General features: G+C 43.4%; 1 protein-coding gene and 1 long non-coding RNA gene across 2 annotated transcripts; both read right to left on the minus strand.

Moving 5' to 3' along the window:
- Positions 1–26,542: 26,542 nt before the first annotated feature.
- On the minus strand, positions 26,543–32,112 carry LOC148453582 (uncharacterized). The gene is made up of 3 exons (XR_015874903.1): positions 31,374–32,112; positions 31,087–31,150; positions 26,543–28,781 (listed from the first exon to the last, which is right to left on the minus strand). It is a non-coding gene; the product is annotated as an uncharacterized LOC148453582 (long non-coding RNA).
- An 11,570-nt stretch (positions 32,113–43,682) lies between these two features.
- LOC148453583 (uncharacterized) lies at positions 43,683–106,451 on the minus strand. Its single transcript, XM_088461974.1, has 8 exons — positions 106,427–106,451; positions 104,195–104,344; positions 55,968–56,159; positions 55,241–55,319; positions 55,026–55,123; positions 54,618–54,867; positions 51,252–52,290; positions 43,683–44,138 (listed from the first exon to the last, which is right to left on the minus strand). Exons 2-7 carry the CDS (start codon positions 104,270–104,272, stop codon positions 51,791–51,793), a joined length of 1,197 nt encoding a protein of 398 aa, XP_088318100.1. The 5' UTR covers positions 104,273–104,344; positions 106,427–106,451; the 3' UTR covers positions 43,683–44,138; positions 51,252–51,790.
- Positions 106,452–114,743: the final 8,292 nt, after the last annotated feature.

Here is a 114,743-nt window from a genome sequence, read left to right on the forward strand (position 1 = left end):
AGCAGGATCACCAAGGTACTTTACCGCCAGGTCAGGATAACCGGGGCTTCTTCTCGTCACAGAAAAGTCCTCCCTGCATCCCTCACAGGGTTTTCTTCATCTGGGAGCACTGCTGGATTCTCAGAATCTGAGAATTTTTCTGGCGTAAGACAAGATCTCCACTCTTCAACTTCGAGTGTGCGGATATCTACGCAGTCGACATATGTCATTACTCTTTGTGATGCGCGGTCTACCAGAGTGTCTACCTTTTGGTAGGGTGGAATGTGCTCAGTTCCATTCCAGGCCTTGCCATAATTGACTCCCCTCCAGATGGATCGAGTTTTTTCCATCGGATCGCTGTTCGAACGATGATACTTTCTACGGAGGCGAGTTGGTCTCTGTCCGGGTGGCTATGGCCATCTCGTCCAGGGTGTTCTTTGCTAAAGACAGTGTCTGGTCCGCATTCATTTCGGGGCAGTTGGACGTCTGTCGCTTCTGCCCTGCCACTTACCTTGTTGATACTTTAAGCTGTCTTGGACTTTCACTCTGGCCTAACCCATTTGTCACGGTAAACCTGAATAGGTTCAGTCCGACAGTGTCACAACAGTGGCTTCCATCTAGGCAACACTGGTAGTTGGGTGGCAATGTTAGGAATGTCACCCATTCTGACATAGTCCAAGGGTCTTCTCCTGGCCAACTCTGCGGTGTTTATTCCCGGAGCTCTCCATTGGGAAGCGGGCTTCCTCAGCCGTCACGGCGTGCATCCCGGGGACTAGTCTCTTCTCCAAGAGAGGTTTCAACTCCTGGTGAGCAGAGGGGGCCTCCCTGAGGGGATTGATCCCCATGGCCTTCTGACTCGATCACACATTACCGGTGTTACAGTCCAGCTCTAGGAGTACTGAAGCTACCTTCAGTGACTCTTTGTCAGTGAAGTGGTCCTTCCACTTTGTGTACCTGTGTCCTCCGGTCTCCCTTCTTCCTCGAGGTCTTCGGAAGTTTAATTCGAGACGGAGGGGCTTTCCTTCTGGGGGCTCCAGGTCGTCCCAGACATCACTGGTACTAAGATTTTCGGAGTCTCCTCCTCGATGCTCCGTTCCTACTGCTTCACTATCTGGACCTGTTGTCTCAGGGTCCTTGTTTTTCCCTGGATCTGGATCGCTTGTCTTTAACTGCGCCCCTACTGTGGTCCTCGGGCTTCCCTGGCTCTGTCTTCATTGAGATGTTTAGAGCAGATAGGCCAGACTTTGCTGGGATCTGCCACGGACTGTGGCATACATAATTCTTATGGTATCGTACCTGTCGATACGATCCTCCGGTGTCCAGGATTTCCAGATATTCTGGCATTCCTTCCAGCTGGCTTGGGTTTCACCCTTGGCCTGGCCTTCCTGACAGTGCGGATCTCTACACTGTCGGTATGGTTAAGATATGGAATTGCTCCGCTCTGGTATCCAGTTCATCCTTTGGAGTGTTTTCTGGATTATGTCTCCACTTGTCCTCCCTAGGGACTCCTGGGGAGTTAGTAGTGGTTCTTTGTTCCCTCCGGGGACAGTCAATGGAACCGCTGGTTGTGATAGCCATTACATGGTCTATTGTTTAAGCTCTCTCTCTCTCTCTCAGGGTGTTTAAATCAACCAGGAGAGTGTCTGAATGGGGAGCGTTCTCATGTGGCTCCCTCTTCTGGAGGGCATCATGTCAGGGTGTGAGTTGCTCTCGCCCTGTGTTTCTTCTTAAAGTGGTTTTTAGGTTCCATATTATTCTGGAACTTATGGTATGGCCATTCAGTTCCCAGTCCTCTCGGCTGTTGTGGCCTCATGGACTGTGGTCCGGCCTCTTTGGCTTTATGTGATCAGTTCAAGTTCCTTATGGTAAGCGGACTCCTTATTGGTGGTCTGCGGTTTCTGGTTTTAACAGGAAACGATGGCCGGCCTATAATGAAATGTTGACTGGATGGCCTCGTATGTCTTCCTCAGGGGCCTACCCATGGGTGGGCATTTCTGTCGTTGAGGCTTGTTTTTTTCTCGGGCCGTGTAACCCTCGTGGGCGGCTCGTCGTGGCGCCTCGGCTGTTTTGCCTTACTAGGTGTCCACGTGGTCTTCTGTCCATACCTTTTTAAGGTTCTAGGCATTGGTTTCCTTTGCCTCTCAGGATGCTTCCTTTTTGGCGACGGATTCTCCTCTCAGCACAGGAGCGTCCCCACCCTTGGTTGAACTGCTTTGGGACATCCCCAAGGTCAACCCTGTGGACCCCCTATGGACCCTGAAGTAGAAAACAAGAGATATGGTAAGAACTTACCTTTGTTATCTCTGTTTCTACGAAGTCCATAGGGTCCACAGGGCGCCCGCCCTGACGCACCTGGCTTCATATGGGCTGTGTTACTGGTCACCGGCTTCCCGTCTCCTTTTCTGTGAGTATGGTTCTAGAGTGTTCCAGTTTTCTCTCTCTTTTTCTCTCCTCCTCCGGCCTTTGGCTACTTACAATCTGAGGTGCCTCTGGCTGGGGGGCGGGGTTATAGGGAGAGTGGACCCAAGTGCATCCTGGGAGCTAAAAGCTTTAACTGCGTGGTGCCCGGATTTGGTTCCCAACCTATACCCCAAGGTCAACCCTGTGGACCCTATGGACTTCGTAGAAACAGAGATAACAAAGGTAAGTTCTTACCATATCTCTTGTTATATCTACACTGTATCTATAAAATTATATAGCTTGCAAAAGTATTCGGCCATGGAAAATAATTGATCATAAAAGACAAAATGTATTGAAATGATGAAAATATTCATAATAATGTTTCACGTGATATTGTAGCTACACATTAACATTTATTATTTATAATTTTATAAATTGTATAACAAATTTCAGATTAAATTTGACTTTCATTGATGTGTCCTCCTTTGGTGCGTTTCACTGCTTCACAAGATTTGGGCATTCGAGACACCAACTTTTGTAAAGTTTGCTAAGTTATGCCTTTCCAAGCCTCGTTCAGGCATTCCCATAAGTTTTCAGTATTTTTTGGAGACATTCCGCTTACTTTTATATCTAATTCATCCCAGAGTTTCTTAATTGAGATCAGGTGACGTAGGAGGCAGGGATTGAGAATAGGTGACTGAGGAGACAAGGATTGAGATCAGGTGACTGAGGAGACAAGGATTGAGATCAGGTGACAAAGGAAGCAAGAATTGAAATCAGGTGACTGAGGAGGCAGGGATTGAGATCAGGTGATTTAGGTAGCAGGAATTAAGATCAGGTGACTGAGGAGGAATGGATTGAGATCATGTGACTGAGGAGGAAAGGATTGAGATCAGGTGACTGAGGAGGCAATTACATAATTTGTAGAACTTTCTGCTTTACTTTTTAAACAACAGATACACAGTTTAGATGTGTTCTTAGTGTCATTATGTTGTTGCATGATGAACCCCTTTCCAATATTTCGAGTTCCACTATGTACAGCGTGATGTACTAAAATACTGTGGTATTGCTTTTTAACCATAGTTCTTATTTTCATTAAATCTCTGATCTTTCCTCCACAAAAACTACCCCAAATCTCGACATGACCACCACCATGTTTATCTCTATGACTTCATGTTTATCTGTATGACTTATACAATTATCTAACACATGTTCTCTGACCAGTTTTCAAACCTACTGATGTCTTCTGGTTCTGAAAGGCTCAAATTTGGACTTGTCTGTCCAAAATACTTTTTTCCACTGATTCAGTGTCCAATACCGGGGTTCTTTGGGCCATCAAAGGTGCTTTACTTTATTTTCAGGCCTCAACAACTGTTTTCTGCAAACTATGTGACCATTTAGACCTACATCATGCTGGCGTCTTTTAACTGTATCAACTGATACTGGAGCTTGTCTAATTTTATTGCGTTCTTCTTTGATTTCAGCTGCTGGGAATTTTGAGTTTCACTTACTCATTACAATAATTATTTCTTCGGGGTCCACAGGGATACCATGGGGAATATTATGGTTGGAAGACCAGGCACCAAATACTGTAGCTAAAGCTTTAGCTCCCAAAATACTCCGGTTCCTCCTCCATATATACCCTGTCAGTTTGTTGTTTGGTGCGACAGGATCCAGACGCACCTTTGTAACAGGAGGACTGCTTAGAGGTAGGCACTCTCTTGGCAGCTCCTCCCCCGATCCATATGCAATCCCTACGAGGATTTCATGTGTCTGGGTTGCTTCATCTACCGTCCACGTGTATGAGACGCTCATGGTCCATGCATTGCACCCAGTAGCTGTGGTCTCACGAAGGTCTGGGTCAGTTTCCCTTTATACCTCTCCCTTGGTTAAGGTATACAGTGCTCTATGTCCTACAATTCCTTTGCTTTGCTGTAGTGCAGTGATTCCCAACCTCGGTCCTCAAGGCACACTAACAGTCCAGGTTTTAGTGATATCCATGTTTCAGCACAGGTGGTTAAATTAAAATCACTGAGGTACTAATTGTCAGCTGTGCTCAAGTAGGCTATCCTTAAAACATGGACTGTTAGTGTGCCTTGAAGACCGTGGTTCGGAACCCCTGCTGTAGTGGATTTAGAGCCAATTGTAATTATATTACATGTGCATTGTAAGTGACTGTTTGCTGGCTGCTGACTGATACTTTTTTATTATTTCTATCTGTCAATTATAACTGTTATTTCTTTCTGTAGTACTTCACATTCATTGAGATTGTGTGAAGACTGTCCCATAACTTTGCAATTTTTTTTTTTTACTTTGACTATGTCAAAAGATAAGGCAGAGGGGGAGCCACCTGTGCTGGTTTCTGTAAGAGTGTTCTGGTGTAAGATTGTTCTTCCTTCTCCTCTTTCCTTCTCCTGCCTTTAGGCTTGTTAACTAAACTGAAGACCTATGGCTAGGGGCAGGGTATATATGGAGGAGGACCCAGGGCATTCTGGGAGCTAAAGCTTTAGCTGTTTGGTGCCTAATCTTCCAACCATAATATTCCCCATGGTATCCCTGTGGACCCTATGGACCTCAATGAAAAGGAGTTATCTAGGTAAGTCTACCATCACGACCAGGGTTTCTCGGCATGCCGGTCGGCAGGTAATACCTGTGAGGACACTATGGTGAGGGGTGTCTGGCGGTGGTGCTGGTGTCTGGCGGGGAGCATTGGCTGTGCGTGGTCCTGTGTGGGCATGCTGTCACTCTGGTCTGGTTAGGCCTGGTGGTGCTTCCTGCATGTGACCTAGTCGCCCTATCCTGGTGTGTCACATGCTCTCTCTGGCCTGTCACGGTGGGGCACTGGGTATTTAAGGGTGTGCCGAGCTTCCTTTCATTGCCAGTGCAACGTGTTTCTCAGCGAGAGCTGAGAGAGAGTTCCTGTGCTCACTTACCTGCCTGTTGGAATCATTAACTAAGCCTGCTTCACCCTGCCTGTTCCAGCACCGCTGGATTCTCCTGCATCCTCCATTGCCTCTCCCTTGCCTGAGTACCTGTGTCAGCTGTTACCCTGCACCTTGCCTCCACTTGCATTTCCACTGGATAATATTTTCTCCAGCCTGCATTTCATTTCAATCTCACAAAACCTGGAATACTGGACTGCCTTCTGTTATCACTACCTGGACTTTTTCCCATTGCTTCACTACAGTTCCCAAGTGCACTTTAGTGCTATACCTGGACTTTTTGTTTTGCCACATTCATGTCTGTTTAGCCACTCATTAAAAACTCCACATTTACTTTTAAACCTGCTTCAGTGTCTGCTCCTATTACCACCCCGGGCCCACAACAAAACCAGAACCTCACATATATTTATCTTCCCTTTTTGATGTACACCTGGGTTGTCCAGAATGTTTTATAGTCACGTTTGTAACCTGTTTCTTTGAATTGAGTTAATGTATACATTACATTAGACCATGGAAGTTTAAAAGTTTTTGCAGTTTGTAGTCTTCATAAAGAGTTAGAATGTTGTTACGCAATTCAAGTGAATAGTTGTCTTTCTTCATTTTGAAAAAGTTATTGCTTTTAATGCTGTAAACAAGGAAATTTAAAAAAGTAAGATACAAAAAATTAAATTAATAAAAATTTTATATATATTTTTTTCATAATAGTTTTTATTGAAAGTTTAATACAAAGAAATGGGGATACAGAAGGAAAAAGAAGGGAAAAGGGGTAAGCCAGACATATTGCATATCACAATATAAATCAATCGATCTTGGTCCTTGTACATATAATTGATACTTAAACATTTTAGGACAAGAAAAATGTTTTATAAAACACTTCGCAACATATATCAGACAAAATACTAAATAATCAGTTAATGGAGCTACCCCGGATCTGTTTGAGGTGAACAGAGAACACCGGGAACAACCGGAACATTATAAATGGTGGAATGGCCTTGTTTTTCCCTATATTCTCCCCATTTAAACCATTTCATATGGATGGAATTGACGGAGGAGGAGTATTTCTCACCCGTTGTTTCAAAAACAAAATGCTTATGGATCTTGTTTTCTATGAATCTGATGTTGGGGAGAGAGTCTGTCTTCCACCCCTGAGCAATTGTAGCTTTTGTAGCAATCAGCACATGACCCATAATATATCTCTCGCCACGTGATAATTCCCCAGGATAAAAGTGGAATAAGGCAACTAGAGGCTCCGCCTGAATAGTTACACCAACTATTTTACTAATCATAAAAAATACCGCATTCCACAAGGGGCGAAGTAGAGGACAGGACCAAAAGACATGAAAGATGTCTCCTACCAAACCACAACCTCTCCAGCAATATTGAGAGACAGAGGGCCAGATCTTATGCAGCCTTTCAGGAGTAAAATATGCTCTCTGAAGTAATTTGTAATACGTTTCTGAATGGTTGATACATTTGGATATAGTAAAACTGGAACGAAAAATAATATTCCAGTCCTCATCAGAAAGGTTCACAGCCAGAACCCTCTCCCATTTAAGCCGATACGGAAGTTTACCTTTTTTTTTTAACATTAACATTATCTGATACCACCAAGATATACCACCTGTGTGATTAGAGGCTCGTATACGAGTCAGCAGTAGCGATGGGAAGGCAGGTTTTTTAAGTGGAGAAGGGAGGTGACTGTGCAACCAATGTCTCAGCTGTAAATATTTATGAAAGTCCTGCCTCGTTAAACCAAATTGCGTTTGAAGGGACACAAAAGAAGCCAAATCCTGGCCCGCGAATACATCCCCCAAAGAAGAGAGGCCCGCCCTTGCCCAGGAACCTAAGTGCATATCAGGGATCAAATTGGCTATTGATCGGAGAGACAGATTAGGAGAAGGCAGGGAAATCTCTTCATCTAAGGAAACACAGGTATGCCAACATACTATTGTAGTCTGGACTGCTTTACAGAATCCCGGTCTGAAGGAGATTTCAGAAGAGGGCAGCCAGAATAGATCAGGAAGGGGAAAGGGGCGCATAAGTTCCCTTTCAATAATTACCCAGGGTTTGGGAGAGTCTATTATGAACCAGTCCCTTGCCTGGCTAAGTATACATGCTGAATGGTATCTCTCCAAGTCTGGGAAGGCCACTCCGCCTGTCTCCTTAGAGAGGGAGAGTTATTTGTCGCTATTCTGGGTTGATTCCCCTTCCAAATATATTTAGTGAGTATTTGGTAACATTTGTTACATATGGATTTGGATAGGGGTCTAGTAAAGGTCCGAAATAAATACATTAGTTTCGGGAGCAGCACCATTTTTGCTGCCGCAATCCTTCCTAGCCAGGACACCTCATGTAGCATCCATTCTTTTGTTAAAGTTTCATAAGCTTTCAAGAGGGGCCCAAAATTACATTCAATAAGATCATGGTCTCTAGCTAAATGCACCCCCAGATATTTGAGGGACCTAGATTTCCATGTATATCTATACATCTCCTGTAGTTTCTCCAAAATTACAGTTGGGATGTTAAGAGGGAGGGTTTCTGTCTTTGCTGTGTTGAGTTTGTAAAAGGACACTGCTGCGTATTGATACAAAATGGCATGCAATGCTGGAAGGGACTCTTCTGGGTGGAGTAAACACAGTAAAATATCATCTGCGAATAAGTTTATTTATGGGAGAAACCTCCGAGCAAGGGACCATGTATGGATTTGAGGGTTCTGATCGTCTCTGCCAGAGGCTCAATGGCAAGCGCAAAGATGAGTGGCGAAAGTGGGCACCCCTGACGTGTGCCGTTGCTTATGTCAAATTTGTCAGATAGACAACCGTTTACAAATACCTTCGCAGAAGGGCAAGTATATAGGGCCGAAATGGAATCTAAAATACCTCCCTGGAAACCAAAACTGTGTAAAACCTTCATCAAATAACCCCAGTGCAGGCGGTCAAACGCCTTTTCAGCATCAAGCGATAGGATCAACAAAGGTTCCCTACGGTAGTCATAATATTCTATAATATTGAGAACTCTATGTGTATTGTCTGGGGCTTGCCTGTGCATCACACATCCGACCTGATCCGGTTTAATGAGAACCGGCAACAGTTGAGACAGGCGACTAGCAATCACTTTGGCAAACACCTTGACATCTGTGTTCAGCAAAGCAATAGGTCGGTAATTAGCTACAGCATTAGGGTCTTTGCCGGGTTTTGGTATGGCAATTATACGTGCCTCCAGCATTTCTTCAGGGAATTGTTTAGATTCCGTTGCTTCACCGAACACAGACAACAAAACCGGAGCCAGCTCAGCTTTAAATGTTTTGTAAAAATTGGCAGAATAGCCGTCCGGACCTGGAGCCTTATCTGATTGCATTTTACTAATGGCTACATCTATTTCCTCCAGAGTCCAAGGAGTGCTAAGGGACAGACAAGCCTCAGAAGACAATTTCGGGAGAGAAAGCCCACTCAAGAATTGCTCAATAAGGGCTGCCGTTGGTTGGGCAGTAGGGGTCATCTTTGAGGTTATAAAGTTGCGCATAATAGGTTTCAAAAGCATTAGCTATCTCTACAGGGTCCGATACCTTAGCCCCATGGTGATTGTAGATTCTCTGTATCTGACCCCTAGCCCTTCGTCCACGTAATTTACTAGCCAACAGTCGACTTGCTCGATTACCAAATACATAGAATTTTTTGATTTAATCTGGCAATATTACGCTGTACTTCTCTAAGTGAGAAGACATTCACCCTTTCTCGAGCATTGAGGAGTTGTTTATATAATATTTTATTAGAGGGGTCTGCTTTATGAGCTTCTTCAATTTGCGCTGCCTCAACTTCTATATTCTCTCTTAAGCCGAGCTGCAACTTGAATTGCTGAACCTCTAATAACTGCCTTCAATGAGCACCAAAAGTTAAAAATGGAAGTTTCTTCCGGCTTATAAAAAATAGAAAGAGCCTCCTGAACTGCTTTATGAGCCTCCGGCTGAGTCAACAGGTGATTACCTAGTCTCCACGGGCCCGGGACTACTCTCCTATTCCCTATATCCCATTTAACAAAAAGGGGGGAGTGGTCTGACCAAGTCATGGGAAGAATATTGATATTACTAATAGAGGATAAGGTCCATCTATCACATAGGGCCAAGTCTATCCGGGAATACGTCCTATGGACATTCGAATAAAAGGAATAATCTCTTACTGTAGGGTGTTTTGCTCTCCATGCATCAAACAACCCGTGCTCTACTAAAAGCTGCTGGAAACCCTTAGAAAACTCCTGTGGTCTATTTGAACGGGAAGTTGTTGAATGGGATCTATCCATGGTTGGATCCAGGACCATATTAAAGTCTCCGAGGAGCAATAATGCTCCCTTAGAGTGTTTTTGTAAAGTCAAACAGAATTTTGTACAGAAGGCCAATTGCCCTGTATTTGGAACATAACATGAGACAATAGTAACTTCAACATTACCTAGTAGTCCCACTAGAATTAGATACCTTCCCTGTGGGTCTGCATATTTTGAGGTTAGTGTAAATGCGCAATGTTGGGAAATAAGGATGGCTACTCCTGCTTTCTTTTGAGGCCCATTAGCTGTGTAGCAATGAGGGAATCTGACGTTATTAAATCTTGGAGGGGCTGAAAATGCGTCTCCTGGATCGCTACAATGTGGGCTTTAACCTTAGAAAAATACTGCAGTGCTAAATTTCTTTTTTGGGGAGAGTTCAATCCTTTCGCATTGATTGATAATAAATTAACCATATCTATACAAACAAGGTGTGAAATACTGTGCAGTGACCAACATCAAAATAACAATCCTGGGATTGCAAATCTGGCTGGGGAAAAGAGAAACACATGATGGGGTAACATAGATAAAAAAGAAAAGAAAAAGGAAAAAAAAAACAGCAGACAGGGGTATAAGAGAACATAAACGACCCCACTTGGAGCCAACAAGAGTCGTGTCAAAAACTACGACTCTTAGGAATTTGTGATTGGGGGGTAGTAGCCTATCCCCGTCACCCATAAACGAAACAGTTAATTAACACTATAAATAAACCAAGCATATAACCATATCTCTACATACAAACGAGATCACTCAGGCAATGCAATTATGTGAAAAAGATAGCTTGTAGTTTCAGCCTCCCCCCCGAATTTACGGGGAAGGGGCAGGAAACATTACCCGTAAATAAACAGTACCCAAGTGTAACCCCCTAGGAGAACATGGCCATACAAAACTTGGTAACATATAAAAAAAAACGTATCCAGAGATACATACAAAAATTTAAATAAGTAACTGGCCTACTTGTAAATGAAACATATACTAGAAATCGAGTAAAATAATACAGTGAAAATGCATTATTGCCACTCTGAATAAACTAAGACATTCAAAATACTCGCAAAACTTTCTCAGACTTTATATAGTAGCATACAGCAGAAAGAAAATTATAATGTGTACTTATGCTTGAAATCCCGCCATAGATCAGTCTTTCTGCAGGTTTTGATTGGATGAAGAATCAAAAGAATTTCCAGCAATGTTCCACCTAGATAGGGTTTTCCACCCTTCATCCAGGTTTGTAATTATGACTGTGGAACCATCACGTGACACTAGGAGTTTGGTAGGAAAACCCCATTGATAAAGTATATTAGCTCTCCTGAGGGCACTAGTAATTGGATAGAAGGAGCGTCTCTTTGCCAATGTTGCTTGAGAGAGATCACCAAATAATTGGAGGTCTTTCAAAGCCGCTGCTGATTCCTCTGAAGGTCTAGCTGCCTTCAATAATGCCTCCTTCATATGAAAGAAATGCATCCGCATTAATACATCCCTAGATGCACCCTCCGGAGCACTTCTGGCTTTTGGGAGTCGATGAAAGCGATCAATAAGAAGGTCATCTGATCGCGCTTCAGGCAGGAGCTTCCGAAATAAATTCAACGTAAATTCGTGGAGACCACTTAGGGGAACAGTTGCAGGAACTCCTCGGAGTTTAATATTGTTGCGTCTTGATCTGTCCTCCAAATCTCCGACTTTCTCCCGAAGAGCAGTAATTTCAGTTTGGAGAGACTCATGCTGAACTATGAGGTCATTGTGTGACCCGACTACCTCCTCCATTTTATTTTCAAGGTTATTTGTTCGATCACCGAGGTCGTCAATTGACTGTTGACAAGCTTGAAGAGTGGCACGAAATTCCGCAGCAACCTCTACTTTAAATTGTGAGAGGAGTAGTTTCATGGTGCCGACCGTGAGAGAATCACAATCTTTAGGGGAACTCGGTGCAGAATCGGTATGAGTGGGGGAGGAACTTGCATTAGATGGAGTAGTCAATTTAGTTTTCTGGGGAGCCAACGTCTCCATCCCGATAGCTTTAACAGTTTGAGGAGAGGGTTTGAAAAAGGCTATTTTTGAGACAGATTTAGAGACTTTAACTTTTTTCGGGCCCATAGTAAAATCCAGCGTAATCTCTCACGATAAAAAAAAATAAAGTGAATAAAAATGGGTATCACGTGAATGTATGTTCCACTTAACTCAGAAAAGTGTTAGGCCATTGAGATATCAGGGTGACAGGACAGAGAATTTAATCATCAGGCATAGAGAACTGCATCAGTGTGCCATGTAATATACGTTTCGGCCACCAGAGGGAGCTCACACCTCATACAAGCTCTGTTTCTATGGAGAATATTGCAGAAAAAAAAAAACAAGATGGCGTCCCCCACACTGTGGTCTTGATATGGGGAACTCCCAACAACTTAGGTAAGTCCCCAGGGTACCTTTAGATATGTGTCTGTTGCCCTTGAGCTTGAAGGCAGCAGGTGGACACTCGCGGCAGCGCAGCTATGGAAGTCGGAGGGCCTCTGAAATCTAGGTCCCGGCTGCAGGGTGGAAGGTAGGCCGCAGCACTCGGGGAGGCAGGGAAGGTCACCCAGGCACCGCAGACACCTCTGCTGGCCACTCTCAGGGTGAGAGACGCAGGGGAAATTAAATATTTGGCAGTAAGATGCCTTTAAACTGAACAGTAGGCAGTTTTAGAGAAGGGCTATCAGGAGCTCTTAAGCCATACTTCCGTCCCTGATGGCTGCCAGGCCACGCCCCCTAAAAATGTTATAATAAAAAAAAAAAAAAAAAAATGAATCAACATACATACCAAGTTTATTAATGACCGGTTCTAAAATATTTATTTTAGCATATTAATAAACTCTTGGGACTGTGATGAAAATTAAATACGCTTGTGCTTACAAAGGATTTGGTAAATTGAGTATAGTACATGTAAAGTAAAATCTTGTTTCTAATCATAATGATTTTAGGGGGCAGTTAAAGTTGATATTCATTAAGTTAGAGCAATATAAGTAACCATATAAGCTTGCCCAACGACTTTTGCATGCTAGTGTATGTATGTATGTGTGTATATATATATATATAAATCCAAATGGTCTGGCACACCCAATACAGTATTATATATATATATATATATATATATATATATATATATCTAATATATACACACACACTACCGTTCAAAGTTTGGGGTCACCCAGACAATTTCGTGTTTTACATAAAAACTGACTTATTTATCAAATGAGCTGCGCAATGAATAGAACATATAGTCAAGACATTGGCAAGGTTAGAAATAATGATTTTTATTTGAAATAATAATTTTGTCCTTCAAACTTTGCTTTCATCAAAGAATGCTCCTTTTGCAGCAATTACAGCATTGCTGACCTTTGGCATTCTAGCTGTTAATTTGTTGAGGCAATCTGAAGAAATTTCACCCCACGCTTCCTGAAGCACCTCCCACAAGTTGGACTGGCTTGATGGGCACTTCTTGTGTACCATGTGGTCAAGCTGCTCCCACAACAGGTCAATGGGGTTGAGTTCTGGTGACTGCACTGGCCACTCCATTACAGACAGAATACCAGCTGCCTGCTTCTTCCCTAAATAGACCAGACCATTGACCTGTTGGAGGAGGAAATTGGCTCCAATCAAGCGCTGTCCACAGGGTATGGCATAGCGTTGCAAAACGGAGTGATAACCTTCCTTATTCAAAATCCCTTTTACCTTGTACAAATCTCCCACTTTACGAGAACCCAAGCAGACCCAGACCATCACATTACCTCCACCATGCTTGACAGATGGCATCAGGCACTCTTCCAGCATCTTTTCACTTGTTCTGCATCTCAAAAATGTTCTTCTGTGTGATCCAAACACCTCAAGCTTTGATTTGTCTGTCCATAATACTTTTTTCCAATCTTCCTTTGTCCAATGTCTGTGTTCTTTTGCCCATATTAATCTTTTCCTTTTATTGGCCAGTCTCAGATATGGCTTTTTCTTTGCCACTCTGCCTAGAAGGCCAGTATCCCGGAGTCGCCTTTTCACTGTAGATGTTGACACTGGCGTTTTGCGGGTACTATTTAATGAAGCTGCCAGTTGAGGACTTGTGAGGCATCTATTTCTCAAACTAGATACTCTAATGTACTTGTCTTCTTGCACAGTTGTGCACCGGGGGCCTCCCACTTCTCTTTCTACTCTGGTTAGAGGCTGTTTGTGCTGTTCTGTGAAGGTAGTAGTACACAACGTTGTAGGAAATGTTCAGTTTCTTGGCAGTTTCTCGCATGGAATAGCCTTCAGTTCTAAGAACAAGAATAGACTGTCAAGTTTCACATGAAAGTTGTCTTTTTTTGGCCATTTGGAGAGTATAATCGAACCCACAAATTTGATGCTCCACATACTCAACTAGCTCAAAGGAAGGCCAGTTTTATAGCTTCTCTAACAAGCAAACCCATTTTCAGCTGTGCTAACATAATTGCACAAGGGTTATCTAATCATCCATTCGTCTTCTAACGTGCTTAGCAAACAATGGCCCTCATTCAGAGCCACTCGCTATTTGCGGTCGTTCGTTCTAAAACAAGGGGTGGCTATTCAAATGAACCGTTCGCTGTTTGCGGTCTGTTCACGCCTCTAGGTCTTAACGAGCGAACAAAACTTGCGTTCGTTTTTTGGAAAAATACGCCCCCTGGCCGCTCGCATCCTACGTCATGTCCGCTATTTATTAGCTTAATCGAGTACATCGAACAGGGTAAGAGTTGCTCGCTATTCTTGTGGTTGGTTTTTGCTACCACAATTTTGCGAGCAGTTCTGGCTATAAAATAACCCAGTGACGTGGTCAATGACGCTGCTGTTTTAAATATGCACACCCATAAAACCGTTTTAAGCACGCCTACGATCAGATCTCCACTCCCCGTTTTCAAGCACCGTTCCCCTGTTACCACCCACATACGCCTCATTCTGTCACTCAAAATAGCAGGCATTCGCTATTTTGCGAGCACACGATTTTCAGCCGTACTGAGTGGTTCGCGCATGCGTATTTCGATCTGTACGCATGCGCAGTTGGGCAAACATCGCTCGGAGCGAACGAGCAGCCACTTGCGTCCGGCTCTGAATCAGGGCCAATGTACCATTAGAACACTGGAGTGATGGTTGCTGAAAATGGGCCTATATATACCTATGTAGATATTCCTTTAAAAAACAGACGTTTGCAACTAGTATATAATCATTTACCACATTAACAATGTATAGAGTGTATTTCTGATTAATTTAATGTTATCTTTATTGAAAAAAACAGTGCTTTTCTTTCACAAATAAGGAAATTTCTAAGTGATCCCAAACTTTTGAATGGTAGTGTGTGTGTGTGTGTGTGTGTATATATGTATGTATATATATATATATATATATATATATAAATATATATATATATATATATATATATATATATATAGAGTAGGGTGGGCAGCACTACTCACGTCGACTTGTAGTAAAGCTCAGGCCCCGGGTTTGTTTGGTCAATGTTTCAGAAATATATCATAGAGTTCTCTCATCAGGATACATAGTATGAGGCACCTTTTATAGCAACACCACAACTGATCAGACGCCGGCAGTTTGTCACTGAGGGGTATGTGTGTGTATATATAATATACTGTGTGTATATATATATATATATATATATATAATATATATATATATAAACATCCAAGTAGTGGATGGCACTCCCACATAATGTATAGCAGTCTGGGCGCTCTCCGTGGACAGTCAGAAACTATCCCAATGTACCACGTCAATCAGCGGCACTCCAAAAGAACTCACAGAAATGCAGGTTAGTATCAACGTTTTGATGCTTTAATGCATCGTTTCCAAGATTACAAAATACATCATATCAACAAGTTACTTACATAGACCCCGCACCACACCACACCACGTGCACAGCCACGTCATCCGAGTCCTGCCTGAGGGTGCCAAAATCTAAAGTCACAGGCGCGACCCATCGCCTAGGCAACCAGTAGTGAATCTAAAAACAGAAAAGAGGGAAAGGATGTAGTCGATGACAGAATCAATATGAAATATAGATAGCTTGCAGAAGAATATCTCTAATAGAACAATCAGTAGATGCATAGTCAATTGTTGTTAGTCCGGTGAAGACCCCTATTTGTACCTAGTATACCACATAAAAATGTTCAGTCACAGGATCTAGCCCCCAAAGGGAGGGTGTCTAGAGCAAGTTGAACTAGTGATGTGTGGCCAGAACAATACTATGTCACATGCACCAGATCTATGTCTCCTGTGGGAGATCCGGACGGACATCCGTAGTTTCCCCAGATGACACAACCAAAATAAGACAATGACATCATAAAAAGCAATGAAGCCCCAAATTGTCATTAAGGTACTTGGGGTGTACTGTCCCTAACCTATGTATCCAACGTGACTGCCATTGTAACAATTTTTGAGATCTATTGCCCCCACGTATCAAAATTGGGACATGATCAATGATGCACCTGAGGGTTGACAAATTGTGGCCAGCTTCCACAAAATGTCTCGCCACAGGTTGGTCACTTGAACCAGAATTAATGGGCGCTCGAATGGCTGGCCTGTGTAGTGCCTTGCGATCCCGTAATGTCCTGTCGGTCTTGCCGACATAGCTGAGACCGCATGGACATGTGATCATGTATATCACAAAATTGGTAGTGCAAGTGACCCTGTGACCTATCTTGTAGCGAAAACTACTGTGTGGATGGTGAAAATAATCACCTGTCATATATCTACAGGTAAGGCAGTTTAAACACTTGTAACACCCTTTTTCAAGCTCAAAAATTGGTCACTTGCATTATTCCCGAGTCTGCTGGTGTCAGTTTTAACCAACCAATCTCGGATATTCCTTCTCCGAGAATAACATGGCATGATGGTTGTAGTGGATAAATTCATATCACTATCATGCTGAACAATAGGCCAGTCTTGTTTGGAAAGAGAGTTGATCCCATGACAGAGTGTTATAGTGATTTACCCATGGAAATCGCTTCTGTATCTGTACATGCCTACTTTTACACAACAAGTTCTCACGTGGCAAGAGCATGGCTTTATCTTTGGCTTTTAAAATTGCTGTCTTATAACCTCTAGAAATGAAATTGGATATCATGAGGACAATTTTATCCGAAGCAACATTGATATCACTGCATATGCGTCTGGCCCGCAGGAACTGGGAGTAAGGTAGACCATATTTGGAGGATTTAGGGTGGAAACTGTTTGCATGTAAGAAAGAATTGCGATCAGTAGGTTTACGATAAAGGGAAGTACTTAATGTACCACTACTGTTTTTTTTATTTCTACATCCAAAAAGGTCACCTTGTTGATGTCAATGATATAAGTAAATTTAATTGGACTAACAGTGTTGTTGTGGTTATCAATCATCTCAATGAAACTCTCCTTTGTACCAGACCAGATCATAAAAAGGTTGTCTATGTACCGACAGTAAAAATGGATACAATCACATATATTAGGTGTTTGAAAGAAATACTCTTTCTGCCTTGAACATGTACGCATTGGCATATGATGGGGCCACATTGGACCCCATCGCACAGCTGCTACATTGGAGGTACATATTCCTGTCGAAGAAAAATAAATTATGTGTGAAGGTCATAAGTAATAACCTAGACACCAGTGATATATCCGGACGCTTATAATGAGGAGTATCCTTGACCAAGTCACAAACCGCCTCAATCCCTGCAGAATTAGGGATGATAGTATAAAGGTTAGACACGTCAATACTACAAAGATAACTATCCGGAGGAACTTCACCCAATGCAACTAGTTTGTTCAAAAAGATGTCGTATACATTAAATAATCTGGATGGCCCATGACGCAAGGTTGTAATAGTGTGTCTAAATATACCGCAATGGGCTGAAACAACGATCCCCTGGCCGAAATGATCGGTCGTCCCGGGGGGTTGTCCAGTCCTATGTGTATCTTTGGCAATGTGTAAAGAATCGGAGTGTTTGGATTGCGGGGAACGGAAGCATCACATAATTCTTGAGGAATAATGCCATCAAGGACTGCACCATCCAAGCACTCCTATAATTCTGCTTTAAATTGTACAGTAGGGTCAAAATCAAGGAGACAATACATCTCAGGATTATTCAATTGTCTCACCACTTCTACTGTATATGTGTCAATGTCCTGTATAACTATCGACCCGCCCTTGACGCCAGGTCTTATAACAATGTCAGGATATCGTGACAATGATTTTAATGTCAAGAATTCATCAGAAGTTAAGTTATTGCAACTCATCTGTTTGGATTTTTTTAAATCGTTTACACTCGTATCTACCATATTCAGAAACGACTTGATGGAATGATTACTAGAAATAGGTTCATAAGTCGATCTAGATGTCAGTCGAGACACAGCTTTGGGAACAATAGTGGTATTATCAATGGCTGAAAATTTGCTTTTTGTGCCATTAAATTTCTCGTGAAGCTTAAGTTGTCTGTTAAGTTTATATTTCTCGATTTCCCAATTCATGCTGTCAAAAGGGACCATAGGCACATAGGATAACCCTTTTGAAAGTACCTTAAGTTCAGAGTCAGTGAGGACTCTATGTGATAAGTTGAACACTAACGCCTCTTTTGGAGAGGAGGTCATCCTGGCCATCTCTTGCCTCTCCCACTGCCGTCCACGTCTCGTGTAGTGTCGCCTTGTCCTGCAGCTCCTCTGTGGGTACGAGCCCCTAAATGGATATATGGTGGAATAGCCTGAGTATTGCTGTTATTATCTGAGTCACTGGTGGTAATGGTATCTGAATGAAATCCGGGTCTGCGAAACCCTCTACGTTGTCGTCTGTTATAATCTTGCTGACCACTACTAATCCACCTGTAAACTCTATTTTGTTCATAGTCACTGACTACTTTCGCCAGTTTAGATTTCTTAAACTGAATAAGATTCCTTTTATAGGTTGCAAGTTGAAGGTTAAGTTTTTCCAGCCAATTGGTCTGTGGATCTGAAGTTAATATATCCTTGTGTTCTGGTTCAAAGACTTTAATTTCATCTTTTGTAACATTAAGTTCATGGGTCGCCTCCTCAATGACAAGGAGCATGAGGTCGTAGCTGCATTTATTGAGGACTGAAATCCATCTTTTGCAAAATGTGGCACTGTGGCGGCCAATCATGGGGCAATTCCGTACGCAGAAACCGCGGGGAATGCGTTTATCTTTGAAATAGTTGCTTAACGTGACAGCATGATGAAAAAAGTCCAGTTCATGTTGCTTGAGTTTTAGTAAATCCCGATACAATTGTTCCATAGACTTAGTCAAAGCCTCATCAAAACGTTCCTTAATTAAAAAAGACTCTGCATCAGATTCAGAAAAAGACAAAGTGGAGCCTTTGGTTTGTAAAGCTATGTTGATAACTTCATATATATCATCGGCTGTTTCACATCCTCCCTCAGCCATAGTGAAAAATGAAAACAACTGCTGTAGGTCAATAATAACAAAAGGTGGGTGCCTCTCCAGAAAGAGCTGGTTCCTGCAACAAGCACTCACACAATAAACATCCAAGTAGTGTATGGCACTCCCACATAATGTATAGCAGCCTGGGTGCCCTCCGTGGATAGTCAGAAACTATCCCAATGTACCAGGTCAATCAGCGGCACTCCAAAAGAACTCACAGAAACACAGGTCAGTATCAACGTTTTGATGCTTTAATGCATTGTTTTCAAGATTACAAAATACATCATATCAACAAGTTACTTACATAGACCCCGCACCACACCACGTGCACAGCCACATCATCCGGGTCCGGCCTCAGGGCACCGCAATCAGACGTCACAGGCACGACCCATTGCCTAGGCAACCAATAGTGAATCTAAAAACAAAGAAAAGAGGGAAAGGATGTAGTCGATGACAGAATCAATATGAAATATAGATAGCTTGCAGAAGAATATCTCTAATAGAACAATCAGTAGATGCATAGTCAATTGTTGTTAGTCCGATGAAGACCCCTATTTGTACCTAGTATACCACATAAAAATGTTCAATCACAGGATATAGCCCCCAAAGGGAGGGTGTCTAGAGCAAGTTGAACTAGTGATGTCGGTACATAGACGACCTTTTTATGATCTGGTCTGGTACAAAGGAGAGTTTCATTGACATGATTGATATCAACAACAACACTGTTAGTCCAATTAAATTTACTTATATCATTGACATCAACAAGGTGACCTTTTTGGATGTAGAAATAAAAAAAATCAGTAGTGGTAAATTAAGTACTTCCCTTTATCGTAAACCTACTGATCGCAATTCTTTCTTACATACAGTTTCCACCCGAAATCCTCCAAATATGGTCTACCTTACTCCCAGTTCCTGCGGGCCAGACGCATATGCAGTGATATCAATGTTGCTTCGGATAAAATTGTCCTCATGATATCCAATTTCATTTCTAGAGGTTATAAGACAGCAATTTTAAAAGCCAAAGATAAAGCCATGCTCTTGCCACGTGAGAACTTGTTGTGTAAAAGTAGGCATGTACAGATACAGAAGCGATTTCCATGGGTAAATCACTATAACACTCTGTCATGGGATCAACTCTCTTTCCAAACAAGACTGGCCTATTGTTCAGCATGATAGTGATTTGAATTTATCCACTACAACCATCATGCCATGTTATTCTCGGGGAAAAAATATCCGAGATTGGTTGGTTAAAACCGACACCAGCAGACTCGGGAATAATGCAAGTGACCAATTTTTTGAGCTTGAAAAAGGGTTGTTACAAGTGTTTAAACTGCCTTACCTGTAGATATATGACAACAGGTGATTATTTTCACCATCCACACAGTGGTTTTCGCTACAAGATAGGTCACAGGGTCACTTGCACTACCATATTTGTGATATACATGATCACATGTCCATGCGGTCTCAGCTATGTCAGCAAGACTGACAGGATATTACGGGATCGCAAGGCACTACACAGGCCAGCCATTCGAGCGGCCATTAATTCTGGTTCAAGTGACCAACCTGTGGCGAGACATTTTGTGGAAGCTGGCCACAATTTGTCAACCCTCAGGTACATCATCATTGATCATGTCCCAATTTTGATCTATGGGGGCAATAGATCTCAAAAATTGTTACAATGCGAGTCACGTTGGATACCTAGGTTAGGGACAGTACACCCCAAGGGCCTTAATGACAATTTGGGGCTTCATTGCTTTTTATGATGTCATTGTCTTATTTTGGTTGTGTCACCTGGGGAAACTACGGATGTCCGTCCGGATCTCCCACAGGAGACATAGATCTGGTGCATGTGACATAGTATTGTTCTGGCCACACATCACTAGTTCAACTTGCTCTAGACACCCTCCCTTTGGGGGCTAGATCCTGTGATTGAACATTTTTATGTGGTATACTAGGTACAAATAGGGGTCTTCACCGGACTAACAACAATTGACTATGCATCTACTGATTGTTCTATTAGAGATATTCTTCTGCAAGCTATCTATATTTCATATTGATTCTGTCATCGACTACATCCTTTCCCTTTTTTTTCTTTGTTTTTAGATTCACTATTGGTTGCCTAGGCAATGGGTCGTGCCTGTGATGTCAGATTGCGGCTCCCTCAGGCCGGACCCGGATGATGTGGCTGTGCACGTGGTGTGGTGCGGGGTCTATGTAAGTAACTTGCTGATATGTATTTTGTAATCTTGAAAACGATGCATTAAAGCATCGAAACGTTGATACTGACCTGCATTTCTGTGAGTTCATTTGGAGTTCCGCTGATTGACGTGGTACATTGGGATAGTTCTGACTATCCACGGAGGGCACCCAGGCATGCTAATCATTATGTGGGAGTGCCATCCACTACTTGGACATATATATATATATATATATACACACACACCCCCCACACACCCCCCTCAGTGACAAACTGCCGGCGTCTGATCAGTTGTGGTGTTGCTATAAAAGGTGTCTCATACTACGTATGTTGATGAGAGAACTCTATGATATAGTTCTGAAACATTGACCAAACAAACCTGGGGCCTGAGCTTTACTACAAGTCGATGTGAGTAGTGCTGCCCACCCTACTCTCTCTCTCTCTCTCTCTCTCTATATATATCTAATACTGTATTGGGTGTGCCAGACCATTTGGATTCGTATATATATACACATACATACATACACTAGCATGCAAAAGGCTTTGGGCAAAGCTTATATGGTTACTTATATTGCCCTATTTTAATGAATATCAACTTTAACTGCCCCCTAAAATCATTATCATGATTAGAAACAAGACTTTAGGACTTCAAATGTACTATACTCAATTTACCATATCCTTTGTAAGCACAAGCGTATTTAATTTTCATCGCAGTCCCAAAAGTTTATTAATATGCTAAAGTAAATAATTTAGAACCAGTCATTAATAAACTTGGTATGTATGTTGATTCATTTTATTAATTTTTTTTTTTATATAACATATATTTTTCATTGATTTAATTTTTTAGATCTTACTTTTTTAATTTCCTTGTTTACAGCATTAAAAGCAATAATAACCATAACTTTTTCAAAATGAAGAAAAGACAACTATTCACTTGAATTGCGTGGCAACAATCACACTCTTTATGAAGAAGACTATACTCATACTGCAAAAAATTTTAAACTTCCATGGTCTAATGTAATGTATACATAACTCAATTCAAAGAAACAGGTTACAAACGTGACTATAAAACATTCTGGACAACCCAGGTGTACATCAAAAAGGGAAGATAAATATATGTGAGGTTCTGGTTTTGTTGTGGACCCGGGGTGGTAATAGGAGCAAACACTGAAGCAGGTTTAAAAATAAATGTGGAGTTTTTAATGAGTGGCTAAACAGACATGAATGTGGCAAAACAAAAAGTCTGGGTATAGCACTAAAGTGCACTTGGGAACTGTAGTGAGGCAGTGGGAAAAAGTTCAGGTAGTGATAGACAGAAGGCAGTCCAGTATTCCAGGTTTTGTTAGGCTGAAATGAAATGCAGGCTGGAGAAAATATTATCCAGTGGAAATGCAAGTGGAGGCAAGGTGCAGGGTAACAGCTGACACAGGTACTCAGGCAAGGGAGAGGCAATGGAGGATGCAGGAGAATCCAGCGGGGCTGGAACAGGCAGGGTGAAGCAAGCTTAGGTAATGATTCCAACAGGCAGGTAAGTGAGCACAGGAACTCTCTCTCAGCTCTCGCTGAGAAACACATTGCACTGGCAATGAAAGGAAGCTCGGCACACCCTTAAATACCCAGTGCCCCACCGTGACAGGCCAGAGAGAGCATGTGACACACCAGGATAGGGTGACTAGGTCAAATGACCGGAGGCAAGATGGCTTTGCCCATGCCGGAGCAGAACAGAAGCACCACCAGGCCTAACCAGACTAGAGTGACAGCATGCCCGCACAGGACCACACACAGCCAATGCACCCCGCCAGACACCAGCGCCACCATCAGACGCCCCTCACCATAGCATCCTTACAGGTATTACCTGCCGACCGGCGTGCTGAGAAACCCTGGTTGTGACAATATAGAGTTATGGTAGACTTACCTAGATAACTCCTTTTCATTGAGGTCCATAGGGTGCACTGGGATATCATGGGGAATATTATGGTTGGAAGAGAAGGCACCAAACAGCTAAAGCTTTAGCTCCCAGAATGCCCCGGGTCCTCCTCCATATATACCCCGCCCCTAGTCATAGGTCTTCAGTTTAGTTAACAAGCCTAAAGGCAGGAGAAGAAAAAAGGAGAAGGAAGAACAATCTTACACCAGAACACTCTTACAGAAACCAGCACAGGTGGCTCCCCCTCTGCCTTATCTTTTGACAGTCAAAATAAAAGCAAAATTGCAAAGTAATGGGACAGCCTTCACACAATCTCAATGAATGTGAAGTACTACAGAAAGATATAACAGTTATAATTGACAGATAGAAATAAAAAACAGTATCAGTCAGCAGCTAGCAAACAGTCACATACAATGCACATGTAATATATTTACAATTGGCTCTAAATCCACTACAGCAGGGGTTCCCAACCAGGGTCTTCAAGGCACACTAACAGTCCATGTTTTAAGGATAGCCTACTTGAGCACAGGTGACAATTAGTACCTCAGTTATTTTAATTTAGCCACCTGTGGAGAAACATGGATATCACTAAAACCAGAAAACCAGGACTGTTAGAGTGCCTTGAGGACCGAGGTTGGGAATCACTTCACTACAGTAATGCAAAGGAATTGTAGTACATAGAGCACTGTATACCTTAACCAAGGGAGAGGTATACAGGGAGACTGACCCAGACCTTCGTGACCCCACAGTTTCTGGGTGCAATGCATGGACCATGAGCATCTCCTACACGTGGAGGGTAGATGAAGCAATTCAGACACACGAAACCCTCGTAGGGACTGCATATGGGTCAGGGGAGGAACTGCCAGGGGAGTGCCTACCTCTAAGCAGTCCTCCTGTTACAAAGGTCATCTGATCTCAACCTCTGCCTCCTTAGTGGGGTTGAGATCAGTGGAACTCAAAATATTTGAAAGGGGTTCATCATGCAACAACATAATGACACTAAGAACACATCTAAACTGTGTATCCGTTATTTGAAAAGTAAAGCAGAAAGTTCTACAAATTATCACATGGCCTCCTCAGTCATCTGATCTCAACCCCTGCCTCCTTAGTCACCTGATCTTAATCCTTGCCTCCTTAGTCACCTGATCTCAATCCCTGCCTCCTGATCTCAATCCCTGCAACCTCATTCATCTGATCTCAATCCCTGCCACCTAATACCCCTTTCAGACATACGACCCGGGAAATTTCCTGCTCAGACCCGGGAATTTCTCCTGTGAAAATTCCCGGGTATTTGGTCAAGACCCCCCTTTCACACTACAACGTCTACCTGGGAAATTCCCGGGTAGACCCCTTTCAGACAAGAGCAGGGTTTTTCAGAGTTTTACACAGAAAATCACAGTTTTGTCATTTTAAGTGGACGTTATGCTGGCACACATTAATGAAGTCATGCAAAGGTGGGGGTTTGGAATAAGGGGACTGGGAGGGGCACCTATAAGGCATTGCTGTATTTCCAAGCATCTGTGTAGCATGGAGACCTTCTATTGTCTGGTGGATTTGGTGTGCTACACAGCAACTGAGGCATGGCTGAAACTGCTCACACTGTTCATAATCGTACAGTGTGAGATCCTGAGGAGAAAGGAACATTTTGTGGTGGAGAGGGCATCCAAGCGCCGACATTACCTACGCCGGAGGAGAGCCTTGGTAATGTCCAGCATCTCATCCATATTGAGAGTGACCGGAGGGTCATCTCGCACAATATGGTCTCCAGATCGACAGTATGGAGAGGCTTTCTGGGCTACAGTTCAGGGGTTTACAGAGAACCAATGGATTGCAAATTTTGGGATGTCGCAAGGCACCTTTAATTACATCCTGGAACTCCTGACCCCATCACTTACCAGGCACACTACTTGATGGAGACAGCCCATTACTCCGAGCAGGAGGTTTGCGATCGCCTTGTGGTGGTATGCTACCCCTGGCGAGTACCGCACAATATCCTGCTTGTTTGGTGTAGGCATCTCCACGGTTTGTGTTTTGGTGCGTGAAGTGACCCAGGCCATCCTGGATACCTTGTACCACCGGTTTATTGCCCTACCCCATGGGCAGCGACTGGATGAGACAGTGTCTGGGTTTCTGCGCCACGGTTACCCACAGTGTGCTGGGGCAATTGATGGCACCCACATCCCCATAATTGCTCCCACAGACAGCCCAGCAACTACTATAACAGAAAGGGATGGCATTCCATCATTCTGCAAGCCGTCGTTGACCATCGGTATTGGTAAGCCACATTTATTACTTGTAATTAGATATATATTGTGACCTGCATGCAAAGTAAAGTATCTAAAATGTTGTGTGTTTAAAAGGTTTATATGTATAGTTGTAACCGGATTTTATATACGCTTTCTATCAGAAATAAATAAATGTATATATTGTAGTGTATTTAAAAGTTAGGGGTATATTTAATAAAGTGAGGGTTATTTGAAGTGGAGATGTTGGGCCTAGCAACCAATCAAATTCTACTTCACATGGTCTATATGTATAGTTTTAACTGGATATTATCTTGCTCTCACAGCTTCACTGATGTTTTCATTGGCTGTCCTGGTCGTGCTCATGAGGCTCGTGTTCTGGCCAATTCTGATCTGTACAAGATTGCGGAGGAGAGGCAGAATGGTTGGCTGTTTCCTCGTGAGGTAACTATACACACATTTATGTCATGATTATTATTGCTAAACCGATATGTATTATCTTCCATACCGAACCACACATGATTTTTGGGATGTCACCTGCAATTTGCTCTGATATACCGTATCTGCATACAACACTGTCACCTGTAAAGCCTTTAATAATAACTGTAATATTTTTTTCCATTTGCAGAAGTCCAAGCTTGTGGATGGGGTGGAGGTACCAGTCTACATCATTGGGGATGCTGCGTATCCACTACGGAGGTGGTTGATGAAAGGGTACAGCCAACAGTTTGAGCTGTGGAATGAGTAGATCGCCTACACTCATACCCTCAGCTCAGCCCGAATTGTTGTGGAAAATGCATTCGGACGACTGAAGGGACGTTGGCGCTGTTTGTTAAAAAGAAACGATGTGGACATTCGGCTGATTACTGATGTTGTAGCGGCAAGTTGTATCTTACATAACATCTGTGAGATACGGCGAGAAGAATACCTGCCAGAGTGGGACATCGTGGAGGAGAGTGTTGAGAGTGATCCTTCTACCCTTTCATCAACCTCACTTGTTTATAGAACCAATGACATAGAATTGATTAGAAGAACCATTTCTAAAAACATTTATTCTATGGTGTAATTGTAACAAATAAAAAGACAATTTTTGAAACGTTCCAAAAAACTTTAATTTCAATAAAGGCCTTTGTTTAAGTTGCATAAGAAGTTTGAAAGCCTTACTTCCATATTTCTTACATAGGAAATAATGTCGCACAAAATACAACACAAGTAAAAACCAAACAATAGTATAAAAATAAATTAAAGTGCACATTTACTTCAGAACTCAAAGTACTCCATATGTATGTCTGGATTGATATTGGTGAAGGTCGTATTATGAGCGTAGACAATGTGAACATCGCTAAGTGCACATATAGCTGTGAGGCATTAAACAACCCTTTAAAATGAGACAACTAGGACCAGAATTTTTAGTTATATCCTTGTTTACACCAACTCGATAACCTTAAAGAAATAACACGACAAAAGCAGTAACCATAAAATGTTAAACATAATCATATGGGATATGTCTAGTTACCATCACTAGATATACAGTATTTCATTACCAGTTACATATTTCTGTATACTGTGTTTTTGTCAGGAGTAAGTTCCTGTGAGAGTATTAGCAGGCAAAGTATTTTTAAATAATTGACCTTCAATGACATTATCTAATGTACTATCTGTAAATGTTGAGGACGACTGAGGTGTTTCCGGATGCTTGGATATAGGCCCCAATGAGGCTCGACATTTTACTTGTTGCACATACTGGGATGTAGTTTACCCAAATACTGTGGGGGACTTTGTTGCACATACTGGGATGTAGTTGCCCAATTGCTGTGGGGGACTTTGTTGCACATACTGGGATGTAGTTGCCCAATTGCTGTGGGGGACTTTGTTGCACCTACTGGGATGTAGTTGCCCAATTGCTGTGGGGGACTTTGTTGCGCATACTGGGATGTAGTTGCCCAATTGCTGTGGGGGACTTTGTTGCGCATACTGGGATGTAGTTTGCCCAAATGCTGTGGGGGACTTTGCTTGTGGCGCATACTGGGATGTAGTTGCCCCAAATGCTGTGGGGGACTTTGTTGCACATACTGGGATGTAGTTGCCCAAATGCTGTGGGGGACTTTGTTGCACATACTGGGATGTAGTTGCCCAATTGCTGTGGGGGACTTTGTTGCACATACTGGGATGTAGTTGCCCAATTGCTGTGGGGGACTTTGTTGCACCTACTGGGATGTAGTTGCCCAATTGCTGTGGGGGACTTTGTTGCGCATACTGGGATGTAGTTGCCCAATTGCTGTGGGGGACTTTGTTGCGCATACTGGGATGTAGTTTGCCCAAATGCTGTGGGGGACTTTGCTTGTGGCGCATACTGGGATGTAGTTGCCCCAAATGCTGTGGGGGACTTTGTTGCACATACTGGGATGTAGTTGCCCAAATGCTGTGGGGGACTTTGTTGCACATACTGGGATGTAGTTGCCCAATTGCTGTGGAGGACTTTGTTGCACATACTGGGATGTAGTTGCCCAATTGCTGTGGGGGACTTTGTTGCACCTACTGGGATGTAGTTGCCCAATTGCTGTGGGGGACTTTGTTGCGCATACTGGGATGTAGTTGCCCAATTGCTGTGGGGGACTTTGTTGCGCATACTGGGATGTAGTTTGCCCAAATGCTGTGGGGGACTTTGCTTGTGGCGCATACTGGGATGTAGTTGCCCCAAATGCTGTGGGGGACTTTACTTGTTGCGCATACTGGGATGTAGTTGCCCAAATGCTGTGGGGGACTTTGCTTGTGGCGCATACTGGGATGTAGTTGCCCCAAATGCTGTGGGGACTTTACTTGTTGCGCATACTGGGATGTAGTTGCCCAAATGCTGTGGGGGGCTTTGCTTGTGGTGCATACTGGGATGTAGTTTGCCCAAATGCTGTGGGGGGCTTTGCTTGTGGCGCATACTTGTATGTAGCTTACCCAAATGCTGTGGGGAAATTAGCGTGCTGGCCATACTGTGATGTATGCTCAAATGAGGTGGGAGACTGAACTGCATCCCAGTTGCACATACTGGGATGGTTCCCCAAAAGAGTTTGGATAATTAGCTTGTTGGGCAAAATAGGGGGGTGGTGGAACATGTGTTGGTTTGAAGTGGATTGTGCTCAAGATTTGAGCAAAAAATTCACAGTTATCGCGACTAAGCCTTTCCTGCATAGCCATCATTTCCGTTAATAAATTACTCCGCATTTCTCTCATTGGCCATGAACCGCTGCAGTCTGGCGTCCTCTTGTGTCTGCCATTCCGAATCTAGGTCGCGTAGTTGTTCACATAGAATATTTGTCATGGCTTTGTGGGCAACCTCTACTTTGCTCTTCTTTTTACGTGTTGGTACTGTGAAAACTGAAAGTAAAAGAGAGAAAACATTAAGCAACAGATGTAAAAAATATTTGAAACACAAAATAATAAATGGCCCAAATTCTAAAAGCAGCACGTCTCGTTGCATGCGGTGCCCATCCTTGACTACAAGATGAACGCAGAGACAATACGGTTTCATTCAAACACCCTGTACCTGTATAATATAGAAGCATTAAAGTAATTGTTTCATTTACCCAATATCCAAAATATTAATTTCTTTTTACCAGATAAAATATACTAGAACTAGAACATTACATAGATTAACGCTCCCCGGGTATGTGGCTCAGACTCTGAATCTTGCCCTTGCAAAGGAGCGGTCACATCTGTGGCAGTGCTTGGTTCAATGATCATAGTGCTAGATGAGTCCTCATCTGCGGTAATGCCGGGCTCTGCTGGCTGCTCTCAGGAGTTGTTGAAGGCGTGCCTGACGTTGTAGCAGACAGTGTGCCAGTATCACTTGATAAAGAGAGAGCAATGGGGTGGCATAGTGCTGTGTGCCCAAAAGCAGAACTGCATAAATCATACAAGGGCCACTCCATCCTTCCCACACCACTGCGATTACCATTGTGGTCATGAACCTTTATATATTGCTTCTTTAGGCTCTTTAGCTTATTAAGGACTTGCTGCTGTGTCTTCACAATACCCCGGCTGGCCAAGATTTTGGCAATGTTGCTATAGATCATGGCAACCTTAGCAGTGCCTGTGATTTGTGGTTTCATTTCCTCCTCTCCCCTCACATGTAAGAGCTCACGGACCTCCTCCTCCTTCCAATGTGATATGATCTGCAACCACCTGGCACCCCTCTCCTCTCCAAACACCAGGTACTGCACTCTCTCCCCCTTCAGCACCAAATTCACCTTGTAGTGCGGGCTGTTCCGGCATCTAAATCCGCTTTGTAGCCCTATGTGTGGCGTCTGTCCTCCGCTCTACGGCTGCCGCTGACCTATCAGGAACAGGCAGCCGTGTCCGGCCAATCACAAGCTGTTTGGTGAAGCCCGGGAGTAAATTCCCGGGTAGCACAATTCAGACATTAGCAGGGTAATTCCCCGGGACTTAAGTCCCGGGAAAATCCCTGGTCGATTGAAGGGTCAGCTACCCTGGAAAGTGTTCCCGGGTAGGTACCTTTCAGACATAAGCGGCAACCCGGGAATTTGTCTGAGGCAGGCCAAATTCCCGGGATTCTCGGTATGTCTGAAAGGGGTATTAGCAGTGTGATGAATTGAATAGCTTCGGGAGCTCATTCCGAGCGCTATTCAAATCACGTTGAATTGAATCGAGCCCAATGTATTTAAGTCACAGAGCTATTTTTTTTCAAATGCATATCTGTATCTGCTGTGTGATCTCTAGTTTCTCCTTCACTTTGTTCATCTTCAAAAGATCCCTTCTTTGTCTCTTTTCTCCTACTAAATAAAATATTTTCATTAGCTAACACTACAATTTAGTTCATATGTATAGATATTGTTTTGACAGGCTTACTCGTGTTTGCAAATATTTAAAGAAATTATCCTGGACTTTTGTGGTCATAGTATAAACTTAACTTCTGCTTTTTTTTGCCTTGATAAAATCAATTATATTTGCTAAAGCATCACATAGTTAACTTAAAAATATATCTTGGGAACATGACTTTCTGTGTCCACAGCTGGGTAGTGATGGGCATCCCAACCGGCTTTTTATGATCAAGTTTACATTAACTGTGCTGTAATCTCAACGCACATGGTAAAAATGATGCTGTCATCGCAAACTTCTTGATTAGAAAGTTAATTAGCTAAATTGGGGTAAGGTTCTTGGGCTAAGCACTATGTTTAGTGTTAGGCACTAAGTGGGGATGGTTACAGTTAGTGTGCGGTGAGGTGGATATTAGGTTCAGACACTATGGGTTTCTGTTTGGGTTAGGCACCAAAGAGTAAGTTTTAGGTTTAGTCCTTAAGTCTGCATTGTTAAGTGTATTCTCTACCAGAGGTGAGTTTAGGCTTAGGCACCACATTTTAGTGTTTGGGCCATCATACTTACCCGCCCCTGTTGTGATTCTGACAATTGTGATTATGTTTATTGTGTTTATATAAATCTTAATTTCCATTGTCGTTATTAAAAAGCAAACCCGTTTGTACATGCATATCTGTGTTGCCAGTCCTTTCTGATTCGCTGTCCTCTGTTTCAGTTGAAGCTTTGTTTTCTCTCTTTTGAACTGTATAATTCCCAATTATTTTGGTTTGTTTAAATTCAACCTGTACATGTGTAACATTAATAATTAATGTTATTTATATTTTTAAATTATATCAGGTTAACACACCTTCTGTATGTCTTGTAGATTTCTTAATCCTTTTTTTTTTGTTTTCGGTTCTTCTTTCTAGTTTCTGTAACAAAAATGTAAACGTCCCAAAATGTTATATATTTATTTTTTAAATATAACATAAAATAAATATTTTCATTTCTACGAGTGTTTTAACATGTATCCTTGATTAAAAATGATCAAGACTATTTGTATGTCTGTGCATAAACTAGTCATCTTAAGCACCTGAATTCATTCTACACCCCAAATATTTATTTAATTTAAAAAATAAATATTAAAAAAGTTACCTTTATCAGTAGTGTCTTCAACTGTTTCTTCACGAACCATATTAAAGTGTTTTATCTTGTTCTCCCATTCTTTATCAAGTTCAATAGCATCTTGGATTTTGATATTGGTAATACGTTTGCAGTCGCACAACCTTTTCTAACATGCCTCTATTGCTTGGTGTTGTGCCAGCTTAAGAAACTTTAAGGGCAATTTTTTCCCAAATTGAATTTTTAAATATTTGTTATGTTTATTTCTTGCATTTGCACCAAAGAGCAAAGATGTATATAGAAGAACCTGATCGATGAGCGTCTCATTTTGTTTTTTGCTAAATTTTGGAGCCCTTTGGCTTGAATCTTCCTCATGTGAGAAGCTGGCAGTCTCTGAAGGGGATTTATCTTCAGACATCCTTAAAAAAAAGATAAATTTAATGAGTTATTTTATCATTTATACTCCTACTAATATCCAATACTAAGCTAAATTAAAAATGTTTATATTTTTTAACATAAAATATATTTACTAAAAATTAATAAAAATATTGAGGACAATATGATCGCTATAAATTCTTACTGTTTTGGTTCACAGACTAGAGAATACCACCCTTAAAAAATAAGGTTTATAAATTAAAAGAATGTTAATTAAAAACAACTTTCATTATGTCGGCCATTGCCTTCTTATAAAGCAATTTACCCAGAGCCTAGATTTATTGTAAAATTTTAAAATATCAAGTCCATACAAACTTTAACCAGCATAAGCATAAATATCAGACATACTAAAATATTGCAGCATTGTCCAGAAGTTTATTGTTGAATAGGATACCACAGTATGTTGACTTTGTTATATGTTTTTTAAACTATTAAAATACAATTAAAGGCATTCATATGATATTATCCCTGATTTAATGGATACAGGGCGGTATCCAATCAGTTTCGCACCCGCGATATTTTGTCGCATGGTGAGGTTTTCGCCTCCATCGCATGTTTTTCATGCAGAAAAGTTTGGGCGCGCTCCCGCTATGCCCCATGTTCAATTAGAAAAGACGCAAAAACAGCACCCAGCGAAACTTAAACAGGCGAAAAGTCCTGTAAAAAATGGGGCTCAGCCTGACACCCCCCCAAAAGATGCACTAACATTGGGGATCACTATAGATATCCCCGATTAGCCCTAATGAAGGTATTTGGGTTACTTAATGCGCTAATTGGAAGCAATTGACACAACTTAACACAAGTGGTGAAGAATAGCATTAAGCATTTTTTTTTAAAAGAAAATAACTACTCCCAGCAAATTTGGGGTACATGAAAATAGGTACTAGCATATTTTAAAGTAGCTAAAGTGAAGTTTTAAATCACGTTAAAAATCCACCTGCCGCAGGCACCTGCAATCAAAAAACACCTGCCCCATACTTGGGGACCCCCGAGAAGTCTATTTTGCTAGTTTTTAAGATTGTCCCCCAACTTTGCACTTTTTCGCCACCAAATTGAAAGCACTTTTTTGGGGTGTTCGAAAGTCTTTATTTTTTTTTTAACACAGTTTACCTTTGGGGGACTGTCCCAAGGGTGTAGGGGGTTTTCCGAAGTTTGCACCCCAAAACTGCAATTCTGCACTTTTTTCTGCATGCTATTCATAGGCGAATCTTTTTCGCCTATTAAATTACATTGTGCTTTCGTGTACGTGAATATAAGTTGGAATTGAATATGGAGGAAACTTTCCGCCTGGCGAAATTACGTCATCCGAGATACTTTTCCGCAGATTCTGACTTTACGCCTCTAATTGAATACGGCCCACAGTCTTACATTATTCTTTGTACCAAAATCATAAGTAGTGTTTTTAAAAATATAATGCATGAAGAGAAATATATATATGGGTCGTATAAGTCCTGTGTCATTTCTTCAATGGATCCCATCTGACGTCATCTTAAAGGTTTATGTAGATATTAATAACCCTTTTAAGTAAACCTCCATCAGCAGTTATAATAAAAATTTTGAATTTTAAACAGCTACCTCATGATGGCATTATATCTATATTTTTATATATTTTCTGTAGCATAAATAGGCAACTGTTTTATTTATACGTATATGGTTTGCGCAAAAATTAAATATATTTTATAGACATTTTGGTGTAAACATTTTCAATTAAATAATTTTGATAATTGCTATATGTAGAAATAGAATAATTACATTTTAACATTGTTATATACACGCAAATGGTGCAAAAATTATATGGATTGAAGCATTTTTAGAAGTAAAACAAGTTTCTGGGTAAACTTTCTAAAGTAGAAACAAAACATGATGCAATAACTAATAAAACTGGTCACTGCAGCTTACAAAGAGCTGCCGCAGATGGACAACCAGCAGCCAACCATTGTTCACTGAGAGCAGCACTACTGACAGTGAGCCAGGGGTGGGGCTGTCCTATGTGCTGAAGCGGATTGGCTGATGAGAGTGCATGCAGTCTCTGTGTTTTGCACTCTCTTTTTAAGTTGTGATTCACTATACAAGAAGGAGAGAGCCAGCTGGCAGCCCAAACAGAGTGACAGCAATACACCGTGTCACAAAAAAAAAATAATAATAATAAAAAAAAAAACTTTGGAAAAACAAGCAAAAACATTGTGGTAGAAAGCTATCGATGTTGACGAAACATTGGATCTTAAACATTGCAGGGTTAAACATTGCATAGTAGAAACATGTGACCGATGGTTCTGATAAAACATCAAATGATTTCCATCCCCACTATGCATATTCACAAGGGTTCTGTTAGTTAAGTATATTAGGCGGACGCAACATTCAATTGTAAAGCGCAACGGAATATGCTGCACTATATAAGAAACTGTTAATAATAATAATAATGTTTCCATCATTCATTTATTTCCCTATATATTATGGCTCAATGTTACAGAACATAAGCTGCGTTAGGGTTGTACATGATCCGGACCACGCTAATGTGCTTCTTGGTTCCGACAGTAAACTTACGCGCCTAGTCCTGTCAACCGATGTAGATGCTGCGTCACTGACAGTTCATCCTGGACACGTCGCCTTCCCTTCCGCATGTCATCCATCAAGCATACCGCCATTAAAACATTTATCCTCATGGCTCCATGCTGCTTACAGCTGGGATAACCCAGCAGTAAGCAGCGTGGATGTGTTAGGTGAAATGGTTTAATTAAGGTTTGTTTGCTGGATGCCATGCGGGCGGGAAGGTGACTTGTCCAACATGGTTCCGTGAAGTTTTTTTTTTATGGCGGCATATGCAGGACGCCATGCGTTCGTGAAGGCAAAGTGTCCTTAATGAACGGTAAGTGACGCATCATTTATATAGATTCACAGGCCTTACAGCATAAATTTAGTGACGTAAAGAACAAGCACAATAGCGTTGCCCAGATCCTGTTTACCCCAAACGCTGCATATGATCCATAACATTAACCCATTTTAGATAAGGACAGGTATGGCGGAATTATTAACGTTGCATCCGTGTAATAAATGTAACTACCACGAACCTTGTTTATATGCATTTAAAAGGGGTCATTACCAGGGAAAGAAGCATTAGAAGTGTTAGTTTTGAAAGGGGGGTACAAGATAGGCTTATGACAGTTGAAAAAAAGAGCGTTGGAAGAAAGAGCCCATATGAAATAAAGCGATAGTTGTTTGGACGCGGACAGGGGTATGCGCGTTAAAAAAAACACTTACTTACCGTAAGGATACCAAGGATTTTGTAAATAAGTTATTGTTCTCCTAACAGTCTCTAAGGCTTGCTCGTGGTCACCGAGCAATCAAAATGGCGTCTATTCTAGGGCGTGTGTAAATTTTTATAGTGGATGATTGAATCCTGGGTAAATATTAACCTTCAAAGCTTAGCATGAAGTGTATTATGCAAAAAAAATAATACATAAAAAAAAGTGAAAGTGTAGCGATCTTTGACATTATCAGGTAATTGTTATTTATTTAATTTTAAATGAGATGTATTAGTTGTATATTCAGAAAGCCTTGGAGACTGATAATATAATCAGAATTTTAAGGATTGCATGAGGCAGAAGAAGTTGTATTTTTTCTATTTTTAAAAAATACACTTTATACTACAAAATATTGTTTTAAACACATTTTTAGTTTGAACTTAATTTCTTTAGGCACAAAAATAGTACTATTTTCTATCATTTTTCTGACCTTATGCCAATATGCATATTACAGCCATTATAGACACTTTAAGAACACTTTACAATTATAATACGGACATTAATACACTATATTGATTTGTAGTGTTAGTTCTGCTGTCTGTTTATGACTTATGTTACATCATGTTTAATGATATGTTCACTTTTGCACGGTGCACACCTGGTCCACTACCTCGGAATTGTTGTCCGCAGAGTATGTGGAGGCTTATAGCCGTAACCAACATGCGTGTATATGGCAGAGCCGGGTTGCCATTGTAATTCACCATGACAACAATGCTCCCAATAGCTGCATCATCACGGGCGCACCGGTACCGCTCCTGTGACGTCACTCACTAAGCGGACGGCACTTGGCAGTTTGCACGCTTGTATTATGGGATGTCACTTGGTATTTAGGCATGTACTGTATCACCTGTCTTGCTGTTATTGATAAGTCGTCCAGACTGAAACGTTGAACACTTGACACGTGAGTCTTATTTATATCAGTCCTAAGAGTGCCGCTGTGTTTCTTTATATATATATATATGTGTGTAATATATACACACATATATATATATATAGTTTTTTTTTAATTAACACATGTTGAATTAACCAACATTTTAAAAATAAGTTTTAAAAAAAGAATAATTGTTCATTTACATTAGTCTAAAAGCAGTATTGTATCAATATAAAATAATTAAACAAAAATAATTTAAATTAAAAAAAATCAAATAAACTAAATACTATAAAGTTTATTGTAAATTATTTAAAGACTATATTCATATCACTTGAGTTAATTTTTTTTTTAATTAATGGACTTATCTTTTTTATTTTTCATATAATTGTAATGAAAACACATAGGTTATCGATTTTGTGCATGATTCATCCAGGATATAATTTGCAAAACTGAACGCAGGTAACCTTCAAATTGTTATCTTTGACAAAAATGAAAATTCAGCAGGGAGGTGTATGACACCCCATGCTGTATTTGTAATTCCTGAACTGCCATGGAGGTTGAAGGATAGGATCAAAAATTACACAAATCGTTATGGAATGGTTTACTAGGATAGACATATATGGAAATGGATTATATACGGTCTTCTACTTATAATGGTTATGAGTCCTTTAGGGATACCTGGTTCCACTGGATGGATTTCAAGGAGTCTGTGACCTTCAAAACTATACTGTCCTCTACCCGCTCCTAGGTCTGTCCTGTCTGTAGTAAGTCATGAGCTTGCACCTGGTTAATAGGTTGTATTACTGCTTTACTTTATTTTAATTATTATTTTTCTCTACCCTTGCAATGGGAATTGATGGATGCGGGTTACATTATTTGATCTGTGGCGACTGCTTACTCTTTTTCTGATATACATTTTTTACATTTATCTACTCCCCTTTCCTCCCCTCTATTCACCCTATTGTCTGGTTGTCCCCATTGTCTTTCTTTTGCATGTCTTTTATTTATTTATTTTTATTTTCTTGCTAGATTTGTGGGTCTTTTTTATGTTTTATGATGTCACTGGTGATTTTGGTTATTGAGTCCTAATTCTTGAACTATGTTTTCTGATACTGACCCTGACATGGTTTCCATATCTGAATTGTTATTTAATTGTTTTGACAATTATTAATAATAAATATATTTTGCACTAAAAAAAAAAAAAAAAATCACACAAATCAATGGTTGATGGATGGATGACATCATGGATGTCGCAATGCAGCAGGACAGCTGAGAAAGACCAAGCTTACTCTTGCTGGGCGCTTTGCAAGGCCAGCATGCAGTTTATGTTCATACAGTACATGGGATTACAACTGACCGAAGACGATTCAGACACACACCCTTTGTGAGAATGATAAAACACCTGTCACTATTTTTTTAATATTATGGCTGTCAATATGTCAGAGGCATTAAAAAGGATTTAAATAATGTTACCAGGACACATTATATACCCTTGCAAAATGGGTCATGAGCATGTGCAGTTTCAGAATAATAGTTAATCTGTGTTGAGCTGTGCCCTTGCTTACAGTAATGACTGAGGCTCATTATACAAATAATTGTGTATTTATAGTGTCTTTTTAAAAAAAACAATAGCAAAAACATGAAATATAATTATTCATGGGATAAAAAATATATATTTAAAAATTATAAAAAATTTATGCACTTTCTATGCAATTGATTAACAGTAAACTTATTTAAATTACATAAAAGACTTTAGTCCAAAATGGATTGCACAATTTGAAACATAACTCTTAACTTTATTAATATTCTTATTATTAAACTTTATTTATATGGCGCAACCAGGGTTCCGTAACGCCTGAAAAAGTACAAAAACAAATGAGCAAACACAAAAACAATGACTTAACTTACAAAAAAATGTAGGACAAGGAGACAGATCATATACATTGCTGCAATAGCAGTCATAAAAAAAAATGTAAGCATCAGCAACCAACTGTTATGTGCCCTTGTGGGAAGTTTGTAGTATATTATTATATGAGTGAGAGAAGGAGAAGCACATGAGGGAAGAGGGCCCTGCTCATTAGAGCTTACATTCTAAAGCAAAGGGGCACACATACTGGTATAAAACAGATGGGGTAGACAGGAAGGAGCATGGAGCAGTAGGTTAGGATGAGAGCTGGAAGGATTTGATGAAGTAGTGAGTTTGGAGATCCTTTGCAACATTTGGAGAGAGGTGGAGAATATGATCGGTAGAGTAAGGTGTCTACACACTTGGCGAAGTGCTCTCGATCAGACATCGTATACGATTTCTATTGAGCTTTCCCCTGAAGCTCCCCGGCAGTCGTGGTCACGATTAGGTCTAAAATGCTGCCAATTTGATTCACGATTTCACAATCTATTATGCAACATGTTGGAAGTCCAAATCGTGAGATCGTGCACGATAGATCGTGAGTTTACCAAACAACACACAAGGATCTTCACGATTGGCTGGAAATTTAAATAATGGGCGGGGCTAGCTAGGGGGTCTAAAAAGCAGGCGCCATATTAACCCTGTGCACATTCTGCTCTGCTACTAGTGAGGCTAGGTGTATACCTACTGAACCCTGTACATTGCTACTGTGCTCTGCTTTGTATTTGGCTTGTCTTTTACAAAGTGTGTTCTACCAGCAAGTGTGTGCTACCTGCATTCTATCCTGTGCTTGAATTCTGTGCTGATGCATCCCTATCAGTATAAAGTGTTGATTGTCCAAGCTGGGGTCAAGGTGATCCAGGAGATGGCCCAGAGAAGGAGAAGAGCATGCTGGACCAAAGAGTGGCTGCAGCAAAGGGATACCCGCTCTCACATGTCCCTGCTGATGGAGATCAAGGAGAACAACCCAGATGACTACCGCAACTACCTGCGTATGGATGACGCCACCTTCCAGGAGTTGCTGAGTATGGTTACCCCCCACATCCGGAGGCAGGACACAAGGCTACAGAGGGCAATCCCTGCTGAAGGGAGGCTGGTGGCTACCCTGAGGTACCTGGCTAAAGGAAGGTCACTGGAAGACCTGAAGTTTGGAACCCTCCCCCCCCCCTCAGTCCTTGGGCGTCATCAATCCGGAGACCTGCAAGGCTATCGTTAAAGTGCTGCAGTACCAGTATTGTAAGGTAAGAAAAAAAAACACACTACACATTTGTTTCTTCTGAAAGAAAAAGTATTTTTTTGTTGTTGTTGTTTTAACTCTTTATATAACTGTATTGTCAGTCAATAAGGCCGTATTAACAACACTGTGCAGTAATAAATAATTTTTGATATATAAATTTGAAACTATGCATATAAAAAGTAGAAAACAGCATTATCACCAAATTTTATCACTCCCAATAGCTAGGCTGCTGTATGCTATACGGTGGATCAAATGCCAGATTGAACAGGCCAATACACACATGGCACAAGTACAGATTGTAGCCCCGGCTTCCATCAATCTGTACTTGTGCCATGTGTGTAGTGACCTTGTCCAATCAGCATCATCACCACCATATAGCATACAGCACCTATTGGGAGTGATAAAATTTGGTGATAGTACAGGTAACAATAATACAAAAAAATGCATTACAATTATGAATAATGGGGCAAACCAGCCTCTGTCTCCAGCAGAGCAGTGTAAATAGTTTGGCTTGTGGACGGGGTACTGGGTGGGGGAGTAGTATCCAACTGGGCTGGGGGGGCCTCACAGAGGCGGTTGGGACAGGTGAGTACAGAAGAGGGTCTGCTATATATGTTGAACCATGTAAATGTGAATTTAGAGACCTAATTAACAGCTCATACACCAGCCTCTAGAAATCCTTCTTTGTTTGGTCATTCATTTTGTGCATAGCGCTATTTATATGTGACGTGAAGTCATCTATGTCGTCAGGCTGTTTTTGGAGGATTTTTTCCGCCTGCTGCAGGAATATGTCCTCTGGCTCTGTGTATTGCTGCTGCTGCTTTTTCCCCTGCCTTTTTTTTTCTTTGGTGAGGTGCGGAAGATGTTGGGGGGGTTGAATGTTTGGTGGGCATGGGGATGATCTATCCACCTCGCTGTCCCCGATCAGACTGATGTCCGGAGAAGAGGACAAAGTCGGCTCTTGGGTGGGAGTCTATATAGGAAAAAAATGGAGAAAAAATATTATGTGTCACGTTTTAACCCATATTCTACTATTTTTCTAGTTTCCAAACACCATGGAGGAGTGGAAGAGCATCGCTGAACAGTTTGAACAATGTTGGAATTTCCCTAACTGTGGAGGAGCCATCGATGGAAAACATATTCGCATCAAACCACCTGCCAACACTGGATCATATTACTACAACTATAAAGGCTTCTTCAGCATCGTTCTCATGGCAGTGTTGAATGCCAACTACAAATGTATGTATGTTGGCAAGAATGGCCGTGCTTCGGACGGTGGGTCCTTCAAACAAACGGCATTCTACCAGAAACTCACCAACAAAATCCTCAATTTGCTGTCACTGGACAAGACAAAACACGGCCTAAATTACGTTTTCGTTGCAGACGAGGCTTTTGCTTTGCATGAACATGTGATGAAGCCATTTCCACAGAGGGGCCTGACCAGAGAGAAGAGGATCTACAACTATCGTCTATCCTGAGCACGACACATTGTGGTAAATGCGTTTGGAATACTGAATAATCGTTTCCGCATTTTCCACACCACCATAAACCTACGTGTGGACAAGACTGGATCGTGATGGCGTGCTGTGTGCTGTATAACTTTTTGCGAAGAAAAACAACACAACGGGGACCAGTCACAGCTAGACCAGAAGATGCAGGACAGCCGGAGGAGATTGCCCAGTTTACATCGGTGTCTGCACCTCCAATTCAAACAACATCGACAGCACGTGCCAAAGAAGTGAGGGCGGAGTATATGGCCTATTTCAACAGACCAGGTGCGGTGCCATGGCAGGAGGACTGTCTGTGAGATAACTGACTAAAGTGGACATTTGGGATTATTCTAAAAAAAAAAAAAAAAAGGGTTTGATTTATGAACTGTGTTGCAACTTCTCCTCAGACAGTCCACTCACTTCTGCCACCTCCTCTTCTCCCTCTCGCTCGGTCATCAGGACGACGGACTGGCGTTGTGGAGATCGCTGCTAAAGCTTATCATGTTATAGTACCACAGTGTTGGATGATACAGGTAGTCTGTGCCCGCTCCGGACCGTCACCTTTTTTTTTTCCTTTATGTACACCGTACGCAAGTTCTGGATTTTCTGGCAGACTGTTTTCAGGGTAGCATCCGCTACAAACTTTTTGGTGTACTCCAACAACACTTCCAAAGCTGCCAATTTTTGGGACTTATTATAGTATTGTCTACAGCTTATCCACCATAGACACTCTTTGGACTGCAGGATCTCTAGGAATCCAGTCACAAACTCTCGCTCGCTATCCATAGACATTCCTAGGAAGAAGAAAAATATGGACATATACATTTTTAGCTATAATTGGAAACGGTTTTGTGATTGTTAATGTTAAATGTTTTAATTTGTTTTTTTTACAGGATTTTAATATGTTTGTAAAGGTATTTTAATATTTTTCTTTACAGGTTTTTAATATATTTGTTTATGCTGATGTAATATATTTGTTTATGCTGATGTAATAGATTTGTTTCTGTTGTTGTAATATATCTGTTTCTGTTATTGCAATATATTAGTTTATGGCGTTTAAATATATTTGAAGTGTTTTCATATTTTCTAGGTATTTATTAGGTGGCCGTGACATTGGTGGGCAGTGAGTGGGTAACTCACATTGGTGGGCATGGCAGTTTAATACATGATCCAGCCACCGCCCACCTCATATAGGCGGGCGGTGGCTAGTTCATGCATTTATAGGTGGGTGACGCACATTGGTGGGCAGTGGGGTTGCAGTAGCAATACTCCCCAAAACCAGGAATAGCAAACCTCAATTGTGCAATCGTGTCCTTCTCCTTCAATCTACGATGCTGCACAAGATGACAATTTGGGCGTGTACAGGCTCCTGTCAATCAAATTCAGCGACGTACAATGAATCGTGCGATAGATCGTGAGTAAAAAGTACTTACAATTGGCACCACATCTTGTCCCAGATTGTCAGATCTGCCCTACAGCACGGCAGATCTGAAGATGCGATGTACGATGAGCGGGGACGCGCATCAGCATCGTGAGTGGACACATGATTTCGGCATATTTTACACGATTTGTCGTCACGATTCGTCGAAATCGGGCAAATGGTGTCAAAAATCGCCAAGTGTGTAAGCACCTTAAGAGTAAGAGAGTTCCAGGGGTAGGGATCAGAACAGCTAAAAAACTTGGAAGTGAGGGTGGGAGAAAGTAATCAGTTGGCATTTAAATTACTGAAATTTTGGTGTGTGTTAAAGCTACATATCTAATGTATATTCCTATTAAGAGACCAAATCTTTAGGGGTCAAACAATGAAATGATTTTTTTGGGAGGAACATACATTAACGATATGATACACATACTATCATGGGTAACTGAAAGCCACCTAAGGCCCCTAAAATCTATATCTGTTCAATAATAAAGTGTTCATATAAAGCGCAATTCAGCAAACCAAATATTACATCAAATATAAAAAGTACCTGAATCCACCTGCCGAAGTATTTGCATTCACTAATATCCTGTGTCAGGTCATGTTGGTACTTGTAGTTTCACGACAATTAGAGAGCCACAGGTTGGCCAGGCATGGACTACACCATCAATTACAATACTGATATCATGTAGTGCTAATATAATCCCGATTATTGTGTGACTATCAAATAAGGATAACATTTAAATTACTGAAATTTTGATGCGTGTTAAAGCTACGTATCTAATGTATACTCCTACTGAGACCAAGAGAAAAATCTTTAGGGGTCAAACAATGAAATCATTAAGGCCCATAAATTCTATATCTGTTCAATAAAAAAAGAGTTCAAATGCACCGCATTTCAGCAAACCAAATATTACATCCAATATAAAAAGTCCCATGGTGATTAATAAAAAAAATAAATAAAAAAATTAGTGATATTAAATGTATGGTTTGTTTCAATCTATTAGCTTGTATACACAATTATTAGATACCTATATGTATACAAAGTGTTTAATAATCCTAATAGTGTTTGTTATATTGTAGGTGATAATTTTATTTACATCCCCTGGTTTGATTTTATGAAATTCAGATAGAATAGGTACAACAGATCAACTTTGCCTTTGATGCCTTGTGAATTTTACATTTTATACTTTAACCATACGGACTCTTGTATAAAGCTATTATTAGGAAAATAGATTAGATATGTGCTAATATTCTTGTTAACCCTGGAGAACAACAATAACAACATTTTATAGTGATACAGATTGGTACGCTATCTTTTTAATAGTTTCAGAATGTTCATTTAGACATCATTATTATGTTTGGTATAAAATATTTCACACTATTTACAATAATTTCATTCCTGTGAATGATTTTAAAGTTTATGTTTAATATATTACAGCTACTACAGTCCATAATTTATCTGTCATCGGCTGAGTTTTCAACTGTAATTTAATACAGCCATAAGACTTTTACATTATAATATGTGCAATAAAAATTAAACTAATGAAACTGGATCAGAACCTCTATATACCCCTGCCTATACCTTCTGAAATCCTTCCTATAAACCTCTAAGAATAACGCTAATTTGCGTACGCAGTCTGACCGCAAATAAAGACAGGAGTGGAATCTGTGGTTCCAAAGCACAAGTATTATTCAGGTAAAAGTTCAGTCAGTTACACGCAATTGATACATACACAATTTAGGCGTAAAAGGAATAATACAGACCCAAGTACAGTATCATAGGCAGCGCCTCCGGACACAGAGATAGGCATCAGTAAGAGACCCTCAGTCAAACAGCATTCAGCATGAAGACTAAAAAAACAGTATTTGGGCACACATATTTATCCCCCCCAGACTAAGACAGGACAATGGGAAAGTTTCTTGGCGATGTCATTGGTTCCCAGAGGAGAAGCATATGTTACAGCACATTTAACAGGCTGGTTCAAATAGACTCTCCCTGTCTCTAACAGCTGGGTATCTTTCTAGTAACGCCTTCTCTAACATTCCAACAGTTAAACATTTTGTTGCTTGTAAGTTCTGCGATCCATAACTTGAGTTTGCATGATGCGATCTCTCCACCGATAACACCGGAATGCTGTAAAAAACGTACGCATCAGAACAAAACCAAACACAACTTGCTTATCATGTATAATCCCTTAATTATCAAATACCTTTATTTCTCAGCATTTAAACTAACTAAATCAACTTAAATCATATACTTTAAAGCTTATTAAACCTTATGTGTGAATATGTAATGTGTGAGTATTTGGGGTTTGATATAAAGACGTATTAATGTGTGTATGGAGATGGGTGCGTTTGACTCTAACATTTTAGCAGCGTGACATGCTGGGCTAGATAGTTCTACATGTCCTGTCAGCACCTTCCCTGTGTTCAAAGGAAAGATACCTTTTTTTTGTCTTCACAGACTCTTGTGTTAAAATGCAAAATATCCCATTTACAAGAGACAGACCCAAGGTGACACTCTAGCCTTTGAAATCATGTCATTGCAGGAAGCTTGCTAATTTATTCTAGCCGGACCACCCGTAGTGGGCAAACACTATTCAGGAAGCTTATCTACACAAGTCAGTTGTCACCTGGCCACTTGCTCTAGTGCAATAATGTATAGCCATTTCTGGAATATATCCTTTCTACTTCAGGGTCCATAGGGGGTCCACAGGGTTGACCTTGGGGTATAGCTGGATCTGGATCCATGGGCACCACGCAGTTAAAGCTTTAGCTGCTCCCAGGATGCACTTGGGTCCGTCCTCCTCTATACCCCGCCCCCGAGCCACAGCACCTCAGTTTGAGTTGGTGCCCAGCCGAAGTCGGGTCACCTGAGCACTTTCTATTTAAAAAAAAAAAAAAAAAAAAGCCTGTTAGATTTTTTAAACAGAGGCTCTCTAGTGTGGCAGCGACGGGCTGTCTATGCTGCCGCTCTCCTTCCCCGCTGGCGCCGCGCCGCCAGTACTGCACTGGGGATCGCGGCGGGGGGGCCAGAGTCCGTACTAGCCGGACTCTGGGTACCTCCCTGGACTGCTGCCGGAGTCGCCGGGGATAAGGTAAGCCGCGAGTCGCCGATTAGCGGCGGCTCGCGGGTATTGCCTGCACATGCAGTCTTTTGCCCCCGGTCCTAGGGGACAGATCGGGGGCCGCTAGCGGTGGCGGCGGGCTTCCCCTCTAAGGAGGAATACCCCGTGGGACCACTAGACCACCAGGGATATATTGGCAAGTGGGAAGCCGGCAAGCCCTGGGGTTAATAGGCTAGCCAGGGGAGGAAGCCTTCCCTGTCTTACGGCTCCTCCCCTCAGCTCAGCGCGCCTTTCAGCATGCAGTCTGGCGTCGCTGAGCTGCAGACTCTTCGGCCACTCTTCTGAGGTCTCTGGGGGCCATTTTCTTTGTGGCAACGCAGATCTCAGGGAGCACGCGGACCGGTCCCCCTGTGTACCTCTCCCCCGATTTAAGGACAGCGTACACAGCACTATAGCCCTCCCAGACACTGAATCTGGGCAGGTTGATTGTAGTGGAAAGGTGCAGCGAGTATATCTTCTCTGCATGGTATGTGACTTTTGCTAGTGCTGCCTGTCTGTGCTTATTTTCCACTTACTGTCAGCTTATACCTGTCCCTTTACTTCTCCTACAAGCCCTACAGGTGTGTGGGGGAGGGGCATTTCTACAGACCTCACCTATATAAATCACGTATTTGTGAGGTTCGTCACATACAGTTGTGTGCTACACAGTGCCATATTGTGGGCTGTTGTTCAGCACACCGGTGAATGCGTTTACTTCTGCCCTGTTGCCAGATATATTTTTTGGCTATATAATATATTCTGTCATGTCAGACGAGGAGGTTGAGCGCTCAGTGGCTCCGGTGTTGGCCTCCTGCGGACGCTGTTCTGCAGGAGTGGATAGGGAGGATTTGTCACAGGATGGCCTGTGTAGTCGGTGCCAGGTGGCTCCTGGCCCATCCAGACCTTCTCTGACGCAGGAACCACCATGGGCGATGTTTTCTCAAGTGCTGGTGTCTATTGCGGACCGTCTGTCGGTCCCGACTGCTCTCCCTACTAGGGCGTTACCCCAGCCGACCATCCCCCATTCCCCGGGTGTCCCGCAGTTATTGCGGAGTCCTCCTGGGTCTCAGTCTGTGGGTCCATATACGGGGTTGTCTATGTATGTACAGGCTTCCCCTGTGCCGCAGCAGCCTGTGGTACCTTTTCAGGCCCCTATGGCGACTCCTCCACCCTGGGTGGATGTGCTCTCCAACTCCGTGCAAAATTTGGCGGCCGCATCCTCGGCTTTTCAGTCAATGTTGCAGACTGACATGCCTTCTAGGGTTTCAAAACGCCCACTCATGGCGCGGGCGGCTCAGGTATCGGACTCAGAGGGATCCTCAGATGATGGGGAGGTCCCTGATGACACTGACTCGGACGCCTCGGTCCAGGAAATGGATACCAAGTTGTCCATTAATGTGCGAGCACTGGTTAGGGCGGTGCGAGCCATTCTTCTTATAGAGGATGAGGCACCGGTTCCTAAGTCGAAGTATCCTAGTTTCAAAAAAACTAAGGTGGCTTCTGCGGTGTTTCCACTGTCGGATCAGTTGACGGATCATATGGCGGTAGCTTGGCAGGCGCCCAGTAAGAGATTCCTTCCTCAGAAGCGGTTGGCTTCTAATTATCCCTTCCCTGAGGCACATTGTAAAAAATGGGAAACTCCACTGGCGGTGGATTCCCATGTCACCCGTTTAACTCGGGGCGCTACCTTACCATTACCGTCTATATCCTCGCTGAAGGATCCCACGGACAGGAAAGTTGAGACTTGCTTAAAGTCTATTTACTCCCTCTCCGGGGCGGTGGCCCGACTGTCCATGGCCATCTCCTGGGTAGCCAAGGCCATTGAGGGGTGGGCCAATGCATTGGAAGATACCTTCCCGGACGACGCTCCGGATGTCCAGAGGGCGTTGTTGGGACAGATGAGGGACGCTGCTTCTTACATTGGGGAAGCCTCTTTAGATGCTAGTCTGCTGACTTCGCAGGTATCGGCTGCAGCGGTGTCTGCCCGCCGATCCTTATGGTTGCGGTCCTGGAGAGCGGACTCTGATTCAAAGAAAGGCCTGGAGGCCTTACCTTTCAATGGGGTATTACTATTTGGTCCGGACTTGGACAAAATAGTGGATACACTGGCTAAATCCAAGTCTGCTTTCCTCCCTTCGGCGGCACTGCCTGCTAAGGTTCGGAGTTCGGCTTTTCGTTCCTTTCGGGTTCAGGGTAAGGCAAAAGGTCAGTCCTTCCCGAGACAGTCGGCGAGTAAGACTGCCTCTAAACCCAAGAAGCAAGCCTGGAGTGCTCGGCACCCTTCTTCCAAGCAGGAAGATAAACCTGCGGCCTGATGGGACGGGCCTCCCTCTGGGGGACCTCAGAGTGGGAGGACGACTTCTTCGATTTGCCCAGTGCTGGCACAATACCACCACACATGCCTGGGTTCGAGAAGTGGTCTCCCAGGGGTACGCCCTGTCTTTTCGGCACAGACCACCCCACCAGTTTTTCTGCACGAGTCCTTCTCAGGACAAGACCAAGGCATTACAGATTCAGGAGGCTATAGAGTCCTTGCTGAAAGCAGGGGTCATTGTTCCCGTTCCCCAATCACAACGAGGGACGGGGTATTATTCGTCTGTTTCTGGTGCAGAAACCCAATGGTTCTCATCGCCCTATCCTCAACTTGAAGTCTCTGAACAAATTCCTCAGAGTTCCCAAGTTCAGGATGGAAACATTACGTTCCATCATTCTGGCGATGGAACTGGGGGATTACCATGTTCCGATAGCACCTTCGCACCAGCGGTACCTGAGGTTCGCTATCCTTCAACACCACTATCAGTTCCGGGCGCTACCCTTTGGTCTCTCCACGGCACCGAGGGTGTTCATGAAGATTATGGCGGTCATGGCCGCACATCTTCGGAACCAGAATGTATGGCTGCTGCCGTATCTGGACGACCTCCTGTTGCTGGCGAGCTCCCTGGAGGTACTGCTTCAACATCTCCACCTGACGATCGCTTGCCTGCAAGCACACGGGTGGTTGATAAATTGGACAAAGTCCTCCCTGATTCCATCACAGCGGATGGTTCATTTGGGAGCCCTGCTGGATTCCCATCAGCAAAGGATCTTCCTGACTCCGAAGAAGGTCGCCTCCCTACAGCTGCGGATATGCAGTTGCCTGAGCAGTTGCCGCCTGTCGGTCCATTCGGCTATGAGAGTTCTGGGGTCCATGGTGTCGACATTCGACATGGTGGAATTTGCCCAGTTCCATTCCCGGCCCCTGCAGGGGCTGATTCTATCGGAATGGAACGGGTTACCTCACCGGATCCGCTCTCAGGTGCTGGTGTTGTCTCCGGACGTTCGGCAATCTTTGGCTTGGTGGCTTCAGACAGCTCATCTGGTCGAGGGGCGCCCCTTTTGTATCCCGGACTGGGTCCTGCTCACGACGGATGCAAGTCTCCGGGGTTGGGGGGCAGTGACCGGTTCATTGTCTCTCCAGGGTCGTTGGTCTGCGGAAGAAGCACTTCTTCCCATCAACATCCTGGAACTGCGGGCAGTATACAGGGCTCTGCAGCTGTCCGGCCCCGCTCTTCACAGAAGGGCGGTACAGATGCAGTCCGACAACGCCACCACGGTGGCGTATATGAACCACCAAGGAGGAACTCGCAGTCGGGCAGCGATGTCGGAGGTGTCTCGCATCCTGACTTGGGCGGAGTGTCACATTCCAGCGATCTCGGCGGTCTTCATCCCCGGAGTCCTCAATTGGGAAGCGGACTTCCTCAGCCGTCACGACGTGCATCCCGGGGAATGGTCGCTTCACCCAGAGGTGTTTCAGCTACTCGTGGACAGGTGGGGACTGCCGGAGCTGGACTTGATGGCCTCCCGTCACAATCACAAGTTGCCCGTTTACGGGTCAAGGACAAGAGACGCAGGCGCAAGTCTGGTGGACGCACTGTCGGTGAAATGGAAGTTTCACCTGGCGTATCTGTTTCCTCCGATATCCCTACTTCCTCGGGTTCTGCGGAAATTCAAGCAGGACGGCGGCACGCTCGTGCTGGTGGCTCCGGCGTGGCCCAGACATCCTTGGTACTCCGATCTCAGGAGCCTCTCCATCGACGCTCCGTACCTTCTTCCTCAGCGTCGGGACCTGTTGTCTCAAGGGCCCTGCCTTTACCCGGATCTGGATCGGCTGTCTTTGACGGCGTGGCTCTTGAGACAGCCGTCTTAAGGTCTCGGGGCTTCTCCAGTTCGGTTATTGGTACCATGCTCAGGGCACGCAAGCCTGCTTCAGCACGGATTTATCACAGGGTGTGGCACACTTACTTTCAGTGGTGTGAGTCCAGACATTATGATCCTCAGGTGTTCCGAGTTTCTATGATCTTGGAATTTCTTCAATCAGGATTGGACCTCGGCTTACACCTTGCATCTCTGAAGGTTCATGTGTCCGCCTTGTCCGTGTGGTTTCAACGGCGGATTGCAATACTGCCGGATGTTCACACCTTTTTCCAAGGTGTTCTCAGGATCCAGCCTCCCTTTGTGCCTCCTGTGGCTCCTTGGGACTTGGCGGTGGTTCTACGGGTCCTGCAGGGTCCTCCGTTTGAGCCTCTTGAGTGGGGGGAGCTCAAGTGGCTGACATTTAAGACTGTTTTTCTCCTGGCAATTGCTTCGGCCAGGAGGGTGTCTGAATTGGGGGCGCTTTCCTGTCGCCCTCCTTTCCTGATTTTTCACCAGGACAGAGCGGTGCTCCGCACTCGTCCTGAGTTTTTGCCCAAAGTGGTCTCGAAGTTCCACATTAATCAGGAACTTGTTGTGCCAGCTTTTCAGTCCCCTGATCTTTCAGCTGGTGAGACTTCCTTAGATGTGGTCCGGGCGCTTAGAATCTATGTGGACAGAACGGATTTGGTTAGGAAGTCCGATTCCTTGTTTATCCTCTTTGGTTTTCACAAGAGGGGTTGGCCTGCCAACAAACAAACATTAGCCCGTTGGCTTTGTTCCGTTATTTGTGAGGCTTATGCACAGGTGGGTTTACCTGTGCCAGCCTCTATTAAGGCTCATTCCACTCGTTCTGTGGGTCCTTCTTGGGCTGCTAGACGTGGCGCTTCTGCAGTTCAGCTGTGTAAGGCAGCCACTTGGTCTTCAATTCAAACGTTTCTGAGGTTCTATGCGTTTGACACCTTCGCCTCTCAGGATGCATCGTTTGGGCGCTGGGTGCTCCTTTCAGCACAGGAGCGTCCCCACCCTTAGTTGGACTGCTTTGGGACATCTCCAAGGTCAACCCTGTGGACCCCCTATGGACCCTGAAGTAGAAAACAAGAGATATGGTAAGAACTTACCTTTGTTATCTCTGTTTCTACGAAGTCCATAGGGTTCACAGGGCGCCCGCCCTCACGCACCTGGCTTCAAATGGGCTGTGTGGCTGGTCACCGGTTTTCCGTCTCCCATTTCTGTGAGTATGGTTTCTTGTGTGTTCCAGTCTTCCTTCTCTCTGTTTAGTCTCCTCCTCCGGCCTTGGCTGCTTACCAACTGAGGTGCTGTGGCTCGGGGGCGGGGTATAGAGGACGGACCCAAGTGCATCCTGGGAGCAGCTAAAGCTTTAACTGCGTGGTGCCAATGGATCCAGATCTAGCTATACCCCATTGTCAACCCTGTGGACCGTATGGACTTCGTAGAAACAGAGATAACAAAGGTAAGTTCTTACCATATCTCTTGTTTTATAATACGTAAAGTAATGAAATAGGCTTTTGGTGAATCGCCGTAACCTTTGGTGATGGTCACAGATGCATTCGCATGATGCTAATGGTATTATCGTCACATGTACTAAAATGTGAGTTTATCTAAAATGGCGCTTAGGCGGCCATTTCGCAAAATGGCGTCTTGCGGCCAGTCGCAAGATGGTGTCACTGCGATTCAATTTTAAACTGATCTGGTCTCAGCCAATAATCCAGCTTCGACAAAACGTATATAACTTTTTAATATTGGAAACCTAAGAACCTGTAAAAATTATTTTTAATAAATATAGGGCTTATAGTTACGAATATAATGTACTAATATATACATTTTTTCATGATCGATAAAACTAAATAATACAAAAAACAGAATCATAATAAAAGCATTAAAACTATATGCATTTGATGAACAAAATGGTATATAAAAACTTACTTACTTTATATTTTCATAATTACCTTAGTTGACTTGTAAGTTCTCCTTGAATGATCCTTGCTTCCAATGTAGTAAAAATGTAACTCCCCCAAAAAAGTCTGTTGGGGCGTTGTTAATAATTTTAAAAAATAGTGAAGTTCCAAAGTATTAAAAAAATCACAGAACAAGAAAACCGTAACGAAAACTTGCAAGGTATTGTGCATGAAATATTAACCATTTGCAATTAAACAAAAATATAAGTTTTTTTTTTGGGTGGAGGAGTAACGTAAAAAACAATTTATTTCAAATTATGTACAAATGAAATCTGAAAAAAAAATGTAGATACATTTCCTCACTTTTACTCGATAATAATCCAAAAATTAGGGGGAGGAATCTTTGTGTAGATGCATCAGTCCCAACCATAGCATGTATTGTATACAAATGATGGAACATGGTGGGACAAGTTTTAAATGTACCATACATTATCCAGTATGGAGCATTTTGAAGTCTCCGAAGACTGTAAAATGTACTAAAAATGTAAATCCCGTTTTCAGCAAAATAATTGTCTTTTACAAGTAACAGTTCATCCGTCAATTTCCCGTAAATTGTCAGGAACATTTAGATGGGCAAATTTAAGTGCTTCTGCAGGCAAGTCCGCTCTTCTAGCACGTTTTACCACTTGTCTGAGTGCATCCCGATTAGGCATTAATGCAGCACTTGTAGTTGGCATCTTCGAGAGGATTGCTTGAATTATTTGTGAGGGTGGTTCAGCTGTACGTTTGGCACGGTCTTTTATAGCAGCTAGGGCAAAAGCAACATCTGTTCGCTCAGCACGTGGAGGGTGATTATGTTCTCCATGAGACCGCACCACTGGTCTGTCAAAATTAAGAGTGCTGGCATACGAGGAACAAAATCCACTTTTCTTTTCAACACAGTTCCAATAATAGACATCTCCTCGCTTTTTGTTTTTGGAAAATAAATATCCTTGGATATTCAAAAGCTTAGATCCTTTCTGTGACGGAACCAATTTGCAGGGTGGCTGTAAATCTTCTTGTTGTTCTATTTTAGTCCAAAAAAAAGATGCTAAGAAAAAAAATAAGAAATTGAGAATAGAAAAATTGAAGTGATTTAAAAAACAAAACAAAAACAAAAAAAAACATTTTTCCAATGCTCTTCTCAGTTCAGCACTATGAAGGGGCTTTTCAATAAGCTCTTTACAGTCGGTCAAAACTCTCCAATTTTCACGGAACAATTATACAAAATGATGTGGAATAGAAACTTTATAGCAAAGACTGACCAATAGGATTGTAAATACAGGTTCATTTACATTGTAGATTACACAGGTTTAATCACGTTGCAGACAGGACATTAACCCAGTAGCTGCCTGAAATTATTTAAAAAGTGTTTTGATATCTATACTGTAGCTAGGTTAAAATGAACCTCTTGTAATAAAATACATTTCAAGGTCTGTATTAGTATAACATATATCCCTATATTGGTAATTAAAAAAACAATCTATTTAAAATGATATGAATGTAAAAATTACATTTAGTATAAAATGTATCATATTATTTTAATACAAATGGCCCTTTTTTTCTGAGCCTGAAAAGACACACAATGTATCTTGTTATCTGTGCCTTGTAACATAATAGCTCAATGTAAATCAAGGTGGTTCAGCATGGAATTGGTTATAAGGTTACATTCACAGCTACAGATAATAGACTTGGCGTCTGGTAGGCTAAGTGACATTGATGGAATGGTTCATATTGGGTATTGAAAAAACAAGTAAAACAATGGCTTGCTGATTTAATTTAAAAGTTATCCGATATCTATAGCTAAGTTTAAATGAACCTCTTTCAATAAAATACATGTCAAGGTCTGTATAAGTATAACATATATATCTATATTTTATGTTGATAGTAGTTCTGTGCAGCATATACTGTGGGTGAGGGGTATAGACAGCACATAAGGGGTGTATAGTAGTAATTTGCAGCATATACTGTGAGTGAGGGGTATAGACAGCACATAAGGGGGTGTATAGTAGTAATGTGCAGCATAGACTGTGGGGGAGGGGTATAGGCAGCACATAAGGGGGTGTATAGTAGTAATGTACAGCATATACTGTGGGTGAGGGGTATAGACAGCACATAAGGGGGTGTATAGAAGTAATGTGCAGCATATACTGTGGGTGAGGGGTATATACAGCACATAAGGGGGTGTATAGTAGCAAAGTGCAGCATATACTGTGGGTGAGGGGTATAGACAGCACATAAGGGGTGTATAGTAGTAATGTGCAGCATATATTGTGGGTGAGGGGTATAGACAGCACATGAGGGGGGTGTATAGTAGTACTGTGCAGCAAATACTGTAGGTGAGGGGTATAGACAGCACATAAGGGGTGTATAGTATTAATGTGTACAGTTAGGCTGTCAAGTTGTGTATATGTAACATTGCCAGGTGATATATGAAGGAATTGAGGAGGAACCCCTCATTATCATAGATCCCCCTCCTCATTACCAATCCTCTGAGTCCCATTGTTCTATCCCGGTAACTCTCAGACACTAAGGCACTCACACCACAGGGGGTAACTAGTAATCAGGAGGAGTGTACATCACACCCAGCCCCCCTGCAGGGACACCCAATACCACTAATGAGTTACCTGCACAGGGGTATATACCTACATTGTGGGCACTGAGCTGTATTACAAGGACAGGACAGGGGGGGCATAGAGCTCAGAACTGTGTAACGTCCTCTGGGGTGTGGAGTTTAGGCTCTTACAAGGAGATATGGAAGAGCAGAGCTTTGTCTCCTGCCAGCAGGATGGTATTACAGGATGGTACAGTGGGAAGAGCTCCCGGCCTTGGTGGTGTTAGGCTGCTGGACTAGGGATCCCCTCACACTTCTGCAGAACATTGCACCTGAGAGTTATGTCACTGGATGGGCATACAGGGGGTGATTGGGCATACAGGGGGTGATTGCAGTGACTGACATCCATCAGTACTTGGGGTGTGAGCTGCTGCCCCCTCCCAGGTAAACTGTGTGGGTTACTTTTGACATGGCAACTGCTTTAGGTACCACTTAGTGTGATGTACTGTATTGTATTGCTACCATTACACACAATAAAGTGTTGACTTCTAAAATGTTTAAATGATAGATAACAGGAGTCTAATAGGGGCTGATGGCTCCTGATGTATGAGATACACCAGAGAGTGTGGGGAGGAGACTGGTCAGATCTCTGGGCTGGTAACACACAGTGACATGATGTAAGGAGGACAGCAGGAGTATAATAGGGAAGGATGGCTCCTGACTCCACCACTGGACAGATACATTTCCCTCATTAGTTTGTACTGTTGTAGTGATTGAGCAAGAAGAATATGTGACTCTTTTCTGAGTAAGTGTTTATTATTCACCTGTGCTGATATCTGTAGGGATTTCCTCCTCCTTACACTGCTGATCACCCTTCACATATGTCTCTTCTCCCTCTATATCTTCTGCCTTCATATCAGTCACATACGTCTCTTCTCCCTCTATATCTTCTGCCTTCATATCAATCACATATGTCTCTTCTTCTCCTTCTATATCTTCTGCCTTCATATCAGTCACATACGTCTCTTCTTCTACCTCTATATCTTCTGCCTTTACATTAGCCAGACTTTCACCCTAAGTAACCCACAAAACAATAAAATAACAGTTTAGAAATGTCAGATTTCATTAAATCACATTAATTAGAAGAATTCTGGTTAATAAGACACACACAGCTTCCTACATATCATATAAAGACACTTTGGTATATTGGTGAGACCCTAAATCCCACCTACCTGATGCTCCTGTGGGGTCCTGTGATTCTCCTCTGTACAATCCTGTGAATAAAGAGGACGGGGACATCTCTCTGGGGTATTTCTGTTACTGGGCCCATCTGTAGGAGACATACAGTGACTGAGTACATTGTATATATGTGATTATCATGTGATGTGTGTATATAGTGGGCCCCCATACCTGCTCTCCCCTGTACAATAAATGAGTTTCCTCTTACCCAGTGATGTGAGGGGCTGGTGATTCTCCATCATCAGGTCCTTGTACAGACCCCTGTGTTCCTCTATATACTCCCCCTCCTGCATGGAGACATAGACAGTGACATCCTGACACATAAAAGGGAACCTGACACACACAATGATACAGTCATCACCCAGACACATCCCCTGGTGTTACTGTATAACGTCCCATTCACAGCAGTCACCTCTCCAGTCATCACCCAGACACATCCCCTGGTGTTACTGTAAAATGCCCCATTCCCAGCAGTCACCTCTCCAGTCATCACCCAGACACACCCCCTGGTGTTACTGTATAATGTCCTATTCTCAGCAGCCACCTCTCCAATCATCACCCAGACACATCACCTGGTGTTACTATATAATATCCCATTCCCAGCAGTCACCTCTCCAATCATCACCCAGACACATCACCTGGTGTTACTGTATAATGTCCCATTCCCAGCAGTCACCTCTCCAGTCATCATCCAGACACATCCCCTGGTGTTACTGTATAATGTCCCATTCCCAGCAGTCACCTCTCCAGTCATCACCCAGACACATCCCCTGGTGTTACTGTATATTGTCCCATTCCCAGCAGTCACCAGTCATCACCCAGACACATCCCCTGGTGTTACTGTATAATGTCCCATTCCCAGCAGTCACCTCTCCAGTCATCACCCAGACACATCCCCTGGTGTTACTGTATAATGTCACATTCCCAGCAGTCACCTCTCCAGTCAGCAGCTGAATGTTATTGTTGATGAGTTCCAGCATCTTCTGGTCATTGTGTCTCTCATGTATCAGTGAGTGAGGTGGTGGCACCGTGATGAGGCTCTGGGTCCCGCTCAGTCCTCCTGACACACGGGGACTGGTGCTGGGAGTCACATGCTGACCGGATTTCTTCTTCACTACTGTGTAATCCTGTGTATTGGGGAAGACATCAATGAGGAGATCAATTAAACTCCACCTAAATGGGGCTGTTTATTTAGATGATCATTTTGCATAATATACAAAAAGACTATTTCACTAAATTAAGTATTATAACAATCTCCTATATACAGAAAAATGTAGAGTATTTAGTATCTCCTGCAGCTCCAACATCTATGTGTCAGTGACAGAAAGAAAACAACATACTGCGGCCATATAATTCCCAACTCCAGTGAGGACTGTGGGACTGATACTAATATCTGAGACAGCTCTCTGCTGCTTGCTTAATAATATAGATATAAGTGACGTCACTGTGACACTCCCAGATCCCCTTACCTCCCCAGTCATGTCCCTGTATTATTACTATAGATATAAGTGATGTCACTGTGACACCCACCGACCCTCTCACCTCCCCAGTCATGTCCCTGTATTATTACTATAGATATAAGTGATGTCACTGTGACACTCCCAGACCCTCTCAACTCCCGTCATGTCCATGTATTATTACTATAGATATAAGTGATGTCACTGTGACACTCCCAGACCCTCTCAACTCCCCAGTCATATCCCTGTATTATTACTATAGATATAAGTGACATCACTGTGATACTCGCAGATCCCCTCACCTCAAGTCATGTCCCTGTAATATTAATATAGATATATGTGATGTCCCTGTGACACCACCAGATCCCCTCACCTCCCCAGTCATGTCCCTGTATTATTACTATAGATATAAGTGATGTCACTGTGACACTCCCAGATCCCCTTACCTTCCCAGTCATGTCCCTGTATTATTACTATAGATATAAGTGATGTCACTGTGACACTCCCAGATCCTCTCACCTCCCCAGTCATGTCCCTGTATTATTACTATAGATATAAGTGATGCAAATGTGACACTCCCAGATCCCCTCACCTCCCCAGTCATGTACCTGTATTATTACTATAGATATAAGTTATGTCACTGTGACACTCCCAGATCCACTCACCTCCCCAGTCATATCCCTGTATTATTACTATAGATATAAGTGACATCACTGTGATACTCGCAGATCCCCTCACCTCAAGTCATGTCCCTGTATTATTACTATAGATATAAGTGATGTCACTGTGACACTCCCAGACCCTCTCAACTCCCGTCATGTCCATGTATTATTACTATAGATATAAGTGATGTCACTGTGACACTCCCAGACCCTCTCAACTCCCCAGTCATATCCCTGTATTATTACTATAGATATAAGTGACATCACTGTGATACTCGCAGATCCCCTCACCTCAAGTCATGTCCCTGTAATATTAATATAGATATATGTGATGTCCCTGTGACACCACCAGATCCCCTCACCTCCCCAGTCATGTCCCTGTATTATTACTATAGATATAAGTGATGTCACTGTGACACTCCCAGATCCCCTCACCTCCACAGTCATTTCCCTGTATTATTACTATAGATATAAGTGATGTCACTGTGACACTCCCAGATCCTCTCACCTCCCCAGTCATGTCCCTGTATTATTACTATAGATATAAGTGATGCAAATGTGACACTCCCAGATCCCCTCACCTCCCCAGTCATGTACCTGTATTATTACTATAGATATAAGTTATGTCACTGTGACACTCCCAGATCCACTCACCTCCCCAGTCATATCCCTGTATTATTACTATAGATATAAGTGACATCACTGTGATACTCGCAGATCCCCTCACCTCAAGTCATGTCCCTGTATTATTACTATAGATATAAGTGATGTCACTGTGACACTATCATATCCTCTCACCTCCACAGTCATGTCCCTGTATTATTACTATAGATATATGTGATGTCCCTGTGACACTCCTAGATCCCCTCACCTCCCCAGTCATGTCCCTGTATTATTACTATAGATATAAGTGATGTCACTGGGATACTCCAGATCCTCTCACCTCCCCAGTCGTGTCCCTGTTTTATTACTATAGATATAAGTGATGTCCCTGTGATACTCGCAGATCCTCTCACCTCCCCAGTCATGTCCCTGTATTATTACTATATATATATATATAAGTGACGTCACTGTGACACTCCCAGATCCCTCACCTCCCCAGTCATGTCCCTGTATTATTACTATAGATATAAGTGATGTCACTGTGACACTACCATATCCTCTCACCTCCCCAGTCATGTCCCTGTATTATTACTATAGATATAAGTGACGTCACTGTGACACTCCCAGATCCCTCACCTCCCCAGTCATGTCCCTGTATTATTACTATAGATATAAGTGATGTCACTATGACACCCCCATATCCTCTCACCTCCCCAGTCATGTCCCTGTATTATTACTATAGATATAAGTGATGTCACTGTGACACTCCCAGATCCCCTTACCTCCCCAGTCATGTCCCTGTATTATTACTATAGATATAAGTGATGCAACTGTGACACTCCCATATCCTCCTCACCTCCCCAGTCATGCCCCTGTATTATTACTATAGATATAAGTGATGTCAATGTGACCCTCCCAGATCTCCTCACCTCCCCAGTCATGCCCCTGTATTATTACTATAGATATAAGTGATGTCACTGTGACACTCCCAAACCCACTCACCTCCCCAGTCATGTCCCTGTATTATTACTATAGATATAAGTGATGTCACAGTGACACTCCCAGATCCCCTCACCTCACCAGACATGTCCCTGTATTATTACTGTAGAAATAAGTGATGTCACTGTGATACTCGCAGATCCCCTCACCTCCCCAGTCATGTCCATGTATTATTACTATAGATATAAGTGATGTCATTGTGACACTCCCAGATGCCCTCACCTCCCCAGTCATGTCCGTGTATTATTACTATAGATATAAGCGATGTCACTGTGACACTCCCAGATCCTCTCACCTCCACAGTCATGTCCCTGTATTATTACTATAGATATAAGTGACATCACTGTGATACTCGCAGATCCCCTCACCTCCAGTCATGTCCCTGTATTATTACTATAGATATAAGTTATGTCACTGTGACACTCCCAGATCCACTCACCTCCCGTCATGTCCATGTATTATTACTATAGATATAAGTGATGTCACTGTGACACTCCCAGACCCTCTCAATTCCCCAGTCATATCCCTGTATTATTACTATAGATATAAGTGACATCACTGTGATACTCGCAGATCCCCTCACCTCCAGTCATGTCCCTGTAATATTAATATAGATATATGTGATGTCCCTGTGACACCACCAGATCCCCTCACCTCCCCAGTCATGTCCATGTATTATTACTATAGATATAAGTGAAGTCACTGTGACACACCCAGATCCCCTCACCTCCCCAGTCATGTCCGTGTATTATTACTATAGATATAAGTGATTTCAGTGTGACACTCCCAGATCCCCTCACCTCCACAGTCATGTCCATGTATTATAACTATACATATAAGTGATTTCACTGTGACACTCCCAGACGCCCTCACCTCCCCAGTCATGTCCCGGTATTATTAAGGTAGATATAAATGATGTCACTGTGATACTCGCAGATCCCTTCAACTCCACAGTCATGTCCGTGTATTATTACTATAGATATATGTGATATCCCTGTGACACTCCCAGATCCTCTCACCTCCCCAGTCATGTCCGTGTATTATTACTACAGATATAAGTGATGTCACTGTGACACTCCCAGATCCTCTCACCTCCCCAGTCATGTCCGTGTATTATTACTACAGATATAAGTGATGTCACTGTGACACTCCCAGATACCCTCACCTCACCAGACATGTCCCTGTATTATTACTGTAGATATAAGTGATGTCACTGTGATACTCGCAGATGCCCACACCTCCCCAGTCATGTCCCTGTATTATTACTATAGATATAAGTGATGTCACTGTGATGCTCCCAGATCCTCTCACCTCCCCAGTCATGTCCCTGTATTATTACTATAGATATAAGTGATGTCACTGTGACACTCCCAGATCCTCTCACCTCCCCAGTCATGTCCCTGTATTATTACTTTAGATATAAGTGATGTCACTGTGACACTATCATATCCTCTCACCTCCACAGTCATGTCCCTGTATTATTACTATAGATATAAGTGATGTCACTGTGACACTCCTAGATCCCCTCACCTCCCCAGTCATGTCCCTGTATTACTACTATAGATATAAGTGATGTCACTATGACACCCCCAGATGCTCTCACCTCCCCGTCATGCCCCTGTATTATTAATTTAGATATAAGTGACGTCACTGTGACACTCCCAGACCCTTTCAACTCCCCAGTCATGTCCCTGTATTACTACTATAGATATAAGTGATGTCGCAGTGACACTCCCAGATCCTCTCACCTCCCCGGTCATGTCCCTGTATTATTACTATAGATATAAGTGATGTCACTGTGACACTATCATAACCTCTCACCTCCCCAGTCATGTCCCTGTATTATTACTATAGATATAAGTGATGTCCCTGTGATACTCGCAGATCCTCTCACCTCCCCAGTCATGTCCCTGTATTATTACTATAGATATAAGTGATGTCCCTGTGATACTCGCAGATCCTCTCACCTCCCCAGTCATGTCCCTGTATTATTACTATATATATAAGTGACGTCACTGTGATACTCCCAGATCCCTCACCTCCACAGTCATGTCTCTGTGTTATTATAATAGATATAAGTGATGTCACTGTGACACTCCCAGATCCCCTCACCTCCCCAGTCATGTCCCTGTATTATTACTATAGATATAAATTATGTCACTGTGACACTCCCAGATCCACTCACCTCCCGTCATGTCCATGTATTATTACTATAGATATAAGTGATGTCACTGTGACACTCCCAGACCCTCTCAACTCCCCAGTCATATCCCTGTATTATTACTATAGATATAAGTGACATCACTGTGATACTCGCAGATCCCCTCACCTCCAGTCATGTCCCTGTAATATTAATATAGATATATGTGATGTCCCTGTGACACCACCAGATCCCCTCATCTCCCCAGTCATGTCCATGTATTATTACTATAGATATAAGTGAAGTCACTGTGACACACCCAGATCCCCTCACCTCCACAGTCATGTCCATGTATTATAACTATACATATAAGTGATGTCACTGTGACACTCCCAGATGCCCTCACCTCCCCAGTCATGTCCCTGTATTATTAAGGTAGATATAAATGATGTCACTGTGATACTCGCAGATCCCTTCAACTCCACAGTCATGTCCCTGTATTATTACTATAGATATATGTGATATCCCTGTGACACTCCTAGATCCCCTCACCTCCCCAGTCATGTCCCTGTATTATTACTGTAGATATAAGTGATGTCACTGTGATACTCGCAGATCCCATCACCTCCCCAGTCATGTCCATGTATTATTACTAGATATGTGATGTCACCGTGACACTCCCAGATCCTCACCTCCTCAGTCATGTCCCTTTATTATTACTATAGATATAAGTGATGTCACTGTGACACTCCCAGATCCCCTCACCTCACCAGACATGTCCCTGTATTATTACTGTAGAAATAAGTGATGTCACTGTGATACTCGCAGATCCCCTCACCTCCCCAGTCATGTCCCTGTATTATTAATATAGATATATGTGAAGTCACTGTGACACTCCTAGATCCCCTCACCTCCCCAGTCATATCCCTGTATTATTACTATAGATATAAGTGATGTCACTGTGATACTCCAGATCCTCTCACCTCCCCAGTCGTGTCCGTTTTATTACTATAGATATAAGTGATGTCCCTGTGATACTCGCAGATCCTCTCACCTCCCCAGTCCTGTCCCTGTATTATTACTATTTATATATATAAGTGACGTCACTGTGACACTCCCAGATCCCACACCTCCCCAGTCATGTCCCTGTATTATTACTATAGATATGTGATGTCACTGTGACACTCCCAGATCCCCTCACCTCCCCAGTCATGCCCCTGTATTATTACTATAGATATAAGTGATGTCACTATGACACCCCCAGATCCTCTCACCTCCCCGTCATGCCCCTGTATTATTAATTTAGATATAAGTGACGTCACTGTGACACTCCCAGACCCTTTCACCTCCCCAGTCATGTCCCTGTATTACTACTATAGATATAAGTGATGTCGCAGTGACACTCCCAGACCCTTTCACCTCCCCAGTCATGTCCCTGTATTACTACTATAGATATAAGTGATGTCGCAGTGACACTCCCAGACCCTTTCACCTCCCCGGTCATGTCCCTGTATTATTACTATAGATATAAGTGATGTCACTGTGACACTATCATAACCTCTCACCTCCCCAGTCATGTCCCTGTATTATCACTATAGATATAAGTGATGTCACTGTGACACTCCCAGATCCTCTCACCTCCACAGTCATGTCCCTGTATTATTACTATAGATATAAGTGATGTCACTGTGATACTCGCAGATCCTCTCACCTCCCCAGTCATGTCCCTGTATTATTACTATAGATATAAGTGATGTCCCTGTGATACTCGCAGATCCTCTCACCTCCCCAGTCATGTCCCTGTATTATTACTATATATATAAGTGACGTCACTGTGATACTCCCAGATCCCTCACCTCCACAGTCATGTCTCTGTGTTATTATAATAGATATGTGATGTCACTCTGACACCCCCAGATCCTCTCACCTCCCCGTCATGTTCCTGTATTATTACTTTAGATATAAGTGACGTCACTGTGACACTCCCAGACCCTCTCACCTCCCCAGTCATGTCCCTGTATTATTACTTTAGATATAAGTGACGTCACTGTGACACTCCCAGATACTCTCACCTCCCCAGTCATGTCCCTGTATTATTACTATAGATATAAGTGATGTCACTGTGACACTCCCAGATCCCCTCACCTCCCCAGTCATGTCCCTGTATTATTACTATAGATATAAATTATGTCACTGTGACACTCCCAGATCCACTCACCTCCCGTCATGTCCATGTATTATTACTATAGATATAAGTGATGTCACTGTGACACTCCCAGACCCTCTCAACTCCCCAGTCATATCCCTGTATTATTACTATAGATATAAGTGACATCACTGTGATACTCGCAGATCCCCTCACCTCCAGTCATGTCCCTGTAATATTAATATAGATATATGTGATGTCCCTGTGACACCACCAGATCCCCTCATCTCCCCAGTCATGTCCATGTATTATTACTATAGATATAAGTGAAGTCACTGTGACACACCCAGATCCCCTCACCTCCCCAGTCATGTCCGTGTATTATTACTATAGATATAAGTGATATCAGTGTGACACTCCCAGATCCCCTCACCTCCACAGTCATGTCCATGTATTATAACTATACATATAAGTGATGTCACTGTGACACTCACAGATGCCCTCACCTCCCCAGTCATGTCCCTGTATTATTAAGGTAGATATAAATGATGTCACTGTGATACTCGCAGATCCCTTCAACTCCACAGTCATGTCCCTGTATTATTACTATAGATATATGTGATATCCCTGTGACACTCCTAGATCCCCTCACCTCCCCAGTCATGTCCCTGTATTATTACTGTAGATATAAGTGATGTCACTGTGATACTCGCAGATCCCATCACCTCCCCAGTCATGTCCATGTATTATTACTATATATGTGATGTCACCGTGACACTCCCAGATCCTCACCTCCTCAGTCATGTCCCTTTATTATTACTATAGATATAAGTGATGTCACTGTGACACTCCCAGATCCCCTCACCTCACCAGACATGTCCCTGTATTATTACTGTAGAAATAAGTGATGTCACTGTGATACTCGCAGATCCCCTCACCTCCCCAGTCATGTCCCTGTATTATTACTATAGATATAAGTGATGTCACTGTGACACTATCATATCCTCCCACCTCCACAGTCATGTCCCTGTATTATTAATATAGATATATGTGATGTCCCTGTGACACTCCTAGATCCCCTCACCTCCCCAATCATATCCCTGTATTATTACTATAGATATAAGTGATGTCACTGTGATACTCCAGATCCTCTCACCTCCCCAGTCGTGTCTCTGTTTTATTACTATAGATATAAGTGATGTCACTGTGATACTCCCAGATCCTCTCACCTCCCCAGTCATGTCCCTGTATTATTACTTTAGATATAAGTGATGTCACTGTGACACTATCATATCCTCCCACCTCCACAGTCATGTCCCTGTATTATTAATATAGATATATGTGATGTCCCTGTGACACTCCTAGATCCCCTCACCTCCCCAATCATATCCCTGTATTATTACTATAGATATAAGTGATGTCACTGTGATACTCCAGATCCTCTCACCTCCCCAGTCGTGTCTCTGTTTTATTACTATAGATATAAGTGATGTCACTGTGATACTCACAGATCCTCTCACCTCCCCAGTCATGTCCCTGTATTATTACTATATATATATATATAAGTGACGCCACTGTGACACCGCCAGATCCTCTCACCTCCCCAGTCATGTCCCTGTATTATTACTATAGATATGTGATGTCACTGTGATACTCCCAGACCCTCTCACCTCCCCAGTCATGTCCCTGTATTACTACTATAGATATAAGTGATGTCGCAGTGACACTCCCAGATCCTCTCACCTCCCCAGTCATGTCCCGGTATTATTACTATAGATATAAGTGATGTCACTGTGACACTATCATAACCTCTCACCTCCCCAGTCATGTCCCTGTATTATTACTATAGATATGTGATGTCAATGTGACACTCCCAGATCCTCTAACCTCCACAGTCATGTCCCTGTATTATTACTATAGATATATGTGATGTCCCTGTGACACTCCTAGATCCCCTCACCTCCCCAGTCATGTCCCTGTATTATTACTATAGATATAAGTGATGTCGCTGTGATACTCGCAGATCCTCTCACCTCCCCAGTCATGTCCCTGTATTATTACTATATATATAAGTGACGTCACTGTGACACTCCCAGATCCCTAACCTCCCCAGTCATGTCCCTGTATTATTATAACAGATATGTGATGTCACTGTGACACTCCCAGATCCCCTCACCTCCCCAGTCATGCCCCTGTATTATTACTATAGATATAAGTGATGTCACTATGACACCCCCAGATCCTCTCACCTCCCCGTCATGTCCCTGTATTATTACTTTAGATATAAGTGGTGTCACAGTGACACTCCCAGATCCCCTCACCTCACCAGACATGTCCCTGTATTATTACTGTAGAAATAAGTGATGTCACTGTGATACTCGCAGATCCCCTCACCTCCCCAGTCATGTCCATGTATTATTACTATAGATATAAGTGATGTCACTGTGACACTCCCAGATCCTATCACCTCCCCAGTCATGTCCCTGTATTATTACTATAGATATAAGTGATGTCACTGTGACACTCCCAGATCCCCTTACCTCCCCAGTCATGTCCCTGTATTATTACTATAGATATAAGTGATGTAACTGTGACACTCCCAGATCTCCTCACCTCCCCAGTCATGCCCCTGTATTATTACTATAGATATAAGTGATGCAAATGTGAGACTCCCAGATCTCCTCACCTCCCCAGTCATGACATTGTATTATTACTATAGATATAAGTGATGTCACTGTGACACTCCCAAACCCACTCACCTCCCCAGTCATGTCCCTGTATTATTACTATAGATATAAGTGATGTCACTGTGACACTACCATATCCTCTCACCTCCCCAGTCATGTCCCTGTATTATTACTATAGATATAAGTGATGTCAATGTGACCCTCCCAGATCTCCTCACCTCCCCAGTCATGCCCCTGTATTATTACTATAGATATAAGTGATGCAAATGTGAGACTCCCAGATCCCCTCACCTCCCCAGTCATGTCCCTGTATTATTACTATAGATATAAGTGATGTCGCAGTGACACTCCCAGATCCCCTCACCTTCCCAGTCATGACCTTGTATTATTACTATAGATATAAGTGATGTCACTGTGACACTCCCAGATCCCCTCACCTCCCCAGTCATGACCTTGTATTATTACTATAGATATAAGTGATGTCACTGTGACACTCCCAAACCCACTCACCTCCCCAGTCATGTCCCTGTATTATTACTATAGATATAAGTGATGTCACAGTGACACTCCCAGATCCCCTCACCTCACCAGACATGTCCCTGTATTATTACTGTAGAAATAAGTGATGTCACTGTGATACTCGCAGATCCCCTCACCTCCCCAGTCATGTCCATGTATTATTACTATAGATATAAGTGATGTCATTGTGACACTCCCAGATGCCCTCACCTCCCCAGTCATGTCCGTGTATTATCACTATAGATATAAGCGATGTCACTGTGACACTCCCAGATCCTCTCACCTCCACAGTCATGTCCCTGTATTATTACTATAGATATAAGTGACATCACTGTGATACTCGCAGATCCCCTCACCTCCAGTCATGTCCCTGTATTATTACTATAGATATAAGTTATGTCACTGTGACACCACCAGATCCCCTCACCTCCCCAGTCATGTCCATGTATTATTACTATAGATATAAGTGAAGTCACTGTGACACACCCAGATCCTCTCACCTCCCCAGTCATGTCCGTGTATTATTACTATAGATATAAGTGATTTCAGTGTGACACTCCCAGATCCCCTCACCTCCACAGTCATGTCCATGTATTATAACTATACATATAAGTGATTTCACTGTGACACTCCCAGACGCCCTCACCTCCCCAGTCATGTCCCGGTATTATTAAGGTAGATATAAATGATGTCACTGTGATACTCGCAGATCCCTTCAACTCCACAGTCATGTCCGTGTATTATTACTATAGATATATGTGATATCCCTGTGACACTCCCAGATACCCTCACCTCACCAGACATGTCCCTGTATTATTACTGTAGATATAAGTGATGTCACTGTGATACTCGCAGATGCCCACACCTCCCCAGTCATGTCCCTGTATTATTACTATAGATATAAGTGATGTCACTGTGATGCTCCCAGATCCTCTCACCTCCCCAGTCATGTCCCTGTATTATTACTATAGATATAAGTGATGTCACTGTGACACTCCTACATCCCCTCACCTCCCCAGTCATATCCCTGTATTATTACTATAGATAAGTGATGTCACTGTGATACTCCAGATCCTCTCACCTCCCCAGTCGTGTCCCTGTTTTATTACTATAGATATAAGTGATGTCCCTGTGATACTCGCAGATCCTCTCACCTCCCCAGTCCTGTCCCTGTATTATTACCATATATATATATAAGTGACGTCACTGTGACACTCCCAGATCCCTCACCTCCCCAGTCATGTCCCTGTATTATTACTATAGATATGTGATGTCACTGTGACACTCCCAGATCCCCTCACCTCCCCAGTCATGCCCCTGTATTATTACTATAGATATAAGTGATGTCACTATGACACCCCCAGATCCTCTCACCTCCCCGTCATGCCCCTGTATTATTAATTTAGATATAAGTGACGTCACTGTGACACTCCCAGACCCTTTCACCTCCCAAGTCATGTCCCTGTATTACTACTATAGATATAAGTGATGTCGCAGTGACACTCCCAGATCCTCTCACCTCCCTGGTCATGTCCCTGTATTATTACTATAGATATAAGTGATGTCACTGTGACACTATCATAACCTCTCACCTCCCCAGTCATGTCCCTGTATTATCACTATAGATATAAGTGATGTCACTGTGACACTCCCAGATCCTCTCACCTCCACAGTCATGTCCCTGTATTATTACTATAGATATATGTGATGTCCCTGTGACACTCCTAGATCCCCTCACCTCCCCAGTCATGTCCCTGTATTATTACTATAGATATAAGTGATGTCACTGTGATACTCGCAGATCCTCTCACCTCCCCAGTCATGTCCCTGTATTATTACTATAGATATAAGTGATGTCCCTGTGATACTCGCAGATCCTCTCACCTCCCCAGTCATGTCCCTGTATTATTACTATATATATAAGTGACGTCACTGTGATACTCCCAGATCCCTCACCTCCACAGTCATGTCCCTGTATTATTACTATAGATATAAATTATGTCACTGTGACACTCCCAGATCCACTCACCTCCCGTCATGTCCATGTATTATTACTATAGATATAAGTGAAGTCACTGTGACACTCCCAGATCCCCTCACCTCCTCAGTCATGTCCCTGTATTATTACTATAGATATAAATTATGTCACTGTGACACTCCCAGATCCCCTCACCTCCCGTCATGTCCCTGTATTATTACTATAGATATAAGTGAAGTCACTGTGACACTCCCAGATCCCCTCACCTCCAGTCATGTCCCTGTAATATTAATATAGATATATGTGATGTCCCTGTGACACCACCAGATCCCCTCACCTCCCCAGTCATGTCCATGTATTATTACTATAGATATAAGTGAAGTCACTGTGACAAACCCAGATCCCCTCACCTCCACAGTCATGTCCATGTATTATAACTATACATATAAGTGATGTCACTGTGACACTCCCAGACGCCCTCACCTCCCCAGTCATGTCCCTGTATTATTAAGGTAGATATAAATGATGTCACTGTGATACTCGCAGATCCCTTCAACTCCACAGTCATGTCCCTGTATTATTACTATAGATATATGTGATATCCCAGTGACACTCCCAGATCCCCCTCACCTCACCAGACATGTCCCTGTATTATTACTGTAGAAATAAGTGATGTCACTGTGATACTCGCAGATCCCATCACCTCCCCAGTCATGTCCCTGTATTATTACTAGATATGTGATGTCACCGTGACACTCCCAGATCCTCACCTCCTCAGTCATGTCCCTTTATTATTACTATAGATATAAGTGATGTCACTGTGACACTCCCAGATCCCCTCACCTCACCAGACATGTCCCTGTATTATTACTGTAGAAATAAGTGATGTCACTGTGACACTCCCAGATCTCCTCACCTCCCCAGTCATGTCCCTGTATTATTACTTTAGATATAAGTGATGTCACTGTGATACTCGCAGATCCCCTCACCTCCCCAGTCATGTCCATGTATTATTACTATAGATATAAGTGATGTCAGTGTGACGCTCCCAGATCCCCTCACCTCCCCAGTCATATCCCTGTATTATTACTTTAGATATAAGTGATGTCACTGTGATACTCCAGATCCTCTCACCTCCCCAGTCGTGTCTCTGTTTTATTACTATAGATATAAGTGATGTCCCTGTGACACTCCCAGATCCCCTCTCCTCCCCAGTCATGTCCATGTATTATTACTATAGATATAAGTGATGTCACTGTGACACTCCCAGATCCTCACCTCCCCAGTCATGTCCCTGTATTATTACTATAGATATATGTGATGTCCCTGTGACACTCCCAGATCCCCTCTCCTCCCCAGTCATGTCCCTGTATTATTACTATAGATATATGTGATGTCCCTGTGACACTCCCAGATCCCCTCTCCTCCCCAGTCATGTCCATGTATTATTACTATAGATATAAGTGATGTCACTGTGACACTCCCAGATCCTCCTCACCTCCCCAGTCATGTCCCTGTATTATTACTATAGATATGTGATGTCACTGTGACACTCCCAAACCCACTCACCTCCCCAGTCATATCCCTGTATTATTACTATAGATATGTGATGTCACTGTGACACTCCCAGATCCCCTCACCTCCCCAGTCATGTCCCTGTATTATTACTATAGATATAAGTGATGTCACTGTGACACTCCCAGACCCTCTCACCTCCCCAGTCATGTCCCTGTATTATTACAATAGATATATGTGATATCGCTGTGACACTCCCAGATCCTCTCACCTCCCCAGTCATGTCCGTGTATTATTACTATAGATACAAATGATGTCACTGTGACACTCCCAAACCCACTCACCTCCCCAGTCATGTCCCTGTATTATTACTATAGATATGTGATGTCACTGTGACACTCCCAGACCCACTCACCTCCCCAGTCATGTCCGTGTATTATTACTATAGATATAAGTGATGTCACTGTGACACTCCCAGATCCCCTCACATCCCCAGTCATGTCCCTGTATTATTATTATTATTATAGATAAAAGTGATGTCACTGTGACACTACCATATCCTCTCACCTCCCCAGTCATGTCCCTGTATTATTACTATAGATATAAGTGATGTCACTGTGACACTCCCAGATCCGCCTCACCTCTCCAGTCATGTCCCTGTATTATTACAATAGATATAAGTGACGTCACTGTGACAGTCCCAGATCCCCTCACCTCCCCAGTCATGTCCCTGTATTATTACTTTAGATATAAGTGATGTCAATGTGACACTCCCAGATCCCCTAACCTCCCCAGTCATGTCCCTGTATTATTACTATAGATATTAGAGATGTCACTGTGACACTCCCAGTTCCTCCTCACCTCCCCAGTTATGTCCCTGTATTATTACTATAGATATGTGACGTCACTGTGACACTCCCAGATCCCCTCACCTCCCCAGTCATGTCCCTGTATTATTACTATAGATATAAGTGATGTCCCTGTGATACTCGCAGATCCTCTCACCTCCCCAGTCATGTCCCTGTATTATTACTATATATATATAAGTGACGTCACTGTGACACTCCCAGATCCCTCACCTCCCCAGTCATGTCCCTGTATTATTACTATAGATATGTGATGTCACTGTGACACTCCCAGATCCCCTCACCTCCCCAGTCATGTCCCTGTATTATTACTATAGATATAAGTGATGTCACTGTGACACTATCAAAACCCTTTCACCTGCCCAGTCATGTCCCTGTATTACTACTATAGATATGTGATGTCGCAGTAACACTCCCAGATCCTCTCACCTCCCCGGTCATGTCCCTGTATTATTACTATAGATATAAGTGATGTCACTGTGACACTCCCAGATCCCCTCACCTCCCCAGTCATGTCCCTGTATTATTACTATAGATATAAGTGATGTCACTGTGACACTATCATAACCTCTCACCTCCCCAGTCATGTCCCTGTATTATTACTATAGATATGTGATGTCACTGTGACACTCCCAGATCCTCTCACCTCCACAGTCATGTCCCTGTATTATTACTATAGATATATGTGATGTCCCTGTGACACTCCTAGATCCCCTCACCTCCCCAGTCATGTCCCTGTATTATTACTATAGATATAAGTGATGTCCCTGTGATACTCGCAGATCCTCTCACCTCCCCAGTCATGTCCCTGTATTATTACTATATATATATAAGTGACGTCACTGTGACACTCCCAGATCCCTAACCTCCCCAGTCATGTCCCTGTATTATTATAATAGATATGTGATGTCACTGTGACACTCCCAGATCCCCTCACCTCCCCAGTCATGCCCCTGTATTATTACTATAGATATAAGTGATGTCACTATGACACCCCCAGATCCTCTCACCTCCCCGTCATGTCCCTGTATTATTACTTTAGATATAAGTGACGTCACTGTGACACTCCCAGACCCTCTCACCTCCCCAGTCATGTCCCTGTATTATTATTTTAGATATAAGTGATGTCACTGTGACACTCCCAGATCCTCTCACCTCCACAGTCATGTCCCTGTATTATTACTATAGATATATGTGATGTCCCTGTGACACTCCTAGATCCCCTCACCTCCCCAGTCATGTCCCTGTATTATTACTATAGATATAAGTGATGTCCCTGTGATACTCGCAGATCCTCTCACCTCCCCAGTCATGTCCCTGTATTATTACTATATATATAAGTGATGTCACTGTGACACTCCCAGATCCTCTCACCTCCCCAGTCATGTCCCTGTATTATTACTATAGATATAAGTGATGTAACTGTGACACTCCCATATCCTCCTCACCTCCCCAGTCATGCCCCTGTATTATTACTATAGATATAAGTGATGTCAATGTGACACTCCCAGATCCTCTCACCTCCCCAGTCATGCCCCTGTATTATTACTATAGATATAAGTGATGCAAATGTGAGACTCCCAGATCCCCTCACCTCCCCAGTCATGTCCCTGTATTATTACTATAGATATAAGTGATGTCGCAGTGACACTCCCAGATCCCCTCACCTTCCCAGTCATGACCTTGTATTATTACTATAGATATAAGTGATGTCACTGTGACACTCCCAAACCCACTCACCTCCCCAGTCATGTCCCTGTATTATTACTATAGATATAAGTGATGTCACTGTGACACTACCATATCCTCTCACCTCCCCAGTCATGTCCCTGTATTATTACTATAGATATAAGTGATGTCACTGTGACACTACCATATCCTCTCACCTCCCCAGTCATGTCCCTGTATTATTACAACAGATATGTGATGTCAATGTGACACTCCCAGATCCCCTCACCTCCCCAGTCATGTCCCTGTATTACTACTATAGATATAAGTTAGGTCACTGTGACACTCCCAGATGCCCTCTCCTCCCCAGTCATGTCCATGTATTATTACTATAGATATAAGTGATGTCACTGTGACACTCCCAGATCCCCTAACCTCCCCAGTCATGTCCCTGTATTATTACAATAGATATAAGTGATGTCACTGTGACACTCCCAGATCCCCTCACCTCCCCAGTCATGTCCCTGTATTATTACTATAGATATAAGTGATGTCAATGTGACACTCCCAGATCCCCTAACCTCCCCAGTCATGTCCCTGTATTATTACAATAGATATAAGTGATGTCACTGTGACACTCCCAGATCCTCTCACCTCCACAGTCATGTCCCTGTATTATTACTATATATATAAGTGACGTCACTGTGATACTCCCAGATCCCTCACCTCCTCAGTCATGTCTCTGTATTATTATAATAGATATGTGATGTCACTATGACACCCCCAGATCCTCTCACCTCCCCGTCATGTTCCTGTATTATTACTTTAGATATAAGTGACGTCACTGTGACACTCCCAGACCCTCTCACCTCCCCAGTCATGTCCCTGTATTGTTACTTTAGATATAAGTGATGTCACTGTGACACTCCCAGATACTCTCACCTCCCCAGTCATGTCCCTGTATTATTACTATAGATATAAGTGATGTCACTGTGACACTCCCAGATCCCCTCACCTCCCCAGTCATGTCCCTGTATTATTACTATAGATATAAGTGATGTCACTGTGACACTCCCAGATCCCCTCACCTCCCCAGTCATGTCCCTGTATTATTACTATAGATATAAGTGATGTCATTGTGACACTCCCAGATGCCCTCAACTCCCCAGTCATGTCCATGTATTATTACTATAGATATAAGCAATGTCACTGTGATGCTCCCAGATCCTCTCACCTCCCCAGTAATGTCCCTGTATTATTACTATAGATATAAGTGATGTCACTGTGATACTCCCAGATCCTCTCACCTCCCCAGTCATGTCCCTGTATTATTACTTTAGATATAAGTGATGTCACTGTGACACTATCATATCCTCCCACCTCCACAGTCATGTCCCTGTATTATTACTATAGATATAAGTGATGTCACTGTGACACTCCCAGATCCCCTCACCTCCCCAGTCATGTCCCTGTATTATTACTTTAGTTATAAGTGATGTCACTGTGACACTCCCAGATCCACTCACCTCCCGTCATGTCCATGTATTATTACTATAGATATAAGTGATGTCACTGTGACACTCCCAGACCCTCTCAACTCCCCAGTCATATCCCTGTATTATTACTATAGATATAAGTGACATCACTGTGATACTCGCAGATCCCCTCACCTCCAGTCATGTCCCTGTAATATTAATATAGATATATGTGATGTCCCTGTGACACCACCAGATCCCCTCATCTCCACAGTCATGTCCCTGTATTATTACTATAGATATAAGTGATGTCACTGTGACACTCCCAGATCCTCTCACCTCCACAGTCATGTCCCTGTATTATTACTATAGATATAAGTGATGTAACTGTGACACTCCCATATCCTCCTCACCTCCCCAGTCATGCCCCTGTATTATTACTATAGATATAAGTGATGTCACTGTGACACTCCCAGATGCCCTCACCTCCACAGTCATGTCCATGTATTATAACTATACATATAAGTGATGTCACTGTGACACTCCCAGATGCCCTCACCTCCCCAGTCATGTCCCTGTATTATTAAGGTAGATATAAATGATGTCACTGTGATACTCGCAGATCCCTTCAACTCCACAGTCATGTCCCTGTATTATTACTATAGATATATGTGATATCCCTGTGACACTCCCAGATCCTCTCACCTCCCCAGTCATGTCCGTGTATTATTACTATAGATATAAGTGATGTCACTGTGATACTCGCAGATCCCCTCACCTCCCCAGTCATGTCCATGTATTATTACTATAGATATAAGTGATGTCACTGTGACACTCCCAGATGCCCTCACCAGTCATGTCCCTGTATTATTACTGTAGATATAAGTGATATAAGTGATGTCACTGTGATACTCGCAGATCCCATCACCTCCCCAGTCATGTCCCTGTATTATTACTATAGATATATGTGATATCCCTGTGACACTCCCAGATTCTCACCTCCTCAGTCATGTCCCTTTATTATTACTATAGATATAAGTGATGTCACTGTGACACTCCCAGATCCCCTCACCTCCCCAGTTATGTCCCTGTATTATTACTGTAGATATAAGTGATGTCACTGTGATACTCGCAGATCCCATCACCTCCCCAGTCATGTCCCTGTATTATTACTATAGATATATGTGATATCCCTGTGACACTCCCAGATTCTCACCTCCTCAGTCATGTCCTTTTATTATTACTATAGATATAAGTGATGTCACTGTGATACTCGCAGATCCCCTCACCTCCCCAGTCATGTCCATGTATTATTACTATAGATATAAGTGATGTCATTGTGACACTCCCAGATCCCCTCACCTCCCCAGTCATGTCCCTGTATTATTACTATAGATATAAGCGATGTCAATGTGATGCTCCCAGATGCTCTCACCTCCCCAGTCATGTCCCTGTATTATTACTTTAGATATAAGTGATGTCCCTGTGACACTCCTAGATCCTCTCACCTCCCCAGTCATGTCCCTGTATTATTACTATAGATATAAGTGATGTCCCTGTGATACTCGCAGATCCTCTCACCTCCCCAGTCATGTCCCTGTATTATTACTATATATATATATGTGACGTCACTGTGACACTCCCAGATCCCTCACCTCCCCAGTCATGTCCCTGTATTATTACTATAGATATGTGATGTCACTGTGACACTCCCAGATCCCCTCACCTCCCCAGTCATGCCCCTGTATTATTACTATAGATATAAGTGATGTCACTATGACACCGCCAGATCCTCTCACCTCCCCGTCATGTCCCTGTATTATTAATTTAGATATAAGTGACGTCACTGTGACACTCCCAGACCCTCTCACCTCCCCAGTCATGTCCCTGTATTACTACTATAGATATAAGTGATGTCGCAGTGACACTCCCAGATCCTCTCACCTCCCCGGTCATGTCCCTGTATTATTACTATAGATATAAGTGATGTCACTGTGACACTCCCAGATCCCCTCACCTCCCCAGTCATTTCCCTGTATTATTACTATAGATATAAGTGATGTCACTGTGACACTATCATAACCTCTCACCTCCCCAGTCATGTCCCTGTATTATTACTATAGATATGTGATGTCACTGTGACACTCCCAGATCCTCTCACCTCCACAGTCATGTCCCTGTATTATTACTATAGATATAAGTGATGTAACTGTGACACTCCCATATCCTCCTCACCTCCCCAGTCATGCCCCTGTATTATTACTATAGATATAAGTGATGTCAATGTGACACTCCCAGATCCCCTCACCTCCCCAGTCATGCCCCTGTATTATTACTATAGATATAAGTGATGCAAATGTGAGACTCCCAGATCCCCTCACCTCCCCAGTCATGTCCCTGTATTATTACTATAGATATAAGTGATGTCGCAGTGACACTCCCAGATCCCCTCACCTTCCCAGTCATGACCTTGTATTATTACTATAGATATAAGTGATGTCACTGTGACACTCCCAAACCCACTCACCTCCCCAGTCATGTCCCTGTATTATTACTATAGATATAAGTGATGTCACTGTGACACTACAATATCCTCTCACCTCCCCAGTCATGTCCCTGTATTATTACAACAGATATGTGATGTCAATGTGACACTCCCAGATCCCCTCACCTCCCCAGTCATGTCCCTGTATTACTACTATAGATATAAGTTAGGTCACTGTGACACTCCCAGATCCCCTCTCCTCCCCAGTCATGTCCATGTATTATTACTATAGATATAAGTGATGTCACTGTGACACTCCCAGATCCCCTAACCTCCCCAGTCATGTCCCTGTATTATTACAATAGATATAAGTGATGTCACTGTGACACTCCCAGATCCCCTCACCTCCCCAGTCATGTCCCTGTATTATTACTATAGATATAAGTGATGTCAATGTGACACTCCCAGATCCCCTAACCTCCCCAGTCATGTCCCTGTATTATTACAATAGATATAAGTGATGTCACTGTGACACTCCCAGATCCCCTCACCTCCCCAGTCATGTCCCTGTATTATTACTATAGATATATGTGATGTCCCTGTGACACTCCTAGATCCCCTCACCTCCCCAGTCATATCCCTGTATTATTACTATAGATATAAGTGATGTCACTGTGATACTCCAGATCCTCTCACCTCCCCAGTCGTGTCCCTGTTTTATTACTATAGATATAAGTGATGTCCCTGTGATACTCGCAGATCCTCTCACCTCCCCAGTCATGTCCCTGTATTATTACTATATATATATAAGGGACTTCACTGGGACACTCCCAGATCCCTCACCTCCCCAGTCATGTCCCTGTATTATTACTATAGATATGTGATGTCACTGTGACACTCCCAGATCCCCTCACCTCCCCAGTCATGCCCCTGTATTATTACTATAGATATAAGTGACGTCACTGTGACACTCCCAGACCCTTTCACCTCCCCAGTCATGTCCCTGTATTACTACTATAGATATGTGATGTCGCAGTGACACTCCCAGATCCTCTCACCTCCCCAGTCATGTCCCTGTATTATTACTATAGATATAAGTGATGTCACTGTGACACTCCCAGATCCTCTCACCTCCACAGTCATGTCCCTGTATTATTACTATAGATATAAGTGATGTAACTGTGACACTCCCATATCCTCCTCACCTCCCCAGTCATGCCCCTGTATTATTACTATAGATATAAGTGATGTCAATGTGACACTCCCAGATCCCCTCACCTCCCCAGTCATGCCCCTGTATTATTACTATAGATATAAGTGATGCAAATGTGAGACTCCCAGATCCCCTCACCTCCCCAGTCATGTCCCTGTATTATTACTATAGATATAAGTGATGTCGCAGTGACACTCCCAGATCCCCTCACCTCCCCGGTCATGTCCCTGTATTATTACTATAGATATAAGTGATGTCACTGTGATGCTCGCAGATCCTCTCACCTCCCCAGTCATGTCCCTGTATTATTACTATAGATATAAGTGATGTCCCTGTGATACTCGCAGATCCTCTCACCTCCCCAGTCATGTCCCTGTATTATTACTGTAGATATAAGTGATGTCACTGTGATACTCGCAGATCCCATCACCTCCCCAGTCATGTCCCTGTATTATTACTATAGATATATGTGATATCCCTGTGACACTCCCAGATTCTCACCTCCTCAGTCATATCCCTTTATTATTACTATAGATATAAGTGATGTCACTGTGACACTCCCAGATCCCCTCACCTCCCCAGTTATGTCCCTGTATTATTACTGTAGATATAAGTGATGTCACTGTGATACTCGCAGATCCCATCACCTCCCCAGTCATGTCCCTGTATTATTACTATAGATATATGTGATATCCCTGTGACACTCCCAGATTCTCACCTCCTCAGTCATGTCCCTTTATTATTACTATAGATATAAGCGATGTCACTGTGATGCTCCCAGATGCTCTCACCTCCCCAGTCATGTCCCTGTATTATTACTTTAGATATAAGTGATGTCCCTGTGACACTCCTAGATCCTCTCACCTCCCCAGTCATGTCCCTGTATTATTACTATAGATATAAGTGATGTCCCTGTGATACTCGCAGATCCTCTCACCTCCCCAGTCATGTCCCTGTATTATTACTATATATATATATGTGACGTCACTGTGACACTCCCAGATCCCTCACCTCCCCAGTCATGTCCCTGTATTATTACTATAGATATGTGATGTCACTGTGACACTCCCAGATCCCCTCACCTCCCCAGTCATGCCCCTGTATTATTACTATAGATATAAGTGATGTCACTATGACACCGCCAGATCCTCTCACCTCCCCGTCATGTCCCTGTATTATTAATTTAGATATAAGTGACGTCACTGTGACACTCCCAGACCCTCTCACCTCCCCAGTCATGTCCCTGTATTACTACTATAGATATAAGTGATGTCGCAGTGACACTCCCAGATCCTCTCACCTCCCCGGTCATGTCCCTGTATTATTACTATAGATATAAGTGATGTCACTGTGACACTCCCAGATCCCCTCACCTCCCCAGTCATTTCCCTGTATTATTACTATAGATATAAGTGATGTCACTGTGACACTATCATAACCTCTCACCTCCCCAGTCATGTCCCTGTATTATTACTATAGATATGTGATGTCACTGTGACACTCCCAGATCCTCTCACCTCCACAGTCATGTCCCTGTATTATTACTATAGATATATGTGATGTCCCTGTGACACTCCTAGATCCCCTCACCTCCCCAGTCATGTCCCTGTATTATTACTATAGATATAAGTGATGTCCCTGTGATTCTCGCAGATCCTCTCACCTCCCCAGTCATGTCCCTGTATTATTACTATATATATAAGTGACGTCACTGTGACACTCCCAGATCCCCTCACCTCCCCAGTCATGCCCCTGTATTATTACTATGGATATAAGTGATGCAAATGTGAGACTCCCAGATCCCCTCACCTCCCCAGTCATGTCCCTGTATTATTACTATAGATATAAGTGATGTCGCAGTGACACTCCCAAACCCACTCACCTCCCCAGTCATGTCCCTGTATTATTACTATAGATATAAGTGATGTCACTGTGATACTCGCAGATCCTCTCACCTCCCCAGTCATGTCCCTGTATTATTACTTTATATATAAGTGACGTCACTGTGATACTCCCAGATCCCTCACTTCCTCAGTCATGTCCCTGTATTATTACTATAGATATAAGTGATGTCACTGTGATACTCGCAGATCCTCTCACCTCCCCAGTCATGTCTCTGTATTATTACTTTAGATATAAGTGATGTCACTGTGACACTCCCAGATACTCTCACCTCCCCAGTCATGTCCCTGTATTATTACTTTAGATATAAGTTATGTCACTGTGACACTCCCAGATCCTCTCACCTCCCCAGTCATGTCCCTGTATTATTACTATAGATATAAGTGATGTCATTGTGACACTCCCAGATCCCCTCACCTCCCCAGTCATGTCCCTGTATTATTACTATATATATAAGTGATGTCACTGTGACACTCCCAGATCCCCTCACCTCCCCAGTCATGTCCCTGTATTATTACTATAGATATAAGTGATGTCATTGTGACACTCCCAGATGCCCTCACCTCTCCAGTCATGTCCCTGTATTATTACTATAGATATAAGTGATGTCACTGTGATACTCCCAGATCCTCTCACCTCCCCAGTCATGTCCCTGTATTATTACTTTAGATATAAGTGATGTCACTGTGACACTATCATATCCTCCCACCTCCACAGTCATGTCCCTGTATTATTAATATAGATATATGTGATGTCCCTGTGACACTCCTAGATCCCCTCACCTCCCCAGTCATATCCCTGTTTTATTACTATAGATATAAATGATGTCACAGTGACCATCCCAGACCCCCTCACCTCCCCAGTCATGTCCCTGTATTATTACAATAGATATAAGTGATGTCACTGTGACACTCCCAGATCCCCTCACCTCCCCAGTCATGTCCCTGTATTATTACTTTAGATATAAGTGATGTCACTGTGACACTCCCAGATACTCTCACCTCCCCAGTCATGTCCATGTATTATTACTATAGATATAAGTGAAGTCACTGTGACACACCCAGATCCCCTCACCTCCCCAGTCATGTCCGTGAATTATTACTATAGATATAAGTGATATCAGTGTGACACTCCCAGATCCCCTCACCTCCACAGTCATGTCCATGTATTAAAACTATACATATAAGTGATGTCACTGTGACACTCCCAGACGCCCTCACCTCCCCAGTCATGTCCCTGTATTATTAAGGTAGATATAAATGATGTCACTGTGACACTCCCAGATCCCTTCACCTCACCAGACAAGTCCCTGTATTATTACTGTAGATATAAGTGATGTCACTGTGATACTCGCAGATCCCATCACCTCCCCAGTCATGTCCCTGTATTATTACTAGATATGTGATGTCACCGTGACACTCCCAGATTCTCACCTCCTCAGTCATGTCCCTTTATTATTACTATAGATATAAGTGATGTCACTGTGAAACTCCCAGATCCCCTCACCTCACCAGACATGTCCCTGTATTATTACTGTAGAAATAAGTGATGTCACTGTGATACTCGCAGATCCCCTCACCTCCCCAGTCATGTCCATGTATTATTACTATAGATATAAGTGATGTCATTGTGACATTCCCAGATGCCCTCACCTCCCCAGTCATGTCCCTGTATTATTACTATAGATATAAGTGATGTCACTGTGACACTATCATAACCTCTCACCTCCCCAGTCGTGTCTCTGTTTTATTACTATAGATATAAGTGATGTCCCTGTGATACTCGCAGATCCTCTCACCTCCCCAGTCATGTCCCTGTATTATTACTATATATATATATATATGTGACGTCACTGTGACACTCCCAGATCCCTCACCTCCCCAGTCATGTCCCTGTATTATTACTATAGATATGTGATGTCACTGTGACACTCCCAGATCCCCTCACCTCCCCAGTCATGCCCCTGTATTATTACTATAGATATAAGTGATGTCACTATGACACCGCCAGATCCTCTCACCTCCCCGTCATGTCCCTGTATTATTAATTTAGATATAAGTGACGTCACTGTGACAGTCCCAGACCCTCTCACCTCCCCGGTCATGTCCCTGTATTATTACTATAGATATAAGTGATGTCACTGTGACACTCCCAGATCCCCTCACCTCCCCAGTCATGTCCCTGTATTATTACTATAGATATAAGTGATGTCACTGTGACACTATCATAACCTCTCACCTCCCCAGTCATGTCCCTGTATTATTACTATAGATATGTGATGTCACTGTGACACTCCCAGATCCTCTCACCTCCACAGTCATGTCCCTGTATTATTACTATAGATATATGTGATGTCCCTGTGACACTCCTAGATCCCCTCACCTCCCCAGTCATGTCCCTGTATTATTACTATAGATATAAGTGATGTCCCTGTGATACTCGCAGATCCTCTCACCTCCCCAGTCATGTCCCTGTATTATTACTATATATATATAAGTGACGTCACTGTGACACTCCCAGATCCCTAACCTCCCCAGTCATGTCCCTGTATTATTATAATAGATATGTGATGTCACTGTGACACTCCCAGATCCCCTCACCTCCCCAGTCATGCCCCTGTATTATTACTATAGATATAAGTGATGTCACTATGACACCCCCAGATCCTCTCACCTCCCCGTCATGTCCCTGTATTATTACTTTAGATATAAGTGACGTCACTGTGACACTCCTAGACCCTCTCACCTCCCCAGTCATGTCCCTGTATTATTATTTTAGATATAAGTGATGTCACTGTGACACTCCCAGATCCTCTCACCTCCCCAGTCATGTCCCTGTATTATTACTATAGATATAAGTGATGTCACTGTGACACTATCATAACCTCTCACCTCCCCAGTCATGTCACTGTATTATTACTATAGATATGTGATGTCACTGTGACACTCCCAGATCCTCTCACCTCCACAGTCATGTCCCTGTATTATTACTATAGATATATGTGATGTCCCTGTGACACTCCTAGATCCCCTCACCTCCCCAGTCATGTCCCTGTATTATTACTATAGATATAAGTGATGTCCCTGTGATACTCGCAGATCCTCTCACCTCCCCAGTCATGTCCCTGTATTATTACTATATATATAAGTGATGTCACTGTGACACTCCCAGATCCTCTCACCTCCCCAGTCATGTCCCTGTATTATTACTATAGATATAAGTGATGTAACTGTGACACTCCCAGATCCTCCTCACCTCCCCAGTCATGCCCCTGTATTATTACTATAGATATAAGTGATGTCAATGTGACACTCCCAGATCCCCTCACCTCCCCAGTCATGTCCCTGTATTATTACTATAGATATAAGTGATGTCGCAGTGACACTCCCAGATCCCCTCACCTTCCCAGTCATGACCTTGTATTATTACTATAGATATAAGTGATGTCACTGTGACACTCCCAAACCCACTCACCTCCCCAGTCATGTCCCTGTATTATTACTATAGATATAAGTGATGTCACTGTGACACTACCATATCCTCTCACCTCCCCAGTCATGTCCCTGTATTATTACTATAGATATAAGTGATGTCACTGTGACACTCCCAGATCCCTCACCTCCCCAGTCATGTCCCTGTATTATTACTATAGATATGTGATGTCACTGTGACACTCCCAGATCCCCTCACCTCCCCAGTCATGCCCCTGTATTATTACTATAGATATAAGTGATGTCACTATGACACCCCCAGATCCTCTCACCTCCCCGTCATGCCCCTGTATTATTAATTTAGATATAAGTGACGTCACTGTGACACTCCCAGACCCTTTCACCTCCCCAGTCATGTCACTGTATTACTACTATAGATATGTGATGTCGCAGTGACACTCCCAGATCCTCTCACCTCCCCGGTCATGTCCCTGTATTATTACTATAGATATAAGTGATGTCACTGTGACACTATCATAACCTCTCACCTCCCCAGTCATGTCCCTGTATTATTACTATAGATATAAGTGATGTCACTGTGACACTATCATATCCTCTCACCTCCACAGTCATGTCCCTGTATTATTAAAATAGATATATGTGATGTCCCTGTGACACTCCTAGATCCCCTCACCTCCCCAGTCATATCCCTGTATTATTACTATAGATATAAGTGATGTCACTGTGATACTCCAGATCCTCTCACCTCCCGAGTCGTGTCCCTGTTTTATTACTATAGATATAAGTGATGTCCCTGTGATACTCGCAGATCCTCTCACCTCCCCAGTCATGTCCCTGTATTATTACTATATATATATATATATATAAGGGACGTCACTGGGACACTCCCAGATCCCTCACCTCCCCAGTCATGTCCCTGTATTATTACTATAGATATGTGATGTCACTGTGACACTCCCAGATCCCCTCACCTCCCCAGTCATGCCCCTGTATTATTACTATAGATATAAGTGATGTCACTATGACACCCCCAGATCCTCTCACCTCCCCGTCATGCCCCTGTATTATTAATTTAGATATAAGTGACGTCACTGTGACACTCCCAGACCCTTTCACCTCCCCAGTCATGTCCCTGTATTACTACTATAGATATGTGATGTCGCAGTGACACTCCCAGATCCTCTCACCTCCCCGGTCATGTCCCTGTATTATTACTATAGATATAAGTGATGTCACTGTGACACTATCATAACCTCTCACCTCCCCAGTCATGTCCCTGTATTATTACTATAGATATAAGTGATGTCACTGTGACACTCCCAGATCCTCTCACCTCCACAGTCATGTCCCTGTATTATTACTATAGATATATGTGATGTCCCTGTGACACTCCTAGATCACCTCACCTTCCCAGTCATGTCCCTGTATTATTACTATAGATATAAGTGATGTCACTGTGATGCTCGCAGATCCTCTCACCTCCCCAGTCATGTCCCTGTATTATTACTATAGATATAAGTGATGTCATTGTGACACTCCCAGATGCCCTCACCTCTCCAGTCATGTCCCTGTATTATTACTATAGATATAAGTGATGTCACTGTGATACTCCCAGATCCTCTCACCTCCCCAGTCATGTCCCTGTATTATTACTTTAGATATAAGTGATGTCACTGTGACACTATCATATCCTCCCACCTCCACAGTCATGTCCCTGTATTATTAATATAGATATATGTGATGTCCCTGTGACACTCCTAGATCCCCTCACCTCCCCAGTCATATCCCTGTTTTATTACTATAGATATAAATGATGTCACAGTGACCATCCCAGACCCCCTCACCTCCCCAGTCATGTCCCTGTATTATTACAATAGATATAAGTGATGTCACTGTGACACTCCCAGATCCCCTCACCTCCCCAGTCATGTCCCTGTATTATTACTTTAGATATAAGTGATGTCACTGTGACACTCCCAGATACTCTCACCTCCCCAGTCATGTCCATGTATTATTACTATAGATATAAGTGAAGTCACTGTGACACACCCAGATCCCCTCACCTCCCCAGTCATGTCCGTGAATTATTACTATAGATATAAGTGATATCAGTGTGACACTCCCAGATCCCCTCACCTCCACAGTCATGTCCATGTATTAAAACTATACATATAAGTGATGTCACTGTGACACTCCCAGACGCCCTCACCTCCCCAGTCATGTCCCTGTATTATTAAGGTAGATATAAATGATGTCACTGTGACACTCCCAGATCCCTTCACCTCACCAGACAAGTCCCTGTATTATTACTGTAGATATAAGTGATGTCACTGTGATACTCGCAGATCCCATCACCTCCCCAGTCATGTCCCTGTATTATTACTAGATATGTGATGTCACCGTGACACTCCCAGATTCTCACCTCCTCAGTCATGTCCCTTTATTATTACTATAGATATAAGTGATGTCACTGTGAAACTCCCAGATCCCCTCACCTCACCAGACATGTCCCTGTATTATTACTGTAGAAATAAGTGATGTCACTGTGATACTCGCAGATCCCCTCACCTCCCCAGTCATGTCCATGTATTATTACTATAGATATAAGTGATGTCATTGTGACATTCCCAGATGCCCTCACCTCCCCAGTCATGTCCCTGTATTATTACTATAGATATAAGTGATGTCACTGTGACACTATCATAACCTCTCACCTCCCCAGTCGTGTCTCTGTTTTATTACTATAGATATAAGTGATGTCCCTGTGATACTCGCAGATCCTCTCACCTCCCCAGTCATGTCCCTGTATTATTACTATATATATATATATATGTGACGTCACTGTGACACTCCCAGATCCCTCACCTCCCCAGTCATGTCCCTGTATTATTACTATAGATATGTGATGTCACTGTGACACTCCCAGATCCCCTCACCTCCCCAGTCATGCCCCTGTATTATTACTATAGATATAAGTGATGTCACTATGACACCGCCAGATCCTCTCACCTCCCCGTCATGTCCCTGTATTATTAATTTAGATATAAGTGACGTCACTGTGACAGTCCCAGACCCTCTCACCTCCCCGGTCATGTCCCTGTATTATTACTATAGATATAAGTGATGTCACTGTGACACTCCCAGATCCCCTCACCTCCCCAGTCATGTCCCTGTATTATTACTATAGATATAAGTGATGTCACTGTGACACTATCATAACCTCTCACCTCCCCAGTCATGTCCCTGTATTATTACTATAGATATGTGATGTCACTGTGACACTCCCAGATCCTCTCACCTCCACAGTCATGTCCCTGTATTATTACTATAGATATATGTGATGTCCCTGTGACACTCCTAGATCCCCTCACCTCCCCAGTCATGTCCCTGTATTATTACTATAGATATAAGTGATGTCCCTGTGATACTCGCAGATCCTCTCACCTCCCCAGTCATGTCCCTGTATTATTACTATATATATATATATAAGTGACGTCACTGTGACACTCCCAGATCCCTAACCTCCCCAGTCATGTCCCTGTATTATTATAATAGATATGTGATGTCACTGTGACACTCCCAGATCCCCTCACCTCCCCAGTCATGCCCCTGTATTATTACTATAGATATAAGTGATGTCACTATGACACTCCCAGATCCTCTCACCTCCCCGTCATGTCCCTGTATTATTACTTTAGATATAAGTGACGTCACTGTGACACTCCCAGACCCTCTCACCTCCCCAGTCATGTCCCTGTATTATTATTTTAGATATAAGTGATGTCACTGTGACACTCCCAGATCCTCTCACCTCCCCAGTCATGTCCCTGTATTATTACTATAGATATAAGTGATGTCACTATGACACCCCCAGATCCTCTCACCTCCCCGTCATGCCCCTGTATTATTAATTTAGATATAAGTGACGTCACTGTGACACTCCCAGACCCTTTCACCTCCCCAGTCATGTCACTGTATTACTACTATAGATATGTGATGTCGCAGTGACACTCCCAGATCCTCTCACCTCCCCGGTCATGTCCCTGTATTATTACTATAGATATAAGTGATGTCACTGTGACACTATCATAACCTCTCACCTCCCCAGTCATGTCCCTGTATTATTACTATAGATATAAGTGATGTCACTGTGACACTATCATATCCTCTCACCTCCACAGTCATGTCCCTGTATTATTAAAATAGATATATGTGAAGTCCCTGTGACACTCCTAGATCCCCTCACCTCCCCAGTCATATCCCTGTATTATTACTATAGATATAAGTGATGTCACTGTGATACTCCAGATCCTCTCACCTCCCGAGTCGTGTCCCTGTTTTATTACTATAGATATAAGTGATGTCCCTGTGATACTCGCAGATCCTCTCACCTCCCCAGTCATGTCCCTGTATTATTACTATATATATATATAAGGGACGTCACTGGGACACTCCCAGATCCCTCACCTCCCCAGTCATGTCCCTGTATTATTACTATAGATATGTGATGTCACTGTGACACTCCCAGATCCCCTCACCTCCCCAGTCATGCCCCTGTATTATTACTATAGATATAAGTGATGTCACTATGACACCCCCAGATCCTCTCACCTCCCCGTCATGCCCCTGTATTATTAATTTAGATATAAGTGACGTCACTGTGACACTCCCAGACCCTTTCACCTCCCCAGTCATGTCCCTGTATTACTACTATAGATATGTGATGTCGCAGTGACACTCCCAGATCCTCTCACCTCCCCGGTCATGTCCCTGTATTATTACTATAGATATAAGTGATGTCACTGTGACACTATCATAACCTCTCACCTCCCCAGTCATGTCCCTGTATTATTACTATAGATATAAGTGATGTCACTGTGACACTCCCAGATCCTCTCACCTCCACAGTCATGTCCCTGTATTATTACTATAGATATATGTGATGTCCCTGTGACACTCCTAGATCACCTCACCTCCCCAGTCATGTCCCTGTATTATTACTATAGATATAAGTGATGTCACTGTGATGCTCGCAGATCCTCTCACCACCCCAGTCATGTCCCTGTATTATTACTATAGATATAAGTGATGTCCCTGTGATACTCGCAGATCCTCTCACCTCCCCAGTCATGTCCCTGTATTATTACTATATATATAAGTGACGTCACTGTGACACTCCCAGATCCCCTCACCTCCTCAGTCATGTCTCTGTATTATTATAATAGATATGTGATGTCACTATGACACCCCCAGATCCTCTCACCTCCCCGTCATGTTCCTGTATTATTACTTTAGATATAAGTGACGTCACTGTGACACTCCCAGACCCTCTAACCTCCCCAGTCATGTCCCTGTATTGTTACTATAGATATAAGTGATGTCATTGTGACACTCCCAGATGCCCTCAACTCCCCAGTCATGTCCATGTATTATTACTATAGATATAAACGATGTCACTGTGATGCTCCCAGATCCTCTCACCTCCCCAGTAATGTCCCTGTATTATTACTATAGATATAAGTGATGTCACTGTGATACTCCCAGATCCCCTCACCTCCCCAGTCATGTCCCTGTATTATTACTATAGATATAAGTGATGTCACTGTGACACTCCCAGATGCCCTCACCTCCCCAGTCATGTCCCTGTATTATTACTTTAGTTATAAGTGATGTCACTGTGACACTCCCATATCCACTCACCTCCCGTCATGTCCATGTATTATTACTATAGATATAAGTGATGTCACTGTGACACTCCCAGACCCTCTCAACTCCCCAGTCATGTCCCTGTATTATTACTATAGATATAAGTGACATCACTGTGATACTCCCAGATCCCCTCACCTCCCCAGTCATGTCCCTGTATTATTACTATAGATATAAGTGATGTCACTGTGACACTCCCAGATCCCCTCACCTCCCCAGTCATGTCCCTGTATTATTACTATAGATATAAGTGACATCACTGTGATACTCCCAGATCCCCTCACCTCCCCAGTCATGTCCCTGTAATATTAATATAGATATATGTGATGTCCCTGTGACACCACCAGATCCCCTCACCTCCCCAGTCATGTCTCTGTATTATTATAATAGATATGTGATGTCACTATGACACCCCCAGATCCTCTCACCTCCCCGTCATGTTCCTGTATTATTACTTTAGATATAAGTGACGTCACTGTGACACTCCCAGACCCTCTAACCTCCCCAGTCATGTCCCTGTATTGTTACTTTAGATATAAGTGATGTCACTGTGACACTCCCAGATACTCTCACCTCCCCAGTCATGTCCCTGTATTATTACTATAGATATAAGTGATGTCACTGTGACACTCCCAGATCCCCTCACCTCCCCAGTCATGTCCCTGTATTATTACTATAGATATAAGTGATGTCATTGTGACACTCCCAGATGCCCTCAACTCCCCAGTCATGTCCATGTATTATTACTATAGATATAAGCGATGTCACTGTGATGCTCCCAGATCCTCTCACCTCCCCAGTAATGTCCCTGTATTATTACTATAGATATAAGTGATGTCACTGTGACACTCCCAGATCCCCTCACCTCCCCAGTCATGTCCCTGTATTATTACTATAGATATAAGTGATGTCACTGTGACACTCCCAGATGCCCTCACCTCCCCAGTCATGTCCCTGTATTATTACTTTAGTTATAAGTGATGTCACTGTGACACTCCCATATCCACTCACCTCCCGTCATGTCCATGTATTATTACTATAGATATAAGTGATGTCACTGTGACACTCCCAGACCCTCTCAACTCCCCAGTCATGTCCCTGTATTATTACTATAGATATAAGTGACATCACTGTGATACTCCCAGATCCCCTCACCTCCCCAGTCATGTCCCTGTATTATTACTATAGATATAAGTGATGTCACTGTGACACTCCCAGATCCCCTCACCTCCCCAGTCATGTCCCTGTATTATTACTATAGATATAAGTGACATCACTGTGATACTCCCAGATCCCCTCACCTCCCCAGTCATGTCCCTGTAATATTAATATAGATATATGTGATGTCCCTGTGACACCACCAGATCCCCTCACCTCCCCAGTCATGTCCGTGTAGTATTACTATAGATATAAGTGATATCAGTGTGACACTCCCAGATCCCCTCACCTCCACAGTCATGTCCATGTATTATAACTATACATATAAGTGATGTCACTGTGACACTCCCAGATGCCCTCACCTCCCCAGTCATGTCACTGTATTATTAAGGTAGATATAAATGATGTCACTGTGATACTCGCAGATCCCTTCAACTCCACAGTCATGTCCCTGTATTATTACTATAGATATATGTGATATCCCTGTGACACTCCCAGATCCTCTCACCTCCCCAGTCATGTCCGTGTATTATTACTATAGATATAAGTGATGTCACTGTGATACTCGCAGATCCCCTCACCTCCCCAGTCATGTCCATGTATTATTACTATAGATATAAGTGATGTCACTGTGACACTCCCAGATGCCCTCACCAGACATGTCCCTGTATTATTACTGTAGATATAAGTGATGTCACTGTGATACTCGCAGATCCCATCACCTCCCCAGTCATGTCCCTGTATTATTACTATAGATATATGTGATATCCCTGTGACACTCCCAGATTCTCACCTCCCCAGTCATGTCTCTTTATTATTACTATAGATATAAGTGATGTCACTGTGACACTCCCAGATCCTCTCACCTCACCAGACATGTCCCTGTATTATTACTGTAGATATAAGTGATGTCACTGTGATACTCGCAGATCCCATCACCTCCCCAGTCATGTCCCTGTATTATTACTATAGATATATGTGATATCCCTGTGACACTCCCAGATGCCCTCACCTCACCAGACATGTCCCTGTATTATTACTGTAGAAATAAGTGATGTCACTGTGACACCCCCAGATCCCCTCACCTCCCCAGTCATGTCCCTGTATTATTACTTTAGATATAAGTGATGTCACTGTGACACTATCATATCCTCCCACCTCCACAGTCATGTCCCTGTATTATTAATATAGATATATGTGATGTCCCTGTGACACTCCTAGATCCTCTCACCTCCCCAGTCGTGTCTCTGTTTTATTACTATAGATATAAGTGATGTCCCTGTGATACTCGCAGATCCTCTCACCTCCCCAGTCATGTCCCTGTATTATTACTATATATATATATGTGACGTCACTGTGACACTCCCAGATCCCTCACCTCCCCAGTCATGTCCCTGTATTATTACTATAGATATGTGATGTCACTGTGACACTCCCAGATCCCCTCACCTCCCCAGTCATGCCCCTGTATTATTACTATAGATATAAGTGATGTCACTATGACACCGCCAGATCCTCTCACCTCCCCGTCATGTCCCTGTATTATTAATTTAGATATAAGTGACGTCACTGTGACACTCCCAGACCCTCTCACCTCCCCAGTCATGTCCCTGTATTACTACTATAGATATAAGTGATGTCGCAGTGACACTCCCAGATCCTCTCACCTCCCCGGTCATGTCCCTGTATTATTACTATAGATATAAGTGATGTCACTGTGACACTCCCAGATCCCCTCACCTCCCCAGTCATTTCCCTGTATTATTACTATAGATATAAGTGATGTCACTGTGACACTATCATAACCTCTCACCTCCCCCAGTCATGTCCCTGTATTATTACTATAGATATAAGTGATGTCCCTGTGATTCTCGCAGATCCTCTCAACTCCCCAGTCATGTCCCTGTATTATTACTATATATATAAGTGACGTCACTGTGACACTCCCAGATCCCTAACCTCCCCAGTCATGTCCCTGTATTATTATAATAGATATGTGATGTCACTGTGACACTCCCAGATCCCCTCACCTCCCCAGTCATGCCCCTGTATTATTACTATAGATATAAGTGATGTCACTATGACACTCCTAGATCCCCTCACCTCCCCAGTCATGTCCCTGTATTATTACTATAGATATAAGTGATGTCCCTGTGATACTCGCAGATCCTCTCACCTCCCCAGTCATGTCCCTGTATTATTACTATATATATAAGTGATGTCACTGTGACACTCCCAGATCCTCTCACCTCCCCAGTCATGTCCCTGTATTATTACTATAGATATAAGTGATGTAACTGTGACACTCCCAGATCCTCCTCACCTCCCCAGTCATGCCCCTGTATTATTACTATAGATATAAGTGATGTCAATGTGACACTCCCAGATCCCCTCACCTCCCCAGTCATGCCCCTGTATTATTACTATAGATATAAGTGATGCAAATGTGAGACTCCCAGATCCCCTCACCTCCCCAGTCATGTCCCTGTATTATTACTATAGATATAAGTGATGTCGCAGTGACACTCCCAAACCCACTCACCTCCCCAGTCATGTCCCTGTATTATTACTATAGATATAAGTGATGTCACTGTGATACTCGCAGATCCTCTCACCTCCCCAGTCATGTCCCTGTATTATTACTATCGATATAAGTGATGTCCCTGTGATACTCGCAGATCCTCTCACCTCCCCAGTCATGTCCCTGTATTATTACTATATATATAAGTGACGTCACTGTGATACTCCCAGATCCCTCACTTCCTCAGTCATGTCCCTGTATTATTACTATAGATATAAGTGATGTCACTGTGATACTCGCAGATCCTCTCACCTCCCCAGTCATGTCTCTGTATTATTACTTTAGATATAAGTGATGTCACTGTGACACTCCCAGATACTCTCACCTCCCCAGTCATGTCCCTGTATTATTACTTTAGATATAAGTTATGTCACTGTGACACTCCCAGATCCTCTCACCTCCCCAGTCATGTCCCTGTATTATTACTATAGATATAAGTGATGTCATTGTGACACTCCCAGATCCCCTCACCTCCCCAGTCATGTCCCTGTATTATTACTATAGATATAAGTGATGTCACTGTGACACTCCCAGATCCCCTCACCTCCCCAGTCATGTCCCTGTATTATTACTATAGATATAAGTGATGTCATTGTGACACTCCCAGATGCCCTCACCTCTCCAGTCATGTCCCTGTATTATTACTATAGATATAAGTGATGTCACTGTGATACTCCCAGATCCTCTCACCTCCCCAGTCATGTCCCTGTATTATTACTTTAGATATAAGTGATGTCACTGTGACACTATCATATCCTCCCACCTCCACAGTCATGTCCCTGTATTATTAATATAGATATATGTGATGTCCCTGTGACACTCCTAGATCCCCTCACCTCCCCAGTCATATCCCTGTATTATTACTATAGTTATAAATGATGTCACAGTGACCATCCCAGACCCCCTCACCTCCCCAGTCATGTCCCTGTATTATTACTTTAGATATAAGTGATGTCACTGTGACACTCCCAGATCCCCTCACCTCCCCGGTCATGTCCCTGTATTATTACTATAGATATAAGTGATGTCACTGTGACACTCCCAGATCCCCTCACCTCCCCAGTCATGTCCCTGTATTATTACTTTAGTTATAAGTGATGTCACTGTGACACTCCCAGATCCACTCACCTCCCGTTATGTCCATGTATTATTACTATAGATATAAGTGATCTCACTGTGACACTCCCAGACCCTCTCAACTCCCCAGTCTTATCCCTGTGTTATTACTATAGATATAAGTGACATCACTGTGATACTCGCAGATCCCCTCACCTCCAGTCATGTCCCTGTAATATTAATATAGATATATGTGATGTCCCTGTGACACTCCTAGATCCCCTCACCTCCCCAGTCATATCCCTGTATTATTACTATAGATATAAGTGACGTCACTGTGACACTCCCAGACCCTCTCACCTCCCCAGTCATGTCCCTGTATTATTACTATAGATATAAGTGATGTCACTGTGACACTCCCAGATCCCCTCACCTCCCCAGTCATGTCCCTGTATTATTACTTTAGATATAAGTGATGTCACTGTGACACTCCCAGATACTCTCACCTCCCCAGTCATGTCCATGTATTATTACTATAGATATAAGTGAAGTCACTGTGACACACCCAGATCCCCTCACCTCCCCAGTCATGTCCGTGAATTATTACTATAGATATAAGTGATATCAGTGTGACACTCCCAGATCCCCTCACCTCCACAGTCATGTCCATGTATTAAAACTATACATATAAGTGATGTCACTGTGACACTCCCAGACGCCCTCACCTCCCCAGTCATGTCCCTGTATTATTAAGGTAGATATAAATGATGTCACTGTGACACTCCCAGATCCCTTCACCTCACCAGACAAGTCCCTGTATTATTACTGTAGATATAAGTGATGTCACTGTGATACTCGCAGATCCCATCACCTCCCCAGTCATGTCCCTGTATTATTACTAGATATGTGATGTCACCGTGACACTCCCAGATTCTCACCTCCTCAGTCATGTCCCTTTATTATTACTATAGATATAAGTGATGTCACTGTGAAACTCCCAGATCCCCTCACCTCACCAGACATGTCCCTGTATTATTACTGTAGAAATAAGTGATGTCACTGTGATACTCGCAGATCCCCTCACCTCCCCAGTCATGTCCATGTATTATTACTATAGATATAAGTGATGTCATTGTGACATTCCCAGATGCCCTCACCTCCCCAGTCATGTCCCTGTATTATTACTATAGATATAAGTGATGTCACTGTGACACTATCATAACCTCTCACCTCCCCAGTCGTGTCTCTGTTTTATTACTATAGATATAAGTGATGTCCCTGTGATACTCGCAGATCCTCTCACCTCCCCAGTCATGTCCCTGTATTATTACTATATATATATATATATATGTGACGTCACTGTGACACTCCCAGATCCCTCACCTCCCCAGTCATGTCCCTGTATTATTACTATAGATATGTGATGTCACTGTGACACTCCCAGATCCCCTCACCTCCCCAGTCATGCCCCTGTATTATTACTATAGATATAAGTGATGTCACTATGACACCGCCAGATCCTCTCACCTCCCCGTCATGTCCCTGTATTATTAAATTAGATATAAGTGACGTCACTGTGACAGTCCCAGACCCTCTCACCTCCCCGGTCATGTCCCTGTATTATTACTATAGATATAAGTGATGTCACTGTGACACTCCCAGATCCCCTCACCTCCCCAGTCATGTCCCTGTATTATTACTATAGATATAAGTGATGTCACTGTGACACTATCATAACCTCTCACCTCCCCAGTCATGTCCCTGTATTATTACTATAGATATGTGATGTCACTGTGACACTCCCAGATCCTCTCACCTCCACAGTCATGTCCCTGTATTATTACTATAGATATATGTGATGTCCCTGTGACACTCCTAGATCCCCTCACCTCCCCAGTCATGTCCCTGTATTATTACTATAGATATAAGTGATGTCCCTGTGATACTCGCAGATCCTCTCACCTCCCCAGTCATGTCCCTGTATTATTACTATATATATATAAGTGACGTCACTGTGACACTCCCAGATCCCTAACCTCCCCAGTCATGTCCCTGTATTATTATAATAGATATGTGATGTCACTGTGACACTCCCAGATCCCCTCACCTCCCCAGTCATGCCCCTGTATTATTACTATAGATATAAGTGATGTCACTATGACACCCCCAGATCCTCTCACCTCCCCGTCATGTCCCTGTATTATTACTTTAGATATAAGTGACGTCACTGTGACACTCCCAGACCCTCTCACCTCCCCAGTCATGTCCCTGTATTATTATTTTAGATATAAGTGATGTCACTGTGACACTCCCAGATCCTCTCACCTCCCCAGTCATGTCCCTGTATTATTACTATAGATATAAGTGATGTCACTGTGACACTATCATAACCTCTCACCTCCCCAGTCATGTCCCTGTATTATTACTATAGATATGTGATGTCACTGTGACACTCCCAGATCCTCTCACCTCCACAGTCATGTCCCTGTATTATTACTATAGATATATGTGATGTCCCTGTGACACTCCTAGATCCCCTCACCTCCCCAGTCATGTCCCTGTATTATTACTATAGATATAAGTGATGTCCCTGTGATACTCGCAGATCCTCTCACCTCCCCAGTCATGTCCCTGTATTATTACTATATATATAAGTGATGTCACTGTGACACTCCCAGATCCTCTCACCTCCCCAGTCATGTCCCTGTATTATTACTATAGATATAAGTGATGTAACTGTGACACTCCCAGATCCTCCTCACCTCCCCAGTCATGCCCCTGTATTATTACTATAGATATAAGTGATGTCAATGTGACACTCCCAGATCCCCTCACCTCCCCAGTCATGTCCCTGTATTATTACTATAGATATAAGTGATGTCGCAGTGACACTCCCAGATCCCCTCACCTTCCCAGTCATGACCTTGTATTATTACTATAGATATAAGTGATGTCACTGTGACACTCCCAAACCCACTCACCTCCCCAGTCATGTCCCTGTATTATTACTATAGATATAAGTGATGTCACTGTGACACTACCATATCCTCTCACCTCCCCAGTCATGTCCCTGTATTATTACTATAGATATAAGTGATGTCACTGTGACACTACCATATCCTCTCACCACCCCAGTCATGCCCCTGTATTATTACTATAGATATGTGATGTCACTGTGACACTCCCAGATCCCCTCACCTCCCCAGTCATGCCCCTGTATTATTACTATAGATATAAGTGATGTCACTATGACACCCCCAGATCCTCTCACCTCCCCGTCATGCCCCTGTATTATTAATTTAGATATAAGTGACGTCACTGTGACACTCCCAGACCCTTTCACCTCCCCAGTCATGTCACTGTATTACTACTATAGATATGTGATGTCGCAGTGACACTCCCAGATCCTCTCACCTCCCCGGTCATGTCCCTGTATTATTACTATAGATATAAGTGATGTCACTGTGACACTATCATAACCTCTCACCTCCCCAGTCATGTCCCTGTATTATTACTATAGATATAAGTGATGTCACTGTGACACTATCATATCCTCTCACCTCCACAGTCATGTCCCTGTATTATTAAAATAGATATATGTGATGTCCCTGTGACACTCCTAGATCCCCTCACCTCCCCAGTCATATCCCTGTATTATTACTATAGATATAAGTGATGTCACTGTGATACTCCAGATCCTCTCACCTCCCCAGTCGTGTCCCTGTTTTATTACTATAGATATAAGTGATGTCCCTGTGATACTCGCAGATCCTCTCACCTCCCCAGTCATGTCCCTGTATTATTACTATATATATATAAGGGACGTCACTGGGACACTCCCAGATCCCTCACCTCCCCAGTCATGTCCCTGTATTATTACTATAGATATGTGATGTCACTGTGACACTCCCAGATCCCCTCACCTCCCCAGTCATGCCCCTGTATTATTACTATAGATATAAGTGATGTCACTATGACACCCCCAGATCCTCTCACCTCCCCGTCATGCCCCTGTATTATTAATTTAGATATAAGTGACGTCACTGTGACACTCCCAGACCCTTTCACCTCCCCAGTCATGTCCCTGTATTACTACTATAGATATGTGATGTCGCAGTGACACTCCCAGATCCTCTCACCTCCCCGGTCATGTCCCTGTATTATTACTATAGATATAAGTGATGTCACTGTGACACTCCCAGATCCTCTCACCTCCACAGTCATGTCCCTGTATTATTACTATAGATATATGTGATGTCCCTGTGACACTCCTAGATCACCTCACCTCCCCAGTCATGTCCCTGTATTATTACTATAGATATAAGTGATGTCACTGTGATGCTCGCAGATCCTCTCACCTCCCCAGTCATGTCCCTGTATTATTACTATAGATATAAGTGATGTCCCTGTGATACTCGCAGATCCTCTCACCTCCCCAGTCATGTCCCTGTATTATTACTATATATATAAGTGACGTCACTGTGACACTCCCAGATCCCCTCACCTCCTCAGTCATGTCTCTGTATTATTATAATAGATATGTGATGTCACTATGACACCCCCAGATCCTCTCACCTCCCCGTCATGTTCCTGTATTATTACTTTAGATATAAGTGACGTCACTGTGACACTCCCAGACCCTCTAACCTCCCCAGTCATGTCCCTGTATTGTTACTTTAGATATAAGTGATGTCACTGTGACACTCCCAGATCCTCTCACCTCCCCAGTCATGTCCCTGTATTATTACTATAGATATAAGTGATGTCACTGTGATGCTCGCAGATCCCCTCACCTCCCCAGTCATGTCCCTGTATTATTACTATAGATATAAGTGATGTCACTGTAACACTCCCAGATCCCCTCACCTCCCCAGTCATGTCCCTGTATTATTACTATAGATATAAGTGATGTCATTGTGACACTCCCAGATGCCCTCAACTCCCCAGTCATGTCCATGTATTATTACTATAGATATAAGCGATGTCACTGTGATGCTCCCAGATCCTCTCACCTCCCCAGTAATGTCCCTGTATTATTACTATAGATATAAGTGATGTCACTGTGATACTCCCAGATCCCCTCACCTCCCCAGTCATGTCCCTGTATTATTACTATAGATATAAGTGATGTCACTGTGACACTCCCAGATGCCCTCACCTCCCCAGTCATGTCCCTGTATTATTACTTTAGTTATAAGTGATGTCACTGTGACACTCCCATATCCACTCACCTCCCGTCATGTCCATGTATTATTACTATAGATATAAGTGATGTCACTGTGACACTCCCAGACCCTCTCAACTCCCCAGTCATGTCCCTGTATTATTACTATAGATATAAGTGACATCACTGTGATACTCCCAGATCCCCTCACCTCCCCAGTCATGTCCCTGTATTATTACTATAGATATAAGTGATGTCACTGTGACACTCCCAGATCCCCTCACCTCCCCAGTCATGTCCCTGTATTATTACTATAGATATAAGTGACATCACTGTGATACTCCCAGATCCCCTCACCTCCCCAGTCATGTCCCTGTAATATTAATATAGATATATGTGATGTCCCTGTGACACCACCAGATCCCCTCACCTCCCCAGTCATGTCTCTGTATTATTATAATAGATATGTGATGTCACTATGACACCCCCAGATCCTCTCACCTCCCCGTCATGTTCCTGTATTATTACTTTAGATATAAGTGACGTCACTGTGACACTCCCAGACCCTCTAACCTCCCCAGTCATGTCCCTGTATTGTTACTTTAGATATAAGTGATGTCACTGTGACACTCCCAGATACTCTCACCTCCCCAGTCATGTCCCTGTATTATTACTATAGATATAAGTGATGTCACTGTGACACTCCCAGATCCCCTCACCTCCCCAGTCATGTCCCTGTATTATTACTATAGATATAAGTGATGTCATTGTGACACTCCCAGATGCCCTCAACTCCCCAGTCATGTCCATGTATTATTACTATAGATATAAGCGATGTCACTGTGATGCTCCCAGATCCTCTCACCTCCCCAGTAATGTCCCTGTATTATTACTATAGATATAAGTGATGTCACTGTGACACTCCCAGATCCCCTCACCTCCCCAGTCATGTCCCTGTATTATTACTATAGATATAAGTGATGTCACTGTGACACTCCCAGATGCCCTCACCTCCCCAGTCATGTCCCTGTATTATTACTTTAGTTATAAGTGATGTCACTGTGACACTCCCATATCCACTCACCTCCCGTCATGTCCATGTATTATTACTATAGATATAAGTGATGTCACTGTGACACTCCCAGACCCTCTCAACTCCCCAGTCATGTCCCTGTATTATTACTATAGATATAAGTGACATCACTGTGATACTCCCAGATCCCCTCACCTCCCCAGTCATGTCCCTGTATTATTACTATAGATATAAGTGATGTCACTGTGACACTCCCAGATCCCCTCACCTCCCCAGTCATGTCCCTGTATTATTACTATAGATATAAGTGACATCACTGTGATACTCCCAGATCCCCTCACCTCCCCAGTCATGTCCCTGTAATATTAATATAGATATATGTGATGTCCCTGTGACACCACCAGATCCCCTCACCTCCCCAGTCATGTCCGTGTAGTATTACTATAGATATAAGTGATATCAGTGTGACACTCCCAGATCCCCTCACCTCCACAGTCATGTCCATGTATTATAACTATACATATAAGTGATGTCACTGTGACACTCCCAGATGCCCTCACCTCCCCAGTCATGTCCCTGTATTATTAAGGTAGATATAAATGATGTCACTGTGATACTCGCAGATCCCTTCAACTCCACAGTCATGTCCCTGTATTATTACTATAGATATATGTGATATCCCTGTGACACTCCCAGATCCTCTCACCTCCCCAGTCATGTCCGTGTATTATTACTATAGATATAAGTGATGTCACTGTGATACTCGCAGATCCCCTCACCTCCCCAGTCATGTCCATGTATTATTACTATAGATATAAGTGATGTCACTGTGACACTCCCAGATCCTCTCACCTCACCAGACATGTCCCTGTATTATTACTGTAGATATAAGTGATGTCACTGTGATACTCGCAGATCCCATCACCTCCCCAGTCATGTCCCTGTATTATTACTATAGATATATGTGATATCCCTGTGACACTCCCAGATGCCCTCACCTCACCAGACATGTCCCTGTATTATTACTGTAGAAATAAGTGATGTCACTGTGACACCCCCAGATCCCCTCACCTCCCCAGTCATGTCCCTGTATTATTACTTTAGATATAAGTGATGTCACTGTGACACTATCATATCCTCCCACCTCCACAGTCATGTCCCTGTATTATTAATATAGATATATGTGATGTCCCTGTGACACTCCTAGATCCTCTCACCTCCCCAGTCGTGTCTCTGTTTTATTACTATAGATATAAGTGATGTCCCTGTGATACTCGCAGATCCTCTCACCTCCCCAGTCATGTCCCTGTATTATTACTATATATATATATGTGACGTCACTGTGACACTCCCAGATCCCTCACCTCCCCAGTCATGTCCCTGTATTATTACTATAGATATGTGATGTCACTGTGAAACTCCCAGATCCCCTCACCTCCCCAGTCATGCCCCTGTATTATTACTATAGATATAAGTGATGTCACTATGACACCGCCAGATCCTCTCACCTCCCCGTCATGTCCCTGTATTATTAATTTAGATATAAGTGACGTCACTGTGACACTCCCAGACCCTCTCACCTCCCCAGTCATGTCCCTGTATTACTACTATAGATATAAGTGATGTCGCAGTGACACTCCCAGATCCTCTCACCTCCCCGGTCATGTCCCTGTATTATTACTATAGATATAAGTGATGTCACTGTGACACTCCCAGATCCCCTCACCTCCCCAGTCATTTCCCTGTATTATTACTATAGATATAAGTGATGTCACTGTGACACTATCATAACCTCTCACCTCCCCAGTCATGTCCCTGTATTATTACTATAGATATGTGATGTCACTGTGACACTCCCAGATCCTCTCACCTCCACAGTCATGTCCCTGTATTATTACTATAGATATATGTGATGTCCCTGTGACACTCCTAGATCCCCTCACCTCCCCAGTCATGTCCCTGTATTATTACTATAGATATAAGTGATGTCCCTGTGATTCTCGCAGATCCTCTCAACTCCCCAGTCATGTCCCTGTATTATTACTATATATATAAGTGACGTCACTGTGACACTCCCAGATCCCTAACCTCCCCAGTCATGTCCCTGTATTATTATAATAGATATGTGATGTCACTGTGACACTCCCAGATCCCCTCACCTCCCCAGTCATGCCCCTGTATTATTACTATAGATATAAGTGATGTCACTATGACACCCCCAGATCCTCTCACCTCCCCGTCATGTCCCTGTATTATTACTTTAGATATAATTGACGTCACTGTGGCACTCCCAGACCCTCTCACCTCCCCAGTCATGTCCCTGTATTATTATTTTAGATATAAGTGATGTCACTGTGACACTCCCAGATCCTCTCACCTCCCCAGTCATGTCCCTGTATTATTACTATAGATATAAGTGATGTCACTGTGACACTATCATAACCTCTCACCTCCCCAGTCATGTCCCTGTATTATTACTATAGATATGTGATGTCACTGTGACACTCCCAGATCCTCTCACCTCCACAGTCATGTCCCTGTATTATTACTATAGATATATGTGATGTCCCTGTGACACTCCTAGATCCCCTCACCTCCCCAGTCATGTCCCTGTATTATTACTATAGATATAAGTGATGTCCCTGTGATACTCGCAGATGCTCTCACCTCCCCAGTCATGTCCCTGTATTATTACTATATATATAAGTGACGTCACTGTGACACTCCCAGATCCCTAACCTCCCCAGTCATGTCCCTGTATTATTATAATAGATATGTGATGTCACTGTGACACTCCCAGATCCCCTCACCTCCCCAGTCATGCCCCTGTATTATTACAATAGATATAAGTGATGTCACTATGACACCCCCAGATCCTCTCACCTCCCCGTCATGTCCCTGTATTATTACTTTAGATATAAGTGACGTCACTGTGACACTCCCAGACCTTCTCACCTCCCCAGTCATGTCCCTGTATTATTATTTTAGATATAAGTGATGTCACTGTGACACTCCCAGATCCTCTCACCTCCCCAGTCATGTCCCTGTATTATTACTATAGATATGTGATGTCACTGTGACACTCCCAGATCCCCTCACCTCCCCAGTCATGTCCCTGTATTATTACTATAGATATAAGTGATGTCACTGTGACACTCCCAGATCCCCTCACCTCCCCAGTCATGTCCGTGTATTATTACTATAGATATGTGATGTCGCAGTGACACTCCCAGATCCCCACACCTTCCCAGTCATGACCTTGTATTATTACTATAGATATGTGATGTCACTGTGACACTCCCAGATCCCCTCACCTCCCCAGTCATGTCCCTGTATTATTACTATAGATATGTGATGTCACTGTGACACTCCCAGATCCCCTCACCTCCCCAGTCATGTCCCTGTATTATTACTATAGATATAAGTGATGTCACTGTGACACTCCCAGACCCTCTCACCTCCCCAGTCATGTCCCTGTATTATTACAATAGATATATGTGATATCCCTGTGACACTCCCAGATCCTCTCACCTCCCCAGTCATGTCCGTGTATTATTACTATAGACACAAGTGATGTCACTGTGACACTCCCAAACCCACTCACCTCCCCAGTCATGTCCCTGTATTATTACTATAGATATGTGATGTCACTGTGACACTCCCAGATCCACTCACCTCCCCAGTCATGTCCGTGTATTATTACTATAGATATAAGTGATGTCACTGTGACACTCCCAAACCTACTCACCTCCCCAGTCATGTCCATGTATTATTACTATAGATATAAGTGATGTCACTGTGACACTCCCAGATCCCCTCACATCCCCAGTCATGTCCCTGTATTATTATTATTATAGATAAAAGTGATGTCACTATGACACCCCCAGATCCTCTCACCTCCCCGTCATGTTCCTGTATTATTAGTTTAGATATAAGTGACGTCACTGTGACACTCCCAGACCCTCTCACCTCCCCAGTCATGTCCCTGTATTATTACTTTAGATATAAGTGATGTCACTGTGACACTCCCAGATACTCTCACCTCCCCAGTCATGTCCCTGTATTATTACTATAGATATAAGTGATGTCACTGTGACACTCCCAGATCCCCTCACCTCCCCAGTCATGTCCCTGTTTTATTACTATAGATATAAGTGATGTCACTGTGACACTCCCAGATCCGCCTCACCTCCCCAGTCATGTCCCTGTATTATTACAATAGATATAAGTGACGTCACTGTGACAGTCCCAGATCCCCTCACCTCCCCAGTCATGCCCCTGTATTATTACTATAGATATTAGAGATGTCACTGTGACACTCCCAAACCCACTCACCTCCCCAGTCATGTCCCTGTATTATTACTATAGATATAAGTGATGTCAATGTGACACTCCCAGACCCTCTAACCTCCCCAGTCATGTCCCTGTATTATTACTATAGATATAAGTGAATCACTGTGACACTCCCAGATCCCCTCACCTCTCCAGTCATGTCCCTGTATTATTACTATAGATATGTGATGTCACTGTGAAACTCACAGATCCCCTCACCTCCCCAGTCATGCCCCTGTATTATTACTATAGATAAGAGTGATGTCAATGTGACACTCCCAGATCCCCTCACCTCCCCAGTCATGTCCCTGTATTATTACTATAGATATAAGTGATGTCACTGTGACAGTCCCAGACCCTCTCACCTCCCCAGTCAGCAGATAGATGATCTCCAGGGTGAGATGTAAGATCCTCTCACTCCTGTGACTCCCGTCTTTGTCCATCTTCAATGAATCAGTGAGAATATAGAACGTGTGATGTGTAATAAACACTCTGGTTCTTCACAGCAGAATTATCTAGGAATACATATAATACACATCATAGAGAACACATGTAACAATGTCAGACATATTACTCTGAGTGACCAGTAAGTCTCCCCTTTCCCCTCAGCCATAGAGCCCTGGTCAGTGTCAGATGTTCCTGTGACCCAACCCCAGAAACGGAGAGAATCTGTGACTATACTGAGGTCATACAGATAACAGGGGTGTGAGGGGAGAGTACACAGGAGAGCAGAAGGGGTGCAGATATGGGGAAAGGGGAAGTAAAGTAGGAATACAGAGCGCACAACAGGGGGTGTAACAGCTGTACAGAGGTGGCAGTAACACAGGGGAGGGGGAAGGGAACAGAAGAGGTTAATAACACAGGGATAGGACAGCAGGCAGCCCAGGGGACACACAAAGGGTTACACAATACAGAATCCCATCAGTCACTCTGCACAAATGATGAAATGACAAATGACAGCACCTCAGATGTATGTTACATGTGTGACCAGCCTGCCGGCCGTGTGTGTGCAGTGTAGGGTGGGGTGAGACATGTCCTGGGGGATAATCAGTGACACTCTGAGGATCTGGGGACTGTCACAGCCACTGGCTGTCTCTGAGGGAGTCTCTATTGCTCAGGATAACAAGCACCCTGACAGACAGTCTCAGCTCAGGGAGTGCAGCCCTTTGTTACATGGCCTGTCTTTGTCCTTCTCACACATCCTTCCCCAGCTCCTGTTATGTATCATATGGTATATACAGTACATACGTGTTATACCTATTATGTGTTATTCCCTGACCACTCTTTACTGTTATTATTACTCTGCAGCTGCTGTTATAACAGGACACCACAGGCTGCTCCCCCTGTATAATAATAACAGGACACAACAGGCTGCTTCCCATGTATAATAAAAATAACAGGACACAACAGGATGCTCTCCCTGTATAGTAGGACACCACAAACTGCTTCCCCCTGTATAGTAGGACACCACATGATGCTCCCCCTCTAGAGTAGGATGCAACAGACAGAATCCACTGTAAATAAGAAAACCACACGCCGATAACCCTGTGTAGTAGGACAACACAGGTCACTCCCCCTGTATAGTAGAGTGAAACAAGCTAATCCCCCTGTATAGGAAGGCACGACAGGTTGCTCCCCCTGTATGGTAGGACAACACAGGATGCTCCCCCTGTATAGTAGAGTTTAACAGGTAGCTTCCCCTGTATAGTAGGATACCACTAGATGCTCCCCTTGTATAATAAGACACCGCAGGCTGCTGTCCCTGTATAGGACACAACAGGCCACTCTTCCTGTATAGTAGGACATCATAGGCCGCTCCCCCTGTATAGTGTTGGAGAAAACATGCCGATCCCCCTGTGCAGTAGGACAATGCAGGCTGCTACCACTGTTTAGGACACCACAGGCCGCTCCCCCTGTATAGTAGGACACCACAGGGCCACCTATATAGTGTAGGACACCATAGAGTCACTCCCTCTGTACAGTAAGATGTCATTACCTTCTGTCGTTTCACACAGCAAGGTTGCATTTTTCGCGCTTGAGTTAAACTGTTCCGTCATGTCCTTTCTCCCTTATATAATAATAATAATACCACATATATGTGTGTGCTGGGAGCTGTGTTATCCCCCCTCATATATCACTGTAGGGTCCCCTATATAATAATAATAATACCACATATCAGTGTGTGCTGGGAGCCGTGTTATTCCCCCTCATATATCACTGTACAGTCCCCTCTCCCCCTATATAATACCACATATCAGTGTGTGCTGGGAGCTGTGTTATTCCCCCTCATATATCACTGTACGGTCCCCTCTCCCTATATAATAATACCACATATCAGTGTGTGCTGGGAGCTGTGTTATTACCCCTCATATATCACTGTATGGTCCCCTCTCCCTATATAATAATACCACATATCAGTGTGTGCCGGAAGCTGTGTTATTCCCCCTCATATATCACTGTATGGTCCCCTCTCCCCTATATAATAATAATACCACATCCCAGTGTGTGTTGGGAGCTGTGTTATTCCCCCTCATATATCACTGTACGGTCCCCTCTCCCCTATATAATAATAATATAATATACACAGGACACGTTACCTGGCTCCGGGTGTCAGGAATATCTATAACAAAATGGCAGCTAAAGCCCCTGTGGCCCCGCCCCCTCTGCTCTGCGACTGGGAGACTCTAAGAATATGGCCGCCGGTCACCGTACATGAGGACACCATTAGACTATACAGCTGTTACTCTAGTGATGAAACTGTGAACGGCAGGTGCTGGTGACTGGTAGTCACAGGACGTCCTTCCTACTTTGTGGCGCCTGATTGGCTACTCGCTGCTGCCAATCGCCGCACTGAGGGGAATGAGAGATTTCCAAAAAAGAAGTTGTCCTCTCGTGTGTGAGCGGTCACACGGTCTGATCACATGATCTGATGCAACCTGAAGAAGTCAGAGGGAACGTCCAATACTCAGCCAATCACATCCTACTTCCGTGCTGTGCGTTCCACCTTACTTCCGGGATATGCGTTTCACACGCAGGAAATGTGATCTCACCTCATCCATTGTTGCTGCTTCTCGGGTGTCCATCCAGAGTGTCCGGCAGCAGCGGGTAATTGTTTCCTACTATACAGGGGGAGCAGCCTGTGATGTCCTACTATACAAGGGGGAGTAGCCTGTGGTGTCCTACTATACAGGGGGAGTAGCCTGTGGTGTCCTACTATACAGGGGGAGTAGCCTGTGCTCTCCTACTATACAGGGAGAGCAGCCTGTGATGTTCTACTATACAGGGGAGCAGCCTATGGTGTCCTACTATACAGGAGAGCGGCCTGCAGTGTCCTACTATACAGGGGAGCAGCCTGCGGTGTCCCACTATACAGGGGTATCGTCCTATGTTGTCCTGCTATACAGGGGTATTGGCCTGTGTTGTCCTGCTATACAGGGGTATCGGCCTGTGCTGTCCTACTATACAGAGGGAGATGCCTGTGCTGTCCTACTATACAGAGGGAGATGCCTGTGCTATCCTATTATACAGAGGGAGATGCCTGTGCTGTCCTACTATACATGGGGAGCGGCCTGTGGTGTCCTTCTATACAGGGGAGCAGCCTTTCGTGTCCTACTTTACAGGGGTAGTGGCCTGTGTTGCAATACTGTACACTGGGAGCAGCCTGTGATGTCCTGTTATTATTATTATATAGAGGAGCAGCTTGTGGTGTCCTGTTATTATTATACAGGGGAAGCGGCCTGTGGTGTCCTACTATACTTGAAGAGTGGCCAGTGGTGTCCTACTATACAGGGGGAGCAGCCTGTACTGTCCTACTATACAGGGTGAGTGGCCTGTAGTTGTCCTACTATACCGGGGGAGCGGCCTGTGGTGTCCTACTATACCGGGGGAGCGGCCTGTGGCGTCCTACTATACCGGGGGAGCGGCCTGTGGCGTCCTACTATACCGGGGGAGCGGCCTGTGGCGTCCTACTATACCGGGGGAGCGGCCTGTGGCGTCCTACTATACCGGGGGAGCGGCCTGTGGCGTCCTTGTATACAGGGGGAGCGGCCTGTGGCGTCCTTGTATACAGGGGGAGCGGCCTGTGGCGTCTTTGTATACAGGGGGAGCGGCCTGTGGCGTCTTTGTATACAGGGGGAGCGGCCTGTGGCGTCTTTGTATACAGGGGGAGCGGCCTGTGGCGTCTTTGTATACAGGGGGAGCGGCCTGTGGCGTCCTTGTATACAGGGGGAGCGGCCTGTGGCGTCCTTGTATACAGGGGGAGCGGCCTGTGGCGTCCTTGTATACAGGGGGAGTGGCCTGTGGCGTCTTTGTATACAGGGGGAGCGGTCTGTGGCGTCCTACTATACATGGGGAGCGGCCGGTGGTGTACTAATATACAGGGAGAGAGGCCTTTGCTGTTCTACTATACAGGGGATTGGCATGTGGTGTCCTATACAGGGGGAGCAGCCTGTTGTGTCCTACTTTACTGGGGGAGTGGCCTGTGTTGCAATACTGTACACTGGGAGCAGCCTGTGATGTCCTGTAAGTAATATTATTCATTGTTAGTACTATTATATAGGAGAGCAGGTTGTGGTGTCCTGTTACTATCATTTTACAGGGGAGAAGCCTGTGGTGTCCTGTTATTATACAGGGGGAGCAGCTTGTGGTGTCCTACTATACAGGGGGAGTAGCCTGTGCTGTCCTACTATACAGGGGGAGTAGCCTGTGGTGTCCTATACAGGGGGAGTAGCCTGTGGTGTCCTACTATACAGGGGGATTAGCCTGTGGTGTCCTACTATACAGGGAGAGCAGCCCGTGATGTTCTACTATACAGGGGAGCAGCCTATGGTGTCCTACTATACAAGAGGAGTGGCCTGCAGTGTCACACTATACAGGGGTATCGTCCTGTGTTGTCCTGCTATACAGGGGTATCGGCCTGTGCTGTCCTACTATACAGAGGGAGATGCCTGTGCTGTCCTACTATACAGAGGGAGATGCCTGTGCTATCCTATTATACAGGGGGAGCGGCCTGTGCTTTCCTTCTATACAGGGGGAGCGGCCTGTGGAGTCCTTCTATACAGGGGGAGCGGCCTGTAGTGTCCTACTATACAGGGGTAGTGGCCTGTGTTGCAATACTGTACACTGGGAGCAGCCTGTGATGTCATGTTGTTATTATTATTACTATTATAATACAGAGGGAGCAGCCTGTGGTGTCCTGTTAGTACTATTATATAGAGGAGCAGCTTGTGGTGTCCTGTTATTATTATACAGGGGGAGCAGCCTGTACTGTCCTACTATACAGGGGAAGTGGCCTGTAGTGTCCTACTATACAGGGGGAGTGGCCTGTAGTGTCCTACTATACAGGGGGAGCGGCCTGTGGTGTCCTACTATACCGGGGGAGCGGCCTGTGGTGTCCTACTATACCGGGGGAGCGGCCTGTGGTGTCCTACTATACCGGGGGAGCGGCCTGTGGTGTCCCTACTATACCGGGGGAACGGCCTGTGGCGTCCTACTATACCGGGGGAGCGGCCTGTGGCGTCCTACTATACCGGGGGAGCGGCCTGTGGCGTCCTACTATACCGGGGGAGCGGCCTGTGGCGTCCTACTATACCGGGGGAGCGGCCTGTGGCGTCCTACTATACCGGGGGAGCGGCCTGTGGCGTCCTACTATACCGGGGGAGCGGCCTTTGGCGTCCTACTATACCGGGGGAGCGGCCTGTGGCGTCCTACTATACCGGGGGAGCGGCCTGTGGCGTCCTACTATACCGGGGGAGCGGCCTGTGGCGTCCTACTATACCGGGGGAGCGGCCTGTGGCGTCCTACTATACAGGGGGAGCGGCCTGTGGCGTCCTTCTATACAGGGGGAGCGGCCTGTGGCGTCCTACTATACAGGGGGAGCGGCCTGTGGCGTCCTACTATACAGGGGGAGCGGCCTACTATACAGGGGGAGCGGCCTGTGGCGGCCTACTATACATGGGGAGCGGCCTGTGGTGTACTAATATCCAGGGAGAGAGGCCTTTGCTGTCCTACTATAAAGGGGATCGGCATGTGGTGTCCTATACAGGGGGAGCAGCCTGTTGTGTCCTACTTTACTGGGGGAGTGGTCTGTGTTGCAATACTGTACACTGGGAGCAGCCTGTGATGTCCTGTAATTAATATTATACATTGTTAGTACTATTATATAGGAGAGCAGGTTGTGGTGTCCTGTTACTATCATTATACAGGGGATAAGCCTGTGGTGTCCTGTTATTATACAGGGGGAGCAGCTTGTGGTGTCCTGTTGTTGTTGGTGTTGTTTTTATTATTATTATTATTATTATTATTATTATTATACAGGAGAAGCAGCCTGTGGTTTCCTGTTAGCATTATTATACAGGGGGAGCAGCCTGTGTTGTCCTGTTAGTATTATTATACAGGTGGAGTGACCTGTGGTGTCCTGTTGTTATTATTATACAGGGGGAGTGACCTGTGTTGTCCTGTTATTATTATTATTATTATTATTATTATTATACAGGTGGAGTGACTTATGGTGTCCTGTTATTATTATTATACAGGTGGAGTGACCTGTGTTGTCCTGTTATTATTATACAGGGGGTGTGACCTGTGTTGTCCTGTTATAGCAGCAGCTGCAGAGTAATAATAACAGTAATGAGTGGTCAGGGAATAACACATAATAGGTATAACATGTATGTACTGTATATACCATATGATACATAACAGGAGCTGGGGAAGGATATCAGGCTGCACTCCCTGAGCTGTAACTAGTAAGGTATAATTAGCGCCAGTATCCATCCAGAGGTCAGTATTACACCCACATTAGCAATCAGACAAGTCAGCAGCCTCCTAAGGGCGACCGTGATGTCCTAATTATAAGTAACCGTCAGGGGAAATTGTGGTTGTGATGTCAGGTGTTATTATATAATAGGAGCGAGGTAAGAGTATATAATAATGACACATTACATTTATTATAGACAATAAAACAAACCAATCCACTTAGAAGTATAATGTCAATCTCTCAGGTGTATATATTTATGCTACAAGAAGATATAGTTAAACACCAATTAAGGGCCATATTCAATTAGCGGTGAAAATGGGCGATTCTTCTCCATCCCAGACCAGGAGAAAAAAATCCCTATTTTTGGCACAGAGATCACGTACTGTCCGATCAGCAGACCTTAATAATATGTCCTTATTGTCAGCTTGTATTGTATGGGTAATGATATCTCCTTATTGTCAGCTTGTACTGTACGGGTAATGATGTGTCCTTATTGTCAGCTTGTACTGTACGGGTAATGATGTGTCCTTATTGTCAGCTTGTACTGTACGGGTAATGATGTGTCCTTATTGTCAGCTTGCAGTGTATGGGTAATGATGTGTCCTTATTGTCAGCTTGTATTGTATGGGTAATGATATCTCCTTATTGTCAGCTTGTATTGTACGGGTAATGATGTGTCCTTATTGTCAGCGTGTACTGTATGGGTAATGATGTGTCCTTATTGTCAGCTTGTACTGTATGGGTAATGATATGTCCTTATTGTCAGCTTGTACTGTACGAGTAATGATGTGTCCTTATTGTCAGCTTGTACTGTATGGGTAATGATATCTCCTTATTGTCAGCTTGTACTGTACGGGTAGTGACGTGTCCTTATTGTCAGCTTGTACTGTACGGGTAATGATGTGTCCTTATTGTCAGCTTGTACTGTACGGGTAATGATGTGTCTTTATTGTCAGCTTGTACTGTACGGGTAATGATATCTCCTTATTGTCAGCTTGTATTGTACGGGTAGTGACGTGTCCTTATTGTCAGCTTGTACTGTACGGGTAATGATGTGTCCTTATTGTCAGCTTGTACTGTACGGGTAATGACGTGTCCTTATTGTCAGCTTGTACTGTACGGGTAATGATGTGTCCTTATTGTCAGCTTGTACTGTACGGGTAGTGACGTGTCCTTATTGTCAGCTTGTACTGTATGGGTAATGATGTGTCCTTATTGTCAGCTTGTACTGTACGGGTAGTGACGTGTCCTTATTGTCAGCTTGTACTGTACGGGTAGTGACGTGTCCTTATTGTCAGCTTGTACTGTACGGGTAGTGACGTGTCCTTATTGTCAGCTTGTACTGTACGGGTAATGACGTGTCCTTATTGTCAGCTTGTACTGTACGGGTAATGACGTGTCCTTATTGTCAGCTTGTACTGTACGGGTAATGACGTGTCCTTATTGTCAGCTTGTACTGTACGGGTAATGACGTGTCCTTATTGTCAGCTTGTACTGTACGGGTAATGACGTGTCCTTATGTCCTTATTGTCAGCTTGTACTGTACAGGTAATGATGTGTCCTTATTGTCAGCTTGTACTGTATGGGTAATAATATGTCCTTATTGTCAGCTTGTATTGTATGGGTAATGATATGTACGGGATCTGTAGGACCCCCCAGGGTCTTTATCTCGGTCTGCAGACCCCCCCACAGGTCACTCCCCAGTCCTTGTGTGTGTGTCTCAGTAAATCTGGATATGCTGCACTGTGCAGGATTAGCTGTTCTCCTCAGGTGCTTGCAGTGTACGGGGAGCAGCCGGTTAGAGCCGTGGCTCCAGCTCGTACATATGCACCCGCCGTTGGCACCTACCTCAGTGTGGAGCGGGTAAGGATCACCGGTGCCAGTGATATCCTTATTGCCGGAAGGCTATTTGCTGGCGGTGTCCGGGGAAGCTGAGTATAGCCGCGGGTCTGTCCTCCGTCCAAGTCACTTGTATAGAGCATGAATAAATAGCAGCTCGTTCATAGGCAGCGCAGGGCAGCGGTAACTTACTGCCGGTATCCGGAAAGGGAGCAGGACTGAGAGTGACCTCACCTGATAGGAGCTGGCTCTTACATTATAAGTTGGGTATTGTTACAAGTGGGTTCAATCTAAAAGATTCCAAATGGGTGGATTCCCAGAAATGATACTTAAACAAACAAATTGAATATAAAAGTGTAAATTTAATATAATACTTAGCTACAGTTGTCTATTCATTCAGTAGATACAGCAATCACATCAGCAAAATCCAGGAGCCTTTCTCTCAGCATCTAGAGACTGGATTATTTTCAAACGTCCTGGGACTTCTGCAGTCAGTGTGGTTCCAGGAATAAGGCTCTCTCTATACTGACACAGTACAGCTTATATAGGCTAGATGCTGAGAGAAAAAACTCCTGAATAGGCATTTTAAAAGGTATAAAGATCATCTTTCACAATACACACAAATATCAACAGACAGTAGAGGGCACTGTTGCCTCAATTATGAATATAGGAATTGAGTACATTTATGGTGTGTAGTTGAAGGTAAAACTATGTTAACACAGGCTTAATATATACATTGTTTTATAGCAATACATTTGTAATAGCTAACTAGTTAGCATTCTAAAACATATTGACATATATTGGACTATGTCACAATCTGTATATGTTGCAAAACCGACTGAGAGCACTGAACATCAAAATGGCATTAAAACTTAATTTTGGTTACTCCTGATACAGGTATTCTAAGATATGATAAGGCTAGTAATGATTATAGTCAGAGGAATGTGGCTTTTATACCTTGTGTCACTTTGTACAAACGTATTACTACAATCCTAATACTCTGTTACAGGAGCACTCTGCACAGTTACTGGGTGTGTAACTATATTTCCTTGTAGCATAAAGATATACACCTGAGACACTGACATTATACTTCTATGTGCATTGATTTGTTTTATGTGTTATTGTCTATAATAAATGTAATGTGTTATTATTATATACTCTTACCTCACTCCTATTATATAATAACACCTGACGGCACAACCACAATTTCCCCTGACTCCCTGAGCTGAGACTGTCTGTCAGGGCGTCTTGTTATCCTGAGCAATAGAGACTCTCTCAGAGACAGCCAGTGGCTGTGACAGTCCCCCGATCCTCAGAGTGTCACTGATTATCCCCTAGGACATGTCTCACCCCACCCTACGCTGCACACACACGGCCGGCAGGCTGGTCATACATGTAACATACATCTGAGGTGCGGTCATTTGTCATTTCATCATTTGTGCAGAGTGACTGATGGGATTCTGTATTGTGTAACCCTTTGTTTGTCCCCTGGGCTGCCTGTTGTCCTATCCCTGTGTTATTAACCTCTTCTGTTCCGTTCCCCCTCCCCTGTGTTACTGACACCTCTGTACAGCTGTTACACCCCCTGTTGTGTGCTCTGTATTCCTACGTTACGTCCCCTCTCCCCATATCTGCACCCCTTCTGCTCTCCTGTGTACTCTCCCCTCACACCCCTGTTACCTGTATGACCTCAGTTTAGTCACAGACTCTCTCAGTTTCTGGAATAAATGTAAAACAAAAGTGAAAAACTCCAAATCCCTAATTCATGTGTTTGTAACAGATTCACGTGGAGCATTGGTGTAACCTTATACAGTACAGCGTTGTGTGACGGCCTCTGAGGAGCCTTATGGGGCTGGGTCACAGGAACCTCTGACAGACACTGACCAGGGCTCTATGGCTGGGGGGAAAGGGGAGACTTACTGGTCACTCAGTGTTACATACACAAAAAGAAGAATTACAAGTGCACACCTCCAACATTACTAATTATATATAATACAATTTCCAATATAATTTTGCAATAAATAAATAGAGGTGTTGGCATAATCATGACCATGGTTATGGGCCTACCCACCGCGCCCTGGTAACCTCTGAGGGTGGGCCCCTAACATACTGGGGTTGAAATCCAGAGTGCATGACACCCCCAAACAGGCCCAGCTGAGCCACCCCAGGGCATCAATCTAATGAGGAAAGGTGAAGTGTAAAAGGTGTTAGATAGATAAGAGCAGCTACTGCTGCATATAATAAGGTGAAAAATATAGATGTGAAAATAATACATATAAAACAAACAATAGAGGTGCTAAGAGTGCAAGAAAGGAAAAATG

The sequence above is a fragment of the Taudactylus pleione genome, unplaced genomic scaffold (genome assembly GCF_031769625.1).
Source record: "Taudactylus pleione unplaced genomic scaffold, aTauple2 ptg001127l, whole genome shotgun sequence".
Lineage (NCBI taxonomy): Eukaryota > Metazoa > Chordata > Amphibia > Anura > Myobatrachidae > Taudactylus > Taudactylus pleione.

Excerpts from the sequence above, each read along its gene's own strand:
- LOC148453583 (XM_088461974.1), bottom strand. The coding sequence starts at position 104,272 with ATGGACAAAGACGGGAGTCACAGGAGTGAGAGGATCTTACATCTCACC. Across the intron at positions 56,160-104,194 it reads TCTATCTGCTGACTGGGGAG|GATTACACAGTAGTGAAGAA; the intron begins GTGAGAGGGTCT and ends CCCAATACACAG. Across the intron at positions 55,124-55,240 it reads CCAGCCCCTCACATCACTGG|ATGGGCCCAGTAACAGAAAT; the intron begins GTAAGAGGAAAC and ends TGTCTCCTACAG.